The sequence below is a fragment of the Phodopus roborovskii genome, unplaced genomic scaffold, assembly GCF_943737965.1.
Source record: "Phodopus roborovskii unplaced genomic scaffold, PHOROB, whole genome shotgun sequence".
NCBI classification, from domain to species: domain Eukaryota; kingdom Metazoa; phylum Chordata; class Mammalia; order Rodentia; family Cricetidae; genus Phodopus; species Phodopus roborovskii.
In genome coordinates, this window is record NW_026126563.1 from 23,416,505 (window position 1) to 23,560,683 (window position 144,179).

At 42.1% G+C, this 144,179-nt stretch overlaps 1 protein-coding gene across 2 annotated transcripts; it reads left to right on the forward strand.

The window, feature by feature from the left end:
• The first annotated feature begins 46,034 nt into the window (after positions 1-46,034).
• On the forward strand, positions 46,035-120,263 carry Galnt1 (polypeptide N-acetylgalactosaminyltransferase 1). Of its 2 annotated transcripts, none has more exons than XM_051202130.1 (13): positions 46,035-46,184; positions 69,035-69,089; positions 74,992-75,233; positions 79,687-79,861; positions 87,499-87,665; positions 95,423-95,630; positions 98,570-98,740; positions 100,363-100,480; positions 102,772-102,952; positions 103,944-104,083; positions 112,984-113,082; positions 114,063-114,197; positions 118,330-120,263. In XM_051202130.1, exons 3-13 carry the CDS (start codon positions 75,095-75,097, stop codon positions 118,474-118,476), a joined length of 1,680 nt encoding a protein of 559 aa, XP_051058087.1. In that variant the 5' UTR covers positions 46,035-46,184; positions 69,035-69,089; positions 74,992-75,094; the 3' UTR covers positions 118,477-120,263. The 2 variants fall into 2 exon arrangements, with proteins under 2 accessions (XP_051058087.1, XP_051058086.1); XM_051202129.1 differs by lacking the exon at positions 46,035-46,184 and adding an exon at positions 46,576-46,726.
• Positions 120,264-144,179: the final 23,916 nt, after the last annotated feature.

The following is a 144,179-nucleotide window of genomic DNA, read 5'->3' on the forward strand; positions in this document are numbered from 1 at the left end:
ATAAAGGTCAGAGAGCATGGGGAATCCCCCTTTTAGTTAGTCCCACCACGCCCAGCCTAACCCGTGTCCCACGGAGATGACAGCAGTAGTGAATGCAGCAGTAAGATAGGTCTGAAGCTCTGAGAATAGGGGGCCCTTCTCCCTGACCACAGCTTAGTGAGAATTTGAAATGACTTTTCTCTGAGTCTGTCTTCCCATTTCTTCGTGTTGAAGGCAAGGTTCAGTGAGAAACGTACCAGAGTGTGGAGACTGAAGTCCAGGCTTTCTAGCCAGAAGACCAAGAGAGAAGGCTCAGCAGTTAAGAGTGCAGTGGACCCAGGTTCAGTTCTCAGCACCCACATGGCAGCTCACAACCATCTGTAACTTCTCTTCCAGGGGATCCTTCTCAAGCGCTGCACATACCTGGTGAATGGACATACATGCAGACAAAACACCAAAAACAAAAAACCAAAAAAACCTCACCCATACAACCAAAATAAGAATAAATACATCTTTGCCAGGTGGTGGTGGTGCATGCCTTTAATCCCAGCACTAGGGAGGCAGAGGCAGGCAGATCTCTGTGAGTTCGAGGCCAGCCTGGTCTACAAGAGCTAGTTCCAGGACAGGCTCCAAAGCCACAGAGAAACCCTGTGTCGAAAAATCAACAGAAAAAAAAAAATACATCTTCAAAATGAAGAAGTGTACTGCATGGTGGCACATGCCTTTAATCCCAGCACTTCAGAAGCAAAGACAAGCGTTGTGAAATACAAGTCAAAGATGTGTTACATTCTTTCATGTTGTGGAATATTTGTTTAATGATGCAAAGCTATGCCGCATTCTTCTTTTATATGCTGTTTCTTTCATGTTGCATTTGTTTAACTCTATAAAGCTGTGTTGCTTTGCCTGTCTAAAACACCTGAGTGGTCTCATAAAGAGCTGAACGGTCAATAGGCAGGAGAGAGAGGATAGGTGGGGCTGGCTGGCAGTCAGAACAAACAGGAGAGGAAGAGAGAGGAGGGAGGATCAGGAGAAGGAGGAGAAGGAGAGGACTCCAGGGGCCAGCCACCCAGCTATATAACCAGCCACAAAGTGAGGAGGAGAAAAAGAGATAATATAGAAAGGTAAAAGTCCAGCAGCAAAAGGTAGACAGGATAATTTAAGTTAAGAAAGCTGGGTAGAAACAAGTCAAGCTAAGACTGTGTATTCATGAGTAAGAATAAGACTGGGTGTATATATTTGGGAGCTGGGTGGTGGACCCCCCAAAGAGCAAAGAATGAAAGAAGAACCAGCAACAGGAAGGTGAATCTCTATGAGTTCGAGTCGAGGCCAGTCTGGTCTAAATAGTAAGTGGTAGGATAGCCAGGACTACATAGAGAGATCCTGTCTTAGGAAAAAACAAAAACCAAAAAAAAAAAAAAAAAAAAAAAAAAAAAAAGAATGAAAAGAAAGAGAATTGAGTGAATCTTACAACTCTTAGGGACACATACCAGAGGTTGGGTCAGCTTGGATTGTAAAATGAAAATTTCAAAGCTGCTCTTGCAATGAGGCTTTGATAAATAAGCGAGAGTAGTTTAGAATGACTAGAAAGAGAAAGTCTAAAAGTCTAAGCAGAGAGAGAGATTGTGTGTGCGCCTGCCTGCACCTGTGTGCATGCGGATCAAATGAAAACTTTAGAATTTAAGTATAAAATAACAAAAAAATGTACTGGAAGGTCTTAATAGAAGAATAAAAATGAAAGGAGTCAGGAAGTTGAAGAGAAATTCTGCAATATGAGCAATAAAGGAAAATGACCCTAAAGGGTGAGCTGAGCCACAGGGAACTGTGGCACATTGGGAAAATGTAAAATTTGAAACATCGGAAAACTGGAGGAGGAAAAAGAATGTAGTTACAAAGCATGTGAAAAGTAATGGCTGGAAACTTCTGGAATTTACTGAAAGACATAGATGTACAGATTCAACAAGTGAAGATCATAAAGAGGAACTCTAAGAATTCTCACTTACATGACATATAAATGGTCCTAACACATCAAAGAAAAGACAGTAATATTGAGAGTGGATTCGTTTTTTAAAAGCAAGATACGACTATGTGTTGTCCACAAGACTCTCACATCTCACAGCACATATAATTACATAGAATGAGAGGTCAGGAAAGATGTGTCATGCAACCACTCATCAACATTGGGTCTGATGAATTAGTGTTAAACAAAAAACTGGCCTCGTTGGTGCAGACCTGCAATTTCAGCACTCCAGAATTGTGTGTTTTAGGGTAGTGTGTGTGTGTGTGTGTGTGTGTGTGTGTGTGTGTATACATGTGCACAGGTGCTACATAACAAGACACTGTCAGAGGAGGAGGAAAAGGATGAATGGGGGAGGGGAAAGAAGAGGTGGTGTCAGCCAGCAGGCAGGCAAAGTAGACCTTGGAGTAAGGAAAATTATTAGGTATAACACAGACAGACAGACAGACAGAGATATACATCTCCTAAATATATGTGTGTGTGTATATGTATACATATGTATGTATATATGGCAATAGATTTAATATATATAAAACAAAAAAATATTCACAATTAAAGGAGCAAACTAATCTATTTGGAGATTTTAGCCCCCAATTCCCTGTGTATTGGTAAAACAAACTGATGAAAACTTAGGCAAAAATTTAGAACTGAACATTAAAAGGTTAATGGCTTAAAAGGGGACTGCAAAGCACTGGGCAGGAAAGTTGATGTCTCTGAAACACCTGTGGACTGTTGGATTCCAGAAACTTCTGGAAAGAGGATGGTCATACCTCTTCAAGTGGTATCTGCCACTTTGATACTGGGGGGCAGGGACTGACCAAAGGATGGAGTCTTCCATGGCCAAAGTTCCCAAGCACCCCCCCCCATACCTCATGCAGAGTGGGCACTTCCATGAAGAGCCTGCAACCCTTCAGTTACTCTGATTCAAGGACAATGTGCCTGGAGAGGCCAGTCTGTTACAGTCTTTTATTTCCATGTCAAACCCATCAGTCCCTACATGGAACATGCAACAACTGGATTTGACAATTAAACATTATGCCCAAAACATCCCAAGATATTGCCAGAACCATGAAACAAACATTAAAAAAAAAAGAAAGAAAAAGAAAAACAAAAAGAATTTAAATCCCATAAAGGTGTATCTTTGCCCTCATTGAAATTGAACTACAAATGAACAATAGAAGTGGAAAAACCTCAAAATAGTAACAAATCAAATAAAACCCTTCTAAACAATTGTAGCAATGAATGCCTGTTTGGCCCACAGGAGACCCTGTTTTGAAACAATAGTATGAAAAAGAAACTCTCAAGAGAAATTTGAAACTGTTCCAAACTCAAGGAAAATGAAAATACTGTGCATTGAAATGTGTGAGGTGGGGCTGGTAGGATGGCTCAGTGGGAAAAGAAGTTCATTTTTAACCACAGTGGGTTAGGATCCACCCTGATGTCCTTCCTTTTAAATTAATGTCTCCAAACACAGTCACAATTAGAGGTACTGGGAATGAGGAGTTTAACATGTGAATCTGGGGCCACGCCCACAAAGCAACTCACTCAATCCACAGTACTTGGTGTACTGACTGGGAAACAGAAAGGTCTCAGTAACTGTCAAATGACTGAATGACAGATTGAAGGCAGCAGCAGGAAATCGAAACTGCTGCATTAGCTCTCGGCTTCCTGTAGCAGTGGTAGGATGGGCATCCTCCTGCCTCAGCCTGTAGGTGCAGGGGATGGTAATTAGGTGGACTGTTGCTGAGAGAGGCCATGTGGCTCCCAGAGCTCTGACTGGTTCTTTGGTACAATCTGATTGGCAGCTATGTGGTTTTGTTAAAGACAGACAATAAGATGAGGTACATAACCCCAGGCAGGATCCCATGATGCCCGACATCACCTCAGAGTCCCTGGGATCCTTGCTGTCCCCAACCATGGCCTCAGTATAAATGAATGAGTACTCAAAATCCAAGGGAGGCAGATACTATAGTTGGAAGTTAGGACAGCATGACACACGAATAAGCTGAGACCAGATGGAATGAGAAAGTACACGGACATCTTTCCATCTCCAACACTAACTGCTCAGTGGAAATCCATCATCCATGCCTCCCTCCTTCTCTTGCACATGATGTAGAGAATAAGAGAAAATCAACCAGTTCAAAATTATTGAATATGTGGTCTATTTTAAAATCCTGTTTTAAGCACCCAAATTAGGCAATTAAAGAAATATTAAAGCATTTGGGAAGAGTGCTATTTAAGCTATTTTTTTTCTTCCCCTTTTAAATTTCTGGCTCACAAATCTTATAAAAACATTTTAATTCTTTTAAAAGATATTTTTCCTAATTATAGGAGTAGAACATGTTCACTGAAGAAACATTTAAAGAAACAGTGAAAACATAAAGGAAAGTATACTCCCACGCTTGATCTTGACCCCTCCTCCACCCCTTTCTCCTTCCAGGGCCTTCAAGTGCTGAGTGGGGTAATGGGCTTACATCTCCACTCCCTGCCTGCCCCCGCCCCCGCCCCCGCCCCCGCCCCCCCCCCGCCCCCGCCCCCGCCCCCCCCCCCCCGCCCCCGCCCCATGCTGCCCTGTGCTCCAGGTGCTAACTTGCAGAGCTGTCTCTTTAGCCCACAGCAGGTTTCCTCAATCAAATCTCAGCTGCATTTCCCACAGCATGAGACTTTCTGTACTTTAGACAGAGAAGTGGCCTCCTCATCCCTAGAGAACCTGCTGCTTTCCTAGGCTCTAGCCCTGATCCCAGTTCCTTACTTTCCTGTCCCAGGACCATGGTACTAGTTGTTCCCTTTGCTGGAACAGCTCTTCCCACAGATACAGGAGTAGCCCTACTCTTCAGGGGATCTGCAGTGTGTGTGTTTCTATGTGAGGTGTCTCCGCCCCCTCCCTTTATTGAGAGGGTTTTCTGTATCCCAACCTGGTCTTGAACTTGCTATTATAGCTGAGGCTAATCTGGAATTACTTATCCGCCTGCCTCCATCTCCCAGGTTCCAGGACTATAGGACTTTGCCACAACACCTTCTATTTTACTTTTTGAGACAGGGTTTTTCCACTAACCCTGGAGTTCAGTCATTTGGCTAGGCAGGCTTGTCAGGGAGCCCTAGGGATCCATGTCTATGCCATGTCTCCAGAGCTGGAATTACAGGTGTGCATGTTTTCCTTTTTATAAAAAAGGCTGCTGGGGATTCAAATTCAGGTCCTAATGTTTGCATAGCAAGCACTTCACCCAGTGAGCCTCCTCCTGAGCTCCGGGAATCTGCATTTTAAACATAAACTCAACAGGATTATCATGTAGTGTTATTTCAGCCTCCCTAGATGTTGCCGCGGTGTTCAGGCTGCAGAGATGCACAGTGGTTAAGAGCACTAGCTGCTCTTCCAGAGGACCTAGGTTCAATCCCCAGCACCTATATTGCAACTCACAACTGTTTGTAGCTCCAGTTCCAATGGATCGAACTCCCTCACACAGACAACAGGTAGGTGGGACACCAATGCACACAAAATAAAAATAAATCTTGAAAAAATATAAATAAAAATAATATTAAAAACAGACACAGGGTATTCAAAAGGAAGCCACAGAATGATGCCTGGAGACAAGGTGGATCCTCTGGGCTGAGATGTTCCTTAAGAACATCGTAGAAGGATGGGGCTGAGGCATCTACGGTTCCTCCAACAAAGGCCAAGAGAGTCATAATTAGGTAGGGAGATTTTATCCACTAATACTAAGTTAAAGACAAAATATATGAATTATCTCCCTTTTTCAAGAACAGGCTTGAAGACAGAACCAGAAAGAGGTCAAATCAGACAGCTGCCTCAGAGATTTACTGCCTGGGAACAAGAGTACGAGGAAGGCCCACTGAGGAGACCGGGTCAAATAGGAACCCTCTGAAGGTCTTGGTGATTTTAAGTGATAGTTGCTGGCCTTGTACTCAGTTCCTTTGCCAGGTAGTCTGTAACATGAGTTCTAATTAATCTTAATACTAAAAACCTGTAGCTGGATGTTGGGGCAAATGCTGAAAGACCAGAGATAAAAGAACAAGCCACAGCCAACCATTACCTTGCTAACTCCCCAGCCTTCTAGTCCTCTCCCCCAGCCATATCACATCCTGTCTGTCTGGACAGACCTATATGGTTCCCTAGTGGCTAGCTCCACCCTCTGCTCTCTGGGCAAGCTTTATTTGTTAGAGTATAAACAAGATGCCACCACAGTAGTCCGTGGGGATAGATGACACAGTGGGTTCAGGTCTGCCAAGTTGTTTGAGGGCTGGCAGTTCCCAGAGGAGCTTGTCACAGAGCAAAGTGTGTATGTTAGGTTTACTCAATGCTGTCTGATAACGTATTCCCATCTGAGAGGCGTGAACAGAAATCAAAACTTTGGGGCATCTGAAGCAAGGACAAGTGGTGAGACTCATTGCTTTGTGTGTGTCCCAGAACCCTGCCCCATTCCTTGGAGTTCCAGAGGCTGCTGGTAAAAGTAACCCATCTCCCTGGGTTAAGAGTGGCCAGCTGCTTAACCCTTAGAATTGGGCCCCCTAGAGACTTCCCTCCTGGGTCTGGGAGGTTTGCGCTCTATTGAGTTCCGAAACCGGCCAGAGATGAGCCAACTAATTATACCATGTCCACCAGCAGTGGAGGCCTGAGATAAAGGGAAGAGAGATACAATGATGTCACCTGAGCTCTGGATCCAGACAGGCCTAGACCTTCCAACCAGTTTTCCAACGAGCCACCTTTGGCTATGCACTCTCGGCATCTCAAGGGCTGGGATTTTAGGTGTGAGACACCTTGCCCTACCAGAAGTTTATTCTTAAATGAACAACAGGCTCCAATGAAATGTTTCACTGTGGCTACGTGAGCGGTAGAAGATGCTTTGCCTTGTCCCTGGCCTGCAGGGCATGGCAGCAGACTGTCACTGTCGCACTAGCTGAGGCATGGAAGGGTCCTCTGTTCATCTCTGCCCACATAAGGAGAGCTACCTCCTCCTCTCCCAAAGGTATTCCTCTCTCCTCAGAGGTTCCTTGTCATTGGGCAAATTCATCTGCTCAATGGGCTGCCGAAAGATTGTGAATTTCAAGCTAGCTGGTGCCTTTTGGTTTGTTTGGGTTTAAGCAACAAGAAACCTTTAGACAGGGCCCTTCAGGCTCTCTAGGAGAGATTATGAGTAAACATGAAGGAGGAGTTGTGATAAGCTCAACCTAAAAAAAAAATGTACAAAGAAATGCCAAGAAATGGGAAGTTCAGGGTTTATCTGAATCAAAGAACATGGTGTAGTATATGATTGCTGGAAATTTCTTCCACTCAGGGAAATGAAGATGGAAAGAGTTAATGATAAAAGTTGGGGTGCCTTCTGTTTTGTTTTTATTTTAGGTTTCCCTGCACTGGATTTGTTTTGTTATGTAGATTTTTGAGCAAGGGTCTCCCGAAGACCAGACTGGACACAATTTGGCTGTGCTGCCAGGCTTGCCTTGAACTCCGGGTCTCCTTCTCTTACCTCCCAGGTACTGAGATCACAGGTGTGAGCCACCACACCTAGCTTGCTTTGATTTTTAAGAAAGGATCTCGCACTGTGACCCAAACTAGGCTGGGACCTACTGAATGAAAAAAGAAAGAAAGAAAGAAAGAAAGAAAGAAAGAAAGGACCGACAGGACTGCCCCTAGGTATGGTGGAAGAGAAAGTTTATTGTGGATAAAGGGGAGAGCTTAACCAGAGGCAAGGACATCTGGAGAGTCCAGAGTGGACATGACCAGACTGGGGTGGGCCCTGGGGGTGGAGCCAATGGTACAAAAGGGCAGGGAACCAAATGTCTGGATTATATAGGGAGGGGCCTTGGGGGAAGGGCAGCCCAGCCCCTGGGCTGGAGAGTTCAGGGTAGGGGACAGGGTACCCACCCAGCCACACTTTGTAACAGGTAGGGGTCAAGGGATGCAGCCAGGTCCACTTCGATATTTGGTCCATCTCAGCCATTTGTCACAGGGTTTGAGATTTAACACTTACGTGTGGCCCAGGATGGACTGGAATTCTTGGCAATCCTTCAGTCTCCAGTGTGCTAGGATTATGGGGGCAAAGCCACCAAACCTATAATAGAGAGGTATTAACTTTGTCATTGTGCTATAGAAACCGTGCATGGGAAAGACAGTGGCGAGGGGTTGGGGAATGTATGCTTATACTTCAGCTGTTGATATCCATTTAATTTGCCCTGTTGCCAAGGCTACAAACATATCACCTCCTGTGGCTACCACAACTGCATTCCCATCTCTGAGTCAACTATGTAATGGAAGCCACCCTTGAGCTCCTTATCTTCCTGCCTCTGCCTCCCGGATGCTAGGATTACAGGAATGCACCCCCCTCCCCCCATCAGCTATCTACATAATTGACAAAAACAAGTTCAAGGTGAAAATGCAGAGTGCCAGTTCAGAGTTTCAGTGTGGCTACAGCAGGACACGAGGACGATGGACAATCTTCCTTGTCAAGTTGGCCGGGTTTAGTCACCTAGGGAACACACCTCTGGGCATGTTTCTGAGGACTTTCCTGACTGAGGAGAGAAGATTCACCCTGGACATGGGGGTCCCTACCCCATAGACTGAGGACCCAGGTTGAATGAAAAAGGAGAAACCAGAGTGCCCCCTCTCTCTGCTTCCTGTTCTTAGATGTGGAGAGGTGCTGTTTCATTCACACACCTTGCATCCATGGAGCCACCTGCTCTTCTCTTCTGTGTGGATGAGGCAAAGCACTCTCTTCTCCTGGAAGTCATTGCTCCTCAGGTATTTGATCACAACAATGAGGGAAACAGCTAATCCAATGAGCCCACACGTCACAGCCACAAGTCACAGCCACACGTCACACCCACAAGTCACAGCCACACGTCACAGCCACACGTCACACCCACAAGTCACAGCCACACGTCACAGCCGGCCCTTCCAACACTATTTCACACAGAAATGCCCCGGCCCATGGCATGTTGGAAAGGGTGATGGCATAGCACAAGATGGCACTGCATAAGGGAGGAATTGACCCAGCAGCTCCCCTGTTCTGGATGCATTCCCAGAGTGTCCTTGCCTCGGGTTTTTGAGGCATTAAGGTGGAGCCTAATGAGACTCTGGGGAGACCTCCTATTCATACCAACACATCACAGTCTCTTAAATTATTTGCTGTCTCATCATCCTTTTGTCCAATGCTCAAATTTCTCATCTGTTGTCACCTACTGCTCTCTGTCCTCATAGTGGAAGCCCACTACTTGGGTATTTTCTTCTGTAACTTAGACATAAGTGTATAGGATTCATCCTCTGTTTATGACTTTGAAGAGGCACCAATCATGAGGTCAGGACTTTGAGAGACCCAGAACAGTATGGAACCCACAGCAGACTTCATGTGAGAAGGTTGTGAATACACATCTTTCTGTCCAGCCACTCTGGAGCCCATTTCCAGGCTCCCATTCCAGGTGTGACCAGCTGCAGGATCCAGGTGTGCCATCAATCACTTCATGGATTACATTTTGCTTATTTTGAGACAGAGTCTTCCCACGAAACCCAGGCTAGACCACAACTGGTGTTCCTCCTACTTTAGTTTGACTCGTATTGGGACTACAAACGTGGGTCACCTCATCCAACAGAGATATATTGGTACATGATGGTGACACCAGCACTTGAGAAGTAATGGCAGGAGGACCATGAGTTCAAGACCTAGTTGGAGGCTAGGCTGGGCCACATGAGACCCTGTCCTGGGGGAAAAAAAAGGAAGGAAAGAGAAAGTAGATGATGATTATGGTGTGTGTGTGTGTGTGTTGAGGGGTGATTGAGGGCTGTGTATGTGTGTGGTGTGTGTTGAGGGGTGAATAAGGACTGTGTGTGTGTGTGTGTGCGTGCGTGTGCATGCATGTGTGTGTGTGGTGTGTGTTGAGGGGTGAATAAGGATCTGTGTTTGTGTGTGTGTGTGTGTGTGTGTGTGTGTGTGTGTGTGTTTTGAGGGGTGAGTGAGGACTGAAGATCAAACCCAGAGCCCTGCACATGCCGAGCAAGTGTTCCACTACTGAATTACATTCCTGGCCCTTATACCTCAGGATTTCTCCGTTTGACAGAGATATAAAAATAGCACCCCCACCTCATTGCATCACTGTTTAACACAATGAATCAGTACCTGAGAACTCAGCAGAAAAGGGCCATTTCTTCCACAGAATGGTGTGGGACTGTTTGGGAGGGATTAGGAGGTGTGGCCTTGTTGCTGGAGGTGTGTTACTGAGCTTTGAGATTTCAAAAGCCTTCTGTCATTCCTGGTGTTCTCTCTGCTTCATGTTTCCAGATCAGGATCTGAGTTCTCATCTGCTGGTCTAGCCCTGTGCCTGTTGTAGTTGCTGTGCACCCACCATGATGGTGATGAGCTCTTACCCTCTGGAGCTGTAAGCCACAAACAAACCCTCTCTTCTATAAACTGCCATGGTTGTGGTGTTTTATCACAGCAACAGAAAGGTAAGAGAAGAAAGCAAATCTCCAAAGGAGGAAACAAACGCCAACTTTATGAAGAACTTCCTCTTGAAATGGTAAGAGCCTACGGGCTTTGAGAATGCAAGAGAGGTTCCGCGCAGGGCTGGAAACCATGTTCACTGCTTTCATAGGTTCAGATGCCATGGCTTCCCAGCAAGACTTGGCACAGAGTCCAAGAATCTAGGCACCACTTCAACTCTGATCTGCCTGTTGAGGCTCTCAGCTTTTCCTTCTATTTGCATCCAGGTGGGCCTGCACTTTAGAGGGCCCAGCTCTCCCCAGTCTTCCTAGGCATTCAGCTACAGGCAATGAGGATGCCAGTGGGGTGGCGGAATACATGGGTGCTGCTCAGAGAATCTTGGGCTAAGGCTGACAGAAGCCTAGGCAACATAAAGTAGCAAAAAAGTTTTGGCAAAATAAATCTGTGACAAAACAGGGCACAGGTCTCAAGGACAGCAGTGATGGGTTCTCTGTCCACTTGTGCCCTGGCATCTGCCTGTGTGTGGTTCACATCCTCTCACAATAGTGCATATGTTAGAGGAGCTGCCATTAGACGTTTGGAACCCTGTTAAAGCTTGCAGCCATCTACTCTGTCATATTTATAACTGTGTGGAGTTATCTAAAATTTGTCATAAAACTAGCAGGGTATATGTGGTAACAAGTGCATCATTTTGTGAGATATGGGCATCTGGCAGGGTCATATCTCTATAGGCAAAAGGTGAATGAAATCCAGGAGGAAACCAAAGTAGAGTTGAATGCTATCTGCATGGACCTTTGGTCTCAGTCGCCCAAAGTCAGCCATGAAATGAGCCACATAACTGAGGAGCACAGAAAGTATCCAGAGCAGAGGGATGCACTGCCCTGCGCCTGCGCAAAGAGACTCTCATGAGGCTGCATCCACACACCCTTCATCAAAGACCAATGCTCCTCCTCCTCCCCTCCTCTTATTTCCCTTCTCCCTCCCCCTCCTTCTTCTCATTTTATGTTATCCAAGCAGGGTTTCTCTGTGTAGCCCTAGCTGTCCTGGATCTCACTCACTCTGTAGACCATGCTGATCTCCTACTCAGAGATCTGCCTGCCTCTGCCTTCAGAGTCCTGGGATTAAAGACATTCGACACCACCACCCTGCTCTAATTCTCTTCTTATAAAAGGGGGGGGGCTCCTAGTTCTGAATTTGCATTTTCTTGGTTAAAAGAGCAATTTTATATTATTCTGATGCCAACTGAGAGGAGGTAAAATTCCTCGATCTGTTACAAGTAATCATCTACTTCCCAGAAGGAAGGAAAACTAGGCAGTGTATGATTTTGAGGAATTGGGCAGAAATAAAACCTCAGCCAATATAGTGACAAGAACTGATAGTAAGCAGAGGGCTGGGTGTGTACTGGAGACAGAGCATTTGCCCAGCACTCATGAGGCCTTGAGTTTAGTTCTTACCACAGGTACACCACACACACACACACACACACACACACACACACACACAGACCATACACACACACACACACACACACAAAACCCACACCACACAGACCATACACACACCACACATACACACCATACACACACACCACATACACACATACCACATACACACACCACACACACCATACACACACACCATACACACACACCACATACACACATACCACATACACACACCACACCATACCACACAGACCATACACACACCACATCACACCACACACACTACCACACTCACACCACACAGACCACATACATACCACACATACACACACACACACATCACACATACCACACATATCACACACACACACAGAGACCACACAGACCACACATATCACACACACACAGACCACACATATCACACACATACACACACACAAAGGTTGCAGAGGACAAAGTGAAGGAAGAAAGAGAAGCAGTGGTGGATTTGAATCTAAAATAGACACAGGTACTGCCTAAGGCCCTTCTACCTTTTTTATTTTTCTTTAAGATTTCCTTATTTTTATTTTAAGTGTCTACGTGTTTTGCCTGAATAAATGTCTGTTCTCCACATACACGCAGTTCCCTCAAAGGCTGGCAGAGGATGTTAGAGCCCCTGAGACTGGAGTTGCAGATGGTTGTGAGCAACCATGTGGATGCTGGGAACCAAACCTGGGTCCCCTGCAAGAGCAGCCAGTGCTCTTAACCTCTGAGCCATCTCTCCAGCCCATCACACTGCCATCTTCATGGGATAAATGTTGGAGGAATCTTACACAGATAGCCACACATCCTAATTTAAAGGAGTAGTGAGAAGGTCCAGAAATTTTGTTATATTTCTGTTTTGTTTTGTTTTGTTTTTGAGACAGGGTCTCTCTATATGTAGCTCTGGCTGTCCAGGAACTGTCTAACAGAGCAGGCTGGCCTCGAATTCACAGAAATCTACCTGCCTCTGGTTCCCAGGTTCTGAGACTAAAGTCATGTGACACTAAGCCCAGCAAGATTTTTTAAATTTGTTTAAGTGATTAGACAGGAGACTTACAGCCTGAGAAATATTTGTGGCGATTTTGAAATGTCTGTGAAATGGTGTGGGCTTTTTCCACAGCAGACATCACTTTCCCAACTCTTCAAGATAACTTAGTGCTCTACAGTTGAACTGAAGATTGACATTGCCTACCTGGAGCTGATGTCAGGTCCACAGGGTAAAGACTCAGTCGCACAATACTGCCTGACTTAGGGTTTCTATTGAGAAGAGACACTATGACCGTGGAAACCTTATAAAGGAAAGCATTCAGTTGGGGCTGGCTCACAGTTTCAGAGGTTTGGTCCATTCTCATCATAGCAGGAAGCCTGGCGCCACACAGACAGACATGGAGAGACAACTGAGAGCTCTACATCTGGATCAGCAGGCAGCAGGAAGAGACCCCGAGCCACTAGGCCTGGCTTGAGCTTCTGAAACCTCAGAGCCCACCCCCCCAGTGTCACATTTCCTCCAACAAGGCCACACTTCCTAATAGTGCCACTCTGTGGACCTATGAGGGCCAGTTTAATCAAACCACCACACTGCCTCTCTTTAGATACCAATTGTGAGTGCCAGGTGTCACCTGTACCTCTGACCAACCAGCTAGAAATGTACGGTTTCCATAACCCACCATCATGAATAACTCACAAAACCTAGGGGAATATTTGTTTATTTTTTCAGGTTTATCATAAAGGATAGAGACTGAACACAGAACAAGGTCTGGGAGGGCACCCTGTTTCCATGGAGATAACAATACACTACCCCCTCTACACAGAAACCTGTTTACTAACCCCAAATGTTCCCTTATTCTATTATTTACTGCTTGTATGGGGGTTCTATTATGTAAGCATGTTTGATTAAATAATTAGTCACTGGTGATTAAAGTCAATCTCCAGCCAAGAGAGTAGTGGGTGGGGCCTGGGTTCCGGTTCCTCTAGAAACCAGCTCCTTCCTGATATTGTCTAGGGGCTGTCAGCTAGCAGACATCTCATTATCACGTAAAAAGACTTTCAGATTCTGCCCTGGTTTCTTTCCTGCAGCTGTGACAGAACACTGTGACAGAAGCAACTTAAAGGAGAAAGGGCTTGTTTTGGCTCACTGGGCAGTCACAGTAGCAAATCACTGATCACATGGCGTCCTCAGTGAAGATGCTGGCAACCGGGAATGGTTGCGGTTGCGGTGGATCTGCCCACCTCAGTTAACCTAATTAGCACAGTCCCTCACTACAGGTGTCCCTGGAGTCCTGTCTCCTAGGTGACTGGAGGTCCTGTCAGAGTCTAAGCAAAGATGTCCCTAGCACATGGGAAATCCCAAGCTTTAAACCTAGGAGCTCTGAGAAGTCTTATATCCCACTAAGTAGAAATCAAGTATATATTTCTTAATATGTCACACTGAGACTTTGGGGAAGAAAATTACAATTTATTTTATTCATTTATCTTATTTTCCTATCAGAGGATATGGGGGCATTTGACATTGTGGGTTTTAACATAAAGGGCTAGGATGAGAAGGTTTTTTGGTTTGGTTGTTAGGTTGTTTTTTTGTTTTGTTTTGTTTTGTTCTTTGTTTGTTAGCTTAGTTTTTTTGTTTTGTTTTGTTTTGTTTTTTAAGACAGGGTTTCTCTATGAAAGCGATCTGCCTGCCTCTGCCTTCAAGCACTGGGTTTAGAGTCATTCACCACCACACCCAGCTTGGAATGAGAAGTTTTAACTAATGATGAAATTACTTCTTCGCTGAGAATTAGCATGTGGAAGGCCAGCATCACAGGCAGTAAAATTTAAAAAAAAAAAAAAGAAGAAGAAGGAAGATGTTAACAGAGATAGTTTATTTCTTACACTATAGGAAAACAACAGGTGAGTTTCTAGAAAGGTATTGCGCCACTGAGAGGTTGTGGAGGCCCTTGTAGAGTAGTGGGGGGGGGTATTTGGGAACAGTATCTGAGGGGACAGGTGCACCTCTCCTCATCTTGTTAAGTGGATTTTACAGTGTTAAGTTGTTGTGCTTGGCACTGGCCATGTGTGTAAGCCACGCTGAGTCATCGGAGTTAGGCACCACACATCTGTGTAAACTACGCAATGCTCAGGTTTAATTGTCAATCTGACACAGTCTGCAGTCACTGGGAAGGGGGACTCATGAGAGTCGATCAGGTGGCTTGTGGACCTGTCTGTGAGGCTTTTCTTAGTTTGGTTAATGGAGATGGACACCCCCCCCCCATTGTGAGCGGCACTGTCTCTTGAGCTGGGTGGAGCTGCTGAGTTCTGGTGAGCATGCCTGTATTGATTCTCTCTGCTCTCGGCTGTGGATGTGACCAGCTGCTTCAGGGCCTTGTCCTCTTGAGTTCCCCACAATGATACAATGTGACCCGGAATTGTGACTCCAATAAACCCTTTCTCCCTTATGTTGCTTTTGCCAGAATATTTTATGACAGCAAAAAAAAAAAAAAATCCAAGAAAGGCAGAAATCATTGGTCAGTGAAATTCACAAAGAATAAAAAAAAAATGGGAAAATGTTATGTTGTTCTTAGAAAATATAGGCACAATGTTGTCTGAAAGCCCTGTCAGTCGGGGTTTTTTATATTTTCACTTGGTGAGGTGTGGAGGTAGGGATGATTTATTTACTTATTTATTTATTTATTTGAGATGTAATTTGATGATGTAGTCAGGTTAGTCTAGAACTCACTCTCAGATTGGTGGTATACCGCCTGACTCAGCTTCCTAAAATGCTGAGATTATAGGTGTGAGCTACCATGAGTGCTTATGACCAGTTTGAAAACAAAACAACCTTATAGAAGGTGTACAGAAGAACCAAGGAAGATCTGCTAACTTAAGTAGATGAAGAAGAATTACACTGAAGGAATGGTATGGAAGATGGGAAAGGCTACATAGACCCTGTGCCATTATGGAATCACTATATATATATATCCCAAAACACAGCAACATAATGGCCAGCTCGATTCATTTTCACAACCTAAACATGCCCAAGCACCTGGCATCCAGATCAGAACACAAAGCACTGCCTGCATCCCCAGAGCATCCCTATGACTCTGGGCAATGAGGGAGCAACTAGCTACTTCTCACCCTCACCTCTGCTAAGGGCTCACTTGACTTCTAACTGTATACCTTCAATTTGTCCAAAGCAGTTCATGCTCAGAAAATGTCTTCGTTAAGGTATAGACTTCAGGCATTTAAAACATGAAATTAGATATGCTAAAATGTAGATAATGAACATTCTCATCATCTCTCTGGAGGTTTCTTCACGTTCTTCGGTGATCCACCCCACATTCTATTTTGTCCACATCCATTTTCTGATCTCTCTTTATGGATTGTTCTGGTCTCTAGGATTGAATACAACTGGGATAGCACATTACATACCTTCTTCCTGGAGGGTAGGAGAGACAAGGCATACAGCCCTAAATGTAGAATGTGCTAAACTTTAGTTAGTGCTTGAAGCCCAGAGTATCCCTGAGTTCAACCCTCAAAACCATATAGACTAAATGTGGAAGAACACCCCTGTAATCTCAGGGGCCAGAGTGGGAGGATCAGACATTCACCGCTATCCTCAGCTACATACACAGTTTGGGGCCGGCCTGGAACACTGGAGACAATCTTGAATTCCCCAAACCAACCAAACAACTCCCACTCCATTTTTCCTCTTGTTTACTTGGTCCAAATTCTCTCACCCAACATAAAGTTTTCGAGATCTGTGCATGTTTCCATCTCCGGGGCTTGTTCTTTGCTGTTGCTGCCTGACCGTGACGTGATAACCTGGTACGAGACTGTACCACCATTTGTTTGCTTGCACTCCTGTTGACAATATTTGGCTGTCAATGACTTCTGGCTAGTACAAATAAAGTTGCCACGAACAGAATGTGTAAGGAAGTCTTTCAAAACAAGTTTTTTTTTTTTTTCCCTTGGGCAAATTCCATGGCTAACTCATCGGATGGAGTTGTGTTTAAGTTTTTCAGACGCCAGGCTGTCTTGCAAAGCTCTCTGCCATTTTTGTAAACTCAGCAGCAGTTTGTAAGAACGCCAGTTTGGCTGCATCCTTGCCAATATTTGATATTATCAGTCTTGAAAACTTGAATCACTCTAATGAGTGTGTAATCGGATCTCCTTGTGGGTTTTACTTGCATTTTCCTGATTACTCGTGATGGTAAGCATCTGTACAAATTTTATTAACAATCTTAGACTCTTTTTGGTGAAGTTCAGAGATCTTGTCTTTTAAATGCCATGCTCACTAAAAAGAACTTAAAGAAGAGTTCACAGCCAGGCTGGCATGATAGCTCCGAGGATAAAGGCACTTACTGATGGCCTACGCTTGATCTCAAGGACCCACATGGTGGAAGGAAAAAATTGACATCCATAAGTTGTCTTCTGACTTTCACACGTGTGGTGTGCTACACGTGTGCCTGAACACATGATTAATGAATAAAATTGTAATAAAAAGCTTAGGGCAATGAGGCGGTTCAGCGGGTAAAGGTACTTGCTACCAATCCTGGTAACCTGAGTTTGAGTCCCAGAAGCCCATTGTGGAAGCAGAGAATCCACTGCAGAAATTTGTTCTCTGACCTTCACAAGTGCATCAAGGCACATGTGCATCCACGCAAAGACAAACGCACTCACACACAAAATAAATACATGTGACAAATGTTGTTTTAAATTAACATTTTTTTTTTTTCAGGACTCAAGAGAAATGGGAGTAATAGATATGGTGTCTCCAGGTAAGAAGGGCAATTTAGGCTCTCTACTGCTCTCTGCTCAAGCCCTCCCTTTCAAGGGTGGTTACTGTGAGGAAGACCACCCAGCAGCAGCAGCAAAAACAACAGCTCCACGGGACAACCCAGAGGAAAGCTAGTCACATCAGTAGACAAGTGGGTGGATCCAATGAGAATGGCCCGACAGGCCCATGGATTTGAATGCTCAGCAACCAGGAAGTGGTGTGTATTAGGAGGTGTGGCCTTGTTGCAGGAAGTATGTCACTGGCAACGGGCTTTGAGGTTTCAAGGGCCCAAACCAGGCCCAGTATCTCTCTTCCTCCTGCCTGTTAATCCAGGTGTAGAATTCTCAGCTACTTCTCAAGCACCAAACCTGCCTGCATGCCGCCATGCTCCCCGCCATGATGAAAATGGACTGAACCTCTGAAACTGTAAACAAACCCGGAATAAATGCTTTCTTTTATGAGTTGCCATGGTCACAGGGTCTCTTCAAAGCTATATAATACCAATTAAGACCCCCATCTCTTTCTTTCTTCTTTTGGACTTAAATGTCATGGAGGCAACACTCTTTGTTCACACAGGACTTAGAGAATTCCCAAGGTGGGGGCTTCTGGTTAGAACACAGGACTTAGAGAAGTCCCAAGGTGCAGACTTCTGGTTAAAGCTGAGAAGTCCGAGGAAAATCGGAATGAGCTGGTCCTCCAGGACAGGCCCTAGGTTTCCCCAGATGAAGATGATTCTTTCCAAGGCCCATTGTCAGATAGATGTAGCCCCATGATTAAGCTCTCTCACCAGTGAAATGGCAAAAATGATGTATCAATTACTAGAGTTGTTCACATTGAAGCAAGAAATCCCCCCCCCCCATTTTCTCCCTTCCCATCTTCCAACTGGTTCAGATAAAGAGGTAAAAAGGAGTATGGGCATGCCATCTTAGATGATAAGGAGGAGACAGACTGTTAAGAATGACAAAGCAAGTTGAACAAATGGCACAGGCCTGTAATCCCAGTGCTGGACATACACGGGTGGGAACAGAGTGGGTTTGAGGTCAGCATCTACCGAAAAAGATGCCAGGCCTTAATTATTATGGTCTGGCTTACCCAGCTTTTGTGTGCTCTGGGTTGCTCGATCTCCTGTGTCTGGGCCTCCCTCTGAGCTGCCTCCTTGAGATAGTGTGACAGAGCCTACCCAGGGGGACTGTGAAAAGGAAGAAAATAAACGCTCTCAGCTTTATGAATGCTGAACATTCTGCTCCTGGTTTCTCTCCAAGATTTATTTTATATTTAAATTGTGTATATGTATGTCGGGTGTGGGGCATGTGCACACGACTGTAGTGCCCAAGGAGGTCAGAGGCATGGGAACCCCTGAATCTAGAGCTTCCGGTGATTGTGAGCTCCCAAGTGAGGATCAGATTCTCTCTAACAACAGAACACACTGGTACACACTGAACCATCCCTCCAGCCCCTCCCCACTTTTTTTTTTTAATATGAGATTTCTGTTTATCCTTTACAAAAGAACTTAGCAAAAGCAGTTGCTGAAATGTAGTAGGACACAAGTGACAAGAATCCTAAGTTTTTTATTTTCAGAAGTTGCCAGAAATTCCCACCTAATGAGTTTGACAGCACTTGGGTTATTTTCTGGACTGGGTTCATATAGTAGGTTGGTGAATGGTTTTAACAGCAGCAATCACTACCCCCTAAATGGATGTACCAAGAACTAGTCTGGTTGACTTGTCTTGGTTTCACTCTTGGGGGATAGCTATTACATGGATAGATTTGAAAAACGCATACCTGCAGCAAGGCTGTGACAAGAACACATCGGTTCTGGGCACAGTACACAACATACATACATGGAAACTGCAAATAATGAAGAAGGTCAGTAAATAGTTGAACAGGCATACCCCAATGACATGGAATAACAAACATGGACGTCAGCTTGAGAGAAATCTGAAGAGGCGTGCCTTGATCTGCTACACATTTTTACATTAGAGGTTAAAGAGATGGTTTGTGGCTAATACTGCTCCATTTGCAGCATCCACATCAGGCTTACAACCACCTGTAACTGGCGTTCTAGGGTGAGGAGCAGATGGATGTGACTGATGCTGCACACACACACACACACACACACACACACACACACACACACTACAAAATCTTGAAACTTCTTTTAAAATCACTGATAGATAATGCAGTAGCCATGAGGTTGGCAGATGCCATGGGACCAAGGAAGAGAGTCCTTTTCTCATTGGTGCTACCAGACAGCAACAGGAAGAGACTTAAGGCAAGAAAGTCTCCTTTGGGCTCACAATCTAAGAATTGGTCCTCCATGGTGGCGAGGGCATAGTATCACCAGCTCTGTTGTGGTTGTGTTGGGGGACCTGCCGCTGTGACCTCTCAACCTCACACACTCCCAGAACAGGAAACAGAAACTGGATCGGAAGCTGTGGCCAGGCTATAAACCTCAAGGGCATCTCTCTCCATGACCCACTTCCTCTAGGCAGGTCCTGCCTCCCAAAGGCTCCACAAGCTTCCCTAAGAGTACTGCCAGCTGCAGGAGTGTAAGGCACATGAATCCAGGGGGGGACATTTCCTATGCAAAACTTGACAGCACTAAACACTAAAGAAAACAAATTTAGAACCAAAAGCTAAGAGCACTTGATCTTGCAGAGGACCCTTGTTCTGTTCCCAGCCATTACACCGTAGAGCCCCTGTACTTCCAGTCCCAGTGAGTCTGAACCCTCTTACGACCTCTGAAGGCACAGGCAAGCATGTGGTACACACACATACATATAAACCATGAAAACAGTTCATAGAGAGACTGGCAACTTTCCTGATCCTTTTATTGTGCATCATTATAGAATATCACAGGTGTGCGTGTGTGTGTGTGTGTGTGTGTGTGTGTGTGTATGTGTGTGTGACTTATCCAAATAGCTAAAGCTTAACCAAGTGAGAAATGGCAAAGAAGCTAGGCAAATGTTAATGTGAACCCTAGTAGGCCTTAGGAATTTACAGATCTTATTAACAAACATCCCTTATTTATCAAACATATGTTGTTACTTGTCTAAATTTTTTAGAAGCCTGGTGCTGAACACAGCAAAGACCTAAGTACTTACCAAACCAAAATATTTTAGAGGCCTGATGTTGTCTCCTCAGTCTAAAATGATAATTAGAGGGTGTGGTAGAACCAAGAAGTTTTATTAGTTGTTTTGTACCATGTGGTTGTCTTAAGATGGTGGTGAAATTACATGGCACTAGTAAAGATGGCTGCCAATCATGTGGTTACTTGTATACTGATGAGGTCATCAACCAAGATGGAGGCAAGTCACATGGTTGCTTTTTTTTTTTTTTTTAACCAGGCTGGCCTCGAACTCAGAGACCGGCCTGCCTCTGCCTCCCGAGTGCTGGGATTGAAGGCATGAGCCCCCACTGCCCGACCCCATGGTTGCTATTTAAAATACTTGTTTTCCTAGCAGATCTATTTTTTAAATGAAAGTTGAATGCAAGTTGCACACAAACACACACACACACACACACACACACACACACACACCCTTAATAAGACTCGAATCATATATAATATGCTGTAGCAAGTTAAGATTACCCATGTATAGATTTTAATTATAAGCCTTTAAGTTATAAGTTTAAAGTCAATTTTTGGTACAGATTTTGTAGACTTTTTTAAACCATTCCGGAAGAACTTAGAATCCTAAGATAGAGTTAAAGCACAGTCTTGAGAGACTTTTTGAGAGCAGAGCACAGAAAACTGCCAAGATAAAAGATTTGTATCAGTGAGAAGCAGAGGAAGGTGGAGCAGAGCAGACTTAGATATTTTGGGTCATTTATTTGTGCAGTGGCAGTTGTTATGGTTTGTGAGAATTTGGAAATCAAGTGTGCCAGCTTTTGGCCATTGAGCTGTAGTGGAGCCAAGCTGTTTGTAGTTGGAGGAGGAGAGAGGGGGCAGAAAAATGAAGCTCCACTGGAGGGAATTTTTTTTCTTTTCTTTTCTTTCTTTCTTCTTATTTTACATATCAATCCCAGTTCCCTTCCCCTCCTTCCCTCCCTCCCATTTCCCCAAACCCCCTCCCATCCCATTCACACACACACACCCACACTCCACTCCACAGGGAGGGTGGTATCTTCCAGGAGGGATCAACAAAATCTGTCAAGACACTGGAGTAGGGACCAGGCCCCCCTCCTGCCTCTAGGGCAAGGGAGCATCTGGAGGGAATTTCTATAAGCTCAGACAGGGAGTTGAGAGCAAGAGCTTTGGAACTGCAGGCAGGTCTGCAGCTCCTGGGGGAGCGGGGGGGGGGGGGGGGAGCTAGCTGAGCTGAGGTGATAAAGTGTGGGTTTTTTTTTGTTTTTTTTTTTTTTTTTTTTTTTGACAAGAATTTCCATTGGGGCATCCCCGAGTGGAATGGGAAACAAGTCAAAGAGAAAAATGTTCTAAATTACAGAAGAAAGGTGTCCCTTCCCATGGGACCAGGGCCCAAGTAGAATGAGAGGAGCTTTCTGGCACGCCAGTGTGGCTTTTATAGACAAAGCAGGCAGCTCAGGGTGACGTCCAGTGGAGAGAGACAGAGAGAGCAGGGGAAAGGGAGACACAGCACAGTAAGTGTCTTTAGTAGAGACACCCAGATGGGTGTACCGGGCCAGAGCCGAGAGATTCCACAGAAGTGCCCAGTGGGCGCACAGGGAAGGCCCTGGGAGACAGGGACACTTCCGGCATAGAGAAGGCAAGGAGTGGTTAGGGCAGTGGAGGGAAAAGGAGCTCAGAAGGTAGATTCTGGATTTGGTGGAGGGCAGTAGCCAGCAGGAACGAATGATCCTCACAAACTTTAAGATTAAATTGGCAGCTTGGTTCGGAGAGGTCAAGTTCCTCAGAAGAGAACTCATATATACCAATCCCGTGGTTTTGGCACCAGATGAATGAAAAATATAAATAAAAAGGGAAGGACATGACTGCACCTAGGTATGGTGGATAAGAAGGTTTCTTGTAGATAAAAGGGAGAGCGTAGCTAGAGGCAGGGACATCTGGGAGAGTCCATGAACCAGGTCTCATGAGAGGAGGTGAAATCGGGGAGGGGAGAGAGGAGGCAGGAGAAGGGGTGGGGGAGCCAGGGGAGTAAAGGGTAGACAAAAGGCCAGGTAACTGAATGGCTGGATTATGCGGGGAAGGGCAGCCCATCACCTGAGCTGGAGAAGTTTAGGGTAGGGGCCTGATATGCCAGCCTTACCCTATAACAGGTAGGGCTGAGGGTTGCTGAAAAATCCTAGTGGCCAGATCCACTTTGATCTGTTAAATAACTCCTTTGTTAGCCCTTTTGTCCCGGGCTTGAGACCCAACACAAAGAAAATAAAATGAATGAGTCTAAAGAAGAATTAAAAACGATGCCGGGTGATGGTAGCGCACACCTTTAATCCCAGCACTCAGGAGGCAGAGGCAGGCAGATCTCTGAGAGTTCGAGGCCAGCCTGGTCTACAAGAGCTAGTTTCAGGACAGCCTCCAAAGCCACAGAGAAACCCTGTCTCAAAAACAAAAACAAAACAAAACAAAACAAAAACAAAACAAAACAAAAAAAAAACAACAAAAAAAGGATGAGTTAGTACTACTGGTATTAAGAAAATAATTGGACCAGGTGGTAGTGGTTTATGCCTTTTAATCTCAGAACTTGGGAGGCTAAGGCAGATAGGTCTCTGTGAGTTCAAGGCCAGCCTGGTCTACAGAGTGGGATCCAGGACAGCTGGATCTACACAGAGAAACCCTGTCTCAAAACAACAACAACCGCAAAGAAAATATTGGATATTTTAGGTGACAGCCCAAGGATGAGCCAATGTGGCAAAGCTAAAGTATTCAGGCTAACCGCAATGGCATGCCAGTGCCCGCTCTAAGAAGCTGAAGCCTGGCTCTGCTGACAGCATCCATGGTCTTATGCCATAGCATGAAAGGTGGCATGCCACAGCTCTGGTAAGGTGTCTTAGTTAGGGTTCCTATTGCCGTGAAGACACACCATGACCACAGCAATCTTATCAAAGAAAACATTTAATTGGGGCTGGCTTACAGTTCAGAGGTTCAGTCCATTATCGTCATGGCGGGAAGCATGGCGACATGCAGGCAGGCATAGTGCTGGAGAGGTAGCTGAGAGTTCTGCATCTTGATCTGCAGGCAGCAAAAGGACACGGGTGACCCATTGGGTATGGCTTCAGCATATGAGCCCTCAAAACCCACCTCCCAGTGACACACTTCCTCCAAGAAGGCCACACCTCCAGTAGTGCCTCTCCCTATGAGCCAAGCATTCACACACATGAATCTACAGGAACCATTCCCATTCAAACCACCACACAGGCTTAGGGAGGCATGGAGCTGCTACTTTGCTTGGCTTACACTTGGCTTACACCGGCTCCATGGCCAAGCAAATGCCTCTGCCAGCTCTCATCCCCATCCTGCACTTACTTGACTCTGCACTAACTCCTGGATTTTCACTCAGCACCCCATTCTGGTTGTTTGCGGCTCTTTCTGTTTCTTTCTGCTCTAGTGACTCTCTTCCTGACCTGCGACTGAGCATGCTGAGAGGCTATTAAAAAAAACAGAGGATGCTAAGGGTGAGGAGGGGGTGTGGTGACATCCCAAGCACTCCTTCTAAAGAAGTGTCCCTTCTAATTCTTCAATAGAAGACAGTTGAAGTGGCAAATGTTAGCCCTATCTTTTCCCTAAATCACAAAAGTTGCTAAGCCAGTGTGGTGGCTCACGCCTGTCTTCGAAGAAATAGGGAGGCTGAGGCAGAGGGATCCTGAGTTTGAGACCAGCCCGGGATAAGTAATGAAATCACTTCTCAAAAACCAAAGAAAGTTTTGGGGAATAAAAAGAAAAAAAAAATAGCATTTCCAAAACTAGGCAGACAACCAGTTTTAAAAGATGAGAGGGTCAGTATGGTGGTGCACACCTTCAACCTTAGCACTGGATCTCTGTGAGTTCAAGGCCAGCCTGTTCTACAGAGCGAGTTCCAGGACATCGAGGGCTGCAAGGTGAGACACTGTTTCCAACAAAACAAAACAAGAGGTGATGGTGGCTGGTGAGATGGCTCAGTGGGTAAAGGTACTTGTGCCAAGATTGATGACTTGAGTTTGGTCCCAGAACCCACATGGTAGGAGAAAATTGACTCCCCAGAGTTGGTGTTTGGCCTCCATAGGTATAGCATGCATGCATGCATGTGTCCCATTCCTACATGTACACACACAAATGAAGGGGATGAGTAAAGTGATGACTTAAGCAATAGCATCATATACGCACGCCAAGTAAACATGCATAGACTACACCTTAAATACCTCTCCTCCAGAGGACGACCAAAGCCCTGAACAACATTTGAAATACATGCGTTTGCAAATTACCAAAGAGCTTTCAAGGCAGTAAAGAAGGCTCCTATGACAAAAAATAGAATAAAAGTTGAAATCCAGAGAAGAAAGTCAGCTATGAGATTGTCTCTCAGCACAACCCTGCTGAATGCAAACTTTCACTGGACTGCACTGTAAAGTGTGGGAAACAGGCTAAGATCGAAAGCCTGCCTCAAACTCGGGTCTAAAAGGATGCGCCTCACAGAAAGTTGAGGACCCCAGGGGTACATCACTGATGGAATGATAGGCTGCAAATGAGTTCACCCCAAAGAAAAAGTCAGCAAGGAAACTCGTCTGTCTTAAAGCTGCTATGGAATAGAGCCCTGAGCATGTGTAATCCTCAGCAGGATTACACAGATGGGTTTTGGCCTGAATTCAAACTACCCAGGAGGTTTTGAAAACCCCAGCCTGCAAATTGAAAGTAGCCCCAGGCACCCACAGCAGCAAGCCAAATCTTTGAAAGAAGCTGCCTTGAAGTCAGGACTCAAAGTTCCACAAGGGTTCAGGGAACTCTCAAATATTAAGGAAAGCACATAATAAGGTAACTGGAGCGAGAGCGAGACAATAGCAGGTTCATTCATAGAGACCTATGTATTGCATTTGTCAGCGCTGAAATGTTTGTTTACTCTGTGTATAGAAATAAAAAAGAACAAAATAGGACTAGAGAGAATGTCATTAAGGATGCTCAGCGTAACTTCACAGTAAAACAATTTCAACTTTAATTATTTAGTATCAATTCTGTCTGTGGAGGGGGGCAGGGTGTGTAATTTTTCTAAAAGGACTGAAAAGGAATTGCCAGAAGTGAACTAAATCTGGTTCTATATTGAACTGTAATACTAGTTCAAGGCTTCTCTGTGCTTTGAATGTCATTAATGACAGTGAAGTCACAATTACTCTCCCAAATTCTGTCCAATGCAAGTTGGGAACTCCCCTCCCCCGCCATGGCACTGCCATATTTAATGTTAATATTCTTCTAGCCTATTCCAAAATTATCACTACAAGGGTACAGTAACTACATAGTGTAGTATAAGAATAGAAACGGGGATTGATGCAATAAAACTGAGATTCTACAAATAACCCTTTGCATTTATTGCTTTGGTGGGCATGGGCTGAGGATGACACACAGTGGTTTGAGCACGCTAAGCGCACATTCTCCTGCTGAGTTACACCCCAGCTCCATTTGTTAATTAAAAATGACTCAGTCATAAGGAGAATAGTCTTTTCAACACAGCTCTGGAATAGACTTGTTATTCCATGCAAAGAACAAAATTGAGCTGTTAAATCATACCAAAACCAACCAACCAACCAACAAACAAACAAAAACAAAACAACAACAACAACAACAAAACGATCCTTAATGGGCCTAAGACACAAGTAAGAGTCAAAACATGAACAGAGAGAAGGATATGCACACACCTTACCTTTGATTTAACCATGTTTCATTAAATATGACATAAAACAGGAAAGCAATAATAGAAAAAGTTGTTTGTGGGGATCCCTGCAAATGCCACAGCTGATAAAGCAAAGACCCACATGAGTCAAGAAGGAAAATCTGGTTCAGCACAACTCAGTAGCCAGAGTTGGTTCAAACTTCTAGAGTCTGACCCAGGGCAGTTATTTTAGTTATATTTAAGTACAGTAAAATTTTGGGGAAAAAAATCCTGTTAACAATGATCTCAGTCCATGTGCAAAATAAAGCTTAATGCAGGACTACATCAAAACTCTTTTGCAAAGTACATGTGACATTTACCACGAAGATGGGGTTTAGATCTTAGGAGCCTAGGATCTGGTGGGACCTCAGTCATATGGATAACTTAGAGGTCACCAGGCTATAAAGTACACAATTTCTCCCCCAACAATGGGTTCTACTGACCGAGAAACAATGCCCAAGATAAAGGTCTACAGAGAAAGAACATGGATAAGCATAGTAGTCTGAGAAATTCAGGTGTGGCCCTGGCCCTACAGATAGCACAGATTGTCAGGCTATTAATTACATCCACTCCAAACCTTCTGGGTGGAAAACAGGAATAAATCCTTTCCATTGAAGAGACAAGCCCAAGAGGTGGAGATCCCCAGAGCGAACTGAATTGATGAGCTCTGAGTTCAGGTAAGTGACCCTACTACAGTGTACAAAGTATAGATCAAGGAAGATACCCTAAACTGATCTCCGCCATACACACATGTACCAAATACACATACAAATTCATGTGAACACACAATACATGTCCAAACGGGACATAAATACATAAAAAGATAAAAATAAATACAAGTAAAATGTTTCAAGTCCGAGCTGTCCCCACAGGACAGCTAAAAGCCTAGTTCCCAGTTTATGAAGACAGAAGCCCGGAGGAAGTGGGATCTGCGTGACAGGAACCGTTCACTAAGAGACGGTCTCTGAAGGTGCTGTTCACTCCTGGTTCTAACCTGAGCTGTCTGCATTCTGGTGAATGTATATGACCAAGAGGCACCACGCTTCCACCACCACAATGGCATGGCTCTTGCCACCATTCCCCCACCCCACCCCCAAAATCATGAGCCCAAGTAAATTCTCCCTCCCTTCAGTTGTTTCTGTTATGTATCTGGTCACATAAACACAAAAGGTAATTAATGCAAAACATAAACGCGATAAGGGAATTTGTATGTAGACCATATACAACGTCTCTTAGGACTTAACAACAGACAGCCTGTGGTCCAGTGCAGCAACACAAAAGGAGGAGAACGCTGGCTTTCAGTTCAGGGAAACACAGCCCATCACAGTGGGAAGGCAGAGCGTGAGAGGGCTGGTCACGTGTGTTTGTGTTCAGGACACAGAGAGAAGTGAATGCTGGTGCTCTGTTGGCTTTGCCTGTTTTTCCCAGTCCAAGATGCCAACCCTGGGGATGTGCTTGCCCACATTCTAGGTGCTCCCTCCACCCTACATCATCCTCTCTGGAGTCAGTCTCACAGATGCACCTAGGAATACGTTTCCAAGATGACCGTTATAACCCATCAAGTGGACAAGAGAGATTAACCATCTCACAACCCAATTTAAAAGTGGGTAAAAGGGGACTAGGGAGACAGGTCAGTGGCTAAGAGTAGTTCTACTCTTGTAGAGGACCCATGTTTGGTTTCCAGTGCCCATATCAGGCTACTTACAACATGTATAACTCTAGCTCCAGGGACTCTAACACCCTCTTCTAGACTCCATGGGCACTGAACTTTCCTGCATATACTCCTTCCTCACAATTTAAAAATAAATTGAAACCTTTAAAAATAAAGAATTTGATTAGAGCGCCATCTAAATAAGTATACAAATAGCCAATCATCACGTGACTAGATACTCAACATCATTGGTCACTAGGAAATTTATAGTCAAAACCACAAGGAGATACAATCACCACTGTACACCCACTAGGATGTGGCTGTGCTACAAATGATGGAAATGATAAGTACTGGCAAGGATGTAGGAAAATTGGATCTCTCACATATTGCTAGTGGGAATGTTAAATCATGCAGCCGATTTGGAAAACTATTTGGCCGCTCCCCAAATGATTAAACATAGAGTTACCATATTATCCAACAATCCTACTCCTATATATAAAATAACCAAGGGAATTGAAAACATATGTTCACACAAAAATTTGTACACGAATGTTCACAGCAGCATAATTCATAACAGCTGAAAAGTAAAAGCAGCCCACTTGTCTATCAACTTACGAACAGAAAGGTCATGTTGACTGCTGTGTGTACAATGGGCCAGTATTCTGCAACAATGTGGAGTGGAATACTGATTTGGTGTGGATAAAGCTTGAATGCATCATGCAAGACACAAAAGCTAAATTCTAGAGGAGTCTATTGACAAGGAATGTCCAAAAGGACAAATTTATAGAGATAGGATTAGTAGTTTCCCAGGATTGGGAGGTCAGAGGGTTGGGAACTGACAGATAATGGGCTCGAAGTCTCTTCCTGAGCTTGTGACAACGTCCTGGACATTGATAGTGGTCATGGATACACATCACGGGAATTCACTAAGGAACAGTGAACATGTAAAAGGGTTAATGTTTTGGTATGTGAATTATACCATACTAAAATTGTTATAAAATTAATAATTGATATAAAACAGTGGTCCTCAGCCTTCCTAACACTGTGACCCTTTAAAACAGTTTCTCACATCTCAGTGACCCCTAGCCATAAACTATTTCATTGCTACTTTGTAACTGTAATTTTCCTACTGTTATGAATCATGATATAAACACCTGATTATTTGACCCAAAGGGTATCGACCCACAGGTTGAGAACCACTGATATAAATGCTTTAGTAAATGCATCAAATCACTTGAAATAAATAAACTGGAACATAAATATGAGGATATAGCCCAGGACAGAATACAAAGATGACACAAAGAAAGAAAAATTATACTAGTTAAGAGTCGTGGAGGAGAGATGAGAACAATTTATATATGTCTGTGTAATCAGAGTTTCAGAAGGAAAGAAAAGGGAGGCCATACCTGGTGATGAATAAATACTAATTTTCAGAATAATTTAGCAAATGCCTCCTACATATGTGTGTGTGATGTTCTATGTCATATGTATGCCCATGTGTTTGTAGATGTATGTGTCCAGGTGTGCATGTGTGGAAGCCAGAGATCCATGTTGGGAGTCTTCCTCAACTGTTCTCCATGGAGGCAGAGGCAGGCAGATTTCTGTGAGTTCAAGGCCAGCCTGGTCTGCAGAGCTATTTCCAGAACAGGCTCCAATGCAATACAGAAAAACCCTGTCTTGAAAAACCAAAAAAAAAAAGAAAAAAAAGAAGAAAAGAAGAAAAGAAAAAAGAAAGAAAGAGAAGAAACCTCTTGACACTCCACATTCATCTCCAGAACACTCAAACCAAACTGAAGCTCTTTAGAAAGAGGACTGGCAAGCAACAAGAAGGACCAAATGATTAACATACCTTCCACAGGACTATTAGGCTGAGTGTGATGGTGGTGGGAGCCATTCCCTAAAGGTCATGGGCAGTGCATTTGCATATTAAGGAAGCCACAAATGATGTCACATGCTGAGTGGCTTTAATAACAAACATTTGTTTTCTCATGATTCTGGAAGCTGTAAGTCCCAGATCAAGATTCAGCAGATGTGATTTTTAGCAGAATCTAGAATCTGCAGACAGATACCTTCTTATTTTGTCTCCCCATGGGATGAGTGGGGGTGAGAATGGGGTTTGGGGCCTCATCATTTAACTTTAATTACTACATAAAGGCTTTAGTTTCAGTTGAAGTCAAATTGGGGGTTAGGGTTTCAACATATGGATATATGGATTCTGGGATGTAACTCAGTCCATAGTGTACAGCATGATTCCATTTATAGGCCATTCTTTTTTTTTTTTTTTTTTTTTTTTTTTTTGGTTTCTTGAGACAGGGTTTCTCTGTAGCTTTGGAGCCTGTCCTGGAACTCGATTTGTAGACCAGGCTGGTCTCAAACTCACAAGTGCTGGGATTAAAGATGTGTACCACCCTGCACCCCACATGAAGCAGAATAAAAAGGACATTCTTAAAAACATATTTTGTAAGACAAATCAGTAGTTGCTAGGGACAGTGGAGGATTTAGATGTATTATAACCAGCACCATGAAGATTTTGGCAATGAGGAAGTTGAGTCTTGACATCTGAGGTGCTTATAGGAATCCACACCTGAGAAGCAATAACACACAGAAAAGTACATGCACATGTCAACAATAGCCATGTCCCCTATACTAGTATATGCTAAATAATGTATGACCAATAGGAAAAGCTGGGGGAGATTCCCAAAGGCCTCCGTGTAATATTGTTGTAACTTTGTGCATATAAATGTGTGTGAGGGTGAGCAAGCCTGTGAGGGCCTTATTTCCTTCTGACATGGTCTCTCTCTTCACTGACTCTGAGGCTCACAATTTAGTCTAGCCTGGCTCACAGCATGCTCCCAATTCCATCTGTCTCCACCTCCCAGACAATGGGATTACCTGAACAGAGGTAATTCATGGCTTTTTTACATGAGTGCTGGGCATTTGGATTTGCTTGCACAAGCTATTTCTCCAGCCCCATAACTCACTCTGGAGATATAATTATTCCAAAAATGAAAAAAAAAATTAAAGTGGCCAGAAATTTTTTTTAAAAAAATCAATTTCTCCTTGAAAATGGAAATGTATTTGGAAGTTGGTTTCTCAGCAGTGAAGACAACTGTGGGGATATAGTGGAAGCAGATCTTTAATGTGTCAAGGCAGCCATTAATCCAGGGTTGTATTCTCATCGAACTCTGCCAAGAGTAGAGGAGAAACAAAGACACGTCGTGATACACAGCGACAGTATAATGCTGATAACACCTTTCCACTGCTAACACTGAAGGCTTCAGGTAAATAGTGTGGGATCTCAGGGAGAATGCTTGATAGACAAGAAGAAATGGTGAAGCAATAAGTCAATAAGCAGCCAGTACTTTTAAAGACTGTTAATTCTCTACAGAGGATCAGTGAGTGAGCTGGCTTGGTGGGTAAAGGCACAGACTGCTAAGCCTGATGATGGGTGTTAATCCCCAGGACCCACAGCTTGGAAGGAGAGAAGTAACTCCCCAGAATTGTTCTCTGACCTCTCCACATGTGTTGTGCATTCCCCTCACACAAACACACACAATAAATAAAACAAAAAAAAATATTAAAACAAGAGAAATTCATCATAAACAGACATGGAGCACAATCTCTAAACTAGTGTGTGTGTGTGTGTGTGTGTGTGTGTAAGGAAAATGATGGATGACAGGAAGTAGGAAGTTATAGTAGGAAAAAAAGAAAAACCATACAGTAATAGAAATATGACCAAATACAATCCCTTTTTCACGTGTGTATGGTGTGTGCACACACATATGTGCATGTGCATAAGTGTGTGGACAGTGGAGGTCTGGGGCTAATTCTGGAGTCTTCTCCATTGCGCACAAGTCTATGGACTGAGACACAGTTACTTTCTGATGCTGGCCAGTCTAACTAGCCAGCTTTCCCTGGGGATCCTATCTCCGAATCCTAAGTGCTAGGGTTATGGGCAGCTGCCACATCTGCCTGGGGTCCTGGGGATCCCAATTCAGGCCTCCATGCTTGCTTGTCCACCACTTTACAAAGCCATCTCTCCAGCCCCCCAAATACAATTCTCAGCAGAGTAAATTCAGGGAAGGGAAACTTTGTTGCAGAGCTAAAGAGTAAGAGCCCATTTAAACACCATTTGCAGGGGACACACCTGAAGCACAAAGTAGTGGGGGAAGTTAGAAATGAAAGCAGGGGAGAACTGTCACACACAAAATGGGCAGGCTCACTGTGTTAGTCAGCGTCAGCAGAACGGACACTAGGTGAAACTAAAGACCCTAGATCCTATGGATTAAAGAAGCCGTCTCTTAGGGGAGGGGATAAGTAACCTCATCCCCTGAGAAATTAAAATCTGAGCAGATGATCACGTGGTCAGGATGTCAGTGAGGGCAATGGGTCTCCAGAGAAAGAACAAGGCTTGAGGACTACACTTTCCCCCAGCCCAGAGCCACCACACTGTCCCTGCAGTTCAGAGTCTAATCGTGATTTTATTTTCTCACGGCTGGGGGCTTTTCTGACCAATCTGGTATCAGGAGGCAGTGCTCTGACATTGCCTTCTGGCTATGTTCTCTTTAGTGAGAGATCTGGGTGTGTGTGTGTGTGTGTGTGTGTGTGTGTGTGTGTGGTGTGTATCTATCAGTACTACTATATGTGTTATACGTGTGTGTGTGTGTGTGTGTGTGTGTGTGTGTGTGTGTGTGTATCTATCAGTACTACTATATGTGTTATACGTGCTGGGAGTGTAGCACACAGTATACCCTTGCAAACATCTACTGTTAAGGATTCAACGTTTCTGCTTTAGGATTTGCTTGAGATCATTTGTCTGAGAAAATATATTGAGAAATATTCCTCAGGGAAAATTTTAATGTTCTCTTTTATCTAACTGAGTCAGCAACTGTTAGCTGTCCAAGTTACTAACAGCTATTCAAAGAAATGCAAACACTGTAAGGCCTCTGGAACTGGCACAACCTTCTGAGGGTGGGGTAGCTGGCAACTGTTTGGATAGTACAGCTATTGCAGCTGGTTCTTTTGCAAGATGAAGCCTTAGCTTCACAACTATGAGATCAAGATCTATTTAAAAAAAAATTTCTCAGAGAATTTTCTGGAAGGTCTCCGGGACTGGGTGGAGATAGAGCAAGGCCAGGAGAACTGTGTGGTGAACACACATCTCCAAGTACTTGTGACCCATGCTATAGACTGAGGAGGAGGATGGGAAATGTAAAAGAAGTGTGCTCTTTTTCCATACTTAAAAAAAAATAATAATTTCTCCTGTATAAGCTCTGACCTGTTAACACTCCACTGAGGAAGCCGGGAGGGCTCATGAGGCCACACCCCTCACTGAGGTTTCTATGCCTTTAGTGGTTGGAGCAGGAGGGAACACAATTTCTTCAGCGGTGAGCTGTGTGTGGCCCTGTAAACAAACCTTCACCCACATTGCTGTGAGCAATCGGAATGAAGCCCACTGGGTCTCTCTCTCTCTCTCTCACACACACACACACACACACACACACACACACACAGACACACACACACAGACACACACACACAGACATAGAGGGGGGAGGAGTTGGGAAAGAGAAGCAGTCACAGGGGGACAGGAGAGAGTAATGGGATGAATGTGACCAGAATACATCATCTGCGTGTAGGAAAATGTCAAAACAAAACAAAAATCAATAAATCAATGTCTGTAGAATTGTCCTTGGTTGATTGCTTTCTTTCTCTGGAGATGGTAGGGGCGAGGGGATGAAGGCACGGCATTTGGAAGCACTGTTCACACTTGACTTACTTCGGAACCCTCTGGATATATGTTTTCCATCACAAGACATCTATTTCACTAACTTTAAAAGGATTCTTCTGTGTGTTCTTATTTACAGTGATAGCAGGAGTCTGGCCACATGTGGGATAGCCACAAGAGAAAAGCAAAACTGCCCACAGATGTCATTTCTATGATCCTGACACAGACTGTAAGACCAGGCTCACAAAGCCAAGCCAGCAATAGTGAACTATCTTCTTGCAGATGAAAAGCAGGGAAGAAAACAACCAATTTCAACTCCTGTACTGGTTTACTAAGTAAACAGGCTGTTGTGATCCATTTGGAAATATTGTTCTAAAATATTATTTTAAAGTAAGAGTAATTGAGAAGAAAAATTAACTCTGTTTATACAAAAGAGACAAGAAAAGGCCCTTTATGTTCCATTTTCACAAAGTTGTGAAATATTTTTACCATAAGATGGAAAATAAGTGGCTTCCACTACACATAATCTCACCAGACTCAGGACAAATTTGATCAGACTTACTAAGAATGTATTATTTAAGAAGCACATACTCTTCAGTTCTTTTGACAGACTATAAATGGGTCCTTGCAGATTGAAACTTTGAGAAACAACTGTGCTCCTTCTGTATGCTCTCCACATCTTAAGCACTTCTGGCCATGGACTAGAACGGGAGAATGCCTATTGTAAAATAACTACCTTAAAAAGCAGGGCTGCTGGCTGGAGAGATGGCTCAGTGGTTAGGGACACTGGGTGCTTTTCTGGAGGACCCAGGTTCATTCCCAGCACCCACATGGCAGCTCACAGCTGTCTGTAACTCCTGTTCCAGGGGATCTGATTTCCGTATACAGACATACTTGCATGCAAACCACCAATGAATATAAAATAAAAATGAGTAAAGAAAGAAGAGCCACACATTTGTAGATCATTATAAAATACCATCATTCTGTGTAAAAGAGAAACCACAGAAGAGCTTCCTGGGAACAGAAACAACTCATCTGCAGACAGACGAGAATTGTGTCGGCATTTGGACCTTCCAGCTTTATCCAGAAGGGCAACGGAACAATGCCTTGAAAGGGCTAATGGAAAGTGGCTTGGGACATAGCGTTCCATGTCCAGCCAAGCTACCAGTCTTCGAGTCAGAGAGAATGAGCTCAATATTTAATTAACAGCCATGTGAGCACATGCTCTAGGAAAATGAAAATTAAAGAAGATGAAGACTGGGGATCTAAGGAATAATTGTTACAAATCAGAGCAGCAGTGAGAAGAACCCTGCAGGTTATGGCTGGGCAGCAGAAGCCGAGCAATTTGTTCAAATTAAACAAGCAGCGAGAAGGCTTCCAGATGTGTGGATTTGATAAGAAGGCTAGACCTACTTCAGCAAATACCCTGGAGTTAAGGAGCTGACAGCTGTGCATGGCAGCTCACACCTGGAACCCTGGCACTGGGGAGGCAGAGGCAGCAGAATAATCATACATTTTCAACCAACCTAGGATACATAACGACCCTTGTCCCTCCTCCCTAAAAAAGAAAAAAAATAGGAGAGAAAAGTATTAGAGGATAAAAATGATTTTTTATTAAGAAAAATAAGAGAAACTCCCTTAAAATTAAAACTCTACAACAAAAAGCACAGCTTACATAAAAAAAAAATTAAATGTAGCATGATCCTGAATCACATGGAATATAGTGAATGATAAACTATTTGAGCCTGGATTTGGAAGATTTACTATGTCTTTTTGTTTATTTGTTTGCTTGTTTTGAGACAGGGTTTCTCTATGAAACAGCCCTGGCTGTCCTGCAACTCTATGAGGGGGCACAGAAAACAAACAAACAAACAAACAAACAACTGCCAACATGACGGCTGTGTTATGGGGGTGTGATGACCATTGTTGGCTGCCAACTTGGCCATATCCAGAATTAACTAAAACCCAAGCATTGCAGTCTGAGGAGTTGTGGAGCCTGAGGTAGGGGGAAAAGCTAGCAGTTGGCCACTTTGTTTCTCTGATCTTCAGCTTCATCCCCAATATCTGTCTCTGGGTTTTTATTATTCACGCTACATCCAAGGGCTGGGCACACCGGTGAAGGATATTATTTTCCCAATTAAATCATTTGAAGTGGGAAGACACACTCTGAGTCTGGATCCTCTGAGGTGGGAAACTCCTCTCTAATCTGGGCCACCCCTTCTGCTGACAGCCTAGGTAAAGGGCACTGAAGAAGGAAGCTCTCTCTTTCTGTACCTGCTGGCTCTTGCTGGCAGGTCCATTCCTTCACTGGCATTAGAGCCTACTTCTTCAGGATTCTGGCGTATACTAAGGCCAGCTGAGACATCCAGCCTTGTGGACTGAACAGCGACTATTGAACATTGCATCGGTAGACAGCCATTGTTGGACTAGCCGGACCACAGCCTTTAAGTCATTATAATAAATCCTTTAGAAACCCTGGCTAGTACATATTTTGGTACCTGGAGTAGGGTATTGCTGTGTCCAAACGGACCATGTTGTTTTATGGAGGATTGTGTAAGGGCTTGGAACTTGGAGCTGGAAAATAAATTGAATATTCAAAGCTTAGTGAGCTGTTCTGTGGGGGAAAGGCAGTAAGCAGGAATCCTCCATGGCGTCTACATTGGCTCCTGCCTTCAGGTTCCTGCTCTGAGTTCCTGTCCTGACTTCCTCTGATGATGAACAGTGGCATGGGAGTATAAGCCAAATAAACCCTTTCTTCCTCAAGGAAATGGTATTTCAGTACAGCAACAGCAACCCTAACTAAGACAAATTGGTACCAATGATGTACAATTGGGAGCGATATACTTAGAACTTGGCAGAATTCTCACGTTGGTTCCCTGACATGTGGAGTGAGGGCTATCATGTTTGGAAAGGCTAAATGTGCCAGTGGCCATGTCAGAGGTGCCGCAGACAGAATAGTGCTTAGGGAATACAGCCCAGAGGGTAACAACACCACTCTGGGTGCATCCTGGAGAGGCAAAGGCCTGGGACAATTGTCTCCAGAATGCCCCTTGCTTCTGTGTGTCTCCTGTTTGCTGCTGCCATGTTCTTGCTGTACTGGCATAGTGTGAGTACTGTATGAAGGAGTCCCACTGTACCTAGTAGAGTGTGATTGTTTCTCCGGAAAAACCCACTCTTCACTGAGACATTTACTTCCAGATCACAATAGAGTTGATTTTTATAAGAGCCATGATGATTAGTTAGATCGATGACTTAATTGGACTTTTTTGAATTAGCCTAAAAGATACAGGTGGTTAGAAGATTTAGTAAAGATGATTAGGGGCATGATTTAAGTTATTCTGCCACTTGCGCCAATAAAAGAGACAAATATGGTCTAGAAGTTACCTTCCCCTTTGTGAGATATGAGATTTTCAGAGGATGGAAAATAAGAACAAGGAAATTTTATGCATTATAGACCCATGAATTCTGCCTGTGGAAAAACAAGTTGATGATCAAAGAAAGCAATTATGTCTGTCCCTATACCCAAGGTTAGGCCCGAGTTCCTTGGTCATGTAACTTACAGAATTAATCACAGGTCCTAGTATGCACCTTGAAAAAACAAAGTTGTAAAAAGAAACTAGATGACTCTATTGTGTGTAAAGAAAAGTAGATGGTTAGCTGACCACTCCTTTAAAGTTTCTCTAGAGTAGAATTAAGAATAGAAATCTACCCTGAAACTCAAACAGCCGCCTTCCAGTACAAAACAACCAGCTGGAATCTACTTGTCTTGCTTAAAACTTCATTTATCAGTAATAAAAGACTCATTGCTTTGGGGTTAAGACGTTAAGGTGAAAAAAATTAATGCACAAAAAATGTTAAAACTACTTGTGGGCTTCTAAGGAAAACAAGTAACTTGTGATCTCAACATGATTTCTTATGTAGATTTTGTTTTTAGAAAATATGTAACTTGTGGTTACGAGGTAATATTTTTCTCAAAAGGGATAAAGGAAAAATGGAAGACAACAGAGAACACCTAACAGACAGAAAAAAATAAAATGAAGAATTAAGCTTTGGCCTTCAGAAAATGTCACCTGTGTATGTATCAGGCAATGCCACACCTCCTTTCCAGTTTCTCTGAGCTGACGAAAGCTGGTCCTTTAGGAGCATAAATGGAAGCCTTCATAGTTTCATGTGCCAAGGAAAACAGTAAATCAAAAGCAGTATTGCATCCCTGGAGGAACTGCAGAAATGGATGCCACCCTCAAGGACTTGGAAGATGCAGGGGTAGTGGTTTCCATCACATCTCCCTTTAACTCTCCTATCTGGCCAGTACAGATGAAAGATGGATCATGGAGAATGACAGCTGACTATCAAAAACTCAGTCAGGTTATGACTGTACCAGATGTGGTGTCCTTGCTTGAGCAGATTAACACATCTCCTGGACCAGCAGAAGCAATTTGCTTTCAGTTGGCAAGGCCAGCAGTACACCCTTCCAGTTAACTCAAGTATAAATTAACTCTCCAGCCCGTGTCTGAAACTAGTTCAAGGCGATCTTGCTCATCTATCTCTTCCACAAAAAGCCACACTGGTTCACTATATTGATGACATTATGCTGATTGGACCAAGTGGGCAAGAGGGAACAAACCTTTTGGACTTGTTGGCAATATATATGCACAGCAGAGGATTATATATATATATATATATATATATATATATATATATATATATATATATATATATCTCCAAAATCCAAGGACCTCCTACCTCAGTGAAATTCTTAGGAGTTCAGGGGTGTGGGGCATAGTCTTTCTAAGGTGAAGGATAAGTTATTGCACCTGGCCCCTCCCACCACCAAGAAAGAAGCACATTTATTGAGTCTATTTGGATTCTGGAGACAGTGTATTTCTCACTTGGGTGTGTAAGTTAAGTCCATATGACAAAGCGACTCAGAAGGCTGCTAGCTTTGAGTGGAGCCTAGTTCAGGAGCAGGCTCTTCAACAGGTTCAGGCTGCTGTGCAGGCTGCTCTACTACACAGACCATATGATCCAGCAGACCCTACGGTACTGGTACTTGAGGTGTCAGTGGCAGACAGGGATGCTGTCTGGACCCTTGGCAGGCCTCCTATGAGTGGATCACAGAAGCGACCTTTGGGATTCTGGAGCACAGCTCTGCCATCATCTGCGAACAACAACTTTTCTCCCTTTGAGAGACAGCTCTTGGCCTGCTGTGGGGGTCTTTTCATTATATAGGAGTTAGGAGAAGGAAAGGAAAAACACAAATTGGTGTGAGCCTCTGATCCTCTGTCCTTATAAACTCAGGACATGACTGCTCCCTGGTATGGGGAGGTTTTATTGTAGAGATGAGAGGGAGAATAATCAGAGGCACTTGGAAGAGTCCAGAGCAGGGAAAGAAAGAAAGAAGTACACTGAGCATGGCCAGAGGGCTGCACATGGCTGGGCCTACCTGCAAGAGATGGAGAATGGCAGGGATAGAGAATAAGGAGAGCAGGGTTAAAAGAAGGGTGAGCAACGGAGGGAGGAAAGGGCCAGGAGACTGGTGTGGGCTTTGAAATTGTGAGTAGCGGCTTGGCTGAGGAAGCCTGAAGGCTAGCACGGGGCCTTGAGATGCTGATGGCTATCCAGGTGTATGTTAATTGGAGAGCCATATGCCCCTTTTGCAGGAGGTAAGGGAAACAAATCCTTTTGGTAGCCAGACTGGCTTCACAAGTTCCTGAGGAATGCTGGCTTTTACCTAACTGCCAGAAATCCTCCTACAATCCACTCTGAGCTCATTTCTGGATATTTGGACTGCCTTTTGGAATTTGGGGAATTGGAGTTTCATTTGGTCTTGACACTGTCTCTACCTCCTAGTACTGGGATTACAGGCGCAATCCAGTAATATCCAGGTGTAATCATTACACACGTTTTTGTGCAATTTTGGGGATTAAAACTCAGGGCTTCTGTGCCTGCTAGGCCCCCTACCAACTGAGGTACACCACCGGCCCACATAGCATCGTGTGTGTGTGTGTGTGTGTGTGTGTGTGTGTGTGTGTGTGTGTGTGTGTGGTGTGTTGGCAGGGGTCTCTATGTAGCCCTGGATGGCCTGTACTTCCTCATGTAGAACAGGCTGGCCTCAAATTCTTGGAAACCCACCTGCCTCTGCCTCCCAAGTGCTGAGATTAAAGGGGTATGTCATCATGCTCAGCCTATCATCACCTTCTCCCCCCCCCCCCAAGATAGGGCCCTAGCTGTCCTGGACCTAGCTCTGTAGATCAGGCTGGGCTCAAACTCAGAGATCCACTTGCCTCTGCCTCCTGAGGGCTGGGATTAAAGGCGTGCACCACCATTGTCCAGCTATCCTCACTTTTAATAATGAAAACCTGAGGTGTATTGAAATTCTGAATGATCTTAGGTTGTCAAGAAAGCCCGAATAAGAAATATGAACAACTCCAACAGTTTGAGGCTGCACAGCAAGGATGGTGCAAGTGAGTTAATTCCCTTTGCCAAGCAGGCTTTGAGGGACGTGTGGGCACCGCAAAGCATCACGGGAGCCCTCCCTCCAAGTACACTCCCAGTGGGTCATTGCTCCTGCGGTTCTCCCAGTTCATGGCCCCCTTCTGGGCAATCTAAGGTGTCATGTCTAAGGTTTTTGTCGTGTGTTTTTTGCTATGCCTCCTGGGATGGCATTCACAGCGTCACCCCTACCTGCTGACTTTAGATTTGGCCATGGGAATTATGTTGAACAACAGACTATGGAGGGAACGGGACAATGGCCAGACCTGAACAGAAGCTTTAAAAAAATACCCCATGTCCACTTCCCTGGGACTATGGCTCTGTCATGGGAACACTGGGCTCTGAGCAATGGCCACTCCTTTAGCCTTAAGTCCCAAAGAGAGAAGGCACACAGCTCTGCCCATCCAAGTCTAGAATTTTAAAATTCTGTTTCCCACATGTCAACATTCTTATTAACACAGCTTAATCTGAAAATGTCTGACCACAGGCATGCTCATTATTTCCCTTTGGAATTGTTGAAGTCAGAGGGGAAAAATTAAATTTATTTTGAATACAGAGCATTGAAAAGTATTCACTTCATGTGGTCTTGAGTGTTTTATATCCAAAGCCCTTCTCTTTGAATGAAGTTCTAAGATCCATTCAAGATTCCTTTTTAATAAGGAAAAGGCCAGACCCTACAGAGCCAGCAATTTATCTTCTTTAACAATGAGCTTACAAAACATATCAGAGGGAGGGTCAGGCACACTAGGAGTGACAAGAAAGTGCATTCACTGAAAGGAGAAAGGGAAACACGACCACAAACCTTCCTGAAAATTCTGACAAGTCCCTGATTCCATCTACGCTCAACTATTCACAAGTGCAAGAGAAATGCAGTTTGGGGTGAAACATAGAAATCTGTCTTTCCCCAAGTAGCTAGTGTGCAAACCTTTCTTTTTGTCTCTTTCTCCTACTTCAATGTGTTGAAGAGACACTACTGTTCTTCCACAGTCTGGGTTAGGTGGGTGTCTCAAGCTGACTGGACTCTCTGGATAAATGGTTCCTGTGCAAAGCCCTCTGTTAAATCCCGATATAGAATGAAGAGAAAAATCTGCCTGCTGTACTCACTTCAAGGCCCTTGATGCCTTTTGTATGACCTTCCTTCTATCCCGATTACTACTTTAAATCACACAGATGACTTGTCTGACTTTACACCACTCATTTATTTTGTGTGTGCATGTGTGTATATAGCATGTTGTCCATGTGGAGGCCCGGAGGACAACTCGCAGGAGTTTATTCTCTATTTCTGCCACATGGATCCCCAGGACTGGACTCAGATGTCAGGCTTGGTGGTGAGATCTCACCCGAAGTTTCAGATTCTAGGGTTCATTTTTGCCAGTGACCCTTTTCACCTTCATTACTCATGTATCCAGACAAAATGTGCTAGCATTATCAATACCAGCCCAGATTCACGGAGACTGTGAAGTCTCTGGCTTTTTATTCTCACTAACTGTGTCAATTTCCCCATCGATTCATCCCTGGGTATGCAGTCCCTAGTCAAATACCTTCCCTTCCTACGAGAAGGATGGATGGGGCAGATTTCCTATAAGTGTGTGTGTGTGTGTGTGTGTGTGTGTGTGTGTGTGTGCGCACGTGCGCGCGCGTGCGCACGCTGAAGTACTTTGCAGAAAACAAGAGCAGTGGAGTTTATATTACCTAAATAAATTTAATTATTTTCTATATATAAACGAATAGCCCAAAGCCCTGGATATTACATATAAAATAAACAGAAGACTCAGAAAGGGAGACAGAGGAAGGCAATTGACTAGGGATCTTGGGACTTGAGGAACCACCAATTGCCTGCAAGTTTCTTCTTCCCTCATATATCCTGAAACAGTACAGGAGAAGATGACAGGTTTCTTTTTAAAAAATCTAAGAAAGGCCTGCTTTCTTCAGCCAGAGGGCCAGAAAAGAGCAAGGTAGCTACATAGAAATTTAATTTTTGGACAATAACTGCCTATTCCAGCTAAACACTGCAAGAAAAACAAAAGAAAACAAAAATGTGACTTCCCTTCTACCCCAGTCAGCAGAGGCTGAACCAAGAGACCAGACCCCCCACACCTTCACCTGCCCCCCTCCTGCCAGGGCAGGGGCAGAGATGAATAACTGGGGAGCCAGGATTTTACATCCTGGGCAGGGACAGAGTGGATGACACAAAAACATGATCCAACCATTTACAAGGGCATCGTTCTGAATAAAAAAAGATCATCTCCAAAGGTTCCATACCGTCTGCTTTCATTTATGTTCATTCTTAGAATGACAAAATTATAGAGTTGGCATGCTTGCAAGGGTTTGGAGATAGTGGAGGGGGGTGACGATAAAAAGCTAGCTCATGGGAGATCTTGTGGTGACTGCCTAGTTCTGTGTCTTATTCGGGGAGTAGTCACAGGAATCCATATGCAGTTGTATGCTCACACACCCAACCCACATCTGCCGGGTCTGCTATTATACAACGGTTATACCAGACGTAATGGAGCTAGGCAAGTACAGAGCACAACCCCAATTCTCAGCTTACAGGAGTTTAGGGTTACCAGCCTTTGACTGTCAAAAGCAAAAACAGTGAATTAAGAAAACAACATCAAACGATAGTGCATGAAAGTTTTGTTCAGTTTAAATACTTAGGTTATTTGGCTTTTTGAGCTAGTCTGATTATTTCCCCTTGGCTACACCTTAAGCTCTTCTGTTTTTCAGACTGGGTCTTGATAATTCACTAGGCTGGCCTTGAATTTGCCATCCTCCTGCTTCAGCCTGCAGTAGCTGGGTTCCGAGGCATGGAGCAACATGACCAGCTTGCTGGGCTCTTTCATTCATCACCTTTGTCATTCGTCTCAACTGTGTATACCCAAGTCTTCTCCCTTTTCCTCCCATTGCTCTGGTTAATTGCTTTGGGGCAGTTACTCGGCAGCAGGTAGCATCCTTGTAACTTTTCTAGCTTATCTGATAAAACACTGATAAAGGTACTTTAAGGGGAGGTGGGTTTATTGAGGGGAGTGGATTTACTTGGGTCCACAGTTTGACAGCACAGTCTGTCATGGTGGAGAAGGCATGGGTGCAGGAGGGTAGGCAGCTGGTAACACCATCCACAATCAAAAGTGGAGAGAGAAACTGATGTTCCACTCCCGTTTATTCGGCCGGGGACCTCAACCCACAGTCAAGGTGGGTCTTCTCATCTTAGTCAATCCTCCCTGGAAACACTCCTACAGGCACACTCAGAGCGGTATCTGCCTTCTAGTTGATTTTGAATCCTGTCAAGATTAATCACCCCACTCCCACATCTCTCCCTTAAACAGACACATTACAGGAACCATTTTCTTGCTTTTTAGCTAGTTGGGGGACAAATGACTAGGACTTATTTACAATGGAGGAAATCATAAAAAAATTCATTTAAAAATCCACCAAATTGAAAACAAAAGACTTGATCTGTATTATCCAGCCCAAAGGCTGCTCCAGAGGCTCACACTGGTGTGATTGGGGAAATGTGAATTCTGGGTACAGTGTGAATGAGAAGTGACAACAGAAAAAACAAAACAAAAAAGCCACCAGAAAATATATGTGGATTATTCCTTACTTTGGATTTCCTCATGTGTTATTTCAAATAACTGATCTGTGCCCTTTCATCTACTCCTTGACAAATCTTGCCACTAGCTCCTTCCTGCCCTTAAACATGCCCCTTTCTACCCTGTTTAGTGGATAAAGTCAAGACATGTTTTTGAATGATTAGCAGTAGGCAGATACTGAGGTGACAAGGCGGTAAATGTACTTGGTTAGACAATCTGTGGGGGAAAGTGCATTTTATTACATCATACAATGCAGACAGTACACAGTTTTCTGTTTGGTTTCAGGTCCTTTTTTAACTGCAAATTATTTTCTAAAGATACAAAAGGTATTCTTTTAGGCTTCTTGGTGGAACACAAGAAAAAATTTAAACTTGTTGTATTGAGACATTCACTTATCTCAAATGCACATTCAGTTACTTTTTGGTTCATCTACAGTCATTATCTTACTCTGTTCTAGAAAATGTGGTCAGGCCTTATATTCCTACCCCCAGTCTTAAGCAACTGCCAATCACTATCTGTTTTTTCTAGCTTTTTTATTTAAGTTGAATCATGTATGTGCTCTTTTGCATTAGCCCCTTCTACTTAGCCTATTACTATTATTATTTTGACACAGGGTCTCCTTTGGCCTATGTTGATCTCAAACTAGCTTGGCTGGTCTAAACTCTTGCTCCTTCTGCCCTGCACACCCTAGTGCTGGTCTTTCAGAAACGAACCACTGTGGCCAGTTTTGGTTTACTGCTCTTGAAGTACCTGAGTGCAGGATTTTTTAAATGAGTATTTTGCTCCTTTGCAATCACATTTTGTTGATCCTTTCAGAAATGCTTAGACATCTGGCTTGTTCTCTTTTGGCCATTGCAAATAATGATGTGAATACTTATGAACAAGTTAGAAGAATCTTTTTTTCTGAGGGGAATAAATTGTAAGTGGGATTGTAGGGTCCTGTGTTAGCTTTCTAAGAACCCAGGAAACTTTTCCTAAGTGGTTACACTGTTTTACAGTCCCATAATACATGAAGGCTGTAATTTGTCCACCTCCTCACCAACCAACCATTCTTGTCTGGGTTTATACCTTTTTAATTGCAGCCATTGTAGTGGGTGTGAAGCGCTGTCCTATTGTGGTTTTAATTTGCATTTCCCTAAGAGACTAATGATGCTGAACATTACTTGTAATCATCTAAATATTTTCTTTGATAAAATGTGTATTCTTTCATCCACTTGTAACTGGATTATTAGTCTTCTTTATTGAGTTCGATGAGTTCTCTAACAATCTGAATACAAATACTATATAATATATATATGTGGCTTGCAATTATTTTCTTCCTAGCTAAGTGCATCTTTTTCTTTTTTTTGGATATACTTTGCTTTCAAAGACCACATTTTATCAAAATATAGTTCCTTTGTGGATATAAGCTAATGACTGACTTGGTTTCAAAGTACTTTTAAAAATGGCACTTTTTGGGCCATGCAGGCACTGTTGCTCAGTCTGTAATCTCAGCACTTGGGAGGTGGATTTGCTTTCCAACATAGCACTGGGAATATGTAAATAAAATACAACAAGATGGTAAAACTGTAGAGATAATTTTTAATGTCATTTTATTTTTTGACTAGCTGGAATCCTAACTCAAGGCTCACAAGGTTCCATTCTCAATCTATTGACATTATAGATTTAAAAGATTAAAATGGGGCCATTAGCGTCTATAACAGATCTTATCGCGTGGTTCCTGCTCATGGTTGGCAAGCAGTAAGACACCAGCTTCTCAATGAGCTATTGAGAAAAATGCAAAGGCGGGTGGTTGGTTGGTTGCACCTGGGTGATGACAGAGGCCCGGGGTTCTGTCTTGCACGGTGCAAGGAGATCAGGCTTGGTTCTGAAAATGAGTATTGAGGGCTGCTTCACCAGGGAAACGGATGGAAGGCATCAGCAAGCAGCCCCTATTCTGCAGGGAAGAGGGAGGCGGCATTTTTTTTTTTTTTTTTTTTTTTTTGCTGGTCCCCCGAGGTCCGGGGGCCTCTTCCGGCGGTGCGGGCCGGTGGCCTCCCCTCACCGCCCACCCTCGGTCGTGCATCCAGTCGCCGGCGTCGGGCTCGACCGAGCCACTCATCCCGCCACAGGTGGCTCCGCATCAGGCGTGGCCTTGCGCGGAGCCGCGGGCCTGAACGCAGCGACGGCGCCTTCGATTTCTGCCGCCCGCGACCGGCCGGCTCCCCGAGGCTCTACTTGCCGCCGCCGCCTTTGTCCGGACACAGGTGGGCAACCTCTCCTGCCCGAGGCCCCCCGCCGCGACAGCCCGATTCCGCGCCTCGGGGCGGGCGGGACAGGAAGCGACGGCCCGCCGGAACCAACCGCGGCCGGGGCCAGGGGCTCAGCCGGCGGCGGCCGAGGGGGCGCCTGCCGCGGAGGAGGGGGGACCGAGCATCCGGTGAGCGCGGCCCCCGCCTCCCCCGCGCAGCCGCACCGGCCTGCGGAGACTGCACCGGGGCGGCCGGCCTTGCGCGCGCGCCCCGCGCTGACGGACACGCCGGGCGAGCGCCGGCCGCGGCTGCATGAGGCTCGGCGGGAACTAGCGCGCCGAGCGAGCCCGCGAGGCCCGGCGCCGAGGCTGGGGGGCGGGCGCGGCGGAGGCGGAGCTCGTGCCGGGCCCGCCCGCCCGCGGGGGCGCCGCCGGCACAGGCCGAGGAGGCGGCGCGGCGGACGGCGGCCCGAGAGGAGCGCCCGCGCTGCGGCCCGCGGGAGCGCGCCGCCACCGCCCGCGCCGGCCTGAGGAGCGCCCGCCGCCGCGCGGGCCGAGGTGAGCGAGCGAAGGAGCGGGCGGGCGAGTGCGCGGCAGCCCGGCCGGCCGCTGGCGCGGAGCGGGGCGAGGCGGAGGCCCCGGCGCGTCCTCGGCCCTTTGTGGTCGCGCGGCCGGGGCGCGGGGTCCGCCGGCGGGGACTCCCGGGCCGCCCGGCGCGCGGCGTCTCCCTCTGCCGGGCGGCCGCGCACGGCTGCGAGTTGGCGTCCTAGTTTGACATTGAGTTAGAAACCGTTTTTCTTCGAGAAGACGGAAGTTTGTTTTATTGACAGAGGCAGGGCTAAACATGGCTCCTGGCTTCGGCCGTGTGGGGCTTGCTGCCGCCGTGCCGGGCGGACCCCGGCGGGTCCGGGGCAGCGACGGGGGAGGGCGCGCAGGCCGGGGCCGAGGTCTGTGCCTGGGAAGTAGCGGGCTTCGGGCAGTGGGAATGAATGAACGCGAGGCCACTCGCCCGCAGCACGGTGCCGTGAGAGACTGACCAGGGATCGGGATGACTTGCATCGTCACTGCCTCTTACCTAGTCAGCCCTGCCGAGAGGACCCCCTCAGACCCCCCCACCAAATTTATGACCTTGGCCTTGTTTCAAAGCCACCGAAACCAGACTCGCTTGGCATGCCTGGTACGTGCGGGCAAACGGCAGTATAGTAGAGTCTTTGTGATCTTGAATTGTTTTCTGGAGGACAGATAATGTCACCTACACCACACTTTGTGTTTAATAGTAAGCAGCATGTTTCTTTATGATCGTACCAAGAACTCCAGAAAGTAGGAGATCTTGCCCCCATTTTCCATAGATGTAGATGAGGCCTCAAGAAGTTAAAGTTTCCAGGTCACAACTCCAAGCTGAAGAGTTGAATGTCAGACCTAGACTTTGTGCTCTTTCCTTCGGATCTGTGTCTGGACCAGGATCGTTCTTGGTGGTGTAACCATTGACCACATATGGTTACTTAAATTGAAAAAGTTCAGCTCCTCGCTCAGTAGCCACATTTCACGGATTCAAGAGCCAAGTGTGTTACAATTGAATAGTGCTAGTCTTGACTGTACATCCATTTATTTATCTGGTAAATATTTATTGAGTGCTGTGTGTTAAGTCTTGGGAATACCGTCGTGAATAAAAGACGAGGTGTACTTGCCTTTGTGAAGCTTGCATTTTACAAGGTAGTTTGAGGATCTTTCCATGGTACCTCAGATATTTCTTTCAGATGTGGTTCATGGACTAGCAATACCTTCATTACCTGGGGAGTCTGAAAGAAATATTACAGACGCCCATCCACATCGACTGAATTAGTATCTGCCTTAACGGGATCCCAGGTTGTGTGTGGTTTGAAATCTGAGAAGCCATTATCAAAAGTCAATGCTAACTGGTTTTAGAGAATGTTTCTTGTATTGTTTGGTACCAGTTTTATTTTATTATTATTATTTTTTTAAATGTGCATGGGTATATTGTGTGCACATATGTCTGTGCACCACGTTGGTGCCAGAACTGGGGTTCATGTCCCATGGAATTGGAGGTGCAGACAATTGTGAGCTGCCATGTGGGTGCCAGAAATTGAACCTGAGTTGTCTGGAAGAGCAGTGAATGCTCTTCTCAGCTGAGTCCTCTCCAGCTCCATTTGTTTTAAGCAGCAGACTGTACAACTTGTGGGAGTGCTCATCATTTGTGCAGGCATTTCAGTGACTTTCTCAATGGTATTTATAAACTTAATGAAAGCCTGGTTGTCATATCGTTCGTCCATAGCCATATGTTTCTATGGGCTTTACAGTCCTTGATAAGTAGTAGACATCCAATAGCTGTGTGCCCAGGAAATGAATGGTAAGCCTGCTTGTCACTCAAGCACTGAGGGAAGCATTGATCTGATAAGGTCAATAGGCAGAGTTAAAATGAAGGTATTTGTAGTTTTTTTCTGGGAATCCTAGCTCCCTGGGTGGAGTTTTGCTCCTGGTATGATTTACCAACCTTCCCTTCCTGCTCTGTTTTTGTGTTTGTGTTGAGACAGGGTCGGTCACTAGCTCTGCCTTAGGCTGGTCTGAGCTCACAGAAGTCCTCCATCCTTGACTTTCCAAAGGAAGGGATTATAAATATGAGCCAACCCCGTGAGTGAGTGAGTGAGTGAGTGAGTGAGTGAGTGAGTGAGTGAGTGAGTGAGAGTGTGTGTGTGTGTGTGTGTGTGTGTGTGTGTGTGTGTGTGTGTGTGTGTGTTGTTACAAGGTCTCACTCTTGAGCCTCTTTGTTGATACAATGTATCTCATTGACCTGCATCTTGGTAATACTCTTAGTTTAGCTGACCAAGTGTAGGTTTTACACTGGGCAATACGTCTGCCCATCTCTCTTTAGTAACATGAAGTCATTTTAATAAATTCAATTTTAATCATATGTTAGTGCATATTGTGTATGTTTTAAATGTTTATTTGTATTCATGTGTATGATGCTTTGCACCTGGTGTATGCAGTGCTGGTAGATACCAGAAGAAGGTGTTAGATCCCCTGGAACTGGAGTTAGCATTTGGTGCTAGATAGATACTCACTGCCTGCTTATTTATTCAGTTAACATTTATTGGGTGGTTAATGTATGACAAACCCCAAAGTAGACTCAAGCTAACTAGAGAATAGGGCAGCATTAAATGATACAGATGAGTCTGGACTTAATGACCATAGCTTGCTGGCAGCTAGTGCTTTAGAGGATTGTGGAGAGCCTGAGTTGTGTAAGGATTGAGGAACAGGAGGGGGCTAGGTTGGTAGGGAAAGCTTTTCTGAGTGGCTGTTGAATTGTCTGGCTTCTGGTTATCAGACAACACTCAAATGTGCCTTTTTCCAAAGGCATCATGCTTATTTCTTGCTTTGTACCTTCATATGGTTTCCAATCTTCCAAGATCACCCGTGCCTTTCTCCAAAGGCATCATGCTTATTTCTGGCTTTGTACCTTCATATGGTTTCCAATCTTCCAAGATCACCCTCTTTCTGTCTCTGCTTGTGAAAGTGCTCCTGCTTGCTCAAGGATTGGATCACATTGCCTGTCCTTAATGAAGTCCTTCACTGTTGTCACTTTTGGTGTATGCTGTGAGTTCTACTTAAGTGTGCTCGAGGGCAGGTATAGCATTTGTTGTTTGTGTCTGTATGTATTCTGTGTCCAGAATGAAGGACTGGTTGATAAAGGGCTAGCTTTGCTCTGAAGTGTTCACATTTGGAACACTTTAGAACAGTGAGTGACCTTTTAATTGAACTTTAACTTTTAGTTTATTATTTTATGTGTATGGGTATTTTGCCTGTACTATGTCTTTGCTCTGCTTGGGTGCCAGGTGCTCACAGAGGCCAGAAGGCATGGATTCCCTAGGCCTGGAGTTACAAATGGTTGTGAGATGCCATGTGGGTGCTAGGAATCAAACCTAGGTCTTCTGGAAGAGTAACCAGTGTTCTTAATTGAAAAGCCATCTCTTCAACCCCCAAATAAAACTTCTTTTGTGTTTTATAAGATGGATTTTTCTCTGTTTGTTCTGGAACTCAATCAGTAGACCATCTGGTCTTGAACTCACAGAACTCCTGCCTCTTTCTCTTGAGTACTGGAGATTAAAGGCATGCTCCACTACTGCCCAGCTAAATTAGACTTTTATTGTGTGATTACTGTACACATAGTTATAAGGTCTACACATAGTTATAAGGAACAATTCAGGAAGGCCCCTTGTATCCTTTATCCAATTATTTCCACTGGTGTCATCATGTAGACTGTAGCGTAGGTAGCTCAGGCTGGTCTCTAGCAGTGAAGTATAGCCTTGAATTCCTGATTCTTCTGCCTCCACTTCCTAAGTGTTTGGATTGCAGGCATACATCATCAAGCCCAACTTGTCTTACTGTTTTTAATATGTTTGCCTTAGTCACTTTGAATATTTGAAGTGAGTTTCCAATAAGCAGTATATGGTTACATCATGTTTTAAAATCTTTTCAGCCAGGTTCCGTTTTCATTGATGTATTTAGGCCATTTATATGTAATATAACTGTTGCTATATTAGGGCATATACCTGCCACTTGTCTTTTGCTTCCTGGTTTTTCAGACTTGTGGATTACTTTAACATTTAAAGTTTTTTTTTTTTTTTCCTCACCTTGACCTATACTGTTTGGGGTGTAATTCTTTTCCTTCTTTTGATTTTTAAGAACTATTCTTTTCAGGGCTAGAGTGGGAGAGAATAGTGAGACTGAGTCTTACTCTGGAGCTCAGGCTGGCCTAGAACTCACTATGAAGACCAAGCTGATCTTGACCATCCTCTTGCATCTATGTCTAGGGTACTGGATTATTGGTGAGCACCACCTTGCTTGGTTCAGAACTTTTGTCATTGTTTTAAGGTAGGTTTGTGAAAAATTCCTTTCCTTTGTATGACAATATGGTTCTCTTTCAGCTTTCTCTGGGTATAGGTTTTTTATACTAGTAACTTTGTCTTCCAGTCCTTTAAAAACAGTTTTCCTTCTGGGCCTTGTGAATTCAGGTAAGAAATTTGCTCCCATTCAAGTCACTTCTCTGCTGTAGTTATGGCTTCTTTTCTTTCATTCTTCTTTTGTTTTTATATTTTCTGATGCTTGTATCTTTTGGTATGGATTTCTTTGGTTCTATCCTGTTTGGGGTTTACTTAGCATTTATTTAGCTTTATTTAAAGTCTTTTTAGGAAATTTTCACCATTTTACCTTTTTTTTGAGCACACTTTTAGTCTAATTTTTCAGTTTCCCTTGTAAGACTGACAGCTAGATCAGTAGCTCTTTTGTTACAGTTGAGGAGTGAGTGTCTGATTTGCCATTTGTTCTTCAGCCTTTCTGTTGTTCTGGTTGGATACTTTGTGCCTCTCTAGCTTCCTGTGTGTTTCCTCTGTCCCTGAAGGCAGCCACCTAGAGTTTTGATATTTTTCAGCTTTTTAAATTTCCGTTTGGGTATTTTTTTTTTTTTTTTTAATATTTGTTTAGAGTCCTTGTAATTGTTGAAGCATTTCTGTCAGGGCTATTGTAAAATCGATCATTTTAGCACTGTTAATGTTCTTTCAGTTTGAACTCCCCATCTTTTGGACTGGTGTGTGTGTGTGTGTGTGTGTGTGTGTGTGTGTGTGTGTGTGATTAAAACCTTTTTTAAGCTTTCTGTTTTCATTGGAGTTTGGAGGGTTATCACTTCAGCAGAATAAATGAGTGTGTGTGTGGGGAGACATTGGTTGTTATCTTGTTATCACTAGAGGAATCAGAAGTCTGGGTATGGTGGCATAGGCCTTTAATCTCAGCACTCTAGAGGCAGAAAGAAGCAGATCTCTGTTCCTTCAAGGCCAGCCTGATCTACAAGGTGAGTTTTAGGGCAAAGTAACCAAAAAAAAAGACAATCAAAAATACAGCTCCCCATTCCTCCTCCCGTTTGACCTCTCTTGACCCAAGCTCTCTAGCTTGTCCTGTAGGACAGCTAAGGTAGTGTGCAAGGAATGGTGCCTTGTTATAAGCTGGGTGTGGGTAAAAGCTTTGGCTCCTGTTGTTTTTTGAGTGTGAAATGTCTCCTAAGTTCAAGTGTATGAACTTTTGGTCCCTGGCTATCGAAACTGTTTGGGAAAGTTAGAGAGATTTTAGGAAGTGCAGTGTCTTGAGACTTTATAGCCTAGTTCTGCTTCCTATTCATACTCTGGATTTTTTTTTAAATTATTTTATTCTTACTTTATGTGCAGTAGTGTTTTGCCATAGATGTCAGGTCCCCTGGGATTGGAATTACAGACAGTTGTGAGCTGCCATGTGGGTGCTAGGATTCAAGCCCTGGTCCTCTTAGAGCAGCCAGTGCTCTTAACCACTGAGCCATCTCTCAAGCTCCCATACTGTGGATCTTGAGTGTGGGTGCATTGTGACTAGCCAGCCTTCTGCTTCCTGGCACCATGCCTTCCCTGCTTCTTGCCATGTGCTCCCTACCACACTAGACTATATTCCTGTGGAACTATAAGACAAAGTAGACTCTTCTCTCTTAAGTTGTTTGGTCAGGATGCTTTTTCACAGGTGCCTAAATTGAATTCTGGAGGGTTGCGCTGGTGACTAGGGCTTAGGTTCTGGTTACAGCATGTGAATATGTAAAGTCTAGCCTTCTCACCTCAGTTCTTCTAGGTGTTTGGTGTAATTTATTCCTAAAGACACTGTGTTGCTGGGATGGCTTTTTCTTAGTCCTCTGGATAACTCAAGCAGACTTCGGTTGGGGCCTTGTTTATGCCTATTTTCATTCCAGGTTGTTGGCATCATCTACTTCTGGGGTACATGAGGCAAAAACAAATCACAGAAACTTCCTATTTGTGCTTTTACTCCTCTTGAACTGAAACTCACGGCCTACCTGCCACCTCTTTCTAATACTTTAAACGTGATCTTCCCTGCCTACCCGATGAACAAATAACAAAACCTAGCCTTCTCATGTTTATGTGTAATATCCCCATTTTTATGTGTCTGTTTTACTGTCAGAAAAATACAACCCTGAAAGAGTTAGTATTAGACATTCTTACTTCCCATGGAGTAATTTTTCAGTGCGTGTAAAAATGAATTTCAAGAAAAAGAAAACTGCTGTATATAATTCCTACCTTAAAAGTTGTTTGACTTTTATATCTGTTTCTGGATGCTTACTCAAAGTCTTCTAATGGTCTGGATACCACGTTGTTGTCTGGGGACTGTATTTTGACTACTGTTGCCTGGTGTTAGCTGCTTCTCTTTTTTTGGGGGTGTGGGGGGAAGCTCAAGATAATGTTTCTCTGTGTGGCTTGATCTGCCTGCCTCTGCCTCCCGAGTGCTGGGATTAAAGGCGTGTACCACCAATGCCTGGCCCAGCTGCTTCTCATGAAAACAGAATTTAATTACTTTTAAAATTTTACTTTGTGCTTGTGTGTTGCATACATGCCATAGTGCTCATGTGGAGGTCTGAGGACAACTTTCAGGAGTTGATTTTCTTCTATCATGTGTGTCCTTGGGATAAACTGGATTGAACTTGTGTCTTCAGGCTTAGAGGTAGGTGCCTTTACTGCTGAGCTCTCTTACTGGCCCAATTCTCTTTAAAACATTAAGCCAGTGACTAGACATCCAGTTTAACTTTCTACTGTTGTTTTCCTTGTGTTTTTGTAGGAACATCTGTAATATTTTAAAGGTATATAGAACAACAGTATTGAGAGTTGAGAGGACAGCTCTGACTTAAGATCTGTTGTTTCTTTGATTTTCTTTGAATTCTAAGTTCTTAGAAATTACAAAATAATTGGCTTGGGGAATTGGCTCACAGGGTTAAGGCACTTTACAATCTTGGTGTCCTGAGTTTGATTCCTAAGACCCCCATGATGGAAGGAGAGACTTGACTACCGCAATTTATCATTTGACCTCCATACATACATACACTATGGCACATACACTCCCTCAAACAAACAAATAAACAAACAAATAAATACAGAAACCTTTTAAAAATTACAGTAACTATATTTTTATAAGAATCATTTATAATCATTGTCATTTTTGACTTGTTGAGAATACAATTAGTTTTGGGTGTATAAAGCTCTCTAGGCATGGTATATGGGTTGAGTCTGAAGTCCTCCACAAGCTCATGCTCTGAATGCTGGCCTCTTTGTTTGGGCTATTAGGGAGGCTCTAGAGTATTCTCTTAAAGCTGGTAGGAGCAGAGCAGTAGAAGAGGGCTCCTGGCTCTATTGGACCTTTCTGCTTTCTGGAAAGTCTGCTGTGATGGAGGAGCCTCTGCCATATGTTCCCGCTACCTTGACCTCTACTGTACTGACTCTATTGTGCTATATTTCAACCTTCTGAAACAAACCTTTCTTCCTTAAGTTGTTTCTGTTCTTGGGTCCAAACACTGTCAGACACCAGATAAGAACTTTCTGGGGAATCTAAGAAATGATTTAAAGATTGTTCTTTAAGTTAGATGGCCCAGTTCTTGCTAGAGTTTTGTGCTTTTAGCAGTTACCATTTCTTTTATGTTTTGTTGTTGTTTTTCCCATTTTCATTATTAGAAAGGAATGGTTTGCACTGATTGGAGCCACATGCACACTTAAGTTAAAGTTGTTTTTGGAACTGTATAGTGTACTTGGTGGTTTATTGTCCAAGTTGAAGAGGGGAATAAGCATTTCTGGGAGTTGTTTGACTTTTGTTTTTTTTGTGCTTTTGAGACAGGGTCTCACTATATAGCTGTAGTTGTCTTAGAACTTGCTGTGTAGACCAGATTGGCCTTGAACTCACAGAGATCTCTCTGCCTTTGCCTCACAGGTTGGTGTACACCACTATGCCTACCAATTTTGGGAAATATTAGAGCTCTCATTTTATAATTCCTAGGAATTCATGAGTCATCAGTATATACTTTACTAGTATCAACTATTTCTGTGTATAGCAGGTGCCCTAAGAGGTTAGAAAGGCAACACTTATTTTGAGTATTTTCATGCAAAGACAATACACTTTGAAATAAGGCAGTTGTAGGGATAATTGTCATTTCTACTTAGAAGAATAAGAAAATCAAAATTGCAATGTTTTAATGCAAAGAGTAGTAGTAAGAGGGTTCTCAGTAAGAGGAATTGTATACACAGAGGCCATGTAGCAGGAGAGAACAGGGTCTCTATGGAATGGGGAGATGAGCGTGACTGAAGGACCCTGGGCAGAGAATGGGATAAATGGGAAATTTGTCATGGCCAGCTCCACAGTACCTTATGCTCAGATTTGTTGACCATCTGAACATAAAGAGGAAGCTTGACTATACTTACTCAGAGTAGTAGAGAATTTGTTTTGCTAGAGAAGCCAGAAAGGAGGGGAAAAAATACTGAGTCTGGATCTTGTTTTATAGTTGGGGGTGTTGGGGGTGGCTTGAATTTGTGATCCTCCTGCCTCAGCTTATAATTTCAGGGATTTCAGGCTTGTGCCACCATACTTGGCTCAGAAGCCATTTTTTTGTTTTCCAAATGCTATGACCTAAGTTTTAAATATTTATAATTTAATCACAAATCTTGGGTTTAGAGGGAGAGAAGATATTGTTCTGCACAGATTAACAGTCTGAAAGTTGCCCCAAGAAAAGGACTTGGTGTGGTCAGTTGGTTAGTGTGAGAGGGAAGAGTAATTTGTGGATCTAGGAAAATAAAGGAATTTAACCGTATTCTTTGAAAGTCATTCTGAAACTAATGGAAACTAGGTCCCTTTGGTTTTGTTGGTTTTTAAAATTGCCACAGTATCTGCAGCTTTGTAGGTATACATTTATGGAGTCACAGTATTTGAATGCCAATGAAAAGGACTATATAATTTGTGAGTTTAGAATGACATGAAAAAGAGTCTCTTTATTTAAAAACTATTAAAAGCTTCAAGACAACAACAGATTGTTAAACCAAATGCAAAATTCCTTCTATGGTCTCAGAGCCCTGTGTGACTGTATATTTTATGGGTTCATAAAGTCTGTCAGGAAAGGAAATACTAGAATTCATTTAGTACAAGAACCTCCTTTTATAGAAGATGTGTAGTATTATACACAATTAGATGTTGATAATTATTACTGTACACTGGAACTTAAACATTAAAATATGCCTTTAGATGTTTTGCTATCTTTAAATCTGTGGACGTACTGAGAGTATAATTACTTGTATGCATGTGTTGTGCTTGCACCCAAGTGTGAGTATTTGCAAGTATGTGAGTGCATATGTGTGTCTGAGAATATGTGAGGCAGTGTCTCTCAGTTGAACCCAGAACTCACCATTGAGAGTAGTCTAGCCAGCCAGTTTTCTGGGGCTCCCCTATAATTATTAGCTTCCCACAGCATAAAAATGACAAGTGGATGAAATAAGTAATTCTAAAGAAACATACACAAAAATATTTCCCAATCCTCTAACACATTTTTGATGTTTGTTTTTGTCATAGGGGTTGGGGTTATAGTTCAGTAGTAGAGAAAGACTTTAGGTCCAGTATCTAATGTCTAAATAAACAGTTTTTTCCATAGTTACTGTCTGCCCTGATGATGCATATGCTGGTTTGTTTTTTATTTCCTTGGAAGTCCTGAAAGGTCAGAATTTATTGGCCATGCATACTTGAGAGCTGTCTGTTTAGTTAACTGAGATTCATAGAATGGGGAGAAGCAAAGGTCTTTGTAACAGTGGTGATGGTGTCTCTTATTGACAGCTGAGGATGGTGTCTATGTGTGTGACACATACCCTGCTGGCTGTAGGACACATGGAAGAATAGCCAGCTAGCATATATGTTGTTAAACACCTGCTGCATACATTCCTGTTAATATAGCTTTTTCTATTTTTTGAGTTAAACTAATTTTAGCAATAATTAGTTTTTTTTCTCTGCTAAATCACTTTAAACTTAGGTAAAACTAGTTGTGACTGGTGATAGAAATACATTGAAGCAGCTAGATGATTAAGTATTATTTATAGTTTAATCACTTTAAAATGTGAATGTTGACCTTTTTAATAGTTACTTTGGCATGCTCAATTTTGTTTTATTAGTTGTGCTAATTTATAGACAGTATATTGCAAATTGGACCTTGTCTTCCAACATTGTAGGCTCAAATGAATACATGGGATAAACAACTGAAGAAAATGTCTAGAAAGAAATGAGTAAAAATAATGACAAGTAGATGAAATAAGTAATTCTAAAGAAATTTATACTAAGATATTTCTTAATTTTTCAGCACATTTTTGATGTTTGTTTTTGGGGTTAGGGTTATAGTTCAGTAGTAGAGAAAGGCTTTGGGTCCAGTATCTTATGTTTAAACAGTTTTCCCATAGCTACTGTCTGCCCTGGGGATAATGTGCTGGTTTGTTTCTTATTTCCTTGTAAATTCTGAGAGGCCAGAATTTATTGGCCATGTATACTTGAGAGCTGTCTGTGTAGTTAACTGAGATTCATAGAATGGGGAGAAGCAAAGGGCTTTGTAACAGTGGAATGAGTAAGTAGACTATTGTTAGCAAGTAAAAATGGCTAAAGAAAGATTGTAAGTTGAGTAGCTTCTGTCTAACACAACTGCTGTGCATAGAGATAGCTCTCTGTATTGGAAATAAGAGCCACTAGTGATTACCTTTTGCCACTGTATTTACTGTGTGTAGTTGCCAGCTGGAATGCTAAATACAACTTTTAGTTTTTGGCTGTCATTAGTAAATATCTGGTGTCTAACAAGAAGATTCTCCGTCCTATAAATTCTGATCTGTGGAACTTGGACTCTTGATGTACATATCTGTGACTCCCACTGCTAACATAGACACAGAATTGGGGTATTCTTGGTTATGCTGCTGTTTCTAGGTAGCTTTGAAAAAGTACAAAGTACGTTTTACATATTAAAATGACTTAGGTAATCTGACACCCATTTATGGGAAATATGTAATGTGTGAGCTCAGTGTTGTAATCACTGGTGGTAGACAGATTAATAGATGAATAAGACTTAGTCTAACCTGTGAAAGATTAGAGGTAAGAAAAGTTTAATTTTTTTTTTTTTTTGCCTTAGTCATTTGTCTGATAGTGATTAAACACTCATTGCTTTAAGTCAGGCACTGTGGTCTGCACTGCAAATTCAAAAATGCCTTCCAGGAATTCAGTCAAATGAGTAAACATGACATATAGAAATATTACTGCATGTTGGCGTTAATGAAATAAAACTGCTCTGGAGAGGTAGGTAGCAGGGTGAGTCCCAGCAGCATGTCAGCCATCCTAACACTGTAGCTGAATTAGGATAAGCAAAGATTGTTGTCTTCTTTTTCTTCTACTCCTACTTTTTTTTCCCCCTTCATGACAGGGTTTCTTCTGCCCGCCTCTGCCTCCTGAGTGCTCAGATTAAAGGTGTGTGCCACCACTACTGCCTGGCACAGAGATTCTTTCAGATGGAGGAAATAACAAATATGAAGTGTAGTAGGCATTTTCTTTAGGCTGTCAGCCAGCTCCCAAATAAAGATACAGACACTTACTATTAGTTATGAATTCTCTGCCTTAGCTTAGTCTTGCCCTACTAGCTCTTTTAACTTAATTTAACCTGTTTCTGTTAATCCATGTTTTGCCTTGGGACTTTTTACCTTTCTTTCATTTTGTATGTCTTACTTTCCTGCTTCCTCCATGTCTGCCTATCTGGCCCCTAGCATCTGCCTGTCAGTGTCAGCCCCCTCCCCTCTGTTCTTCCTCCTACTTACTCTCCTTGTCCAGAATTTCCACCCTTACCTCCTCCCTCCCTGTTGGCTGTTCAAGCTTTTTATTAGACCATTAGGCAGGCAAGGTAAAACAGCAACATATCTTTACATAATTAAATAAATGCAACACATCTTGGCATTGTTAAACAAATATTCCACAACAGTGAAGATGAACAAAGTATGAGATACTTGGGTACCAGGAGTGGTTAGGTGTGAGCCAAGAGCTGGGCAGTCTCAAAGGCCTTTACTTAAGCCTTCCTGTGTCTGGCTCCTTTCTTCTCCCTTCTCAGGACGCTGCTTCAGAGAATCCTTTCCTGAACACACAGTAGAATAAACTACACAGTCACTTGCTGACATGCAATCTTGGGACATTTTTTATGGACTGACTGTTCCTTCTTAGCTTTCACCTTTTTATCTCTCAACTTTGGATTGCAGTTTCTTGAGACTGACCCAATAAGGAAACTGTCCTGCATTTTTTTTTTTTTTTTGCAAATATATTAGGGAGCGAGGAGAAGGAGTCATTCCTTTCACTTTTTCTTTGCCTCAATTGTAGTTGACAACATCCAGGGTAGGAATATAGTATGTGGGTCAGAGAGACATTTGAGCATGCTCTTGGGATTTTGCTCCTTGTACCATGCTTGAATTTACAGTGCTTAATTTAATGGGTTTTTAGTATGCTATAACACTGAAATAGTAGCATTAATGTTTTATCAATTATCTCCCTTTAAGTAAGTGATCATTGATTTGTTTTCACAGAAAAAAAAAATGACTCCATTACCAAACGTGTTAATTTTGTTTCTGAAGTTTACTTTTCCAGTTTTGTATATCAGCAAGAGATTTTACTGTAATTTTCAGCAAGCTTATAGAATTATTTGTGAGTTAAATATCCAAAAATTTTCTTTTCTTATTGCTTAATGTCTTAGAGTCTTACTTGCTATGTAGACCAGACTGGCCTTGGACTCAGAAACCTCCCTGCCTCTTCCTCCTGGGTGTTGGAATTAAAGATGTGTGGTACCATGCCCAGCTAAAAAAGTTTTATTTTTAATTATGGGGCACGGGCATGTGCACACATGTACAGGTCCAGCAGAGGCCAGAGGCATCAGATCTTCTGGAGCTGGAGTTACAGGTAGTTGTGAGCCTCCTGATGTTTAGTGCTAGGGACCAGAACCCAATCCTCTCCAACAGCAGTACACACCTTTAACCTCTGAGCTCTGTGCACATCTTAAGAGTTTATAAAAGTGAGGAAATGAGGGAATGAATGTGCATGGTGTGGCAGTGGGAGGATGGCAGTGGACATGGGCAAGCCTGGGGCTCAGAAGGACTCTACTCTTGGCACAGGTAGTGGTTTTATGCCCTGTGCTGTGTTAAGATGCTACTGTGTCTATCTGGCTTAGTTCACCTTCAGCCTGGTCTATTTTTGTCTATGTGAAGGTGTTTCTAATGGCTTGAGGAGATCACAGTAAAGATTTCTTACAAAGTTTGAATGTTTTACAAATAAACCTGAAATACTTTAGAACTTGTCCTTTGGTGTTTTATGTAACAGACAAATTAAAGTGCCTTTATTGCTTTGTTATCATTAAAAAAGTATTAATGCTTGAGGTCTAGTTTTATTGTCTAATTTTGAGGAAGAAGCAAAACTTGAAAGATAAAAGCATTAAAAATAAAGGCTGCAGAATACTGTTTTAGGTTTGGGGTTTTTATAGGGCGGGGGTTATATGGAGGCTAGAAGTTGTCATTGAGTGTCTTCCTCAATTGCTTGCCACCATTTTTGTTTTCTTTTTAAAATATTTTATGTGTATGGGTGTTTTGTCTACATGTATGTGCACCACATACATGCCGAATGCTTCCAGAGGCCAGAAGACAGCATTGAATTCCCTGGAACTAGAGTAGTAGATGGTTGTGAGCCACCATATGGGTGCTGGAAATGGAACCTAACTTCTCAGGGAAAGCAACCAGTGCATTTAACTGCTGAGCTCTCCAGTTCCTGGAGCAGCACCCCCCCCCCATTTTAAGGGTTAATTTAATAGCTTTATACTCAATTGCTATACAGAGAGCAAAGAAATCTGGCTTTTAAAGAATTAATAAGCACATCCTCATAAAAGGTATAATGAGAAAATTGGACATGTTGCCTTTCCAAGATGAGTGTTTCTCTTCAAAGGAACTAATAGTGGCCTAATTAAAATCTAATTACCTTTGAAAGTAGGAAAGGTATTTCCGTTCATTTAACCCTTATTTCAATAAATATTAAGTACTTTGATCCTATTATGTATTTTATCATTATTTTAAATTTTTTGAATATGAAACATCTTAACTTTTTGAGCAGCATTTCCAAGTATTCATATTTAGGGGCTCCTTGGTTTCTTTGAAGTGGATGGGTCATGCAGAATTAGCATCACTGTGGGCTACCTTCTCTTCTATTTCACACCAAGAGGAAATTACTTATAGTTCTTACAATCTTATGTTTAATTAAAAAAAAAATTAGTAGTATGTTAGAGGGAAGTGTTTTAATAGTAGCTGCTGTGTTTAGGATCATAGTCCCCACAATATCAGTTGCATGCATTCATGCATGAGTGTACTTGAGAGCACTCCTAGGGGTTGAACCCAGAGACTCAGGCATAGTATTCAGACTTTCTGTCATTGAGACTACAGTCTCAACACAAGTACTTACTATCTTTTTCTTGTTTGACCACTTGATTTTTACTTTCTTCCTATTTTCCTTACTACCTTATGTAGTGTAAGCCAAATTCATTGTGCTTATTGATATTCTCCTTTTATCCAGGGTCATCATTTTGAATGTATTAGTTTTTGTCTAGTTTACTGATGTGTGCTAAATCCCTAGAAGTGTGCTTGGCACACACTTGTTAAATGAACCAGTTTCCTTTGGCTTTAAGTAGTGTTGGTGATATCTTTTGGGGATACTTAGGGAGCTAACTGCTCAGAGCTTATAGATGTTTTTGTTTTTGGCAGTGCGGCAAATGTGAGATTTAATTTTTTTTTGGGGGGGGAAGACATACCTTATAAAATAAATATTGGGCTACAGAGATAGCCCAGGGGTTAATAGCATTGGTTGCCCTCCCAAAGGATCTGGGCTCCATTCCAAGTACTCACATAGCAACTCACAACTTTCTGTAACTAGTCCCAGGAGATCTGAAAGACTTTGCTAGCCTTCTTAGGCACCAGGTACACACATAGTATGTTAACATACATGCAGGCAAACCACCCATGCACATAAAAATTAATAAATCTAAATGAAATAATGGGGTGAGTATTTGAAATACTTTTTAAAAGTTAATTGTTAAGCTGACATGCAAAGAGACTTTTCAAAGTGTTTGGGAGGAAACCAGGACTCCGGAGAAGTAAGCCCTGCAGTCTCCCTTGCTTCTCTGCTGATGTTCTGTAGGGCTAACGAAACCTTTACAGAGTATCCGTGGAGGGCAGGGCAGTCTAAGGATTGAACAAAGTGAGAAGATGCAGGGTCCTTTGTGTAAAGCTCAGTGAGTAAACTAGGAAGAGATAGCAAACCTACCGTACAGGGATGTGAAGTGAAGGGTGGGGAAAGGAGTATTTGGGCTTTTCTTGTTCCTGTAAGAACGTGACTGACAGAAGGAACTTAAGAGAGGATTTCTTGACTCACAGTTCAATCTGTTATAGTGGCGAAGGCATGACAGAGTTATGGGAGAGGGATCATGTGACTTAGTTCTTTAATGATGGTTGGCCAGAAAGCAGAGTACTTGGATAGACACTAGAAGCAGTCATAACTTTGAAGACCTGCACTAGCTAGGCCACAGATCCCAGGTTCCACACTCCTCTAAAGCCGGAGACAAAGTGTGCAAACACAGGAACTAGTGGGGGACATTTCAGAGTCAAGCCATAGCAGGTTGTTTGTCTTACCATGTGTTCACTGAGAGGGTGAAATAGTTTTCCTTGAGAAATTATTGCTAAAGGTCCACTCCAATTGGATTTGGTGTCAGAGTTCATAGGACTATATGAATGGTATAAAAAAAGCCCAGACCAAGAATTTAGTGAAAAGTGGTCTCAGGTTATTAGGACTAAGAACCAATCAAACTAAACCGATTGTTCATTCCCTTTCCCCCTTCATTTCCTCTCTTTTAGCCACCAGGCTAAAAGAATTAATCAAGTGGTCACCCTTTAGAGTCAATATGAATACTTTCATGGAAAATTCAAGAGTCTACAGAGAAGTTTTTCAAATTTGTAATAACTTGTTTTATATAAGATTACTACAGTAAGGCCAGGTGGTGGTGACACATGCCTTTAATTGCAGCACTCGGAAGGCAGAGGCAGGTGGATCTCTGTGAGTTCTAGGGTAGTCGGGTCTATAGAGTTAGTTCAAGGACAGCCAAGTCTACACAGAGAAACCCTGTCTTGGAAAAAATAAATAAATAAAAAATACTATAGTAAAGTCAGGTTTGTTACTCTAAATAGTAACATATAATAAAAATGTAGTTATTAACCTAGAATAGTTAAAAATCCTCCTAATAAGTATTTAAAAGGAAATATGTGTCTTTAGCATTGTGTTAAGTTAGCTTCCCATGCTGTAATTAAGATAAGCTGACTTTAAGAGAGCAAAGACTTACATTGCCTGGTGATTTCAGAGATCTTAGTCCAGAGTTGATTGTCCCTGTTGATTGGGATATGTGGAAGCATAGTTGGGAACATGTACTACAGAAAGCCTGTCTACCTCGTAACAGCTGGGAAGTAAAAAGAGAAATAGGAAGGGGCCTTAGTCCTAATGTCCCCCCAGAGGTACCCTCCCTCTATGACCTACTGCCTCCAATTAGTCCCCCTTCTTAAAAGTTTTCAGCACTTCCTAATAGCAAAACTGGCTTGTGATCAAGATTTGAAGTGTGGGCCATTATGAGAATATTTAGGATCCAAACAATAGCAGGCAGGACAAAATCTTTAGAAAGGTTATATAAGTAAACCAAAAGACATCACAGCAGACCTAAAGACATTTTTGGGATATAATGGGGGTGTGGTAATAGTTTCTTGTGAAAATGCCAATTAAACTGTCATTGATGTGTAAATTTATTGTTATTTTTAGAAAATTATGTAGATTTTAGAAAATGATTTGTTCACCTTTGTACAGCTAGCAAGTTTGGAAACAAAAGGTAAAAAAATGGCCAAGATAGCTGGGTGTTGGTGGTGCACCCCATCACTTGAGAGGCAGAGGCAGGTGGATCTCTGTGAGTTCCAAGCCATCCTGGTCTATACAGGCTCCAAAGCAATACAGAAAAACCCTGTCTTGAAAAACAAACAAAAAGAATGGCCAAGATACTTCAGAAGTGCTTATGATGTGAGATTTTAAGGGTTGGTGGTAAGGCCTGGATATGTAGCTCAGTGACAACACTGTTTTGATATGTGTGAAGCTCTGGGTTTGGTTCTGGTCTGTAGTATTGCCAGAAAACCCAAGGGGTGGGGTAAAATCTTTATAGTTGGGATACTACAGTATTTGGCACAGAAGACGGAAGGAAATTACAGTATAAAACACCTGACATAAGAAAGAGTTAGTATTATAATAGGTTATATATGGAAATAGATTATTATTTAAATAGTGTTTATACTGTTTAGCTTCATGAAAAGATGGTATCATTTTATAATTTTTTGTTGAGGCAGAATCTTCCTGAGTGGTCCAGGTTGACCTTGAATTAATGATACAGATATGTGGTACCATGTCCAGTGTTTGTATGTACATAAATATGTCTATATATTAAAATTGTATTTGCATAAAAGATTTAATTGTGAAATACAAAACTGAAGATTTCAGATTAAAATATTAGAGAATGTTTTACCCTATTTTTTATTAAGAATCTTCGCTCTGGTCTCATACCTCCCAATCCAGACCCCGCCTCTGAGAAAGCCTGCCATTGGCAGCCCCTCCCATGGAGCTGTTCAAGACCATACCTACGGGGTGTGCCACATGGTTTCTTCCCCACTCCAAGACCACCCTAGAGTTGCTTTGTTCAGATTAAACCTGGTTTTATTGACTTGGTTTGATTTGCTTTCTTGATTTACCTTATTGTATTGGTGGAGGATACCCAATAACTGGGGACCCGATACCATTTTTTTTTAATAATTTTAAAAATTTTAATTAAAATTTACATCACTTCCTCTGTCTTGGTTGGGGTTATACTGCTGTGATAAAACACTGTGCCTTGGGGACAAAAGCTTTGTTTGAACTTAAACGTTCATATACCCTTACTGAGGGTGTGTAGGCAGGTACCTGAAGCAAAGCCACGGAGGAACACTAGTTCCTGGCCGGCTCCTCTTGGCTTGCTCTGCTGGCTTTCTTATACAGTCAGGTCCACTGCCCAAGGGTGATACCTATAAGCCCACCCACTTTAGTCATTAATAAAAAAAAATGTCCTACAGAATTGTCTACAATTCTGTACAATTGAATCCTGGAGGCATTTTTTTCAGTTGCAGCTCCTCTTTTCATTGAGGTTGATAGGTGTCATAGGTTAGGATAATTGATTGCTATTCCCTTTGTCATCTTACATAGCACTTTCTGATACTATGAAAGCAGGGAGCAAGCTTCAGTTGACCCCAATTTTTCTTATTTAAAAGAGCAGTTTTATTTTTGTTTTCCAAGACAAGGTCTCTCTATGTAACTCTGGCTGTCCTGAAACTATATATGTATATTACCTCTAAATTTAGCTTCTTGATCTGTGGTAAAATCTGAGAATCTCTGTTCAGAATTTGAGACATAAATGTATTTGCTTTTAGTGAATATCCAAAGCCCATAGAAAAGTCCAGTGAGCAAAAGATGACTTCACTATCTCCCCAGATGTTAACCCTGCTTTGTGGCAGTTGGCACTAGGTTTGCCTGCATTTAGAGTGTTCTGTCCTTCCTCCAGAAAGGCGCTTCAGACTTTGGAGAACAGTGCGAGCTTTGCTTACACTCCAGATATGGCAGTGTGTTGCCAAGGATCTGCTCCTTTTCTCTTTCTTCAGCTTATTTATCTCTTCTCAAGAAAGTCTTTATTGCTTTGTTCCACCCATCGTGTTTGTGTCCCAGGCAACAGGGTCACTACAGGAGTCAGGGTCCCAGGACCTGTCCTCCAGTGCAGCCAGTCTCTTCTAAACACTCCCATAGCCCCAGCTGATGAGTTCCAGTTTTGTCCTACCAGACACCTTACCCTGCAAGGCAGAACAGGGTAAACTTGCCACCTGTAGTTATGTAGCAGTTTGATTCTCATGATAGGACAGGAAGGTATTCACATAGTGGACAGCTGCTAATTTTCCTAAATTTAGATCCTTTACATTAAAAAGTTCCAATATTTTTGAACCCTTCTCTCACTCCCTGCAGATACTCACAAATGTGCATCTTGTCTTATTCTGTACTTACAATATACTTTTTGGCCCATAAATAATGTGTTGCTTTAACTTGTTAAAGTGGAGCAAGCTGTACTCTACTGAAAGTGGTGCTTCTCATTCATTGTATTCATATTGAAAGCATACATTTATTTTATCTGCTGTATAGTATTCTGCTATCCATGTCATTTAGACATTTTCCTTTTTAAAGAAAGTAGGTGTGTGTCTGTCTGTCTGTCTGTCTGTCTGTCTGTCTGTCTGTCTGTCTGTCTACATTTGGAGACCAGAAGGAAGAGGTACAAATCTTCTAGAGCTGGAGTTGCAGGTGGTTGTGAGTCAGAACCAAACTAAAATCTTCTGGAAGGGCACTTAACTGCTGAGGCATCTCCAGCCTCTCCATTTTCTTCTTGACGTATCTTCAGGTTGTCACTCTTTCCTGGACTTTATAGACCAACAGTCCTGTCCTCATACTGGTGTGTGATTTTCTTCAGATTATGAACCTGGAGGTTGGATTATGAAATGATATGGTGCTGCTGTCTTTACCCTCATTAAATATTGCCAATTCCTTTCTTCAGTTGTCATAATTTTCCTCCTCTTTTATTGTTCATTCTTCCTCTTCCTCAGTTGGTGCTAGGGATTGAGCTGAGGGCCTTGCCCATCCTAGGTGAGTGATCACCATAGAGCTAACTAAGTTTCATACTCTGGTTGCTTGCTTTGATTTGGGAAGTTTATAATGCATTCTAATAATAAAGTCCATGTTTTGTGAAAATTTCTCCCAGTCTTTGACTAATCTTTAGCTGCATATGATGTCTTTGGTTTAATAAAAAGTAGTTTTTATGTAGAAAGAAGTATTCAATTCTTTGTGCCTTGTAGTTCCCTCTTTCAAAGGCTGGCATTTCTGCAGTTTCTTCCTGTTGGTGCAGATAATTGTTCTTGTTTCATCTGGGGATCATAACTGTTCATAGTCTAGCATAACTTGCCATCACTGCTTACACCTCTACTGTACTTTTACTACCGGGACTTTGTGGAGTCCTTATGCTTTTGATTTATGTCTCATGAAGGTCACATGCCAAGCACATGCCACCTCATTAAACATCACACCTTACCTTTTAATTGCCGCATTTTGCCTTTTTATTGTCTTAATCTTGATGATAATACTTGGTTTAATTCTGCCATTTCATTTTATCCTTTATTAAAAAAAGATTTATTATGTATACAGCGTTCTGCCTGCATGTATGCTTACACACAAGAAGAGGGCACCAAATCTCACTATAGATGGTTGTGAGGCACCATGTGGTTGCTGGGAATTGAACTCAGGACCTTTGGAAGAGCAGCCAGAGATCTTCTTCCACCCCATCCCCCATTTTGTGCTTTCTATATTGGCAGGTTTTGTGTGATTTTTTTTTTTAATCCCTTTCCTAATTTTTAAAATTGATATTCTTTTTCCTTTTCAACTTTGTGTTTTTTGTTTATTTATTTTGTTTTGTTCCTTCTTTTTAAGTTTTAAAATCTATTTGTTAAATACTTCCTCTAACTATGGACCACACTCTACTTCTAAACTCAGAGCATTGAGCTGCATGGCAGAGTTCAGAATAGTAAATTTTAACATAGGAACAAACCACTAAAAAAGTATAGAGGAATTGCTGACAGATGCATACTGCTTCCTACCTCTGAATTTTGATTTTTAACAATCTTTTTTTACTTGTTTTTAGTTGGTTAGCTGAAGCCATGTACTACATAACAGGATTTCACATAAAGGTGGACCACATATACAATGATAAATATATACCATAGAACCTAGATTGTAGTAGGCTTTGCTGCTAGGTTTATGTAAGTAACACTTTTATGCTCATGCAGTAACGAAATTACCTCATGATATGTTTCTCAGAACACACCCTTGTTAAATGACACATGACTATAATATTTCTAAAATAGGTATGTCACATCAGGCTCTAGCTTGTAGATGTTAAATTTATGTTGAAATTCTAGTGCTAGACAGGTCCTCTACTGTTTACACGTTCATTTTTTCCCTCCACAGGATACATTCTGATCTGAATCAATAATTGTAGCTTGAAGGGTGTTATTAGGGGACTTTTTATTTGAAGCACAATACCTCATCACTGAGAGTTTTTATCATCTCACAAGGAGGTTCATACATAAGGAGATTTCTAGGTTGGTCTGGCTTTATGATACCATTCCAGGCCCTAATGCTTTCCACAGTTTCCCTTTGCCATTCTTAGCACAATAGAGTCTTTCCTTATAGCTTCAAGTTAGCACAGGACTTGAAGTATGTGATGATTCAAAGAGTATCTAGAGGTAGGAAGATACAATTTTCCTTTATCATCTTTTTCCCCAAATGCTTTCTAACAGATTTCCCTACAGGTCCCATTGATCATGATTTAGTTTTGTGCTTTGGCAAGATAAATACAGTGGCTGCGCCTGCATGGTCCAGTCAGGAATAGGTGGCCTAATAGAAAACTATCACTAGAATTCTATTGGAGTCTCATGTGGTGGAAATTTTGGTGGGAAATAAGGAGTAAGCAGTATCCACTGCAGATGCTATCTACCTGTCTTTGGCCTTCTCATTTAAGAAGTTGATGCCATCATCTTTTTCTAAGAGGAGAACAGATAATTTGTTGCATTTGCTGTTAGTTCTCAGTAACATACTCTTGTTCTTATAACATTAACTGGACTGCCTCCAGGTGCTTTAGCTTTGGAGAAATAGCTGAATAATTAATGGTCCTTGCATTCAAGTGGGTGGCTGGCCTACAGTCTGGTGTACAGGATAGTAGAGGAAAGGGAGGAGGAAAGAGTTACTCTGAAATATACTGATTTTAGGAAATTTATTTTTCTACAGATGATGTGAGACATGTGGATTTGTGATATGAATTTATTTGAAAAGCCACTTTGGGGTAAGTTGATAAAATTGGGAATCAATGACTTCAAGGTTGTATTTCTCCATGGATTTTAGAACATCCATTGGTTGGTTCACTTTGTTTGGTTTAGACAGAATTTTACTCTGTAGCCCTTGCTAACTTCAAATTCACAGAGATTCTACTTGCTTCTGCTCCCCCCACCCCCAAGCTGGGTTTAAAGGTGTGTACTGCCATGCTCAGCTATAGAAGGGTTTTGTACTAAGTTCTTTAACAAATTTTGGGAAACCTAGCAATCAAGTATAATCCTGGTGCTACTTTATTAGTGCATTTATATTTATTTCTCATTAGTAGGTCAGTTTGAAGACTAATGATGACCAAGTTCAGAAAAGAAGTCTTTAGCTAGAACTAAACTTACCCACAATCTTCTTGTGTGATTGGGAAATCATTTACAGTACCAGCGTTGAAGATACTGGAGTGCAGTTTGTCTTTGCAGAATTTCAGATTGTTATTTCATTGCATCTGTGTATATGTAATGAATCCTGATGGTTTCATCTAAGAAAGCACCTTTAGAAATAACATTTTCTATTTGCTTAGTGTGTGTTAATTGCAGTAGAACTGAAAGATGGTATGTTTTTCTTTTTGTCGCAAATAAAGTAAACTGACCTTGCTAAGACCACATAATGAATAAGTGTTAGAACTGAAACTGGAATGTAAATATTTGGTTTGGTAGGCCTTTCCTTATGTTTTAATATATCAGTTGTACTGGGTTCCCGAGACTATTCCCAGGTCTTCTACTTGACCTGGGAACTCAAATGGCTTCAGCATAGCAATACTCACAGTGAAGGTACATTTCACGAAAGAACACAAAATTGAAGGAAACCAGGAGTAAGCTTGTCAGTGTCCTTTCTGTGAGGGATAGCAAGGTGTGCTTAGTTTCTTCAGCAATTGTTACAGTATACAAAATATTGCCCATCAGGGAAAATCAGAAACTCATGCCCAAGGTTCTCACTGTGTTGGGCATATAAAGGTACCGTGTGTCAAGCACATACCAAAATTTCCAGAGTCGCAGAAGGAAAAGATTTTTAATATAAACCAGATTGTTTGTAAAGTTAAGGCACAGTAGGGCACACTTGTCATGTAGAAGTTTTATATCACGATGGAGAACTGTTCATCATTAAAAATCCCTGATTTGAGGTAAGGACCAACCTTGCATACCATGGCTTTCTAAGAATAGCAGTTTCAGGCCTACTATGTTAACTTACCTCTATATATTCATTTGTTCATTTGGTTTACCAAATCTTTACAGACACATCAGTTGCTGCTGATTTACTTACTGTTTTTGAAAAAAAAATTTTGAGACAGGGTTTTTCTGTATAGCCTGGCCCCATGTAACCCTCTGTAGAGCAGTCTGGCCTCAGAATCTGCCTGACTCTGCCTACCGAGTGCTGGTACTTGGCTGCTACTGATTTGTTGGGAAACACTCATACCTCTTGTCTAAGACAGTAGAAGGATATACAGGGTGCCCTACTCTTATAATTGTAGCACTCAAGTGTATGTAGAAGACCTGTCTTGTTTTTATTTCTTTGTTTTTCTTCGAGACAGGGTTTCTTTGAGGCTTTAGAGCCTGTCCTGGAACTTGCTCTGTAGATCAGCCTGGCCTTGAACTCACAGAGATCCGCCTGCCTCTGCCTCCCAAGTGCTGGGACTAAAGGTGTGTGCCACCAACGCCCGGCGGGTGAGAAGACCCCTCTTAAAGCTGAGGGTGATGTAATAGGAGAGTGCTTTCTTTACCATGTGCAAGGTCCTATTCATCCTCAGCAGTAGTGGGGAAGACAGAAAGGACTTTTTTTGTGTGTGCTGGGTAGTATGGTGTCTACTCTTATAATTTCAGTGCTTAGAACATTAGGGCAAGAGGATTGTGACTCCTTGGGCTAACTGTAGTGCAGTTTGCCCTTAAAAAACAAACCAAAGGTATGTAGAGATGCTTGTTAGAGAATTGCGGCACAGACTTCCAGGTGTTCTTTCTATGAGAATGAGTGATGGAGGCAAGTACAGTATGTCTCTAGCCAGGGACTCACATGCAAGTATCACAGCCCTAAGTTCTGGTAGGATGCTGGCTATGTAGGTACATGTCTGCCATATAGTCTTTTTAAAAAATAGAATTCACAGATAAAACCAGTTTTACATAGAATAGATGACTCATGGCTTTAAAATGCCCTGATTGGATGACTAAAAACTCAGCTTTTAAAAAAAAAAGATCAATAACATAATGAATGTTAAAATTAGTCACTGTGCATTTTAATGATGAGATTATTTAGGAAAACATTTTAGATTTTTTTAAAGTGTAATTCCTTTTTTTCTGTCAGCTTTTAAAAATAGGTCTTTCTGATTTCCTTTATCCATTTTCTCAGGATAATAGAGTTGTATTACCATACTAAATGTCTTTTTATAATAAATGGGATATCATTTATATCTTTTTACATCTAGACATCTTAGCAAGGTAGCTGAATTAAGAGTCAAGTGCATTTCTCAGTTGGGCATGGTGGAACACACCTTTAATACCAGCACTTGGGAGACAGAGGCAGGTAGATCTCTGAGTTTGAGGCTACCCTGGTCTACAGAGCAAGTTCTAGAACAGCCAAGACTATACAGAGAAACCCTGTCTCAAAAACAAAAAAAGAAAAAAGGAAAAGAAAAAAAAGTAATCAAAGTGCATTTCTGTAAGCTATTAACAAAATTACATCAATCAGGTAGAAGAAATTATTTAAAAATATCTAAAGGTAACTTGCAAAAAATAATGAGATTTATTGAACTCTTGTTATTACAGAGGCCTAAATAAATGGAGAGTTGAAACTTTTGTGGATTCAGTCATAAAGATAACAGTTCTCTGGTTACTAATACTTTGTTTTAATTTGAATTACAGTAGCTTTTGGAATAGAGTTTTAAAAGTCAATCTGAAAATTTTAAGGAAAACCAATGAGAAACAGTAGCCAAGGCACTCCTGAAAAAAACAGGGAAAGGGTGGCCATGGATGCATGCCTTTAATCTTTTTTCTTAGGAGACAGAGGCAGGTGGATGTCTATGAGTTTGAGGCCAGCCTGGTCTACATAGGGGGTTCCAGGATAGCTAGGACTACATAGACCGGTCTCAAAAACAAACAAAGCACACACACACACACACACACACACACACACACACACACATACACACACACACAAACATGGGCAGTGGTGGTACATGCCGCATTCGGGAGGCAGAAGCAGGCAGATCTCTGAGTTTGAGGCCAGCCTGGTCTACGAAGCAAGTTCCAGGACATCTAAGGCTGTGACACAGAGAAACCCTGTCTTGAAAAGCCAAATCACAATCAAAGAAATAGTAAAAGGTGACCATCAAGATGACTTAGTGGGTTAAGACACTTGCTTCTAAGCCTGACAACCTGAGTTTAACTCCCATCTCTTTCCTGGGGTGTCCTCAAAAACTATCATTTTATTTTCTGAACTTAGAACCCTTCCACATGGTAGAAAGAAAGAACTGACTCCAGTAAGTTATCCACTGACTTCCATAAATCCTCCCACATACAGACACAAAATAAAAATGTAATATATTTAATAGGTCAAGGTGTGAAGACTTGTTTTACCGTATACCAAGAATAAGCTAGTTAATATAACTTAGATAGCAGTTTTAGATATGAAGAGACAGGTCAACAGAGCAGATCATAGAGACTCATGGACTTGACTTACAACACAGTGAGTATTGCATGCCTTTAGAAAAAGATGACCTATTTAAGTAGATGTAAGACAGTTTATCTTTTTGAGAGACAATGGCATTTGCCCCTACTTAAACAGGAAAGGCAAAATCTTTTAAGTCTGACATAAAAACATTATTAGCAATGATATACAGATAGAAATATTTCTTAAGACTTGGGAAATTTGAACCATAAAAGATATTCTTCGTAAAGATAAGCTGTGAACTAGAAACACGTAGAAACTAGTACACGTAAGGTTTATAACTGACACAACACTATATGAAGAATTTCAAAGAAAGAAAAAGACAAAAACAAACTACCTAATAGAGTATTGGAGCAGATTTCAGTAAGTACGTGAGAAAAGTAATGGAATGACTACAGTAATGGCAGAGACAGTAGAATACCAAATACAAAGTTGGGCGTGGTGTTACATAGCTGAGGTCATGGAAGCTGGGAAATGAGGCAGGAGGCTCTGGAGTTGGAGGCTAGCCTGGATTAAATGGTGACAGCCTATCTCAACAAAGGAACCAGGTGTGTAGCAACAAAAGATAGTGACTTCTCACCAAGATTGTCAAAAATGAAAACTCCTGTCAAGAGTGTGCTAATGGTAAATACATCAAATTGATGGTTTCTAATCATAATGGAAAGTATGTGTCTCTTCTGACTTGGCATCCAGACTATATATATATTGGAGATCTGGAATTTTCGGGAGTGAAGAAGAATTTTCACATTTTTAAATGGTTGAAAAAAGTAAAAATGATTTGTAATAGAAATTCAGTTTCAGTGTCCATTAAGTAAATGGTTGGAGTACTGCTATATTTTTTTTTCTGACTGCGTTCTTCCTACAACACAATTTGCTAATCCCTGCCCTACATAAATTCTCTCGTACCTGTGTTGAGATATGGTTACCACATAGTGCCCAAAATAACAGAACCCTTTGTTAAATTATGCCGGGTCTGTCCTGAATGACTAAAAGACACTTAACTATAACTGGGACAGTAGTTTCTGGCAGTCTTGGAATTTTACTTTTCTGTGTTTGAAGAATTCTTTATATTTAGCATATATCATTTTATAAATAGAAATACAAATATAAATAGTTTTAAAGTACTGTTAGAAGCCAAATCAGTTTATCACCTTTAGAAACTGAGACACGAGTCACTTATACTCATTTCATGCCCCAAAGGGATACATGAGCTAGTAAGTTCTGTTAAGAGTTTCAGCCAGTATTCCAAGTTATGTTTGTTCTCCCAACCTCTAAACATGGGACAATAACTACAAGAAATACTTCAGTGATCACAACAGTGGTTTTTAAATTCTGAGTGTGTTTCCCTGCGTATACATACAGCTCGTAAGTACATCTTTAGAAATCTAAAGTATTCTCAAATGTGGAACATTGAATGTAGATTTGGAAACATTTCAAATTTTGGATTGTGGAGATTAACAAATTAAGTAGTCTATGCATATAGTGCAAAATCTGAAGAACTCCAAAATCTGAGCAGTTTTTTATCTATCCCAAGCAGTTTTTTTTTTTATCTATCCCAAAGGATGGTCAAAGATACTAAAAAGAAATTGCACACAAGTTGTTGTGTAGACATATTTTCCTTCTCCTAAGATGTGTGAATGCAAAAAGACATTTTTAAAAAAGGTATAAATGAACTGACAGTAGTATATAGTAGAGTAATGGTCATTTCTGGGTGAGTGTGGACTGAAGTTTCTACATAGGATTTGGTGGGGAAAGGAGGACAGGAATTAGCCTGAAAAACTGTGCAGTATAGACAGTAAGGAGAACCGAGTAGTCAGACTGGCATCATTGGCTGCTAAAGATCTTGTGCTAATTAATAGTTTGGATTTTCCTTAGAATTCAATAGAAGAGTTGAACAGAAAGGGGGTTAAGAGCTATGTTTTGATGAGACTGAGATAATAGCTTATTGCTGTTTTAATTTACATATCTAGTTATGGAAAAGTAAGTACATTTTTACACACTGACTATTTACATTTCTCTTTTGTAAAGGCCATTTATATCCTTTGCTAACTTTTCTATTGGATATTACTTTGTAAGAGTTACTTTATTAATAATGGAATTTCTTGTTAATGAAATTAATTTATATCTGTTAATAATTATAATGTTAAATTAATCATATAATGTTTCCTAGGTATCGAATTTAAAATGGTCTTTTCTTTTTCTCTTTATAGGATAAGACTGTGATTTCTCATGAAACCAGATTGGAATAATTTTCATGATATTTGTATATTTATATATGTATATTTTAAAATTTTACATTTGACTTAAAGTGCCATGAGAAAATTTGCATATTGCAAGGTGGTTCTCGCCACCTCCTTGGTTTGGGTACTCTTGGATATGTTCCTGCTACTTTACTTCAGTGAGTGCAACAAGTGTGATGAGAAGAAGGAGAGGGGACTTCCTCCTGGGGATGGTGAGTGGTCTTTCATACAACTGCTTTCTTAGGTGTATTGTTTGTTTCTACTGATATTAATGATACTGTTTCTATTTAAGATCTATAGTTACATAATTTAGATCTGTATAAATTTAATTTTTAAATAAAGTATTTTATTTATACATAGATTTAAAATTTAAGGTAAATAGTAATCCCTAATGTAAGCATGAGTTTTCTGACCCAGCTGGTCCTGCAGCCCTTGAGCCCCAAATAAGCATACAGATGCTATGTTAGTTATAAAACTGTTGGCTGGTGGCTTGGGCGTCTTATTGGCTATCTCTGCCTTAATTATTAACCCATTTCTATTAATCTATGTATTTCCACATGGTCTTGGCTTACTGGAGAACGCTTTGAACGTCCTCTCTTCCTGGGCTCTACATGACTCCTCTCTGCCTATACTTCCCAGAATTCTCCTCATCTTGTAGCCCTGCCTAGCCTTCCTGCCTGGCCACTAGCCACACAGTGTTTTAGCTATCAACCCATAAGAGAAACATATACACAAAAGGATAACCCCCTCACCCTAAGTTCCTATGTTTTAATTATATTTCTAACATTGTGGTTAGTTCTTCTGACAGTTGAGTGTTAAAATGTCATTGAATAGTTCAGTTTATTTTTTTTACTTAATCTTAAATATTATTAATTTTCTACAAATATGTTACCAAATGACATAGGGAATCTCATAATCGAAATTTACTGATTCACAAAATTTACTGGTCTAACACCATTATGCAGAGTAGAACATTAAAACTTTGTTCAGGTATCAAGTCTTCTGCTTGGCTATTTCATTCTCTAGGGCAGTGGTTTTCAACCTCCCTAATGCTGTGCCCTTTAATACAGTTAGTTCTCCATGTTGTGGTGACCCCCCAACCATAAAATTACTTTTGTTGCTACTTCATAACTGTGATTTTGCTACTGTTACGAATCATAATATCTATGTTTACCATTGATCTCAGAGGATCCCTGTGAAAGAGTTCCCTGGATTCCACTCCCAAAATGAAAGGTTTGGGACCTACAGGTTGAAAACCTCTGCTTTAGGGAAGAAGTCTTTAAAAGTACTTGAGAGGGGCAATTCTTTTTGCTTATGTTGTAGATATAGCTGCAGTTCGCACTCTCAAGGATAACCCTTAGAATAGCCTACAGTGAGGTCATTGTAGTATTAGGGAAGCAAAGAAAACATAAAGAACTGGATAGGCAATGCTGATATTTTGTCAGGGAACATGGAAAATTCAGATTTTGGGGCTTTTGTTTTTGTTGTTGTTATTGTTGTGTTTTAATTTTTTGAGAAAGGACTTCTCTGTGTAGTTGTCCTAGACCTCTCTGTAGATCAGAGTGGCCTCAAACTCAGGTCTACCTGTTTCTGCCTCCCAAGTTCTGGAATTAAAGTGTGTGCTAACATACCTGGCTTGGCAGTTTTACTGTTTACAGAAGTGATATGTGGTTGTCCTTCCAGTACAAAATTTTTTGACTATTTAATTTTTAATGAGGAGGAAGACACTTGGTTCCCCAAAATTTGTGATCTAAAAGTTATTTGTGTTAGTGCCTACCTAACCATAATTTTTACAGGTGAATTTTTATAACCCATTCTACTTAGTTGCTAGAACAGGATGTTAGTAATACCTAGGTTAGCCCCATCAGTGTACTTATAAATTCGTGAAATACTGACTTTTATGATTCTTCTGCTTTTATAACATTGCTGAGTGACAAAATCCTGCTGTGCACCCTGCTCCCCTAAATCACTGCTAAGAAACATAGTGTTCTTTTCCCAAGCAGAGGCTTTGCCTTCCCTTCACCTGCTTTAGTGTATTGTCAGTTAGAGGGAATTTGTGTTCTGTCTAGAATACAGAGGCTTAAAGGAAGAAAGAATAGATAATCTGTAGAATATGAAAATTCACTTGGAGAATGTATTTAAAGTTCTGATAGGTGCTGGACAAGAACGGAAAGAGAGGAGCTGGATAAATGGACAGTAAGGTTAAGGGCTGGCTCTAGCAGAGGACCTGGGTTCAGTTCCTTGCACCCATATAGTAGCTCATAACAATTTGTGACTCCAGTTCCAGGGGATTTGATACATAATGTGCACACAAAGCACTTGTACAAAAGTAAATACATCTAAAAAGAATTTCTTCCTTCCAGAAACTTGTCAAAACTGAGCATGGTGCCCGAAATCTTGACACTTTTTTAGGCTGAAAGAAGATCCTGTGCCATGATGAGGATTTTGCCTCATCTATGGGCAATGCCATGCCCTCAAGGGATTTCAGACACAGTGTTACATCATCTAACAAGATTGGGACTTTTGAATGAATAGATGGTTGTGTGGCTAGAAGAGAGACAGGGATAGCAAGGACTAGTTGGAGACTCTCATAAAGTTTGGAAGAAAGAAAAGTTTTAAGTTGACCCTTTGCAAAGCTATTTAGCATTCTAAAAGAATGGGACATATTGCGGTAAATAAGGATCAGGATAAACAAATAGGCCGAATAGATGTTTATTCAGGGAGAAATAACTTACAACCTAGACAAATGAACACCAGGAAATTCAACCCGATCCTCTCCTGTCCGAGTTACGCCAGAAAGAGAGCACCTTTCCTGGCCCCCTCCGACCACCTTCCACAGGTCACTCTGCCCATGGCTCCACCCCCCAATGGGCATGGTCAGTGCCACAGAACTATCTCACTACAATTCCCCTTTTAGTCTAAAGAAAAGATTTAGGCTTAATACAAAACTATATACAAAACAGTGAATAACAAGTGTGCTCTAAGAAAAGGAAAATCGAGAACAAAATGACCTACATATCTAGTCCTAGGGTGAGGGCATAATGGAGTTTACAATAGAGTTGTCCTAAGCTGGAAAACGTAAGTCTAGTACCTAATATATCTAACTAGGAAGAGAGAATAATATTTGTGATAGTTTAATTTTCAACCTCATCCAGACCTGAGAAGGAAATTAACAATACTAGAGTAGACAGGAAATGCGGATGGACAACTTCCAAAAGGTGCAGCAAGGACAGAAACAGCAAGCCACCTGAACATTCACCCTAGGTCTCACAGCCACGTTGGTACACCCAGATTTGGCTAAGACCAAGAGAACTTGACAGACCACAACAACAGCAGGGAGGTAGAATGGCTGTCTTACCCTGAGTTGGCAAGGTCAAGCAGTCTTTTATATTTGTCTCCTGTAAGCACATAGGACTGCATGTCCAAATCAGTGGTCAAGGTGGGGGCAATTCTTTGCCCAACAGGCCATTAGCTGAGGTGAGATTGAACTCCAGCAGGAGCAACAACAGTGTCCAACATATTTTCGGGAAAGTGCACGGTGCTGTCAGGAGCAACAGTGTCTCATGTCAATGGAGTACTAATATTAAAACATTTAAATGCCATGTTCTGCATGTCTATGAAGTGATTGAAGATTAAGCATCTATATCTGACTAATCTCATAGGTACAAGAAATGTGAGTGAAGATAATCTGTAATACTCGGGAACTTAGCTAAAAAGACTGATTAAAACTTCCCTGAGTAAAGCAGGAACAAATACTTAAACAATATAACTATTACATATACATACATGTAAATCCCTAAAATAGAGGTAGAGTATAAGTGTCAAGACAAGAGGTAGAACTATAAAGGGCAGCAAGATAAATATCCAAAATTGTATCAATATACAAAATGTCTTGAATACAAGAAAAGTATACATACATAGAATATGGTAAAAAATAATGTGCATAAAACATTGTAAGTGGAAAGATTTAACACAATATAACAAAATATAAACTTAATTTTACATAGCTTACCACATAAGAATACACAATGTAAGCTGTAAAATACTATCTCATTCTTATTCAAATTCTCAAGAAAATAGGCTAATCTACCTATATCCCATCTAAACCATACCTTTCCCAACCATTCCCTATTCCTGTCTAAAAGATAAACCCGAGTGTAAGCATCACCCAATCCCAAATAACTAAAACCAACCCAAAGACGATGACTATTATCCCACTTCTGACACCAGATATCGCGGTAAATAAGGATCAGGATAAACAAATAGGCCGAATAGATGTTTATTCAGGGAAAAATAACTTACAACCTAGACAGATGAACACCAGGAAATTCAACCCGATCCTCTCCTGTCCGAGTCACGCCAGAAAGAGAGCGCCTTTCCTGGCCCTCTCCGACCTCCTTCCACAGGTCACTCCGCCCATGGCTCCACCCCCAATGGGCGTGGTCAGTGCCACAGAACTATCTCACTATAGGGATAGGGCTGAGTGGTCAGTGTCACTTCTCAGAATGGGAAACTGCACAGCCCCTTAGAGTCAGGGACAGACTGGGGGGAGGGTCCAGGAGAGGCTCTGTTTGTTGAGGACACAGTTTTAACTTGAATATTGTTACACAAAAGAATGAGGTAATTGTTAGGAAATTGGTGTCAGTTAAGCTTATGTTTTCTTAGTTCCAGAGCCAGTGCCGAAGCTTCATGAAGGTCCTGGAGAAATGGGGAAACCAGTCGTCATTCCTAAAGAGGATCAAGAAAAGATGAAAGAGATGTTTAAAATCAATCAGTTTAATTTAATGGCAAGTGAGATGATTGCACTCAACAGATCTTTACCAGATGTGAGGTTAGAGGGGTAAGTACATAGTGTGGTCCTGCTTACATTTGAATGGAAGGAAGGTTTGTCTACATTTCCAAGAAATGTTTTGCCTTAGTGCTTGCTTTTCTGTCAGTTGTTGTTTAACTATACTTGAAGTCTAAGTTAAATGCTGATAAAGTAACATTTCAGGGTGTTACTTCTCTACTGACTCAGGAACTAGGAAAATTATTACTTCTCTTAACAGATTAGTAGGGAATTCTAAACATTTACAAAAATCATATGTCCAACCTTTCACAAAGAAGATTTAGTAGTATGTAACTTGAAACAGTGAAGTGCATAGTCCTACGCATATGACTTACTGAATTTTTATGTGTAAATCATAGCTGCATAGTATCATCCAAACCAAGATATAACCCCTGAAAATTATCGTTATTTTCCTTTCCAGTTACTTCTCCCACTTCCAGAGACAACTATTGTTTTGTCTCTTGTAAACATAGAAGATATACCTTCTCATTAGGGACCTCTGGTGCCCAACACTGTGCCTGTAGATAGCAGTACCAAATTGTATGCTTGAAAGTTCTTTTGAAAGGAGCTGGAAAGGTGTGGCTCAGGAGTTAAGAGCTTGTACTGCTCTTCAGAGGACCCAAATTTGATTCCAAGCACCTACAGTGAGCAGTTCACAACCCCTGATAATTCCAGCATCAGGGGGATCTAACTCCCTCAGCCTCTGAGGGTTCCTACACTCACATGCACATTTCACACAAACACATACACTTACCCACCCCACATTTAGAATAAAAAAATCTTAAAATAACAGTCTTTAAGACTGCAGATGTCATGTGCCTTTGTAAGTAGAATATTATAAGCATATTTTAAAATTTAGATAAGGCCTTTAATGCCTTTAATCCTAGCAATTAGGAGGTAGAGGCAGGTGTATTTCTCAGATCAAGGCCAGCCTGTCTACATAGTTCTGGGGATATATAGAAAGACCCTAGAACAAAATAAAAAAAAATGGGAAAATTTGAATTTGAATCATATTATCAGTTCCTACAAAAATGTAATTGCCAGAGAAAAGCAGAAACTGTAAAGTTGTATAATTATTAAATCCATAAATTATTTAAGGCCTTTATACACAGAAATGCACAAATAATAATAAACTTCCATTCATACACAGCCTTTTCTCTTTGTGCACATCTAAGGAAGAAACAAAGCCAGTCCTTTATTAGAAAAAGAAGGACTATACCAGTGTGCATCATGAAATCAGTGTAACACAGTGTGGAAATTAGGTAAGGCTGTAATAAACAAGGAGTGTTAGCTTATCTCACTGATAGCAAATGAAAAGTTAATTGAGTCTAGCAATTTGTAAATTTTATATGTTTAATTTTATACCTAATTGGAATATTCTAGACATAGGAAGCTAAAGTTCTAAAAATTTACCACAGTAACAGAAAAAGGATTTGTTGATATGGTTATTTCATTAAATACAGAGAAAATATTTGATAAAATTTGTTGCTATGAAGATATTCCTTAAGGAAAGGAACTTCAAAAGGAACTTCCTTAATCTGATCTGTAGGGCATCTAAACAGAGTGATATGAAAACCCCTTAAAGCAAATACCCTGGAAAGTCAGGGACATGCACAGTGATAATTGTCACCACTTTTGTTCAGTGATCTTGGCCAGGCAAGAGAAATACATAAGAGTTACAAGAATTTGGAGAAATTATTCTATTATCTATTCTCTGTCTTAATGAATCCAACGTTTTATACTTAAACCATTTTCATCATAATTTGAAGTCTCATCCTAAAAATATTTTAGACCTTAAAACATTTCTTAGATAAACGACTTAAGTTTTTATGTCTTTCAACCTATTTTAAATGTTACATCTTTTATGTGAGTTTTCTGAATTTGGTAACAAGGAAAACTGTAACTATAACTATCTTGTCTTCAACCCCATCAAGGATCCAAGAAGGATAAAATATTACCTGAATAAACAGGAAGTGCAGAGCAACCAAATTCCAAAACTATAGAAATGACAACTGGTTGCCTGGACAGTTGGTCAAGGTTCCTCTGTAATGTTGGAACATCCATCTTTGGCCTACAGGTCTAGAATATCTGACAGACTCTTCTGTGGAGCAGGGATTTAAAAGGACTGTTCTACCTTGTCCTGGCAAAGTTCAGCAGTCACTTTTTTTGTATGAGCAGCATACTTTCAGCAGTTAAAGCAAGGGCAGTTCCTTACCCAGTGCCACAATAAAAGCAAACACCATATGTAGGTTCTTTGATGCTTCTCATCCTGTTTTGAAGTAGATTGGTGCTGCCAGAAGCAGACATGTCTTACTGTCATGAAAAGCCTTATATTATTAAAACATTTTAAATGCCATATTCTGTAGGTCTCTGAAGTATTTGAGCACCACCTATCTATCTAAAATATCTCTGTTTAACCTTGAAAACATAACATGACCACAAGTTTGGTTATTATAGGTGACTACTAACCTGTATTTCTTAATTATTCTAAACAGTTTGTAAACAGTAGCTATCAAGGACTAGAACTATTTTTAAATGAGTTGCATAGGTATAATACCTTAAACAAGAGTAGAATCATATACACAGTATGTATAACAAAAATAACCTTAATTTTGTATCAAGACACAAAAATCCATACCATTGTAAAATATTTGAGACTAGTAGTTGCTTTTTTTTGTATGTAAGTAGATTCAATAATCTGTCCTTTTATCCTTTCTATATCTCCCCTTTTTCTTTTCAGAATGAGATCCCTGAATCTAACCATATTTGTTCAGTTTTTTCCTGACCATTACCAATAACAAATTGTAACCAACCTCCCAAATGATTATAAACATCCATAACCCACTGAACAACCAAAAACCATCCACCCCATCTCTTGGGAATGTGGACATCATGTCCTCTAGACTGCTTCCTGTTGTCTGGGGGGGGGGGGCAATGGCATCTTTAAGGAACCCCGAGAAATTTGAGATAACCGTGAAGTCCTGGGAAAACTAGCTATAACATTTGTTGTTCAGTCTCCATGTAATGGGAAAGCTCAAGGCTTTTTTGAAGTCCTGGGTAGAATAGTCTGTCTCAATCAGCAGCCTTGAAGTAGCTCTGCATGCAGAACTCTGAGGAAACTGCAAGAGAGGCATCTGAGAGGCTGGGTCACCTGGGCCACCCGTTTTCATTGGTGTCTGGTCCCCTTTCTCTGAAAACACACACACTTTCAAAGGTAACATGCATATCTGCATTAGCACAAGTATGGGATGTGCAGTGTGCACAAATCAGCTAAAGATGGTTTTTTGTTTTGTGTTTGAGCAGGTAAAATAGGTTTTTTAGCTTTATTTCTTTACGTCTGTAACCTGGATTTTCAGGGGATTTCCCCTGATCAACCTTGAATGAATCCTATAGGAAACAAAAGCATGCCCTCATTACCAACATAATACATTTTTTTTTTTTTTACTTCCATTTTTAAGTTAAGGCATTCCTAAAGTATCTAGGCTGGTTTAATTCAGGAGTCCCTTCCATAATCCAGTGTCTCTTAGCAGCTGTCCTTCTTCATTCATTAACATTCAAAAAATTTCAAAATTAACACAACACCATACAGGATCTAGACACTGTATCTTTTTCATCTTTACATGGCTTATCCCTCTTATTTTATTCTCTCTTTAAAGATTTTTATTACCTGTACACTTTTTTCTATGACTGTCTATACCCATTTTCTTCTCTTAAGCCTATGCACATTTTAAAAAAAAAAAAATGTTTAGAGGTTTGTTTGCTTTTTTCTACCTGAATCTATACTGAGCATGTGCATTGTTCTCTGATGGCGTGAGACAAACTTTAGCTGTTATGTCAGCCACTATCAGCTCAGTTTAGTACATGGCACTGGCAGATGGCTCCAGCCTGCAGGGAGCAGCTGTTTGTCTGTAGTCACCAGCCTGAGAGACTGCAGGACTAGTAAGCTGCATCCAGCTCCTTGTCCTGAACTTTTGTTTTTCTTTCTTAGGCCTTACGTTTGGATTTTCGAGCCCTGTGTTGGGCTATTTATAGACAGACTTTTCTTTTTGTGCCACTAGCTCCCAAAAAAGTGACACAAGACATATTATTAAAAAATGAAAGCTTGTTTCTAACTAGTTCTTATGACTTAAATTAACCCATACTTCTTAATCTACATTCTTCCATGTGCTTCTTATCTCATTCCCTCCCATTATGCCTATCCGGGTTATTCCACATCTGGCCAGAGCTCTGTCTGCCCAGAAGTTCCACTTATACCTCCTACCTAGCTATTGGTTGTTTAGCTTTTTATTAAACCAATTACAGTGACACATCTTTACACAGTGTAAAAGAATATTCCACAACAGGTACATTGCTAAAATCAGCATCTACAATCTTCACGGTCCTGCAGTTTCATGCCTAGATATTGTTAGAAATGTATATATGTATGCAATAGGAGGCAAAGACAAAATGTTTATAGCAATATGTCTGTGTTGGTTCCAAAATTTAAAATGTCTGAACTATTTTTAGTAAAGTAGAAGGTCTGGCATGTGGTGCTTTCTTTAATCACAGCACTTGGTAAATAGAGGCAGAAGAATTTCTGTTCATTCACAATAGTAAAATAGGGGCAAAATTTATGTAGAATATTGTTTATGAGAAAGCCCAAACAGACCAAGCCCAAACAGACCAAATAAAACTCTTTGGGAACCACCCTAATTTTTCCTTTAGGGACAAATGAGACAACAGTAGCAACAGGGTAGTTTGTGAGGATGTGTCAGTGTTTTCATATTTAATTAAGTGTTGGCTATTTCTGCTTTACCACTAACTCCAGTTTGGTCTTCTGGACCAACTTGTATATGATACCTTGATAGTGACATAGTCCCAGTCAGCTCTGCCATTTACTAGCTTGTGATTACCAGACTCGCCTATATCCCAGAATCCTTATATAACAAGGAGGTTAAGAAGGGTGATTGTGAGGATTTATCCAGTGCTGTGATATTTCCCAGTACCTGAGATACAGAGGGCCTTTCTGATCGAAGAGTGAGCTCTATGTCCACTGGGGATTCTTGAGAGAACCTGACTTCCAAAGAGGATTTACAGTGAATTACCAAGTCAGAAATACAGACTAGCATTAGTTCATCCTCACACTGGAGCTGAGCAGCATCTGCTTTTCAGAGCAGATCAGATCCCTAAATGGAAAGATAGTGTTCCTAGCCTATGATTTGCTCACCACACTTATAAATCCAAAACCCCTTTATTTCTAGAGTATAGCTCTGGATCATTCTGTGTTTGTCTGAAATTTTACTGTCTTATGAGCTGCCAAGATCATATTTTCTGAAAGACACAGGAAGAAAGGATGGCGTTGGCTCAATGTTAAGAATAGTTAAGTACAAGTAGAATCAATGAATAATTTTTATAATGTGCAATCTTAGGAAAGGCGCCCTTAATAAAATCCCAAGTTAGTCAGAGGCCAAATTTGTCCTATGTAGTTCACTCTTAATGTTTAAGAAGTGATAGTGGTACCATTTATTGAGTGCTAATTGTGTAGCAGTCTGTGTGAACATCAAACTTACGTAGTTGTCAAATCAGACCTGAACTAAATGACCTATCTCAAGTTTACTTTAGGAAGTGACCCAAATGAAGTTGGATTCCTGGTCTCCATGGCTGTGCTGCTGCTTGTAAGGCTAATCTCAGTTGATCCTACCCTGAGTACATACAGAAGAGACTGTAACAGTACCAGGCACTACCTGCTAGATAGCCAGGCTTCTTATGAAGTGGTCATTATTATTGGTAAAACCTAGTAATGGACCAAACTTACTAGGTCATAAACAGTGCATGAAAAGCAGTTGATTTAGAGAGACATGGAGAAGAGGGCTAGAGTATATGTGTTAAATATTTTTACATAGACTTGAAAAATCCTCTTTTCTGCCTTCTTTTATACAATGTTTCAGTGCTTGGATATGGATAATGAGAAGCCAGATTTTGGTCATACATGTTGGATTTGATAGGTGATTATACACTTACTAGCTGTCAGTTTGACTAAGCTTCATCATTTCTCTAATCATAGTTTTCTCATCTGTAAAACTCCTCTAATTTCAGGGTCCTGGTTAAAAGTTAATTAGCAGGATCTTTGCAGACCATGCCCTGAGAGTTAGGCTAGCACTGAACTTTATTTAATAGATAAGAACCAATCCAGTTGTAGAGAGAGGGGAGTGATGATCAAAGGGTTCAAGACCATGCTGGGGAAACCCACAGACACAGCTGAACTGAGCAAGTGGGAGCTCACAGACCCCAGTCTGACAGCTGGGGAACTAAACTGAACCAGGCCTTCTAAATGTGGGTGTCAGTTAGAAGGCTCGGGCAGTCTATGGGGCCTCTGACAGTGGACTTTGGGTGCCCATTCCCTATGCAGGGATACTCTATCCTCCTAGATACATGGGGGAGGGCCTAGATCCTGCTTCAAATGATATGACAGACTCTGATGATCCCATGGAAGGTCTCATCCTCCCTGAGGAGTGGATGGGAGGGGTGGGGGCAGTGAGAGGACAGGAGGGAGAGGGAACTGGGATTGGTATGTAAAATAAGATTGTTTCTAATTTAAATTTTTAAAAAAAGGAAAAAGAAGAAGCCTGGAGAAACTTCATCTCTTGCTTCATAAGGGACGATGCAGGACAAGAGGGACTGCTTCCCTCCTTTTCTCACTGTGCCTCTTTACTGCCACAGCTTTCAGGGAGTTTTGCATAAGCCACCCAGACTTGGCCACAGTGACTAGACAAGAGAAACCTTTTTCTCTTGTCCCCAGACCATGAGTAGATTCACCACTCTTTTCTTTCTCTGCTTCCCATCATGACACATAACAGTGCAGTTTCAGAGTACTGATGTCTATCCATAGTGAGTGGAGAAATAAATTACTATGTATATTCACAGGATAGGTAGAATGCAGCACTAAAAATAAACCACAAAAGCTGCCTCAGCAGTTGAGAGCACTGCTGCTCATCCGAGGACCTGGCTTTGATTCCCAGCGTCCACAGGGCTGCTCACAAGCCATTAGAAACACCAGTTCCGGGGGATCCGATGCACTCTTTTGGCCTCTGTGGGCACTAGGTACACATATGGCACACAAGCAAAACACACACACACACAAAAAGTAAAACTAAAGCCAATTGCTTCTTGAAGTACAGTTTGAGATGAATAATATAGCCTTAGTTTATTCTCTGTTAAAATGAATTAACCCAGTCAGGTGTGGTGCACGCCTTTAAATCCCAGTACTTGGAAGGTAGATGCAGGTGGATCTCTATGAGCTTCAGGGGGGTTTGGTGTGCATATCAGGTTCCAGGCCAGCCAGAGCTACATTGTGAGTTCTAGTCTCAAAAACAAAAATATAATAAATAAATAAGCAAACAATAAAAGAATTAACCCCCAAATCTGATTGGGAGAGTTTATTTTAAGAATATAGATAATATCTTTAAAATGATTCTTATTTAGATCTATTATTTTTATCATTATTACTTATTACACATGCAACATTAGTCAAAACTTAAATGGAAAAACCAACCACTAAGAGTCTCACCATTAGCACAAACTTTTTGCTGTTCTGTCAACTTTTTTAGTACAGATTCATTTACTTTAGTGTCTTAAACTCACTTTTATAAAGGCATTTGCTTTGTCTCTAGGTGTAAAACAAAGGTGTATCCAGATAACCTTCCTACAACAAGCGTGGTGATTGTTTTCCACAATGAGGCATGGAGCACACTTCTTCGAACAGTTCATAGTGTCATTAATCGCTCACCAAGACATATGATAGAAGAGATTGTTCTTGTAGATGATGCCAGTGAAAGAGGTAAATTTTACATTTTAATGCCAGTAATGTCAGACCTTTGTTCACTAACAGTTTGCAAACTACTATTATAATTTTAGCCTAATAATTGTATGTAAACTTCCAATTATCTAAAAAAATTCTTGGCATTTAAACTCAGTCACATAGTGTAAGTTACACTGTTATAAAACTTAAAAGTATTAGTGTTTAATTGCATTTTAATTTTACTGGAAAATGAAGTAATGCTTTAGAATGTATAGTTGATGTAGACTAGGAAGAAACCCACACAGTTTTATTAGAATTTTCTCTTATGAAAAGCTGCATCTCTGATGATGAATGAAGAAATTTAGTTCTGAGTGGCAGGAAGAACTTTTGCAGCAGAATAATCAGACTGGAGTTCTCTGACTTCTTCATCTATAGTTGAGTGCATAGAGTGAGTAATCACAGTTCAGGTGTGGCATGTAATCTGATCCTATACTCACAAGTCTCTGTCATGTCTCTTGTTCAGACACCCTTCTGAGAATATCAGGACTTTCACAGATTTAGAATATTCTAATCTGTCTGATGAACACTCAGGAAAAGGTACACTAGCTAAAGGTAACTTGGACCACCACTGTTTATTCAGAACCCTTCTTAGAGACTTCACACTGCAGAATGCTATACAACAGACAGCCCTTGCTAAAATCAGAAACCCAGCATTTCTCAATTACTTTATTTTTTTCCACAGCCCATCTAGGTCATAGCACTCACTAGCATCATGTACTATACCAGTATTTCTCTGTTCATGTTGGAAAGATTTGGAGAGAGTTACTGGAAATAGGTTCTTATTGTTCTTCATTCCTTTCTGTTTTTTTAAAAATATTTTTAATTATGCATCTGTGTGGACTTGTACACAATGAGCACAGGTGTCCATGTAGGCCAGAAGAAAGCATCAAGTCCTCTGGAGCTGGAGTTACAGGCGGTTCTGAGTCTCCCAATGTGGTTTTAGAAACTGAACTTGTATCCTCTGGAAGAACAGCAAGTGCTCTTAAGCCCTGAACATCTCTCCAGTCCCTCATGCCTTTCTTACTGAACTTTAAGCCCATCATTAACCCATTGTTTTCACCTCTTTGAATGTAAACAGTGTTTTTTCCTGTTCTTTCATTGCATCTGCTGAGGTGACTACAAAAATATTACACCCTTTCCTAGCTGTGCCCATACTATGTATATTTAAAGGTAGTTAATATCTAGTCATATCATTATTGGTAATAGTTTATATTAATAGTTTAGTCTTATTATTTTGCCAGCTTATACAAGTTTAAGCAAAAAATAAGATAGTTCTCAGGTGTCCTTATTTTACTTCCTTAATATATCAAATAAATAATTCGTACACCCAGAAGACGTTTACATGTGTAGTATATGATATAATTAAATGTCAAAGTGAAGGAGAGCTATTATCATTTTTAAAAAAAAAAAACCTTTTAAAATTTATATTACAATCTTGTTTTACATGTCAATTTCTGTTCCATCTCCCTCCCCTCCTTCCCTGGCCTCCATCGACCCCCTATCTCATTCCCTTTCTGCTCCCCAGGGAGTCTGTCACATTATTTGGAACAGGGCCTAGCCCTCCCCTGTGTGTCTAGGTTGAGAGTATCCCTCTATGTCGAGTGGGCTCCCAAAGTCCATTTGTACACTAGGGATGAATACTGATCCACTACCAGTTCCCATAGACTGTCCAGTGCTCCTAACTGACACCTACATTCAAGGGGTCTGGGTCAGTCCTATGCTGGTTTCCCAGCTATCAGTCTGGAGTACATGAGCTCCCCCTTGTTCAGGTCAGCTGTTTCTGTGGGTTTCTACAGCCTGGTCTTGACCCCTTTGCTCATCACTCCTCCCTCTCTGCACCTGGATTCCAGGAGTTCAGCTCAGTGTTTAGCTGTGGGTGTCTGCTTATGTTTCCATCAGCCACTGGATGAAGGCTCTAGGGTGGCATATAAGGTAGTCATCAATCTCATTATCAGGGAAGGGCATTTAAGGTAGCCTCTCCACCATTGCTTACATTCTTAGTTGGGGTTATCTTTGTAAGTCTCTGGCATTTCCCTAGTGCCAGATTTCTCTTTACACGTATAATGGCTCCCTCTATTATGGTACTTCTTTTCTTGCTCTCCTTTATTTTCCCCACCCCCAACTCAATCTTCCTGGTCCCTCAGGTCCTCCTCTCCCTCTTTTCTCCTTCTCTTTCTCTTAATCCCCCCCCCCATGCTCCCAATTTGCTCAGGAAATCTTGTCCCTTTCCTCTTCTCTGGGGGACCATAAGAAGAAGAGCTATTATTAACTAAGTAAAGCACACTTAAAGAGTAACTGTGGACAGGCCAGGTGAGATGGCTCAGGAGGTAAGAACTTGCATTCAGTCCCAGGAACCCACAGAAGAGAGCTGACTCAGAAGTTGTACTCTGACCTCCATGCCTGCTGTGGCATCTGTTCACCTGCACTCACACCCACAATGATAATAAAGAAAATCATAAGATAAGTGTTTCAAACTGTCTAAACACAGATAGCTGCTGACAATAGATATAAACCATAAGTTGATATTTTTAGTTAATAGCCAGTTCTTTTAGAAAATTAAGTTAATTTGAGGACTGGTATGTACGGTATACCCTCCTTAATGATAGTGATAGTTCTTAGAAATACATCATCAGATAGTTTTTGTCATTGTATAAATCACAATATATTTACCACAAATTTAATTGGCTGTGATGTTACTAAGCAATATCATCTTATGGTCTGCTGCTGTATATGCACTTTGTCCTGGGTTGAAATAACATGCTGAGTCATATAACTCTACAGATATTAATCTTTCCAGTGACTTGTACTTGCTTGCTTACTTATTTATTTATTGGGAGTTTGTTCCCCAGACAGTAATTTTATTTTTTTGTCCCCTCCCTTCCTCCAGAGTTTTTCTTATTCTCTGAGTGCACAAGAAGACTGTGTAGAGTGAAGTTTTTGTAGGATGTGTTTATATTAGAAATGTGTATGTACCTACAACTCTGAAGTGACATAAACTCACACATGGCAGTTCTTCCTCCACTTTCCTATTGTGGGACTTCCTTAACACCCCAGTGCGTATAGACCTGTGAGAGAAAACGTGTGTGGACAAATACCTACTTTGTTACTAGGTGGAGTCTCCTGAGTGCTACCCCAGGTTCCCTGATTCAGGGTCTGAGTCTCCTTTTACTGCCTAGAAAGTCTTGAGAATCCTTTTCCCTGTTTCTGGCATCTGGGAACCACCAGTTACTACATTCTGCAGTTACGATTGAATGCAGGTTACCATCCAGATGGAGAGCTGTAGAGTGCAGTTTTATATGGCATTATTTAGATGATAACTGGGAAGCTCAGTAACTGGGGCAAACTCTTTACTTTTACGTAACTCTATAAGTCTGCTTTTTCCTATTCCCGAGATACAACATTTCTCACCTGAATTCTAAAATAGACCAAGCAGTCTTGTCCTTCTGTGTTAGTGTTCACTTTCCCCCCATCTGTTCTCCACAGTACAGTAGAGTAAGCATTTAAGAGGAAACATGCAGGGCTCAGTGGTTAAGAGCACTGGCTACTCCCCAGAGGACCTGGGTTCTATTCCCAACACCCAAATGGCAGCTCACAATCATTTATAATTCTAGCCTCAGAGGACCCAGTACCCTTCTGGATTCCTCGAACACCAGGCACATGTGATAAAGGGACAAACATGTAGGCAAAACACACATATACAAAAAATAAAGGTGAATCTGTTTTGTTTCTCGAGACAGGTTCTTTGTGTAGTCCTGGCTTAAATTCAGAGATCATTCTTTCTCTGCCTCCCCGAGTGCTGGTCTGTACCACCACTGTCCAGAAAAAGTACATTTTTTTTTTTTTTTTTTTTTTTTTTTTTTGTATTTTTAAGACAGGGTTTCTTTGTGTAACAGTCCTGGCTATCCTGAAACTTGTTTTGTAGACCAGGCTGGCCTCAAACTCACAGATTGCACTTCTCCAAGGCTTGTATGACCTGGCAACTCTGGTCATATTTTGAGGGATTTACTCCACCTCATTCCCATACTCCTACTCTTGTCTGCACCTTCCTTTGAGCTGGTCAAAGTGTCACCCTCTTTCCTGCTTGTGCTGGTGCTGCTCCCATGCCTAGAGTGACACTGTTTAGGAAATGTTCTTTACCACCCTTATAGTCTGGCCGCTGCTCAGGTCAGGTGATTCATTTTCAGAAGGGTCCCTGACCTTCCCAGACCTGTACTGTCACAGAGTCTGCCATGCCCCAGAAACACTCCTGGGAATACAGCTCTCCAGAGTCTTGAGGGCAGTGTCTGTGGCTTCTCTATAGGTAGACCCTTCATCAGGGCTGCTGCTCACTATTGCCTGCACTCTCTGTCCCAGAGCCTACTTGGCCTGGGCGTACTGGGTTTTTGTTGTTTCTTATAGTGTTCTAGCTAATATTTCTCAGGTGTTGCTGGGAACAGCATTGTTTTTCCTTCTTAACATGTAGATTTTTTTAAGTCAGCTTTGTACATTGTGCCTCTTGGTTTTGTAATTTTTAGAAAACCGAGATATAAATGTCCTAGTGTGTGTTCTGCTGTGTGTAACACAGCTGTAAGGTAAAGTGAGATATTTGATGGAACTGTATCTGTATGAACAAGTCAGGTGGAAACGAAAACTTTGGGTATACCTGGAGTGAGAAAACACAATCCTTAGTGGCTCAGTAGGACTGTGTTGCTGCATGAAGACCGGAAGGAGCCAGCAAAGGGTCTAAGCGCTGTATAGGAGGTCAACTGTAGACTTAACAATGTAACTAATTTCCTATTGGGTTAGCGCAGAGCCCAAAACACAAGTTAACAAAGCTGCCTTTGGGTGATGGTATTAGTAAGGGGCAAGGCATTCTTATCTACTAAAGTGACAATGAATGACTACATTGTGACTATTTTTTACAATTTATTGTATATAATTATTGGTGTGTGTGTGTGTGTGTAAATGTGAGAAAGGGAGAGAGACAGACAGATAGACATTGCCTGTATGCATATGCCAAGGTATGTATAGATGTCAGAGGACAACTTTTTAAGAGTCTGTTCTCCCCTTCCACTACATGGGTCCCAGGAATCAAACTCAGGTTGTCAGACAAATACCTTTACACAGCTGAGCCACCTTATAAGCCTTATTGTAACTTAATGTTATGTATTTCCAGTTGAATCTTAGAGCAGTCACTAAACAGTAACAGCTGTAGCACCATAATAAATGTTATGAGTGCTTAGAATATTGACAGTGGGAACACAAAATGTGAAGTAAATGCAACCTTACTCAGAAACCTTTGAAGCCAGAAATTATAAACAATTAATTAATTATAAAATACTAGTGTATATACAAATGTACAATATAAATTTTACCAGTACCAGCAAATGACAAAAATCTTTTTAAAATCTCATGCTGTATGGAAGAGTGAGGCTTAGGGATCTATTTATAGGACAGCAGTCAGCAGGATATTTAAGGAGGAGGGGTTTCTAATCATCAGTACCTTCCCAGGACTTGATTCTTATAAAATTAGGTATGAACTGAAAACACAAATTTCATAATGTCAATTGTATAAAAGTCACAAAGATGTAAGAAATGCCAAGAAAATTAGTTACAGTGCTACAGAGTCATGCATTAAAACTTTATTACCAATAAAAAGGGGGAGGCATATTAATCTTATCACTCAGAAGGCAGAGGCAGGCCAACTCTGTGAGTTTGAGGCTAACCTGTCCTATAAGCAAGTTCCAGGATAGTAAGGACTGTGTTATATGGAGAAACTATGTCTTGAAAAACAAAACAAAACAAACCCAGCTTTTTATTGTTGCAGTTAATAGATAGGGCAGCATTAATAGTTTTCAGAAGTAGGACTGGGGATTAGATTACTTTGGTGTTCAAGTATTATTTTAAATTAACTATTTGATCAAGGTATTAAAGCATATCTCATACTCGCTCACATATGATTCTGCTTGGTTCTAGACTCGTGGACTAACTGCTAATCCACATTTGTGCAGATTAAATGTCCACACTCCTGAGGCTCTTTTGTTATGTTCTGTTTGCTTGTTAGGTTGTTTTTTTTGAGACAGGGTCTTGCTACAAAGCGTAGGCCAGTTTGGCTTCAAATTTGAGAGCTCATCCCTCTGTCCCATCCCCCTAGCACCGGCTTACAGATATCCCCACTGTGCCTGGCCAGTGTTCATACAGAGCTCTGTCCAGAGTCAAGGGATGGATTTGAAGTAAGACAAGCTTGGGCCATAACAAACTGTCACATTGATCAAATTCATGTATTGTTCTGAGAGCTTAGATACTCATTTTTAAGGTATGTGTAACAATACAACCTTATAGGTCATTGGGAAGTTAAACACATTTAACATTATGTGGAACTGGCACAGACCCACTCGCTGCTGGTATAAAATGTTTTTCTCAGATTGGCATTGTTCAAGTCTTTTACTCAGAATCTTCTTACCTTATGACTTAGTTCATGAAGTCATAGTGCTATTTTGAAATAGTAGTTTTAGCACAAATGTTAGAAATTAAGTTAACAGAAAATGAGATTAGTGATCTGATACAGCCGTCTTTTTGGAGGGTTTTGGATTTCTGATGATGTTACTAGTGTCTCATTCTGATCTTACTAAACAGTCACTTTGCTCCATTTGTCATCCTATTCTATTTTACAGAAAGCACTTGGATTCTTGCTTTCAGTATTCAAGTAGCCACTTAGTCTTTTAGCATGATTTCTGTGAATTGCTGAAGTCTTAGAAGAAAGAGCTAGTTATAGGAATTCTCCAAATCAGTATTCCCTTCCCTGAATAAGCTATGCAGTTGTTTAACTACACTAGTTAGAAAGTCATGATCCCATCACCTTCAATAGTTTGGGATTCACACTTGTCTGGCAAGGATCTTTCTTTGCCTTTCAGTTCCTGTCTAGCATTTCTCTTTCCAGGTTTTCACTTTCTGCTTCCTGTTGAGTTTGTAGTCAGAGACTATGTTGTTACCAGAAAGATACTTTGTTTCTGCCTTGGAGGAAATGTCACCATTTTTTAAAAAACTATAATGGTTGTGACATACTGTTTCTTCTCTCTGTTATGATCTAGATTTAATATTCTTGTGTTTTGTTTTTCAAGACAGGGTTTCTCTGTGTAGCCCTAGCTGTCCTGGAACTCTTTCTGTAGCCCAAGATAGCCTTGAACACAGACCTGCCTACCTTTCCCTCTCTATTGCTGGGATTAAAGGCATGTGCCACCACTGCCTGGCCTACATTTAATATTCTTAAGCTGCTTTTTCTGTTTTGTGTATGTGTTGGGAGGGTGTTGGTGTTTTGGTTTTTGAGACAGGATCTCAAAACTCCCCATGTAACTTATAGTGGCTTCAAACTCAAAATCCTCCTGCTTCTGCCTTCCAGGGTTAGGATTAAAGTATGTGCTGTCATACCTGCCTAGGCTACTTTGCTTCTATTGCAGATCCTTCAGCATGATTAGGAAGAAAACTGTGAAACTTGATAGATACATGGTAACATGCCTGTCCTGGGTGACACTTGGAGCCAGATACTGTCTTTGTGTTCTTATAGCAAAATAGAGACAGCTAGTTCATAGTGCCATGAAATTAGCAGAATTCCTTGAGGGAATGGCATTGATGGGGCAAGGGGCCTCACTAGGACTGCTCTGTGTATGTTGAAGGAATGCTGCAAAACCAAAATTGCTTTAAATTTGGTTGATGCCAGTTCATGCTCTCCCCCTCCCCATCTTTTGTTATATTTTCAGACTTTTTGAAAAGACCTCTAGAGAGTTATGTGAAAAAACTCAAGGTGCCAGTTCATGTAATTCGAATGGAACAACGTTCTGGGTTGATCAGAGCTAGATTAAAAGGAGCTGCTGTGTCCAAAGGCCAAGTGATCACCTTCTTGGATGCACACTGTGAGTGTACAGCAGGGTGGCTGGAGCCTCTCTTAGCCAGGATCAAACATGACAGGTAATTTTCTGGAATTTGTTTAGGTTTTTTTGTTTGTTTTCTGTTATTGTTGTTGTTTGTTTTAATTTATTTGGTTTTTCAATACATGGTTTCTCTGTGTAGCTTTGGACGCTGTCCTGGAACTAGCTCTTGTAGACCAGGCTGGTCTTAAACTCATAGAGATCTACCTTCTTCTGCCTCCCAAATGTTGGGATTAAAAGCATAAGCCACCACTGCCTGGCTTAGTTAGTATTTTTAATCTTAGACTGTGTGAAACATTGCAAAATTTTGTTTTTAAATAAATACAAAAGTACCATTCTTTCAAATTGCCTTTAAAATGCCTTCAAGAGTGCTCCAAACAAAATATAAACAAGACCACATTCTTAAAGTCTGGCAGTTGACAAATTTGCAAACTCCTGATAAGGATGAATTAGACAGCATGTTGTAGAATAATTACTCCGTGCTCTAGGTTGACCAGATAGGATCAGAACAGGGAGACAGTGATGAACTCCCAGAAAGTTTGCTTGTCCCTGTTGTCTAAGACTGCCACAGGGGCAGGCAGATTATCTTATGTCTGTTGACTCTTTGTAGGGACTACAACTCTCATCTTGTAGCACAAGGCTAAAGAGAAGTAGGCACATTGTATCCTGAGGAACATAGTTGTGTATGACATAGCCTTGTAATCCTATTGATACAGAACAAGCATTGCTGCCCTGCTCTGGGATCTCATCTTTCACATCATATACTTTTCAAAGAATTGTCTGACTTTCTCTTGGTTCTTAAGTATCAAGAAAGAAGTGCCTTCAGGCTGTGTGGCCTGTATTAGTTGAGTTCCTGCCTGCCCCAGCAATTTGACCTTAAAGCTTTCCACATCAACTTTAATGCTTAGATCATATAGAGTAGACTTTCACTAGCCCAGTGGAGAATGGAAGGTCTAAGGTCACCTCACTTATTCTCTTTGTTAGCAAATGGTGGCACTACAGCTATCTTTTCTCAGAGACATAAAACAAACCAGCATTGTACCAGAAGGACACGCAAGGTGACTGGTTTAGGAGATGCTTGTGCAAACTTTAGAAACGAGCCATACAGAGAAGGTAGTGTGTGGTATATAGGAAAGAATTGACTAGAGCAACAACTAAAATATCTTAGAGTTTGAGCTCTGTGGTGGATTATATATATCTTGAATAATGTTCAATTGATAATGTTAAAGTGATGGATAAATGTAAAAATAGTTTTTTTAAAATATGCTGTTGAGTTGACACAAAAAAGTAAAAAACAAGAAAAAAGAAAATAGGAAAGATAAATCACAAAGTGAGAGTAAAAAGCTGTCCATTCATTGAAGCCAGCTGGTTTTTGTGGTGTCTGTGCTGAATTCTGGGGTACTCTTTGTCCCTTGATAAATGTACAAGTTGAGGGTGACAAGTGCAAAGCCTAGTTCCTACTCATGGTGAGGCTTACTATTAATGTAATGCTGGGATGCTAAAATTTATACTCAGTGAGAATGAGAACTGGATCACACACAGCAGAGGAATCTTTGTGTGTAGGAGGCAGCTAGCGCTCCCATCGATGTTTGAGCACAGTATAGAAAAAGTAAGAAAGTGAACTATTTTTATGAGTCTAGAATAATTTTAATTAAAAAAAAAGTAAAGACCTATGATTTAAATTTTTAAAAGTGTGTGTGTGTGTGTGTGTGTGTGTGTGCATGTGTAAGGTCAGAGGACAACTGGCAGGGGTGGATTTTCTCCTACCATGTGAGTCCTGGAAATCAAACTCAGGTTGTTAGGCTTGGAAGCAGGCACCTTTATAGCTCCTGAGCCAGCTTGCTGGTCCGGGGTGGGGTGGGTGGGTGGGGTACCTATGAGAAAGGAAAGGTCATGATACTCATGTAGAGGTTAAGGAACAACTTTTAGAAGTTGGTTTTCTCTTATAGAGTGTGGATCATAGGGATTGAATTCAGGTGATCAAGTTTCTTTACTCTGAACCATCTCACCAGCCCATAGGAAAGATTTCTTTCGTTTTTCCAGACAGGTTTTCTCTGTGTAGCTCTGGCTGTCCTGAAACTTTCTCTATAGACCAGGCTGGCCTCAAACTCACAGAAATCCTTCTGCCTCTGCCTCCTGAATGCTGAGATTAACTGCCTTGTTGGGAAAGACTTCTTTAAACACCAATAGAATGGACATGGTATTACATCCTATAAACTATATCTACCAAGGGTTGCATTTGGGACACTTTTCCTTCAAAAGAGCTATTGTCATTTGAGTGTTTTTAGGTGTGTGTGTGTTTTCCTTTTAAAAAATTAAAATTTCAACTGATTGTGGTGATGCACATCTTTAGTCCAAACACTTGGGAAGCAGATCTAGCCTAATCTACATGGTGAATTCCTGGACAAGCAAACAAAATTATACACACACATACGTGTGTGTGTGAATTCAAAAGGTCCTGAGCTATTATTTATTTTAATATATTTGAATTAATAAAAGTGTAAGGAATCAGCTTAAAGTTGATAGCATTAAGGTGAACCTTCAGGGAGGAATGTGTACATTGTAATTATATATCACAACTAGAAAACAATGATAGATGCTGGCTTTAATTAAGCAACATCAGTGCTGGACATTTGCCCTGAGAGCAGTATATTATACACATGAATATACTCAGTTTCTCACTAGCAAAAACACTGAAGAACAGAAATGACAGAGTTGTTTATAAGGGAAAATTTTGCCTAAAAATGATTAAATTTGTAAAATTACTAATATAATATTTCCATGTGGCAAATAGTAAAAAGTATGTGTAAAAGAAAAAATGCAAAAGGACAAGGTTCTTACCCTACAAATGATTATGATACTCTGTGTGTGTGTGTGTGTGTGTGTGTGTGTAGCAGGAAACTTTTTTAGTTGTTTTGTTGTATAGTTGGTATAGTAAGGACCATTTGAAAGATTTTAAATCCATTCTTATGGTATCAGGAGAACAGTGGTGTGTCCTATCATTGATGTGATCAGCGATGATACTTTTGAGTACATGGCAGGCTCTGACATGACCTATGGTGGATTTAACTGGAAGCTCAATTTTCGTTGGTACCCTGTTCCCCAAAGAGAAATGGACAGAAGGAAAGGTGACCGGACTCTTCCTGTCAGGTGAGTTGTCAGATGTTTCCTTTGTGGTGTGTTACAGAGAGTTGTGACACATTTCATCAATTGGGTTAAAGATGTACTTTGAGAAGCACACAGCAATTGTGTACCTTGTATGTAGTCAAGAACTGTATTTCACATATATCTATTTTTTTTTAAAGAGGGATTTTCTCCTCCAGTTAATAAAGTTAGATTTGTTTTAATTCTATAAACTCTGGTATACAAGAGAAATGATGATGTCATACCTATGTTCTTTATTTCCTGTATTACAGATTTCTAAGTTCAAGCTGTGATTAAATCAGACTACTCCCCAATTGATGTGTTATTATGTTAAAGTACTGTCTCAAAATTGTGTCTTGCATTGTATTGTATTTTACTAACATGTACCATCTGGATGACAGTTACTGACTAGTAAGGTTAGAAAAGCTTATTTCACACAATTTTCTAAAATTACTATAACTAACAGGGAATAAAGGGATGTCCATTAATGTGTATTTGTTTTTCTTTTTTAACTATACATGATCATGTGTGACTTTTTTCCAGGAAGGCATAAAAATCATGCTGGTAAGGACATGGAACTGATACCTTGAGCTACCCAGACCATCCTAGTACTTATCTCAATTGTATCCACCTCCAACTTCTGTAGCAATTGAACTCCATTTTCTACTACTTTAAGCTTCTCTAGTCTCTTTTCCCATGAATTCAAATCCAGTTCTGGAGAAGCTGAATAGATTTTTATTTTTTCATTTAGCACCTTCTTTTCTTGAAATCAGCCTGAGATCGTAGCAGTACAAAGAAGCTCTTAGTTGATTTCAGTATGAAATCAAGGCCTCTTAGACATTTGAAGACTTTGGCAGTTACAGCTTTCACTGGAGAGCTACTGCTGCTGTCTTGGAGGAGCCTGAAAGAGCACACATGAGTGCCCTCTGAACTCAGGCACCTGTGGTATCCTTGGACCCAGGAACTTCATTATTTTCTCTGATGGAGTCAGTTTTTCCCCCTTCGTAGAATTCAGTAGTGGGTATCTGAAACCACTGATACCCATTCATTTAGACCCACCTTCATTATCATTTCTCTGCTTTATTCCACATGCTTTATCCTGCACCTCACCCTGTGCATGCATGGACTTGTCTTCTGCAGAGAACGTGCCCCTGGTGGTTAGAACCATGGTCCCTTTAGCAGGAGGCTGTTGATGTTACTCTGTACTGCATCCCCTCCCTCAACATTTCTGTAGACCTAAGAAAAGCTGTTTCCATCCTGTCTTAACCTGACATTTTTGCCACCCCTCAGAGCTTGGCATTTTAACCCTTACCTGAGTCTAGTTGAATAAAATTATCAACTGCATTTATAGTTGCTGGGACTTTGAAATCAAGTACCCGGTCAGATGGAGCAGATTATGACAAATACATTCAGTGTAAGGAGTCCAAGACAGGAAGTGGCTTGGCAACAAGGATCAGGGAGGGTGCTAAGGACAGGGATTGTACTTAGCACAGTGACCCCGAGGGTGACAACACTGCAGAGGCATTGTCATGTAGTTAGAGACAGCTGAAGTAGTACTTTAACATCAACACTGACTATAAACTTTACATTACTAAGATTAATGGCATAGTATTATGATTGAATTTCAGAACACCTACAATGGCCGGCGGCCTTTTTTCAATAGACAGAGATTACTTTCAGGAAATTGGAACATATGATGCTGGCATGGATATTTGGGGAGGAGAAAACCTAGAAATTTCCTTTAGGGTAAGTTCCCTTTGAACCCCCCCCCAAAAAAAAATCTTTTACTTGACCACAAACATGTATTCATTATTCTTGTTGTCTGTATAAGAAATAAAATTTAGAAAGTTTAACCTTACTTTAGAACCTTCAGCTTATAAAAAGTTTGATGACAATATGGAAGATTTGTTTAAAAAGAAAAAAAAGACTATTTCAGCAAATAATCTGGCTATTTTTAATAGTCTAGTTGTTAAACCTATGAATAATTCTTCAGTTCTCAATTTCTGTTATTTTAAGGAAGTAATTCAAGCTTCAGCAACTAATTAGAAACAATTTGTTATTTAAACAGAATGCTGTGGTACCTAACTGTAAAACATAATTTCAGATTATGTTATTTGCGTCTTATCTAGTTGAAATTGTTCTCTTACATTAAATTTGGTTACCTTATCAGTTTTTTTTTTTTTTTTTTTTTTTTTTGTTTTGTTTTTTTTTTTTTTTTTTTTTTTCATTAAAAGTGACAACAGTTAGGGAGATGGTTCAGTAAGGAGCTTGCCACATATGCATGGAGATCAGAATTTGATTCCTAGCTCCTACCTAAAAAAAGCTGGGCATGGATCTGCTGAGATGGCTCAGTGGTAAAGACACCTTCTGCAATCTGAGACTGTCCCCAGGACCAACATGACAGAAGGAGAGAACTGACTCTACAGGTTATCATCCTCTGGCATACAAATGAGTTAAATGCTCAGTTTTTATTTTTTTAAGGCTAGGCTTGACAATGTATACTATAATCCTAATGCTGGGGACACAAGGTCAATAGAATCCATAGCTAAATCAGTGAGCTCTGGTTTCAGTGATTGACCCTGTCTCAAATCAGTAAGGTAGAGTATGATTTAGAAAGATACCTGACGTTATTAACCTCTGGCCACCACACACAGGCATGCATACACACACAAAAAGGAGTAGAAAGACAAAGCAGTTCTGAAATTACTCTTGAACCTAGTTGACCTTTCAGTTCGTGTTCACTAAATCAGCATGTTAGATACTAACATATGCTGCTAAACAGCTTCTAACACATCGCATATTAGTAGAAGCAAACTGAGTATTCTGTAACTGGAAGCAGGAAGTCCCTTTGCTCTCAGAGACTCTCCTTGCCTACTTGTAAAAGGAGAGACGACCTTCTGGGAAATCCATCTATCTCTAACTCTAACACTGTATAACCTGGGAAAACTAGTGTGTAGATGCACTGACAATATAACATCCCTGAAGGAACACACACTGACCATTTAACAAGGACATACTTAACTATTTTACAAACCAGAAAGTAGACACACTGACCATTTAACAGCCCTGAAGGTAGATACACTGACTATTTAACAGCCCTGAAGGTAGACACACTGACTATTTAACAAACCAGAAGGTTTTCAAAATGTGAGTTTCAATTGCAAATATGAGATTTTCCTTTATGGCACAAAACTGTATTTTGAAACAATTGCATTGAATTAAGAATATAAACCTATACTTGATTTTCCTTTTGTTCCATCTGTTTTATTGATTGAACAAATAAATCAGAACATGCTGTCTCTATCTTGTTAAAAAAAAACATTATGTTGTCTGTTCTGTTTGATGTGTCAGTAGTGGCACAAGTTTGGAGAAACAGGAATAGAAATTAATTTGGCTAAATACTCCCTGATCATGGGTGTGTGTAGTGAGTGTTAAATCGTGAGCCACATCAAACATGTTAAATACACAAAACAAACAGAGTAATATTGAGTGTTTCCTGAAACAACATGTCCTTGTTGACAAGAGTTGATTGTGGTTCAGCAGTTTGAATTTATGGTGCTGTGAGTCATCTGCTTTTGAGAGTTGCTGCTATACATCTCACTCTTCTGTGTATAGTCTGTAACCTGTGTTTGTATTTTTGACAAACACTTGATCTTGGGAAGTACTGGCTGTATACCAGAGCAGGATCTCTGAGTCCTGAACTTTATAGTTTATTTTTGAGACAGGATCTCACTATGTAACACTGGCTATCCTGGAACTCACTCTGTAGACCAGGAGGGCCTTAACTCATGGAGGTCCATTGCCTCCACCTCCTGAATGCTGGGGTTAAAGGCATAGGTCACCATATGTCCAACGCAGTCTACTTTGCTCTCTCCTTCAGATTTGGTAGTTTATAGACATTTTTTTTGGGGGGGGGAATTACCAGTAACTACATATAAATAAAAGACAATTCCCATATTCATTTGAAAAGAAAATACCATACAAATACTAAGCAACTTTTGGTGGGTGGTTTCTAAGCCTCATCCTGCTGTTTTCAGATTTGGCAGTGTGGAGGAACTTTGGAAATTGTAACTTGTTCCCATGTTGGTCACGTGTTTCGGAAAGCTACACCTTACACGTTTCCAGGAGGGACAGGCCAGATTATCAATAAAAATAACAGACGGCTTGCAGAAGTATGGATGGATGAATTCAAGAATTTCTTCTATATAATTTCTCCAGGTTAGTGTATTGCATAATCTATATACTGGTACCTTTCTGAGACAGGGGCGCTTGTGCCTTAGTCCATGTATTAAGGCCAAATACGATTTGTGGAGTTGATTCTTTCCCACCATATGGGTCCCAGGGATTGAACTAGGGTCTTCAGGTTTTGGCAGCAAGACTCTTTATCCACTAAGCCACCTCACTGGCCCAAGATTGCATCTTTTTTGTCCCTGATTCTAAGGAGACAGTCATTGTAGGGAGTGGTAAAAAATCATAGTACAGAAAATGCTTGTATGTGATGCTGGGATACTAAACCCAGAATCTCATGTATGCTTTGATAAGCACTCATGGCTGAGCTACATCCTGTCCCCTAAAACAGTACCACCTCGGAAGCAGGTTATAAGCATTCTCTATAAGTAGGCCTTTTGGTTCTGCTGTGTAGGGCTTTTGTGAAACCATCTCATGTCACAAAGCCAATGGAGAGCCTATAGTATTCCACAAGACTTCTGTCCAAGAACTTGGCTCTGCTACTTTGGCTTTTGTGTGTCTGTTTCTCCCCAGCTCTAAGCCTGTCTGAAATTATTCCTTTTCTGCCTTGATTGTTCACATACAATACTTCCAGACTCAAGTGGGTATGAACACAGTTCAGTGAATTATTAGAGAAAAATAGTTGTATTATTTAATATTTGCACAAAATAGATGTTAATTTTTATTTTTACCTTAATAAACATTAAAGTTTTCTGATCTCTGTATAACTTAACTGTTGTTTAATATTAGTATGTGTTACATTCTCACAGGAATTTGTTTGCTTTGAAAAAATGAAAACACACACTAATGCCTTGTCCTTGTTTTCTACTTTGGGAGGTGGGTAGGTCCATATCATATCACATCTAGTGCCATATATCACCTAATAACCCTATTTTCCATTTAGCTGCTTTATGAGAATGAGCGTATAAGTAGGGTGTGTTACCTAATAGAACTCTAGTAAATCAGTCAATTATTTCAACAGGTGTTACAAAGGTGGATTATGGAGATATATCATCAAGACTTGGTCTGAGACATAAACTACAATGCAAACCTTTTTCTTGGTACCTAGAAAATATTTACCCTGATTCTCAAATTCCACGTCACTATTTCTCATTGGGAGAGGTAAAAACAAGTGTGTGTGTGGGGGGGGGGGGGGTATATATTCTGTATAGTTATTATGTCTTTAAAAAGTTAAAACTTCTAACCTCTAAGGTTCTTAAACTATCTTCCATATTAAAAACTATTTAGCCTCAAGTATGAGAAACCCTGTTTCAATATATGTATGTATGTATGTATTGTGTATACAGTGTTTTACCTGCATGCATGCCTGAAGGACAGACAAGGGCACCAGATCTCATTATAAATGGTTGTGAGCCATCACGTAGTTGGCTGAGAATTGAACTCAGGACCTACTAATAGAGTCTGCCTCATAATATGAAATCTTGTTAAGTTTTGTCTCCCCCACTCCTAGTACTAGGAAGTAACCCTGAGAACTTTCACATACTAAGCAAGTACTTCATCACCGAGCCACTTCCCCAGCAAAATCTTACTATAATTTTATCACATGTGCTATTAAAATAAAGATGCTTAGGGCTGGAGAGATTGTTCATCTCACTTATTGCTCTTCGATTAGAGGGGATCCAATTACCTTTTCTGGCCCTTGAGTGTTAGCAGCCATACATATGGTATACATACATACATGCAGGTAAAACACACAACACATACATATCAATGAAAATAAATAGATCTTTTAAAAAATACTTTTTACCAGGAAGACTCTTGTTATAATGTAAACAGTGTCTTCAGTGAACTTATTTTTAACATGCTAAGCCATTTACTTGAAACCTGTACTTCTAAAGCTAATATCCTTGGGTTAGTCCAAATCAAAGTCTGATAATTTTCATAGTGAAGAAAACTTGACAAGAAGGGTTGGAACACTGTTCTGTATGTGCGTTGGGGCACATGTTTATTTTCCTTTAGGAAGTTTCCACAGTTTAGATAGGGAAGTCAGGGAAATGCTGAAAAACCTATTTGTTTCTGGTGATTCTTTTAAGTGGCTTCTCTTAAATTCAGTATTATTTTTCTTGAAATAATTGGCTTGTTAATGCTTATAAATAAAACAGATTTGTTGTACTTTTATCTCAGTGCATGCCTATACTAATAGACCTAATGGATCTACTGTAAAAAAGATCTTTCCTTCTGTTATAATGACTTTGACTAAACAATTTCTTGTATCCTGTTTATTGAATGCCAGGTAACTATCAGTTCTGACTCCTAGACAGACTTCAGTTCTGCGTTTAAGAATTCAGATCAGAGTTGGATGTGGTGACACATGCCTTTTTTTTAATGTTTTATATATAATTTTTGTTTTAACATATCGATCCCAGTTTCCCAACCCACCCTCCCATCACATCCCTCCCCCACTCCACAGGGAGGATGATGCCTTCCAGGAGGGATCATCAAAATCTGCCAAGTCATTTGGAATAGGGTCTAGGCCCTCCCTCCTGTCTCTAGGTTAAGGGTGTATCCCTCCATGGGGAATGTGTTCCCAAAGTCCTTTCGTGCACCAGGGATACATCCTGGTTCCACTGACAGAAGTCCCTTAGACTGCCCAGGCCTTCTAACTGAGTCCCATATTCAGGGGGCCTGAGTCTATCCAATGCTGGTTTCTCAGCTATTAGTCTGGGGGGGGGGGTCCATGTTCAGGTCAGCTATCTCTGTGGGTTTCTGTAGCCTGGTCTTGACCCCTTTTCTTATCATTCTTCCCTCTCTGCAACTAGATTTCAGCTCAGTGTTTAGCTGTGAGTGTCTGCTTCTGTTTCCATCAGCTACTAGATGAGGGCTCTGTGATGGCATATAAGTTAGTTATCAGTGTCATTATCAGGGAAGGACATTTAAGGTAGCCTGTCCATTGTTGCTCAGATTGTTAGTTGGGGTCAGTCTTGTAGGCCTCTGGACATTTCTCTAGAGTCAGTTTTCTCTTCAAACCTATGATGGCTCCCTCTCTCTCTGCTCTCTCCCTGCTCTCATCTCATCTATTTTTTCCCGACTCAATCTTCCTGGTCCCACATGTTCTCCTCCCCTTCTCTTTATCCTAACTCCTCTCCACTCACTGCCCCCCCACCCCCAATTTGTTCAGGAGGTCTTGTTCCTTTTCCCTTCTGTGAGGGACCTTGTATGACTCTCTTAGGTTCCTCCTTGTATCCTAGTTTTTCTGGTGGTGTGAATTATAGGCTGGTGATCCTTTACTCTGTGTCTAAAATCCATATATGAGTGAATATATACCATGTTCCTCTTTTTGTGACTGGGTTACCTCACTCAGGACTCAGGATGGTTTCTTCAAGTTCCATCCATTTGCCTGCAAATTTCAAGATGCCTTTGTCCCCTCCCCACCCCCGCTGAATAGTATTGACACATGCCTTTAATCTGAGCACTGGGAGACAGAGGCGGGTGGATCTATGTGAGTCTGAGCTACATAATAGAGAGACCCTTTCTTCCCCACCATCCCCCTGAAAAAAATTCAGATTGATCTTTCTTAGACTATGTCTGGTCTTTTTACATTATTGTTTCAAAATTCAGCCTCTAAGTGAGTGTTCTCCTGGAGCCTGAGTTATCCTTCTTTTGGAAGAAAACCAACCATCTTCATATAGCTTTAGTAACTCTTTCCTCAAAGGAACCATTTCTTTTTATTTAGATAAAGATTTGAGGGATGCTTTTCTAGTAATCTTCTAAGTCCCCAACGTCCTATTTGTTAGCTCAAGGCAGTAATTTTCAGCAGCCTACTATAGATTTAGCATCAGTTTAGGTTCTTATAATCATCATCATCTAGGAATAAATGTATGGAAGTATGTTAAAGGAATTTCTTTTTAACTGAACTGTGACGCAAAATATGTTTTTTTATTGTCAATTATGAGTTTCAAAATTACTATCTTCAAGTTTCTCCTTTGATAGCATTATGTTTATAGGACTTACCATCAAATGTTTTCTGGTTACTTATTCTTCATTTCCTGGCTTTCTGTGTCTATCTGGGCTATACAGGAGTTTTACCTTGTCACAGTACAGTCATTTCTTCCCTTCCTCCTCTCTCTGAAACTTCTTTGATGGAATTTGGCTCAGTTTTCTTAGACGGTCTTTGAAGTCAAAATACCTTACATGGCACAGGCCCCCTTACATGTCAACCTTGTTGGGAGTCTGTATTCATTGGGTTTACAGAGAGGACAGCAGGAAAGAAGGTTCTTTCTGTCTCTGCCAGGGATAGGACACTTCTGCCTCCCGGGTAAATCTAGCCTGTTTCCATGCCTGAGTTTCCTTACTACCTTGGGTCACTTTTATACAGTGATGCTTGGCTGAGCAGTTGTCCTAGAGACGGGATGGCTCACAAACTGGAAATAGTTATTCTCTGGCCCCGGGTTATGCACTTAGGAGCAGTCATTGGTGTATCCCTTCTCCTCAGCTGTTGTTCCAGCTAATCTTTGATTGCTTGATCCTTAACTGAAGCATTTGCCTCAGTTGGTAAAGTCTGGCTTGTTTGACTTCCTCTTTTTACTTGTTAATGTAAATACTATGCTTTTACCCTCTTTTCTGCCTTAGGGTTTCTGTTGCAACTCTTAAAAAAGAAAACATTTAATTGTGGCAGCTTACAGTTCAGAGGTTTAGTCCATTATTGTCATGGTGGGAAACAAGGCAGCGTGCAGGCAGACATGGTGCTAGAAAAGGAGCTGAGAGTTCTTACATCCCAACTCACAGCAATGGGAAGTGGTTTGAGACACTGGCTGGCATCTTGAGCATATAGAGACCTCCAAGCCCATCTCCACAGTGATGCACTTCCCCTCACAAGGCCACACCTCCTAATAGTGCTACTCCCTTGGGGGCCATTTCCTTTCAAACCATCACATCCTCCCAAAAAGTTCAGTTTCCATTGGGTTGATATACCCAGAAATATGTCTGTGCTCCCTGTTCTTGTCTTTCTTCCCCTATTCTTCCTCTGTAGTGGTGAAACATCTAGGCCTTAATTGCAAAACTAACTTACAGAAAAAACTATAAAGCCAAGCAGAGGGGGAAGCCTAGGTGTGTTATTGACAGACGTTGGCACGGCAGATTTTTGTTTTATAAGCATTAGCTGCACGTGAGGATATTTGTCAGGAAGACTACATCCATTTCTTCATTGACTTTTTCTTTTTTTTAATATTCACTCAACAACTATCTGAGTGCCCACTACTGGAACATGGCATAAAATAAAAATAAAGTGAAAAATTCTGCTCTTGTTGATCTTATAGTCTATTTTGGAAAAAATAATGAAAAATACACAGTGTGTCAGATAGCAGTACAAGAGTAGGTGGGATTGAGGATGACTCGATGAGCATGAAAATCACTGTTTACATCGGTAGTTTAGGAGGGCGCCCCTACGGTAATTTGTGGACAGAAACTAGAAGGAAGTTCATAACTAAACCATATGAATTGCTGAGATAAACATTTCAGAGCAAGGGGAGAATGAGAACAAAGGTTCCTAAGATGAGCATGTACTTGGCATGTTCCAGAAATAGTAGGGAGGTCACTTGTCGAGAAAAAAAAAAAAAAAACAAGTAGGCGGGGTAATGAAAGATAATGAAGGTCAGAACCATAATGAGGGTTGTAGATGGAATTTCTGTTCTGCCTGGTCCCGCCACCCTTCAGTCCCAAATAAACACACAGAGGCTCATATTGATTACAAACTGTAATTTGTAATTACAAACGGCTTAGGCTTTTTACTGGCTAGCTCTCTCTTAATTATTAACCCATAACTGTTAATCTATGTATTTCTACATGGCCCTATCTTACTGAAGAATTCCTGGCTTCTTATCTTCCTGGTAGCTACATGTCGTCTTTCTAGCAGCTCCTCTCTGTCTCCTCTCCCCAGAATTCTCCTTGTCTGGTAACCTTACCTATACTTCCCGCCTGGCTACTGGCCAATCAGTGTTTTATTTATTAACCAATAAGAGAAACATAAATACAGAAGGACATCCCCCATCATCTCCTCTTTTCTTTCTAAATAAAAAGGAAGGTTTTAACTTTAACATAGTAAAAGTATATATAACAAAACAGTTACCAAACAAGAACTATAGGTAACAATATTTAGTCTATTAATATTTAGTAAAATTTAAAGAAAATATTCTATCATCTATCCTACCTTTGTGAATATATTTTATATGTAACTTATCTTTTATCATAACTAAGGAAAGCCATGACCATAACTGTCTGTCTTCAACTCCATCAAAGACCACAGAAGGATAATATATAAACTCTAGAGTTGGTAGAAACATCTCACTCCTTGTCTGTACAGACCTCCAGACCTCTATGGTTAGCTAGTGGCAGGCTCCATTCTCTGACCTTCAAACAGACCTTATTTGTACAAGCAAGATGCTACCATAGAGGGTGAGCTGGGGAGATGGCTTAATGGGTAGTGTTTGCCTCACAAACATGAACTGAGTTCAAATCCCCAGACCCATGTAAAGCTGAGCACTAGTGGGTGTTTCTGTGGTGAGATGGGAGGCAGAGACAGGAAAATCCCTGAAAGTTCCTTGGTCAGTTAGCCTGGTTTATGCAGTGATAAATAGCAAAGAGGAGGAAAAAAAAGACTCCATTTCAAAGATTGACTCCTGAGGTTGTCACTCTGATAGGTGTGAACCCTCACTCATGCATACACACGTGCACATACATCATTGTATACACGCACAAACCATAAAGATGATCAAATGATAGAGGACCCAGATATAGGCAGCTGACATTATTATTCCTAGTACTTGGTAGGGCAGAGGTAGGATTGCATGTTTGAAGTCAGCCTGGTCTATATAGTGAGTTCCAAAGCTACACAATGAGAGTCTGTGTCAGAAATCAAAACAAAAATGTAAAGTTGAAGAACCAGAGGGATGATGTTTCAGAGACTTAAGTGAAAGGTTTGTCTTAAAAAGGAAGTGCTTAACTATGTTGAATATTGTGGAGAAAACACATGAGTATGGAACATTAGGGAGATTTTGTTAGTACCTTCTGCCTCAGTAATTTAAAAGTGTCTATAGAGAGTGTCAGTGACTCTGGTGACTTCAAGAGAATACAAGTGTAGATCCTGAATGTGTACCAACCTTGCAAAGCAAGGCATTTTGCTTTAAAGTAATGCAGAGAAGTGGATGGTGGCTAAAGGAGAATATGAGGGAGGAGAGATTATTTCTTTTATGAAAATGACCGTGTGCTGAGTTTTCATAGTCAATTTTCGGGGTCTGGTGCAGCCTAAAGCCTTGGTTGTGCCAGGATTCTTTTTTTGTTTGTTTGTTTGGTTGGTTTGTTGTTGTTTGGTTTGGTTTTTTTTTTTTTTTTTTTTTTTTTTTTGGAGACAGGGTTTCTCTGTACCTTTGAAGCCTGTCCTGAAATTCGATCTGTAGGCCAGGCTGGCCTTGAACTCACAGAGATCTTCTGTCTCTGCCTCCCGAGTGCTGTGATTAAGGGCATGCGCCACCACTGCCAGGGTGTGCCAGGATTCTTTGAAGCTTTATTAAGAATGTTTGGAAAGAGAAAGGCACGGTGTAGGCATTGTGTTTTAAATGGCTAGGTGGTGGGACCTAGTATAGAGAGGGGAGGTTTCTGATGTAATGAATGGGACACATGCAGTTCATCCCTGGGGCAGAATAGAAAGAAGAGGTGGGGTCAGGTATAGGTCAGAGGAGAGTGCTCGCTTGTATGGATGCTTGAGAAGTCCTTTTGTAGAGTGACTTCAGATCAGTACAGATTATTGACTGAGAGTAAGGCAGAGGCTGCTGGTGATAGAGGCTTGAGGAAAGAGGACAAACAGAAACCTAAGGCTGGAGGTGAGTACAGAGTCACAGCAGGGAGCTGATTGTGGTGAGTAAAACCATGACCCCCCCCCCTTCCTGCACTCTCCTTTCAGTGAGTAAAATCTAGGTTGAGTGGAATGCCTCTGAAGGGTTTACAGCAGCCTCTCCTTTAGGGAACTGACCCAATTTTTGACAATGCCTATGCATTCTTAGATGGGCTCGAGATTGGGTGAATAAAATAATGATACCTGTCCAACCCATGGTATATGGTTGCCAAGGCAAGTTGGCCTCTTACCTTCTTGCCTGCTGACTTCCCAAGTGGCATAGACTTTTTACCATCTGGTCTTCTTGCCATTGCCTCAGAAACATAGCCTGTGGTCCTTTTGTACCAGGTCACATCTAGATGAAAAGTCACATTTCTAGGCAAAGATTATTAGGATGTCTTTCTTAACCAAGTCTGCCTTCCAGAGCTTGTACTATAGGATTTGGAACCAAAATAAATGTTTCCTTGGAGTAGCTAATAGTTGTTAATCTGTTGAGTATTGTAAGCAACCACAAAGAGATAGAGCCCTGCCTGACCGTCCTGGGTTAGCTAGTGTTGTGGCAGAGCAGTCACTGACTCAGGCAGTTCTAATGGTTCTCTACTTTATGTTAAGCAGTTGTCTGAGTGCCTCGCAGATACTCAGATATTCCTCTTCTGATGACTCAGTTAAACAGCTTTTGTGGAGTGGATTAATGTTTAATGGGAAAGTAAAATTTGCGCCACCCCATGGCTGCTTCCACACATGCCAGCTCTAGAGCTCTTTTGGCCAGAAACTGTCTTCAGTCTCCTGGGAAGTCATCAGAGGCATTGTCAAAAGGGACACCTTTTGTCCTTGAGGAGTTGTTAAATTGCCTTAAGTTATTACTGAAAGTAGAACTGTTTTGGACTAAATACAAATCCCGAAGGAACAGTGCACGTGAAAGAAATGAAACATAAGGAAAGCTTTAATTTAAGACTAAAACCTTGATGTATAAGTACTGTGTTTGCATCATGCCCCACCCCTCTCCCCGGTTCCTCCTGTGTCCCCCATCTGCTCTCAAATTATAGACGTCTTCCTCTTTAGTTATTGTTACATATGTACAAACACACATGCATACATACCCTACTTGAGTCTAGTGTTGCTCTCATATACATGTGGTTAGGACTGATTGTTTGGGATTGGATGGCCTATCAGACTTGTCCCTGAAAAAAATGATTCTCCCTCTCTTAACAGCCATTAATTGCCCATAGCTCTTCATCTAGAGGTGGGACCTTGAGAGATTTACCCCATCTTCATTGGCATGTCATCTGGTGTTGTTATTATGCAGGTCATGTTTAGGTGACCATATTTTTGAGATATCGTTGGTGCAACTTCCCTATCATATGTAGAAGATATTATCTTGAAACAGAGTCCCTGGTCCCTTCCGTGATGTTCCCCAAGCCCTTGTTGTGGGGGTTGTGTTCTGTCATTGGGGCTGAGCATCCCATTCTGTCTCAGTATTTTGGCCAGTTGTGACTTTCTGTAATGCTTTCCACTGCTTCAAAAAGAAACTTCCTTAATGAGGACTGAGAACTGCCCAGATAAGTATTTAGAATGCAGTTAGAAATTATACTGGTTTAGGAAAATGGTGGTCGTAGGTTCTCCTAGAGTCCTAGTTACGTGTGGATGGCTGGGTCTTTACTGTGCCCTCTATTGAGTGGGCCCTAAGTCCCCCTTTCTCAAATCCTTCCTTCCTTCCTTCCTTCCTTCCTTCCTTCCTTCCTTCCTTCCTTCCTTACTTCCTTCCTTTTGTTTCCCCTTGGTTGGGAGTGGGGAGCAGGATTTGAGTCAGGGTTTCTCTGTTGGCAGTTTTGGAACTCTCCTTGTAGATCAGGCTAGCTGGGCCAGATCTCCAAAGATCTACCGCCCTCTGCCTCCCAAGTACTGGGTTTAAAGGCAAGCACCACCATTTAAAGGCATGCACACCCTTAATCCCATCATTAGGAAGGCAGAGACAGGCAGATCTCTGTGAGTTTGAGGCCAAGACAATTCCAGGCCAGCTAGAGCAGTTACACAGCGAAATCCTGTCTCGAAAAACCAACAACAGCCAAAAGAAATAATAAAGAATTGACCTTTTGTGTATCTGTATGTACCTCTCCCTACCTCTCCTTTAGTTAAGTCCTACATTCTAACTCCTGTTGTCTTCATTGTCCCACAGATACGAAATGTGGAAACAAATCAATGTCTAGATAACATGGCTAGAAAAGAAAATGAAAAGGTTGGAATTTTCAATTGTCATGGTATGGGAGGTAATCAGGTGAGTATATTTATTAAACTTTTTGTTGTTGTTTTTGAGACAGGGTTTCTCTGTAAAACTTTGGAGCCTATCCTCACACTCACTTTGTAGACCAGCCTGGCCTTGAACTCACAGAGATCTGCCTGCCTCTACCTCCTGATTGCTGGGATTAAAGGTGTACACCACCACCACCTGGCTCTTTATTAAACTTTAAAAATAGATAACATTCAGGAAACATTTTTATATCTTTAAAGAAAAATAATAATGAGTATTAGGAGAAGGGTGCTTTCAATATAATGATTAATATTTTTTTGATAGGTCTCAATGTGTAGCCTTGGCTAGCTTACAATTTACAATATAGACTAGGATGGCCGTGAACTCAGGGATCTGCCTGCCTCTTCTAATGATTTTTTAATAAAACATTTTTAAAGTGCCCCGTAACAACTGAATTAACATTGCTGAGCACAAAATTTATTTTGTCTTTTCTAGAAAAAACAGAAGAGAAAAAAGACTGCCCATAACAATACACTTAGCCGCCAGGCGGTGGTGGTGCATGCCTTTAGTCCCAGCATTCAGGAAGCAGAGACAGATGAATCTCTGTGAGTTTGAGATCAGCTTGGTCTACAAGATCTAGTTCCAGGACAGCCTCTAAAACCACAGAGAAACCCTGTCTTGAAAAAAACCAAAAAAAAAAAAACCCCAAAAAAAACCAACAACAACAATACACTTAGCCTACAGAGTACTGTGGTATTACTTTAACAACATATAAGAGTCATGTGTCCTGAAATCGTTGCGGTTATTTCATATTAGCTCATGGAAAGTTTAAGCTTGAGTTTTGGTGTTTGTCTATATGCTCATTATCCCTCCTCTGTGTCTATTGAAACTGATTCCTGATGTCTTCATCGTCTCATGGCTACAAAATGTATAGATGTTGGCCTCTGAAATGCTGACGAATTTCTTTTTACTGTTAAAGCTTATGTAGGTTTATGTTTGCTTTTCAGGTTTTCTCCTATACTGCCAACAAAGAAATTAGAACAGATGACCTTTGTTTGGATGTTTCCAAACTTAATGGCCCAGTTACCATGCTCAAATGCCACCATCTAAAAGGCAATCAGCTCTGGGAGTACGACCCAGTGGTGAGTTACCTAGTTGCCTATAGATACACAAGCTATATAGCATGTCACTGTGCACATTTATATTTTATAGCTTGTTGGTTAATAGTTAATTACGGCCATAAATATGATCCAAACACTCTCTTTGTTTCTGGATGTGTGCTACTGCCATTGTGAGTGTGATTGTCTCTTGTCTTGAAGGATATACAATATCTCTATTTCGTGACTAGCCATTGTGACAACCAACAGATGTTTTAAATGTAAAAGGTCCTTATTTTCAGTTTGTTGGAATATAACAGTGTCTTAGTTAGGCAGTACTGAGTGTACTTATGTGGCTTCATTTCTTCATTTTCTTACACAAGTCTCTAGGTATGTAGTTTCTGGTGTGGATTGGGGTACGCTGATACCTGAGATAACTATAATCTCAGCTCTGAAAGAAAGTCTCATGGGCTGCTTTACCGTTAGATATATTACTCTTTTTTCAAGAAAATAAGTTTTTCCTAGAATGCTCTATCAAGCTTTGTTTATTTCTTGGGAGTTGTAGATTTGTCCTGTAATGAACCCACAGCTAGCTATAAGGAAGGCTGGGAAAGCAAGTACTTGGTTTTCTTATCTTTTACAATGTGAGATGACCAAGGCACAAAGATTGGGAATGGTGTGGGCTAGTCCATCTACAGCCTGCCTCAATTGGTATTTGAAAAGTGAATGTTCCATTAGAAATGTAGGAGAAGAGAGATGGTTTCAAGTATTTAGAAAGAACTGATTGTACATGTGAAATTTTAAAACTTCAAATCACTTTGCAAAGTTGTTTCTCAGAGATAACACTAATAATGTCTTAGGCTGGTTTCTCACAGACTCCAGGACAAAGCTAACTGTTGATGTGTTTACTCGGGAGCATTTTTGAATTAATAACTGTGAAAAGGAAAGGGTAGGGCAAGCTACCTTGCTAGCCCAGTAGCCCAGAGGGAGCTTTGGAGGGGGAGAGCAGCCCATCCATCAAAATATAACAACCAAGAAAGAGAATAAAACATTTGTGGCAGCAACCCACACTAGAAGCCTCAAGTCATAAAAACTTAGTTTGCAAAGGAACCCTAGAAATAAAATCCAGGGCACCATTTCATGGGTAGAAATTAATTGCCCCTGGTCACACAATGAGCAGATGGTATAAATTAATCTCAGACCTGGATTCTTAATTCTTGATCCAAGATACTTTGTTTAGTACCCTACTATATTTGATTAAATTTGCATGTTTCTGCATGTGTAAATCTTATTGTATCATGTGCTCGATGAAAATGTATGGTTTGGCAGTAAGCTCTTTCATTTTTACCACTTGTGCTGTCTCCTGAAATACAATGGCGAATGAGACCTATTTACATTTAGATTGGAGGCAGGAAGTAGAGGAATAGTTTTTCTATTATGTAGGTAGCCTCCTGTTTGTCCTCCCCTTGAAAGTTTGCAGTTGAAAATGTGTCACTTGCCTGCCCAGTGCCTGAATCAGGTTCTCTCTGGAGACTTGCTGTATTACCTAGGTCCTCTTCTGAGTCTGATGACAAAGTGCTGTATTGGAGCCTTGGAGCTCTACATCTTCTGTCAGCTGCCAGAGCCTGGTCTAGAGCAAGGTTCTTCACCTGTGTTTAGATCTCCTGTGGGGCTTACTGGGGGTGGGGGGGACGGAAGAGATGTGTTTTCAGAAATTAGGATGGAGCCAGGTGTTAGTGGGTCACACCTTTAATCCAAAATCTTGGGAGGCAGAGGCAGATAGATCTTTGAGTTTGAAGTCAACCTAGTTTACAGAGTGAGTTCCAGAACAGTCTTGGAAAAACCAAAGAAAGAAAAGAAATTAGGGTGAAAAAACAAACCGCCCAGTCACCGTTTTGTTGTGCTTGGTCTGTTCTGCTTTTAGTAGTATTGACCGTGAGCCTGAGGAAGGGTGCCACCTTGAGAAGGGAGTTGTGCAATGTTGGATAGGTCCTTAATTCTGCACTGACTCTGTCTCAACTGAAACGGAAGGCTGAAGTGGCTTGTGTGTAGAGCCTGGGCTCTCTGCTGCTAGACTGCCACACTGCAAAACCTATCCTCAACTAGTAAGCCACAAAGCACCTGCATGAGAAAAGCCAGCACCATCACAGCCTACAGTTGCACCCACTGTCATCCAGGTTCAGTTCTCATGCATCTGTGAGGATTCAAGTAGATAATACTGAACCTCATATACATTTACATATATGTATGTGTTATTATTTGTAGTATACAATATACAGTTATTTGCCAGTTCTCACTTTGACTCACCACAGAGTAATACAGATCTAGAAATAGAAGTAGATTATACAATCATTAGTTTCTGCTGTATTTATATTTAAAAGTGGCATTGAAAAAACGAGACATTTCAGATGCTGGAGCATTGGCTCAGTGGACTGCTCTTACAAAAGACCAAAAGTTCCCAACACCCACATAGAGGTTCACAATTATCTATAACTCCAACTTTAGGGGATCTGATTCCCTCTTCTGACCTCCAGTGACATGCACACAGGCAAAACACCCATGCACATAAAGTAAAATAAAAAGATGTTTTGTTTTTTTTTGAGACAGGGCTTCTCTGTGTAGCCCAGGCTGTGCTATAACTCACTCTGTAGACCAGGCTGGCTTTGAACTCACAGAGATCCACCTGCTTCTTCCTCCCGAGTGCTGGGATTAAAGGTATGCACCACCGCTGCCCGGAGAAAAGAATCACATTAAAGTCAAGACATGAATAAATAATGTGTGTCATTAATACTGTAACTACATGGCCCATTACGATGTTGTTCAGCATGCACCCCGCTCTAGGACATTTGAAATTGTTGGTCTGGAACACATTCTTGGATTAATTGTGGATCATTATGACTATTAATTTACTCTTATTGTCCCACCCTTTAGAAATTACCCTAAAAATCAATGTGAAATATCAAGTCTAAAACATAAACATGGAGGTAGATAGCTGTTTGGAGCCTCTTTTGCATGTGAGGCACCCCATACTTCAGGTACTTACAGAACCATCTCAAAGTATGCATTATAATATGATATTTATCTTCATAGTGAAAAAGCCCAAGTTGTCTAGGCTATGAACCCAGTCTCTTTGCTCTTGTATATGTTAACACTTCCTCTACTACAAGGATAACTACTGGACTTGATTATCTAGGCTTTTGCTTGATTGTACTGTGTCTGAGCCACCCCAGCATTCTTATATTTTGAGTCTGTAGAAGGACCCAAGTTTCTGAAATCTTACAGTTTAGAATCACAGAATTAAACAGCTTTATCAGAGATAAATGAAAGGAAAATTGAAATAGTTGTTTGGAAATATGTTCCAGGGACTTAGATTAGTAGTCACTAACTTTGCCTGGGTTTTTCTTGTGTGTGTGGGGGGGGGGGGGAAGAGGGAGAGAGAGAGAAAGAGAATGAATCTGTCTTTCTGTCTGGTTATTTGTTGTCGATGCCCATAAAAGTGGCTCTGTTCCATATTAACTTAAGGGTCAGAGAGTTCAAACCCATCCTTGCTCTTTCAAGGTTAAAGGCCTAAGACCTAAAGGGCTAAGAGGTGGCTGCTGAAGGATGTTTGGCCTAAGGTGTGGTCACTGGATATCTTGCCTAGATAACAGAATACTTGATCTATGGCCAGATAACTAAAGGTTTGATCTAAGGTTGTTACTAGATGTTTTGAGAATTAAGGAAGTAATTACGCCTGTTCCTAGATTCATTGGCAAGGAAGTCCTTTTGCCTCCCCCTGCCCCCTTTTTGTTTGGGGTATATAAGGACTTTGAGCATTAAACTTGGGGCAAATACCAGTATTCACTGGATACTCTCCTGACTGCCTTCTGTCTCTTGTCTGTTTCTCTTCTCAATCCACACTCATACTCTCAGGCACATTTAAATAGGTTGTCAGGTCCTGCCAGTCTCTGTGTGTGTGTGTGTGTGTGTGTGTGTGTGTGTGTGTGTGTGTGTGTGTGTGTGTGTGTGTGTGTGTTGGCGGTAGTGGTAGTGCATAACTTTAATTCCAGCACTTGGGAAGCAGATCTCTGGGAGTTCAGGGCCATCCAGGTCGACATAGTGTAATGCTATCTGGGAGGAGAAGGGTGCCTTTTCCTCCACTTTCTAGTTAAGGTGTGTGCTTCCCTCCTACTTTCAGAAATTAACCCTGCAGCATGTGAACAGTAATCAGTGCCTGGATAAAGCCACGGAAGAGGACAGCCAAGTGCCCAGCATTAGAGACTGCACTGGAAGCCGGTCTCAGCAGTGGCTTCTTCGAAATGTCACCCTTCCAGAAATATTCTGAGACCAAATTTACAACAAGAAAGAAAGAAAAAATAAGGATTGACTGGGCTACCTCAGCATACATTTCTGCCACATTCTTAAGTAGCAAAAAGGAAAAATGTTTTCCTCTTCTGTGGGATGTAAGGTTTATCAGCCATTAAAACTCAGACTCCTCTAGCTTTTCACTTGCTGTGAACCAGCCTTCCTGTCCCAGGACATGAGACTGCAAAGTAGTGAGACTGTGGCATACTGATGTTTACAAGACGGGAAGAGTCGTCATCGAGAACAGTGGCGAATAGCCTTCAGATCCCTGCCACAGCTTCCGTGCACGTCAGCCGTTTCTGCTGAATGTGCCTCTTGAAGAGGAGATCTCCTGATTAGAACCAGTAGCTGCAATATTAAATATGGATAGAGAAGTAAGCGGAAAAGAACTGGAACCAGGTTCAGCATCATGAAAACATTTTTACAACAATAAAAATTATATCAAACAGGGTTTAAAGGAAATTAAAACAGAATTATGAGAAGTACAATTTGTTATAGTATCAGATTTCTATATAGATTTTATACCTCAGTGGGGAAAAATTGATTCCTGTGACATTCATTTTGTTTTCATCTGTGATAATCATGGATGCTTTTATTTTCCTTGGGGTGCTGAAAATGAGATGGGTTGGAGCTCTGAACATAGTTTTGATTTCTTTTTATAATATTTTTATTTGGCTTGTGGGCTGTTGAAATTGTAAGTTTTAATTGCCTTCTTTTAAAACAAATGGAGATTTAACATGCCTGTTCTCAATTGAAAAGTTAGAGATGTCTTGGTTGCTGTTGGGTCAAGGCTCACAGACTCTGTCCTACCCCGTCCCCCACCTCCACAGTTTCTTACCACCTTTCCAACTTTTTAACTAGATTCAACTGATCATGCTTACTACCCAAGACTCATGCTACTGTCCTGCAGATTTGTGTTCACAGCAATAACTCCCCAGTCCCAGTGAGTCACGTAACACAGCTTACGGAGGGCTGTTTATTTGGGTATTTGGAGGTTATATATCTGGGGGACTTTTTTGAAAACCTTTTTCACTCCACACATAGATGTGCTTCACTGTCGGGTGCACATTTAGATTAGGCTTGAGTTGTGATGTTGGTTTGCTGCTTTTTTTAAAAAAATAAAAATTGACTGAAAATATTTAATTGGCATTTTTTAATGAGTTAGCCAAAGAAGTGCAGCTGTGAGTCCATATTATGGTCCTGCATTTCGTCCCTAACTCCGTTTTGTTAACTAATTTCTTTACTCTGGTTTTTAGTGACAGAGTCAAGTATTAAAGTTGATGTTAATTAAAGTTTATTTTTTGATCTCACAGAAATCTCATTGTGACATTTTTCCATAGCAACTCACTGACAAAAATGCATACACTCTGCTTCCTATTTGTCAGGTTATATTTAATGGTATTCTTTGCTTTGACTATCAAAGACTTACTGCAGGAAGTGCTATTTCTTTGCTTAAGAATGTTCCTGGAAGTCATATCACCAGTGACATTTGCCCAGTTGAGTATACACCATTTCTCACCATCTAGTCAGCATTGAACCTGTGGATGCTTGGGGTAAGGCTGTCTTCCAGGATGCAGAGACTTCCCACAAAATCTGAAACAAGAAGCCAGTGTTGGCTGAATCTGAAACAAGAAGCCAGTGTTGGCTGGAATGTTTTTTTGTTTTTGATTTTTTTTTTCTCTGTGAGCTATGTTAATTCTATCTCCAGTGGGCCCAATGTTCGAAAAGTCAGATGTCTAATAAATTATTTTCATGCTCAGAATTACAGATTTTTGTACCCTAGCATAGTGTGATCTTATTCCTTATTGTAAAATTTTAACAGCATTGTGATTTAAAATTTTGTCTCACTTTTTAAGTGGGGGTGTGAGTGACTTAACTCATGGGTACTTTTAGAAACTGATAGATATTCTCATTGCCTTTATTTTTCTAATTAAAATATTCCTAAATACTTTGAAAATATAAAGTATTTCTGAGTAGTTGTGACTTATATTGGTTTTACTTGAAGAGAATATGGATCTTCCATCATAGCTGTTTGTGGGTTAGGCAGATGCTCATCTCTCTTGAAACCAAATTGAGAAGAAAAGGAATGAAAAAGAAATTAAAGGGTGAAAACCAGTTTATTCTGGCCAGTGAATTATTTCAGAAGTTTAACAAATAAAGATCTGTTTTGTTTTTTAAGACAAGGCATCACTCTGTAGCCCAGACTAGCCTCAGACTCACAGCAATCCTGCCTCAGCCTCCATCCAAGTACTGGAATTAAAGACATGAACCATCAAACCTGGCCAAGATAATTTGAGTCTCACAAATCTTTTCACTCCACATCAGTCACAGTTTGTTTGGATGTTTCTCAGTCCTAATTGGTAGCTTGATAAATCTGTTGTGTTCACTGGCCTGCCAGTTGAGGATACCATGTAGGGCATGTCTTCTTTGCCCTAGTTCTCTGTAATGACTTGGTGCTTACCTCATGTTCTGAGAAGTCCTCCAAAAGTTTACTCTCATTAAACAAGAAAGATGTTGAGAAGGCAGTGTTTCTGAAGTGCTGGCCTGAGCAGGTATACAAAAGAAAATTGCCTTACTCCTTTTGGAAGTTAGGTCCATTTGCGTCTTCCGTTCTCTGATTTTGAGTATTAAGGAGCATTTTGCTTAGTAAATTTATAAGAATTGTTCATTCAGATTATGAGGCTGATATGCAAGTCTATAACAGTATGTATATACACTAAGGTAGTTTTGAATTTCAGATATGTACTTACAATATCATTAAAGAGGTCAGATGTCGGGGACTGGAAAGATGGCTCAGTGGTTAAGAACACTGCTCTCCCAGAGGACCTAGGTTCAATCCCCAGCACCCATATGGCAGCTCACAACTGTCTGTAACTCCAAGATTTGACACCCTCACACAGATATGCAAGCAGGCAAAACACTATGAACATAAATTAATACGTGTAAGAGGTCAGATGTCTAAGAAGAAAGTTATGTACCTCCCTCTGCCTTGAAAACTACAGAACTATGGTAAGAAACACTAGAGAGCAGCACAGTGCTCATTCAAATGACCTTGCTCATTCAAAGGGTTCATAATGCTGAGGTGCCAGTTCCCCACAAATCGGTCTGTAGATTCAGAGTAAAAATTCATAATGCCTTTTTGTAGGAATCAGTCTGTGTATGTGTGCCCACGCATGCATGTGTATAAATGCAGTAAATATAGAATAGTAATAAAATGTTCAGGAGGGAAAATAAAATTGGAAGCCTTACATTTCCCATCAAGATTTGCTCTCAGTCTTTTGTATACAAGTATGGTAGTAGAGTAGGATAAACAAATGATCAAAACAGACTACACATGTATGGATGGGTTTTTAGTAAAAACTGCAAGCAGTTAATTCAGGAAATAAGATTTTCCTGATGGAACTAAAGATGTTTTGTTGTTAATTTGGGTTTTTTTTTTGTTTTGTTTTGTTTTGTTTTGTTGAAACAGGGTTTCTTTGCATAGCCCCTGCCTGTCCTGGAACTAGCTCTGTAGGCCAGGCCTGCCTTGAGCTAAAAAAATTCAACCTGCTTCTGCCCCCTGAGTTCTAGGATTAAAGGCTCAATTGATAAGAGCACTTGCTACTCTTCAAGAGGACTCAAGTTGAATTCCCAACACCCATTTGGTATCTCACAAATGTAACTCCTGTTCCAGGAAATCTTGACACCCTTTTCTGGCACCAGACATGCATATGTTACGCAGACATACATACAAGCAATACCTTCATAAAGAGAAAATATGAGAACTCTACCTCATCTTGAGATTTATCATACAGTAAGTGGCGGAAAGGACAGTATCTTCAAGGACCTTTATTCTATGTCATAAGTATATGTTAAAGTTCTAAATGTAAGACCTAAAATGTAAATGGCCTTCAGGAATGCATAGGGAGTACATTGGGTGACTTTGGTCAGTGATTTTTTTAAGAAGGACAGCAAACTAGATAAAAGAAATTTCTTGGGTTGTAAAATTGCATGGTAAGAGTGGTAGGTACCTGTTGGCACATGCACTAATCTAAGCAGAGACTGAGAACCTGTGAGTTCAAAACCAGTTGGTCTACACAGTGATTTCCAGGGCCTCATAGTGAGACCCTGACTTTAAAAAAAAAAGGTCAACATTCAAATGTTTAAGATTTATTTTCAGTTATTGTAGAGGTGTGCGTCTGTGTGTGGGTATATACACATGAATGCAGAGGGCAAAGGTATCCAATCACTTGGAACTGGGGTTACAGATGGCTGTGAGCTGCCTGATATGGGTGCTGGGAACCAAACTTGGGTCTCTGGAAGAAACAGCAAATGTTCCTCACCACTGAGCCATCTCTCCAACACCAACACTCGCATTTTAACGTGGTAGAACTGGCTGCTTCCATTTATTTCCTTCAGTGGTCATAACTAGTTTATGCAAGTTTAAAGTGATTTGGCAGGAAGAAAAAAAAAATCTTAAAATTAAAATTAGCTTAACTAAAAAAAAAAAAAAAAAAAGAATTAAACCTTAGACCTGTACTAACAAAGATGTATTGGAACCTCAGGAAACCCACAACTAAGTTGAACAGTAGCCAAACAGTGGTGAGTTGCGTTTGTAACCCCAGCGCTGAGGAGCTGAAGACCACCCTTTAGCTGGTGATCGCCAGGTCAATGAGAGATTGTCTCAGAAATCAAGGGGATGGCACCTAAAGGGTGAGGACTCAGGTTGCCCTGTGGCCTCCACGTGAAAGACGGGTGCGGGGAAGAGATAAGAGAGTAAACTTTCCCCTTCTGGTCCTCAGCTTTGAGTCTCAGCATTGTCATGACTGATTCAGGAACTGATAGGTTAGCAGGTCATGCATAAGAGTTTGGCTTGCTGAGACAGCACAGAACTCGAAGTCAAGTAGCCATAGGTGCAGTGAACATTTGATAAAACAGCTGCAACAAGTCACGGGAAAAGCATGTATGTAACATGCCATTTCAGAACTATTCCATGTTAATTTTCCTTGAGATCACAGCCAGCATTATATTTAACCGCAGTCACTGGAGACCTCGCTGTTTGAATTGAGAACAAAGTGAGGGTGCCTGTGATCCCATTATGGCACGAGTGTTCAGGAAGTGCAGGCTGCAGGACACAAAACAGAAAGGAGAGGCAAAACTGTCAAACCAACAATTTGTTCCTGTGTCTGCTGGTGGCTGTCATATATTAACTGAGTGCATGCTATTTCCCAGAATACTGAGCCCCTTGTCCCCATAGAGCTGCTACTGCTTGAGGTGGGGACAGACCAGGTAAGAAACAAGGTCTGAAGATAGATAAGAGCACTTGAGGGAGATTTGGCCAAAGCCCAAGGAACAGTCTGTGGCTGAGCAGTGTTCCAAAAGGGGAGCCGTTGGGGCAAAGGCGCTGGCTCTCAGATACCATGAGCATGCAAGGTGGTTTGGGCAAGCATGATAAGGAGACAGGGAGGATCTGAGGCCTTGGAATCAGGCAGGATGGATGAGAGCTCTGACTTTAATCTGAGTGTGCTAGGAAGGATGCTTGTGGGTAGGAAGGTGAACCATTGCCTCTGTGCTGTTGTGTGGAGGACTCCCTTCTATTAGGATGAGCAGTAGCAGCACAGTATAGAAAGAGTGAATTTGAATACTTGTGAGTGAGAGAGCTTGGCACAGTGGGAACACAGAGTCGCAGATTTTGAAGATAAACCAGCACTTGTGAGACTAAGAATGTCACTTAGTGGTAGAGAATGCACACGTGTATGTATGTGCTCAATTCCCACTGAATGTGGATGTGAGAAAGACAGATGAATCCAGGATAGTGCTACAGATTTGGACCTGGGGGGTGGGTACCAATGACTTTAGCTAGAGTCCTGTAGTGATGGATGCAGGAAAGCTGCACTTAACAACATGAAATGGCTTCACCTATGTTTCAGCCTGGAGCTCAAGGGAAACCCAAAATAGTAATCAGTGTGTAGACAGATAATCTTGACCCAGAACATTTTAGGTGTGGACACACCCATATCTGATTTGAGAGATGACATTTGGGGATTTCCTGCTGAAAACATGGATTGGATCTGGGGCTTGGGGCTTTAATGAGCTGAGACTTAGGGGGGACCTTGGACCAGGTGCCTTGCATGGAGAGTTCAAGGGTGTGACATGGCAGGTAGAATAATGGCATCCCTCATGGTCATGCTCTAGTCCCTGGAACCAATGAGTTGGAGTTTAGGTTGAAGTAAGGGCACTAATAAACTAATGTAGAATGGGGACGCTATCTCATATTGGGCGGCTCCAGTGTGATCACGTGTCCTTAACTGTGGAAGAAGGAGGCAATATCATCTGTCAGAGACATGATTTAAGTGGCCATCATGGCCTTGAAGACGGAAGAGGGCAACCAGCCAAAGAGCACAAGCAGCCATAAGAGCCAGGAAAAGGTGAGAAGACAAATTATCCTCTGAAACCTCTAGGAGAGACACAGCCCTGGGGATCTGTTACGTCAGTAAAGCTCCTTGTAGATTTATGGTCTTCACAGCTGGAGGATAACCAACTTGTCTTTTCTTTAAACAGTTTTTCTCTTATTTATTTATTTATTTATTTATTTGTGTGTGTGTGTATGTGTGCGCATACACACACATTCAGGTGCCCATGGACAGGCTGGAACTAGAGTTGCAGGCTGTTGTGAGCCTCCTGATGTGAGTGCTGGGAACCAAGCCCAAGTCCTCTGAAACAGCGGGAGGGCCTCCTAAGTGCTGAGATGTCTCTGTCTTCTAAGGTGGCTGTGTTGTGGGAATTTGTTTTAGCTGCCATGTTAAGCTTGTACAGAGAGAGTCTACACAGACAGGTTTCAGATAGTGAATCAGCCTGTCTCCCTGGATAAGCCCTATTAAAACCAGGTATAGAATTCTTCTACGATGTGGCCTGGGTTACCAACATTTAAGTATCTCAGCACTGCCTGGTTTTCTCTCATATATTCAAGGTTTGTTTTTATTGTCATTCAGATCAGTGTTTTTATTTTAGATTGCCCTTGATGTTTTCTCTGTGGCTCACACAGGATCTTGGTCTGTGGTTTATTGTTCTATGATTTTGGTGGTTACTGTTGACTTCATAAAATAGGAACTGTTTCCTCCTTTTCTATTTCAGGTTGAACATAAATAATTTAGAACTCTCCAGACATTGAACAGAATCCTGAACCTGGAAAACTCTCTGCCTCCCTGGAACTTTCTCTACAGTATTTCTAAACCACAGATTCAGCTTCCCTAAGTAATTACAGGGACATTTAAATTTCCTATTTCACGCTCAGTGTGTTTGGTAGTTGTACTTTGTGAGGAGTTGGTCCACTTCATTTAAGTTGCTGAAGTTTTGTCTCTTGGGTTGTATAGTGCTCCCTCGCAATCATTTTTATTTCTGCAGAGCATGTAATGGTCCCTGATATTCACTCCTGATATTGCTGGTTTTGTCAGCTTGCTAGAAATGTGTCAGGATTACTGACCCCTTCATTGAATCGGTTTGGTTTCACAGATTTTCTTTTACTTTTCAGTTCCATTGGTTTCTATTTTGTTGTTGCTATTTCATTTGTCTGATTCCTGTTGGGCTTACTATACCCGAGGTGGGAGCTTGCGTTATTGCTCTGAGATGTCCCTTCATTCTTGCAAAGCTCTTGGGGCTGTGGGTCCCCTTCTGGGCCTTGCATTTCTCTCAGATTTTGTTGTGTTGTTCTCTTCATTGCCCTGCTGTTGCTTTTCACTTGCCCTTGACATGTCCGCTGGTCCATGAATTATTTAGAACTGTGTCGCCTAGTTTCAAGTAGTTGGAGATTTTCCCACTTTTTTCTGTATTGATTTCTATTTTGAACCCATTATGGTTACAGAGCAAAAACGTATGAGTTTAATTCCTTTAAAATTGTTGAGGTTTGTTTGATCTATATTGGCTAATGTCCCATGGGCATTCAGAAAGCATAATACGGCACTGTGCTGTATTATAGAAATGTCCGTAGAATCTGTTGGGTGATGTTGAATTCTTCTACCCTTGTTTATTTTCAGTCTTGCCCCATGACTTGACACAGGAAGGATGTCAAGTCTGTGGGCATGTATGTGGAGTCTTTTTCTATGTCCAGGTTTGTCCATTTTGCTTCATAGATTCTGCAGTCTACACGGTATATCATTTCTCATCCTTTTACTCTCAACCTTCATGTAGCGTATAAAGAAGTGAATTTCTTCTGCCACGTAGTCAGGATAATTTGAAATTCAACAAGCCAGTCTTTGTCTTACATTGTTCTGTTTAGGTCATTTAAAGTGATTTGATTATCAGTGTTAGATTTAAACCTGCCATTATAGTTTTGTTTTGTGCTTTCCTTTGCTTTTAAGGCTGTCACTTCCTTATCTTCTAGTTCTGGACTTTTCATTTGTGATAACATTGGACATTTATCTTTCTTTTTAAAAAGGTGTGTGTGTGTGTGTGTGTGTGTGTGTTCGTGCATAGACCTTTGCATGCATGTGCACACGTACACACTTGTGCATGTGAGTGTAGGTGTACACAAAGACCAGAAGAGGGCATCAGATCCCCTGAACTGGGAGTTACAAATGATTGTGAACAGCCCAGTGTGGGTGCTGGTAACTGGATTTGGGTTCTCTGCAAGGGCAACATGTGTTCTCACCCACCAAACAGTCTCTCCAACCCTGGAGTTTCCATTTCCTTACAATGTTTTTAATTTAATTCTTCATACATTCACATAGTCATATACAATGAATTGTTCTCTCAATTTTAGAACATTTCATTACTGCAAAAAGAAATTCCATCCTTTTAGCTCTCACAGCCTAATGTGCACTTTTTCTCTTCTGGTCTAGGAATCCACTCATCTGATTTCTCCCTCAATAGAGTTGCCTGGGGATGCTAACGTGTGATGTTGCAGTGTACTCTTTCCTAGGAAGGGCTCCTTAGAAACACATACATGCATACATACATAATACATACATACATACTAATATAATTTTATGTGTACAGGCATAATTCTGCACTCCTTTCGAATGCCCCACAGAGGCCACAAGAGGGCGTTGGAATTGGAGTTGCATACAGTTGTGAGCCTCTGTGTTGGTTGTGTCGGTGCTGGGAATCAAGCCTGGGCTCTCTGGGACTGCTGAGTTCATTTTCACTTCCTTCATGATACCCTTATAACTGCAGAAGTCTTTACACAAAATATGGGTTGGTTTTGGTTGTTGTGCACTTGGTGTCATAGTTCAGAAACCAGTCACAATGATTTATTCCTGTGCTTTCTTGGGAGGTGTTATGGTTTGGTTTTTAAATTCAGATCTTCGGCTAGTATCTAGTTTGCCTTTTGTAATGGGTTTTACTTTGTTGCCTTGGTGAGCTTTAAGCAACCATCACTTGTGCCTGCCTACAGCTGGGACTATAGAGGCAGATGCCCCTGTCCCTGGCTTTGAGTTCATTTTTATATATGGAATCAGGTGTGTGGGTGGGGGCAGGGGAATGTCAAGTTCATTCTTTCTTTGCTTCCTGTGTGTGCCAGTAACTCCGTGTAGCTGTTCTTGCAGGGAAGTTGTGTGAGCAACAAATTCCCTTAGTTTTCCTTCAGTTTGAGCAAACTTTTATCCACCCTGCATTCTTGAGGCATATCTTCATTGGACACACAATTCTGAATTGACAGTTCTTTCTTTTAGCACTTGAAAAATGTTGGGCCATTTCCTCCGACCTCTGGCTTCAGACATTTGTTATCCTTTCCATCGTTTTCCTTTATAGACAAGATGTCATTTTTCTTTTGCCAATAAGAATTTTTTTTTTTTAGTGTGTTTATTCTGATGTGACTTGCTAGAGGTTTTGTTTTGTTTTTTGGGTTGCTTTATTTATTTATTTTCTTTATCTGGTGTGAGATTCACTCAGCTCCTAAACTCTAGGATTTTCTCTTTTACCAAATTTGAGGTATTTCCAGCCATTTTTTGGTTTGAACAGTTTTTCAGCCCACAAGGCCACTGACAGAGTATTGCTCTTCTGTGCTAGTTAAAGCCCCCGAGGCTGTTTGTTTTGCTTTGCTGCTCCTCTACCGTGTTTGGGTAGTTTCTATTGCTCTGTGTTCTATGGTCATTTTCCCTCTGGCCTCCATTGTGCCACTGATCCTTCCCAGGGAGCTTCTGATACCATTCCTGTCTTCTTTATTCAACTAACCCTTTCCTCCTCCCTTATGTCTCTCTGCAGGGCTCTTCCTCCGAAGTCTCAGAGTGTACGTACATACTAGGAAGGTTAGTACGTTCACATTCATCTTACCAGAAGCTCTTGGATCCTAAGAGCCCCCAGGTGTTGCTGGTTAAGGCAACTCTCCTGGCCAGAGTTTCTCAGCCCACCTGAAGCTTTTATGTCATTAAACAGCGTTAACCATTCGATCACCAAGGGGAAGTTCCAGTCTTAAGGGCACAAGCGGTAGTAGCTGTCAGTTGAAAGCGCACGGCCCAGCTCGACTTGCCCATTGTGACTGTTGAAGAAGGAGTGTTGTCTTGGCGGGGGAAAATGGCTTCAAGTCCACCTTCAGGCCCTCTGTGCTACAAACTCAATTGACATGAAACATGCCAACAAAAATTCCTGGTGTGTTATTACATACTTAAGCATGAGCATCCCCAAGAAGGAGAGTCAGAAGAGGGTCCAGATGACCAAGGCTTCTGGAGAACAGGATGGGAGATGGGACCCTGCAGAGGGCACCAGCTGAATTATGGGAAAAGGGAGGTAGTGAGAGGTGGGGACCAAGGTCACTTCGTAGTGCAGGTAGTCTAGGCCCTGATCTGACACACGTGCTTTCCCTGAACTAGCTGTCCTTCATACAAGGAAAAGTCTTTTGAGGAAAGAACAGCTTTTTAGAGCTACTCTGTGTCTGCAGTTCTCAGAATAACCCACCCAAAATACACCACAGCACTATATTTTAGGTGGCACATTCTGGTCTCCTGTGATTGTATTTGAGGCTGTGTGTCCCCAGCCTCAACAGTTCTGCTAGTCTGCTTCCCTCAGCTGGGCCACTTGGAGTCACTAAGAATAGAATCTGGGTGGGAATCTGACATCTGGGGGGGTGCCCTGTGGGTGACATCTGGGGGGGTGCCCTGTGGGTCCTGGGGATTTGACCTTCCATTAAGCCAGGAGAATTTCCCCTGGGCACTCAGAGACACTGTCAGGCTGTTCAGACTTCTCAGAGTGAGAGCCACAGGCTTGTTAGACATCCTCAGTCTCAGGGCCCCACCCCAGACCTAGGGTGTCAGAAAGGCTGGGGATACTAAAGTCCTACTGGTAAGGTGGCACCGTGACTCACTAGGACGGAAACAGAACACAGCTCAGCATCTCGCATTGCATTTCATGAAAGATGAGCCGGAGGGATGCATCAGTCAACGGAAAGGGAAACCTGTGGCACCAGCACTTTTGATTGAAATGGATTTCCAAATGTCTCCCTAACTATCTTTTCCCGTGGAGCAGAGCATAGGTCTCCAGCGTAGGTCATGCCCAAAGCTAAGGGCTTTCTCGGTTGCTGCCCTGTAGTTGGATGACTCAACAGGATAAATAACTCGGGGTTCCACTCTCAGGGCTTGGTAAACAGACCTGCGAGGTTGAGGGATGATGAGGAGAAAGAGCCCCTCACCTTGGGTTCCGGTTGAAGCCTCCCTCCAGCTGAGAAGCGAAAGTCCCAGCAGCTCTAACAACTGCTCAAAGCCCTTCTTCCCTGCCACACCCACTAGCTCTCTGGGAGTCCCAAGTGCCCTGTTTATAGGGAAGGGACAAGTACTCAACTCTGCCCACTCCTAGCTTATAATATCAGATTATAATTCCATCCACGGAATCTCCGGAGCCACACTATAATAATATCACTTATCTAAAGGAAACAAACAAAACCAAGTTTCTTAACAACCCTTTACAATGTAAACAGAGAGTCACCGAATGTTTTCTATTACAAAACAAAAAGGGGGGTCCGGGGGGGGGGCCCGCCCCCCCCCTGGGGGCCCCCCCCCTTTCTTCGGGGGGGCCTCCCCTCCCCCCCCCCCCCCCCGGGTTTAACTATCTTTAGTAAAATTCCCAACTCTGTTCCTAAAGGGCTAAGCTATATTTGACCTGAGTTGATTAAGGGACCAGCCTCAGGCTGTTGGGGTAACGGCATCAAACTGTGTCACTTCAGCACCGATGGTATTAAATTTTCTACCCTGCTGTATTCCCTGTTTTGGTTTTTCCAGACAAGAGTTTCTCTGTGTAGCCCTGGCTGTCCTGGAACTTACTCTGTAGACCAGGCTGGCCTCGAACTCAGAGACCGCCTGCCTCTGCTTTTCAAGTGCTGAGATTAGAGGTGTGCACCACCACTGCCCGGCCAGTTTTGTTTTTTAAACCAGTGGTAGACGTTCTTAAATTGAGCATGTTCAGAAATGTGCCCACTTTCACATGTGATGCAGAAGCTTGCCTGTGTGAATGTTTCCCTGATGTTATAACTTGGGGTGGGATGGGAGGGACCAGGCTTTTCCTGTTCTCGGAGATGCCTGGAGGGTTATCTCCTACCTTCCTTTCTTCCCTGCTCACAGCTTGCTTTTATACCAACTCTGCACTCTCTGAGGGTGAAGAAGTGTTGCCAAAGCAAGGGTTTCATTGAGGTACGGTTCCTATTTAAGCACACATTTCTTCTACATCATGTCATCTGCATCCTGCCTATAATCTAGGCACTCAGGAGTCTGAGGAGGAGGGATCACTATGACTTCCGGACCAGCCTGGGCTACATAGTGAGTCCCAGGCGAACCGGGGCCAGAGTGAGAAGTCGGCTCAGTGGCGCAGTGACTGACCCCAGGGCCATGTGTACATCAGCTGCACTCACTGGACTTAAAACAGATACATCATTATAAAAGGAGGAGTGAAGGTGAGAAATTGGGAGCAGGTGACAGGTGGGTTTGGCTAGGATACTCTGTATCCATGTAGGGGATTTTAAAAACTGAACACACAAAAAGAAAAGAATTCCCAGCTGAAAAAACCAACAAGGGTTGGTTACTAGAGGGTTGCAGCCCTGCCACCCTTCCTCAGGAATGGAAGAGGTCTGGGAAGCTGGGAAGTCCTGACAGAGCTCGGGTTCCACGGCTTTGTAGCAACTCACCCGGGGAATGCCTTAGAACCACTAGGAGCAAACAGTTTTTGGGGACTAAAATAATTTTGTTCCCCAAAGAGATGGGTTTGCCAGGGAATAAGTAAGCTTTAATCATTGACAATATTACAAATCTTCAGAGGAAAAAAAAAAATCAACCAAACAAGGTGTTGTTTTTTTACCATTGTCGTGTGTGTGTGTGTGTGTGTGTGTGTGTGTGTGTGTGTGTGTGTACATGCTCACAACCACCTGTAACTCCAGCTCCAGGGGGATTTGATGCCTTAGGCCTCCTGCATCAACTTCATTTCTATTAATTCACCTCTGTGAAACAGTAGAGCATGGAGCTGAACACCTGCCCAAGTCACATAGTAAATACTCAATAAAAGCATCACAAGGGCCATAGAACTCATTGTGCCTCCTCTTACGAAGACTGGATTCCCTGTTCTTGGAAAAGGGTTAACCATAACAGTGACCTAGGTATCAGCAAATCTTCATTGTTTGAGCACCCAGTGGAAAACTGACAAGTGACAGAACACGCCACCATAAACTCATTATCTGTTAGAATGCCCAAGGGCATCACATGAAGGACAGCGAGACTGCGGCAAGAGACCGGAAGGGAGACTATAGGCAATCTGGGCACAGCTAGGGACTCTAGAAAGAGGAATGGGTTGACAGGTGGGCAGATGACAGCCTGTTTGGACCACAGGTGCCTTAGATTCTTTCCCCTGGGGAGTTTTACTATAAAAATGCATAGGACTTGGGACTGGAGTAATGGCTTCATGGTTAAGAGCCCTGGCTGCTCTTTAGAAGGCTGTGGCTTGATTCCTAGCACCCACAGGGCAGCTCACAATTTTCTGTAACTCCTGTAACATCTGGAGGCACTTCGCACATGTAGAACACAGATACAAATGAGGCAAAGCACCCATATGTATAATAAAATAAAATAACTTAAAATCTTTTAAGAATGCCAAAGATCCGCCTTATATATCAAGAGAAAGGTCCTCCAATCCACCTGGCTGTTGCTTCACTTTCAAGTAACTGAATCCTGCGCTGGCATCCTTTAAGGGTGATGCTTCCTGTGCTTCTCTGGCCTCCTCACTCGGGACACCAAGATGAATCGGTTTCTGTCCACCCCATGCACAAGCCCTCACAGGGGCAGACCGATAAAGTAGCTAGAGCAGTGACGTCAGAGTATGGGCTGGGTAGAGCTGTAGGCAGAGCCCGAGGAAGATGATGAGTGGAGCACAACCCTGAAAACCTCATCTGTTTAGCAGTCTGCCTTGAGACCTGCTGCATACAGGGCTCTAGTAGGTAGAAAAGCCAAGACAGACACGAACAAACAAAAAAGTCATCCAGGAGGTCCCCAGGTTCCATGAACTCTCAAAAGATGTTTGGGACAGATGACTATCTAGTGATACAGAACTAGAAACTGTTTATCCAAAATGAAAGCCTCGGGTCCACGCTGAGTCGGACTTCTGTGAGCCGAGCGCCTTCTGGAGGAAGTACCCACAGATGCAACCCAGCTGCCTTTACCACAACCTCATTAAAATGGGTTGCGATTCCATGTCCTATAATTGAATGAATGTGTTTGAATGTCTCTGCTGCCTTGGTTCTGAGAACACAGCCCATGCACTTGCCCTGTAGCCACAGAGCACAGAAATATGATGTCTGAAATCTTGACTCACATTATATTCTAGTGTATGTTAAAAACTGAAATGCTTAACTATAGAAAACAGAATCTTTGAACGTTTTTCTACTCCCATTCCTCAGTGTGTAAGCAATAAGTTAGTGAATCTTTGGATTTGTTATTTTAGAATGTTTGGTTTTATTTATTTATTATTTGTTTGTTTTTCAAAATAGGATCTCATTATGTAGCCCTGGCTGTTCTGGACCTCACTGTGTAAGCCAGGCTGGCCTTGAACTCACGAATATCTGCCTGACTCTACCTCCTGAGTGTGGGATTAAAGGTGTGGGCCACTATGCCCGGCTACATAATGTTTGATTCTAAAAAGTGCTGCCTAAAAGGAGGTCCCAACAAGGGATGCATGGATTTCCCTGGGAAGGGGAAACAGGAGAGGTCTCCTGGGTGAACCGGGGGTAGGGGAGGGGGAGATGGAGGGATGAAACGAGAGAGTGGGTTGGGTGGGCAGTGTGCAGGAACCAGGTTGGAAGAGGGATGAGGGGGAGGGTAATAAAAAAGATGCCTTGATGGGGAGGAATTTTGGAGTTAGGGTGAAACCTGGGTTGGGATAACCCAGGTAAGACTCCTAGCAACAGTGGAGAGGGTGCGTGAACTGGCCATCTACTGTAATCAGATTGGTGACCACCCTAATTGTCATCAGAGATACTCTATCCAGAAACTAATGGAGATCCACAGCCAAGCACTGGGCTGAGCTCCAGGAGCCTTGCTGAAGAAAGGGAAGAGGGATTATATGAGTGTATTGGGGAACTCACAGCGACATCTGACCTGAGCTTGGGGGAGATCCTGGACTCTGCACCAACAGTTAGGGGGTCTCCACAGGATCAACCTAGGCACTCTGCATGTGTGTGATAGTTGTGTAGCTCGGGCTGTTTGTAAGGCTCCTAACTGTGAGATCTGGATATGTCCCTGGCACTTAGCTGGCTTTAGGAAACCTGTTCCCCATGTTGGATTACCTTGCCCAGCCTTGATGCAGGGGGAGGAGGTTGACCCTGTCTCAACTTGATGTGCCATGCTTTGTTCAAGCCCATGGGAAGTCTGCCCTTTCTGAATGGAGACAGAGGAGGAGGAAACAGGAAGAGAGGAGGGATGGGAAACTGCAGTCAGTATGTAAAATAAATGGGGAAAAAGTTACTTAAATAAAATGTAAAAAGTTTACAAAGTGCTATTTGAGAAATAGAGAGATAGCTTAAAAGAAAAAGGCAAAGATTCTGAGTTGCTTACTTGAATTTCATAAAAAGTCATTATCAACAGGGCAGCAATGGTTCATGGTTAAGAACCCATATTGCTCATGCTGAGATGGTCAGAGTTTGGTTCCCAGAACCCACCGAACTCGAGCTCCAGGGGATCTGACACTTTTCTGACATTGGAAGGCACCTGTGAGCTTGCACACGCACACACATACACGCCACCACCACCACCACCACCCCTAAATAAAATAAATATTTTTAAAAATCATTAGGGATCAGGGTTTGACTCAGTGGTTACAAACACTTGCTACCCATGCAGAGAGAGGTCCAGTTCCCAGCATCCACATGGTGTCTCAGGATCATTTGAAACTCCAGCCCCAGGGGATCCACTTCTGCACGGGGGCACAAAGCATGCACAGGGTACACAGGCCTACACATAAAAACAGGTTAGATTAAGAATGCATTCTCTGCTGGGCAATGGTGGTGCACGCCGTTAATCCCGGCACTCAGGAGGCAGGGGCAGGAGGGTCTCTGTGAGTTCAAGGCCAGCCTGGTCTACATAGCAAGTTCCCTGACAGCCAGGGCTACATAGAGACCCTGTCTAAACAAGCTTAAGAATAAGCTCTCTAACTCCAGTAGACTTTAAACTTTTTCTGAGTGGAAAGGAGTCACGGTGGAAAAGTTTAAGTAGCCCTGTTCTAGAACAAGGATCATCTTTCCAGGGAGGTTCCCCTGGTCTTGAACAAGGACCATCTTCCCGGGGAGATTCTAAGATGAATGTGAAGGGACTTGTTTGGGCTGCAGTGAGCTTTAAAAGCTGGGGTCCTGGGAGAGCCACAGACAAGCTCACCTGGCCGCCCAGGGAGCGTTCTCTAAAAGAGCCACTAGGGGGAGCCAGGGCCCCATTGACTCCCTCTACAATGCAGACTTTGCCACAGTAGGCTGCCCAGGCGTGGCAGGAGGCTTGGGACTGCAGAACGCATATCCCTCGTAGGCCATGTCTTGCGAGGCTACAGTGTGAGCAGATTCAGGCGTGGGGAAGTGAGGATGATAGAGGAGCTGTCTGAGGTGGAGTTCCCATCCATAACTCCCCGTCGATCAGGACTTTAAAGCAGACATGCCAGCACCAATCATATTCGTCCCTGGAGTCAATGCCCAGAGCCAGGCCCAAGCTGGGTAAGTCCAGCTCCGGCTAAGAGCCCTGGAAATAGCCATGTCCACCTGTTCTGGCCTGGCTCAAGACTGAGTCCAGTCTGCTCCCTCCCACCACCAGGATGCTGCGTCTGGATTGCCAAATGGTGCTGGGTAGCCTGGCTCACTGCAGCCTCAGAGAGTCCCAGGGTGGAACTTCCTGATCCCCAGTGTTCAGCAAGGGTCCCAGTGGGGTTTGCTTCGAGAATCTTAGCTCCACTACTCTCCCCAGCTGCCAGAGACCTGTTTGGAGACTTCTGCTGTTTGCCCACGGTTCCCACCCACCCCAATCTCGGTTTCTGTTTGTCTGTTTCTGTGTGTCTGTGTGCCCCAGGCTAGCTCTAATGTCACCCAACACACAGTCTGACTTGACTCCAGAGATTCTGCGTGGTTGTCCGTGACTCAGTGGAGCAGCTGTTGAGCTCGACTGTTGTGGCTGACAGCAGCGTGTCATGATATGACAAGTTGGGGACACACCTGATGGATGCCGTCCTCATACCTTCCCAGTGTGGGAGACGAAACACTGGAAAGAAACCACTGCCGGAAGTAACAAGTAATAAATAAGTTACCGTGTAACAAGGCCCGGGCAGCTGCAGACTGAGGTGGGGTGGGGGAGGGGGCTTCCTGGAGGAGGTGAGGTCTCAGCTGAGATAGGGAGGACTAGAACACTCTTAAGTAGACTGAAGCACAGCTCCTTGGGGGCTCTTTGTGGCTGCTGTCTCCCAGCTGGCTCTCTTGTGCTCAGCTTCCTCTCTCAGAGCCCACCTAGGGCCTGGTGTTCTCAGCTCCGTATTTAGCCTGCCGCTGTAGCTGTCCCGGCACACCCTCCTCTCCTGTCCACTTATTGAAATTCTTGTCATTGGCAGCAGGAAGTGACCTCCTGAGGCACCCACCCCCCTTGGCCTCCACAGGGAAGGGAGTGCTACTTAGGGAGACAGGCCCTAGAGAAAAGAATTCCAGGATGAGTGGAGGTAGAGAAATTACTAAGTTTATTGATTAAACAGGACGAGATACACTTGAAGTGACTCAAGGGACAGGTGTTTGGAATATTCTCATTTCTCTTTGGATACTGTGACATAAAACATGTGACTGAAGGCAACTTGGGAGGGAAAGGGCTCATTTGAGGGCAGGAATTCAAGGCAGGAACCGGAAGGGGGGAGGCATGAAAGAACGCTATTTACTGGCTCTTACTAAGGTTTGTTTGGGTAGCTTCTTTCTTCTTAATTTAACCTTAGTTTGATTTTATGTGGATGGATGTTTTGCCCCCATGTGTGTCTGTGAGCTACCTGATTGCAAGGCTAGAAAAGCCCATGGGATCTCCCAGACTGCAGTTATAAACAGTTGTGAGCCTCCGTGTAGATACTAGAAATTGAACTAAAGTTCTCTGGAAAAGCAGCCAATGCCCTTGACCACTGCATCATCTCCAAAGCCCAGGTAGCTTCATACAGAGCCCAGAGACAGTACCATCTATAGTGGGCTGGGCCTTCCCGTATCAATCATCCATCAAGACCCATCTCTTACAGACTTGGTCACAGACCAGTCTGACGGAGGCAATTCTTTAATTGCCAGGTAACTTCTCAGGTAACTAGGCCGTGTCAAGTTGACAATAACAAGCTAGCAAGGACAGAGAGGACTTGTCAAAGTGCTTTGTCAGCCCCAGCTATCCATGGAACTTGGGAGCTTGAAGCTCCGTAATCTACAGACATCCCTGGACATTGAGGAAAGTATCGACTGGGAGGCTTGTGTTTCTTGTCCATAGAATTAAGTTCTTGAAGGGTAGACATTTCTTTTTTAGATTTATTATTATTATTATTGTTATTATTTTGTGCATGCATGTGTGTGCACATGATATGTGGTAGCTGAAATGCATGCCATGGCACAGGTCAGAGGTCAGAGGACAGCTTTATGGAGTTGGAGCTCTCCTTTCCAATTCAGGGTGGCAGGCTTGGGCAGCCTGAGCCATCTTGCTGGTCCGTGGTAACTTTAATTTTTTTCCCCATTGCATGTGTGTTTGTGTGAATGCAGGTGCATGTATACTATGGAACACATGTGGAGGGCAAAGGACACCTTTCAAGAGAGGTTTTATCCTCCTGCTGTGGCTTCTGGGGATTGAATCCAGGTTGTCTGGCTTGTGCCAGCAAGCCCCCTTTTCCTGTTGACCATTTCACCGGCCCTTGAGAGGAAGACTTTTAGATATGTTATGCAGATGGAAAGGGAGTCAGTGGAGAGAAAACATTCATCTAAAAGGTGTGGGTGTGGTGGGGGTGGGGGGACTTAAGTCACAGCTCCTTAGCCATTTTAATAATAATTGTGCTGTAATTCCTGGGTGTTGGTAAACTAAAAGACAGAAATCAGAATGAGAGGAGGGACTGGGGTGGAGGGGAGCTTTCCACCCTCAGCTGCCTCTGTTCTACCTTGTGTGAGACCCTTGTTCTCCCCTGTGCACACCAGGCTAGCTGGGCGGCAAGCTTGAGAATTCTCCTGTGTCCACTTCCCATCTTGACTTAGGATACTGGACCACAGAGGCGTGCGATACTGTGTCTAGAAACACTGAGCTACAGAGGCGTGCCATACTGTGTCCGGCTTAAATAAGTTCTGGGCATCCAAACACGCGCTTTACCCACGAAACCATCTCGCAGCCATGACTTTACCATTTTTGTTTCATAGGATTCTCCTGCCTGGGCTCAAGGCACCAAACATTAAGTCACTTCTCTCATTATGGTGACAAATGTGACAGAGAGGACCGAAGGGAGGGAAGGCTTCCTGGGCTGGCTGTGCTGGGTAGCTGCATGGTGACGGACCGTGCTGGCAGGAGCAAGCCACAGAACTCTTCCCATGGTGACTGCCTGAGAGGGGCAGCTCTGGCCAGAGCCAGTTAGTTACTGCCCCAGTAACTAACATTACCCTTTTGATTACTGTGATATAGAACACCGAGACTAAAGGCAGCTTGGGAGGAAAGAGTTCATCTGAGGGAAGTTGGGGCAGGAACTCAAAAGCGGGAATCCGGAGGTGGGAACCACTGTCCAGGCCTGGCTTCCTAAAGGCTCCTGTGGTAGGTAGAAGGAGAAATGTCCCCCATAGTTGGTCCCTAGTTAGAGGTGCTATGTGGGGGAGGTCCCAGTGGTACAGCCTTGCTGGAGAAAGGATGTCACTGGGGTGGGGAAGAAGTCTCGTCTACTTTAAGTTTGCTTTCTGCTTAATGCTATGGTAAAGGGTGTGAGCTCTCAGCTTTCAGCTTCCTGTTCGGCTGCTGGCTGCTGGCTGCTGGCTGCTGGCTGCTGTGGCGTCCCTGCCTCTGTGCCTGGCTGCAGTGCTGTGGATTCTACTCTCTGGAACTGTAGGCCCAAATATACTTATTTTTCCATAAGTTGCTTTGGTCATGGTGTCTTACCCCAGCGATGGAAAAATGACTACTACGGTTCTACAACTTCTCCAAGTGGCGTCTCCAATTGGGGTCCAAACATGTTGTCTTCTTGGGAACATTTCAAACCATAATCCACCCCAAACGCACATGTGGATGCAGGGTGGATGCCTTCTTTGAGGCTATCATGCCTCCAATGAGCCTCATCGAGGCAGTCCATGATCTTCTGGCCTGAGTGTCCTGAGTGGTGAGCAGATAGCCAGGCGGAGTGACGGTCAAGAGTAGTTGCGGCTAGGGAGCTGGCTCAGCAGTCTGGATCACTGTCTCCAGAAGATCCGAGTTTGGTTCTCAACACCTCCATGAGGGCTCACAGCTGTCCACAACTCTAGTTCCAGGGGATCGGAAGGTCTTTCCTGGCTTTCTCAGGTACTGCCTGCACACAGTTCAAGGAGATGCATGCGGGCGGAACACCCACACAGAGAAAAAAGAAGTAAATACTTTTTGGTGAATACTAACTACAGTAGGAGGTTCACCGGGAGTACAGTCCTCTGCAGCGTGAGGACCATGGCTCGCTCTGCCCGCTGTGCAGGGGAGAGTGGAGATGACTGACCCAGGCAGCCAAGAGGATGGAACAGCTCACAGGCCAGACACCTGGGTTTTCCAAAGCCAGACATGCTATCTGTTCCTTTGGCGTTGCGAGAAATGAACAGATGGGTGTTTGCCACACCGTCCGTCCGTGGAGCCAAGCTGAAGGAAGCCTGGAGAAAAGGGCCCCAGTATAGGTGCTAGAGTACGCGCTATGGAAAAACAACTTCTCAGATACTGGAAACTTTGGTTTGGGGATTCAAGAACACATTGATCTTGCCATCAGAATATGACCTGAGAGTTGGCACCTACAGCCTGGACTCCTGTGAGGTGTTGGGTAGGCAAGGCTTCAAATCTCAGACAAGCTCGGGACAGGCGGCACTGGAGCCAAACGGGACCAGCAAAGAGGAGGTTATGTGCTGGAGTATGCTGGGATTGCCCTTCCCGGCAAACAAATTTTATCCAAAAGGCCAGTTATAACATTTCCTCAGAAATGGGGGGACAGGTGTGTGTGTGTGTGTGTGGGGGGGGTGATAACCGAGTCATTAACAGTAAACATTTTCAAGTGTTTAGTAACTTTGTCCAGCAGATGGCGCCGGTACACAAGGAAGTGGCATCTGAGAAGTGTAGCAGCCGTTAGGGTCTAAAGGGACTTTTCCTTTCCTGTGGCTCCATATTGTCTCTACTAGACCCCTTGGGATTGGTCAGGGAGCTTGTGGGGGTGTGGAAACATGCAGTGCTATGAAACAGCAAATGTCCTTCACGGACAGCTGTTACAGATAAAAATGAGAACACCATTCAGGAGAATTTCTAATGTAGGTGACAAGAAAGTGTCACACACCTTTAATGCTGACACTCGGAGGGTGAGGCAGGCAGATTTCTGTATCTACATGAGTTAAAGGCCAGCCTAGTCTACATGTTAAGTTCCAGGCCTGGTCTACATAGTGAAAAATTGTCTCAAACAAACAAACAAACAAACATCACAAGCAAACAAGCAGAAAGAGGAAGAGGACAAAACAGGGGAGGGCAGGGGACACCGAGGTGTCAGGGGAGGGTGGTGATGGAAATGAATACAGCCCATTAGGTATGCTAACTGTATTAGTGAGGTACAAAGCTTATTGAAGGAATCTCTCTCCCTCTCTCTCCAGAATCTGGGCCACATCCTGTGGTCATGTTGGCTTTTTGTGACTGTGTGGGCCCTCCGATCTGAGTGGCCTACACTGTCACCTGGGTCCATGGCATTTTCTGACCTGGGATGTTGCCAAGGGCCACGCCTGAGTCTGTGGCCCAGTAGCAGCCAGGGTCTGGGTTGATGTCCATGGCTCCTGTAGCCACTCAGGGCTGTGCAAATGCCCAGGGTCTGAACAGCCATCTAGGACCATGTTGGTGTCTGAGGGCCTTGCCGCCACCAGGACCATACTGCTCTGGATGGCCTGCCTACGCTGCCACTGGGACCATTATGACACCTGGACTTGGGCTGCTGCTGAAGGCCATGTCTGGGTCTGTGGTCCTGTTACAGCCAGCTGGGGTCTGTGATGATGTCTATGACCTGTGTTGCCACAGGGTGTCATAGGAACCATGCTGAAATCGGAGGGCCGGCTAAGCCAGCTCCCCCCCCCCCACACACACACACACTGTCCCTGGGATGGATGGCCCTAACCCTCATTGGCCACTGCAGCTGGCCTCACCAGCCACGGGAAAGCTGACCTCCACACTCACACTTTCCCCCATGGGAAAGCTGGCCCCAACCCAGCAGGTGAGATAGCCCCACCCCATACAATGGTCATGGAAGAGCTGACCCCTATGGCGTGGACCTAGGAGAACAGGCTCCACACCTTACCTGAGAGGTGTTGTCTCAGTGCCCTAGACTGACCAGCTCAGCTACTGCCCAGACCCACATCCTGGGCCTTCGATTGGCCCACCCTAACATCTACCCCATCTATGTCTTGCTGGAGTGCAAGGGTCTGGTCCTGTGGAGTGATAACTGTGGAACAGTAACTTCTGAATGATAACCGCAGGATCTCCACAACAGCAGGATGTCCCAGAGAAGTGTTGGTGAGGGTAGAGTGATGATGGTGTGCTAGAGGACTGGAACCAGAACAAAGACTCACTGCAATGAACATTTTGTGGGTGGGGCTGATTGGGCAAAAGGGTATAGTGGGCAGCACACCACAGCACCCAGTGCCTTTAGGATGAATGAAGAGGTGTTGGAAAGCTGGAGGAGTGAGGTGGGCTTGTGTGTGTGTGTGCACGTGTATCTTGATTTTAATTGATTTGGGGGGTCCTTTGGGGGATGCTGCAGGGATGAAGAAAGGCTATGCTGTGACTGGGAGCTGAGGGGGATTGGGATGCATGATGTGAAATTCCAAAAAAATCAATAAAGAATTATGTAAAACTAAACAAAACACACATATACACAAAACCCATATAACATAAAATAAACAAACGATTTCTTTTAAAAGGTGTGTGAGAGGGCAAAGTGCCCTCCACATAAGCATGAGGACCCAAGTTCAGATCTCCAAACGTACACCAGGCATGGGCTTTGGTGACAAATGTCTTTAATCTCAGCACTTGAGAGGCAGAGGCAGGTGGATCACTGTGAGTTTGAGGCCAGCCTCTTATTGGACCTGAAGCTTGTCAATTTGGTTAGGCTGGCTGGCTGGCCAAGGAGCTGCAGGATCTGCCGGTCTCCTCACACCCAGTGCTGTAGACATAGGCTCACAATGTCACGCCTGGCTTTTGTTTTGCAGACAAGGTTCCTCTGTGTGCCTGTCCTGGAACTTGCTCTGTAGACTGGCGACTCTTATAAAGGAAAACATTTAGTTGGGACTGGCTTACGGTTTCAGTTCATTACCATCATTGTGAGGAGCATAGTGGCCTGCAGGCAGACATGGTGCTGGAGAAGTAGCCCAGTGTCCTACATCTTACAGGCTACAGGAAGTGGTCTGAGACACTGGGCAGTATCTTGAGCATATATGAGACCTTAAAGCCTGCCTCCACAGTGACACACTTCCTCCAACAAAGCCACACCTCCTAAAAGTGCCACTCCCTTTGGGAGCCATTTTCTTTCAAACCACCATAATAACATGAATGGAATCACGAAGCGTGTGGAGTATGTAACCTTCTTTCACTAATCATGTGCTTTCAATGTTACTCTGTGTTGTCCTACGTGTCGGGATGGACTTCATCTCCTTCTACCGCCAACAACATTCTGTTGTGTTGCTACATCACATGTTAAAGTTCTGGTCATACCTTTAATATGAAAATATTATCAAGTTAATATTCTGTGATTCTGGAAAAGGGAAAACAACACAAATGGAAAACAGCTTGGGGCTGGGGGATTAAAGAGGCCTACACAAGGGGTGTTGTAGAGATGGCTCAGCGAGTTCAATGCCAAGCACCCATATGGTGGCCTACATCCATCTATAACGACAGTTCCAAGAGACAGAATGGCCTCTTCTGACCTCCGAAGGCACCAAGTATACATGCCTACTAGGAAGCAAGGAAGAGCTAAGCCATGAAAACTTCTAAGAGTCTGTGCAGCTCAGTGGACTGCGTGCAAAACTAATGTGAAACCTGCATCTCAGTGGAGACCATGGGACAGGAAAGCGGCAGGCACTGAGGAGAGCCAACCAATCCAAGACAGTCTGTGTGCACCACAAGCTCAGGGGCCTCACCAAGCGCACTGGAGCTTAAGTGATGCCGCCCCACACCCTGGACGGCGGCTCTGGAGCTGTAAATGATTTCCCGGCACTTTGGGCCAGTCTTCCCTTGCAGATGTGTCACTGTGCATTGGAAATGTGACAAGGGCTCACGGTTAAGAGTTCACCCTCAGTCTCAGAGAGTGGAGGCCTTGAGCAGCGTTGGAACTGTTGGAAGTCTGAGGAATCTTGATGTTGAACATTGATGTTTGCATTATGAGACTGTCATGGGAATGCTGTAGCTTGAATCTGAAACACTACTCGGATGCTCATGCTGTCAACACATATTCCCGGGCAGGTGCTGATTTTAGGAGGCTGTGGACAGAAATAAGATCACTAAGACAGCTCTCCAAAGGCTGTTAGCCTAGCTCCTACTTCTGCCAACTCTGTGCTGTGGATCTGCCAGCCTGGGAGAGGCCTCGGTCACACACACACACACACACACACACACACACACACACACACACACACACACCTGTGTCGGACAGAGTCATCTGAACCGCGTCTAGAGTGGCTCTCTCCTCCCTGAAAACGCGCGGTCTTCCACACCATGGTCACAGAGCTGTGCTCACTTGTTCCGTCTTTGATTTCTTCCAGCAAGGTTTGTAATTTTTAGTACTTAAGTCTTATGTTGCTCTGGTGAAGCTTATTTCTATTTCTTGCTATTGGGGAGCTAAGGAAATACACTGCCCCACACCTGGCTCTCCCTTTGTCACCATGAGTACCGTGCTTCTGAAGCCAGCTCCCCCTGACATCCCCACCTCCTCCTTACGGTTCCCTTAAGCCCAGAGAGGCGCTCGCTTCCTCTGTTGTTTCCCCATATGCTTGAAGACAGAGACTCCAATCCCCAAAAGGCGATTCCTCCTAGGAATCTCCTCTCTCAG

What these genes read in the sequence shown, in the direction of transcription:
- Galnt1 (XM_051202130.1), top strand. Translation starts at nt 75,095, where the DNA reads ATGAGAAAATTTGCATATTGCAAGGTGGTTCTCGCCACCTCCTTGGTT. An exon ending in AGATGATGCCAGTGAAAGAG is followed by an intron (nt 87,666 to 95,422) that starts GTAAATTTTACA and finishes TTATATTTTCAG; the next exon opens with ACTTTTTGAAAAGACCTCTA. An exon ending in CTTCTATATAATTTCTCCAG is followed by an intron (nt 102,953 to 103,943) that starts GTTAGTGTATTG and finishes TTATTTCAACAG; the next exon opens with GTGTTACAAAGGTGGATTAT.